Source organism: Acipenser ruthenus, chromosome 4 (assembly GCF_902713425.1).
Source record: "Acipenser ruthenus chromosome 4, fAciRut3.2 maternal haplotype, whole genome shotgun sequence".
In the NCBI taxonomy this organism is placed as follows: domain Eukaryota; kingdom Metazoa; phylum Chordata; class Actinopteri; order Acipenseriformes; family Acipenseridae; genus Acipenser; species Acipenser ruthenus.
The window spans coordinates 69,242,464-69,364,370 of NC_081192.1; the positions used below are offsets into that span (position 1 = coordinate 69,242,464).

The 121,907-nt window shown below is 39.0% G+C and overlaps 4 protein-coding genes across 4 annotated transcripts; 1 reads left to right on the forward strand and 3 right to left on the reverse strand.

Annotated features, from left to right (window-relative positions):
* Nucleotides 1-9,276: 9,276 nt before the first annotated feature.
* LOC117400761 (adrenocorticotropic hormone receptor) lies at nt 9,277-26,232 on the reverse strand. Its single transcript, XM_059022708.1, has 2 exons — nt 26,154-26,232; nt 9,277-13,452 (listed from the first exon to the last, which is right to left on the reverse strand). Exon 2 carries the CDS (start codon nt 13,315-13,317, stop codon nt 12,373-12,375), a length of 945 nt encoding a protein of 314 aa, XP_058878691.1. The 5' UTR covers nt 13,318-13,452; nt 26,154-26,232; the 3' UTR covers nt 9,277-12,372.
* Nucleotides 26,233-58,109: 31,877 nt separating this feature from the next.
* Nucleotides 58,110-59,791, reverse strand: fabp4a (fatty acid binding protein 4a). The gene is made up of 4 exons (XM_033998835.3): nt 59,625-59,791; nt 59,176-59,348; nt 58,944-59,045; nt 58,110-58,351 (listed from the first exon to the last, which is right to left on the reverse strand). Exons 1-4 carry the CDS (start codon nt 59,695-59,697, stop codon nt 58,298-58,300), a joined length of 402 nt encoding a protein of 133 aa, XP_033854726.2. The 5' UTR covers nt 59,698-59,791; the 3' UTR covers nt 58,110-58,297.
* Nucleotides 59,792-66,063: 6,272 nt separating this feature from the next.
* mrpl53 (mitochondrial ribosomal protein L53) lies at nt 66,064-72,017 on the reverse strand. Its single transcript, XM_033999556.2, has 3 exons — nt 71,872-72,017; nt 67,865-67,977; nt 66,064-66,281 (listed from the first exon to the last, which is right to left on the reverse strand). The coding sequence occupies exons 1-3, from the start codon at nt 71,961-71,963 to the stop codon at nt 66,163-66,165; spliced, it is 324 nt and encodes a 107-aa protein (XP_033855447.1). The 5' UTR covers nt 71,964-72,017; the 3' UTR covers nt 66,064-66,162.
* A 14,542-nt stretch (nt 72,018-86,559) lies between these two features.
* On the forward strand, nt 86,560-111,142 carry LOC117400592 (secretagogin-like). Its single transcript, XM_034000778.3, has 11 exons — nt 86,560-86,771; nt 87,107-87,183; nt 90,894-90,986; nt 93,213-93,302; nt 95,354-95,410; nt 96,912-96,989; nt 105,296-105,351; nt 105,460-105,505; nt 105,599-105,658; nt 108,325-108,393; nt 110,650-111,142. The coding sequence occupies exons 1-11, from the start codon at nt 86,702-86,704 to the stop codon at nt 110,776-110,778; spliced, it is 825 nt and encodes a 274-aa protein (XP_033856669.3). The 5' UTR covers nt 86,560-86,701; the 3' UTR covers nt 110,779-111,142.
* The last annotated feature ends 10,765 nt before the right edge of the window (nt 111,143-121,907 follow it).

The window sequence follows — 121,907 nt, forward strand, 5'->3', positions numbered from 1 at the left end:
CTCCTGTTATTCTTTCAGCAAAAAAAGAAAAGATGAAAATGTGTGTGGCCCTTTAAACAATGCACACAAGTCATGGGAAAAAAAAAACACTAGTATAACATTTTTGCCATAAAAAGTTGTGTGCATACTTTAAAGGGCCACACATTTTTTTTTTATGTACAAAAACACCCCTTCATCACAATAAATACCTAAAATCCCCCAATAAAAAAAAAACAGACAATAGTTTGGTGTTTGCAAAGTAAATTAAAAGTGGAGTTATTCATTATTTTACAAGCACCTGGCTTATTAGGTGTTGTCTGTGTGTACTACTGTACAACATTAAATAATACACCGGATATCAAATAAGCCAACATGAAATAAAGCTTTCTTGAAAAGGGTTCTATTTTTCTAATGATAAAGATTAAGGAAAGGAAAAACATACCTTTTTTTACTTCTCAAGTAGAGTTACTATATGACTGTACACTTGGACAGTTTGGTACAGTTCAGGCTTTTCAACTCTCAACCTAATATATTATGGTATGTTTTACCTGTCTTAGGATGTTTGTTACAGCACAATATACTATTACTTTTCTTTTCAACAGAATGTATAATAAAACAGTAGTTTTTTAGTGTGAAAAAAATAGCTGGCTAAAGTGTTTATAGGATATGCGTACATTAGACACCACATCTCACAGCAAAACTACAAACACAGAGATACACGATTGATTTTCTTTTCAACAACATGCATTGAAAGCACAAAGTAGCAGTAAATTAGCTTCTGTTTATTTTTTAGCCCTTGCCTTGACAAATACAGAGAAATAATAGTATAACCCACACAGACTTCCAAAAAACCACAAAAAACAATGAAATACCAACACAAAACACCTTTAAAAATTATACGCTGTGGCTTTTATTTCTTTGACAAAGTAAAACAAAATTTAGTTCACAGACGTGTGCACAGTGACATAATGAATAACCTTCAAAAAAAAGTATAAAATCCACAAATTAACCTAATATGAACTAAAACAAAAATATTTAAAATAATGCGTGTACCCTTAGGAAATCCATTTTTCAAAGCCGACACACTAAACGTAACTCCTCCCAAGCTGTAGGGGGTCATCCAAAATTATCATGAAATACAACAAACATACACAGCGTGCTTTTGTGCACTCTAGGGCCTCTGTTCTCAATAATTTAGTTCTAAAAATTATTTTTTAAGGTGTAAATCGTCTTTTTTTTTTTTTAACATAAATGTAATTCCTAACTAAAATATGTTACAACCTGTGTTACAGATTTAATTTGCACAGAATTCTAAAACATATTTTCTAAGTTCGTAAAATGACAAATTGTTACTAAATTGTATTGATCAGTAGTGTATGTTTCTTTATTAATGTAGCAGTACGTGCTAGTCAGACATCATTTTGAAAAGAACAATTCAGACTGTGCGACTAAAACCATAAGTGCATATTGTATCCAGCATAGCTTAATACTGTGTACAACACGATTGCTCTTGTTGCAATTCGAGTGTCATATTAGTTCCCATTACATTGTGAATACATGCATCAGCATAAAAATGGTCATTTATATAGAGTGAAAGCTCACTAGGGATGTAACATTAAAGGGCACATAAAGACCTTTTTATTTTATTGTATTACATGTTCACAACTGTTTACGTAAGGTGTGTGTATTGTTTTAATTATTATTTTATTTTTTTTACATTTAGACCACTTTTTTAAACTTTTAAATTGCATTCCCTGGCTCAAAATGGCATCCCATGTGCCAGCATGGACCTCTCAGAACTACATTTCCCATCATCCTCATGCTCACTGGTAAATCCATCTGTTACATATGTGAGTATATATAGTATTATATATATATATATATATATATATATATATATATATATATATATATATATATGAAAATACGTTGTCACACTTTATATACTCCTACAAATGCAATACTGAATGTTTACATTAGTAGGTATATATTAAAATCATGAACTGTATATATATATATATATATATATATATATATACAGACGTGCTCAAATTTGTTGGTACCCTTACAGCTCATTGAAATAATGCTTCATTCCTCCTGAAAAGTGATGAAATTAAAAGCTATTTTATCATGTATACTTGCATGCCTTTGGTATGTCATACAATAAAGCAAAGAAGCTGTGAAAAGAGATGAATTATTGCTTATTCTACAAAGATATTCTAAAATGGCCTGGACACATTTGTTGGTACCCCTTAGAAAAGATAATAAATAATTGGATTATAGTGATATTTCAAACTAATTAGTTTCTTTAATTAGTATCACACATGTCTCCAATCTTGTAATCAGTCATTTAGCCTATTTAAATGGAGAAAAGTAGTCACTGTGCTGTTTGGTATCATTGTGTGCACCACACTGAACATGGACCAGAGAAAGCAAAGGAGAGAGTTGTCTGAGGAGATCAGAAAGAAAATAATAGACAAGCATGGTAAAGGTAAAGGCTACAAGACCATCTCCAAGCAGCTTGATGTTGCTGTGACAACAGTTGCAAATATTATTAAGAAGTTTAAGGTCCATGGAACTGTAGCCAACCTCCCTGGGCGCGGCCGCAAGAGGAAAATCGACCCCAGAGTGAACAGAAGGATAGTGCGAATGGTAGAAAAAGAACCAAGGATAACTGCCAAAGAGATACAAGCTGAACTCCAAGGTGAAGGTACGTCAGTTTCTGATCGCACCATCCGTCGCTTTTTGAGTGAAAATGGGCTCCATGGAAGAAGACCCAGGAGGACTCCACTTTTGAAAGAAAAACATAAAAAAGCCAGACTGGAATTTGCTAAAATGCATATTGACAAGTCACAATCCTTCTGGGAGAATGTCCTTTGGACAGATTAGTCAAAACTGGAGCTTTTGGGCAAGTCACATCAGCTCTATGTTCACAGACGAAAAAATGAAGCTTTCAAAGAAAAGAACACCATACCTACAGTGAAACATGGAGGAGGCTCGGTTATGTTTTGGGGCTGCTTTGCTGCGCCTGGCACAAGGTGCCTTGAATCTGTGCAGGGCACAATGAAATCTCAAGACTATCAAGGCATTCTGGAGCGAAACGTACTGCCCAGTGTCAGAAAGCTCTGTCTCAGTCGCAGGTCATGGGTCCTCCAACAGGATAATGACCCAAAACACACAGCTAAAAGCACCCAAGAATGGATAAGAACAAAACATTGGACTATTCTGAAGTGGCCTTCTATGAGTCCTGATCTGAATCCTATCGAACATCTATGGAAAGAGCTGAAACTTGCAGTCTGGAGAAGGCACCCATCAAACCTGAGACAGCTGGAGCAGTTTGCTCAGGAAGAGTGGGCCAAACTACCTGTTAACAGGTGCAGAAGTCTCATTGAGAGCTACAGAAAACGTTTGATTGCAGTGATTGCCTCTAAAGGTTGTGCAACAAAATATTAGGTTAGCGGTCCCATCATTTTTGTCCATGCCATTTTCATTTGTTTTCTTATTTACAATATTATGTTGAATAAAAAATCAAAAGCAAAGTCTGATTTCTATTAAATATGGAATAAACAATGGTGGATGCCAATTACTTTAGTCAGTTTCAAGTTATTTCAGAGAAAATTGTGCATTCTTCGTTTTTTGTGGAGGGGTACCAACAAATTTGAGCATGTCTGTATATATATATATATATATATATATATATATGCATGCTTATGTTTTAAAGTGTATTTGTGCATCTTGAGAAAAGAGCAACTCGTGATCAAGCTGCTTTGAGGTTTTGTGCTTGAGAGGTATGGAGAGGACTAGGTTTATTGTCACTGTAGAATAGAATTGATTTCCTTGCCCGTTGGTGGCCCCAGAGATGCACAGCTGTAATGATAGGGTAGATTTCTAATAGAGCTGTGGCTTTGAGGTGGGAGGATAGGTTCTGAATTTCGGGGGGCCACTCGCTAGAGAACCATTCGGATCCGAGGAATCCGTCAAATCCTGAGAGGGAAGCATTGGTAAAGAGGGCAAGATCGTGAGGAGTCGAAATGAAATCTTCATAAAATAAAGAAGACTGTTCCAATGGGTGATTAATGTGGCCCACATTTTGATATCTTTGCTGGCTTCAGAGGATATGTTAATGTAGTCATTGAGGTTCTCAATTGTAGTGGATAGGGCCAGAAGGCGAGAAATAAAGTTCCTGCCCTGTATAATGTGAATTACATGGTTAAAATGACCGAGGAGGGATAGCAGGTCTTGTTTTTTTATGGGAGTTGAAATTTGAAAATTGTTGATGACAGAACGAATGGGGCAGCCTGGCTTCGAATTTCAAGGTATCCAGAGTAATTCCAAGGAGTTAGAAGGGCTGACGGTTTTGTCTTCTGATAAAGGAACACTGACTGAAGAAAAGAGAGATTTCAAATTGTTAATTGCTTGAGCTAGAGGATCCGAAGGAGGAGATATTAGAAGAAAATCATCCATAAGATGGAGAAGGAAGGGAATGTGATGGGAATTGAGAAGGATCCAGCACAGGCCTTCAGACAGAGAGTCAAATATCTTTGGGCTGCTGCGGCAGCCAAAGGTGAGAATTTATCTTCCCAGTGGATTCCAAACAAGTGACAAAGAGAAGGATGGATTGTCATAACTTTAAAGGCATTGGAATGTTGACTTTGACTAGCCAGGAACGTGACCAGCAATCTTGATGAATTTAATGGCGTCTGTGAATTTGATATAATGGAGAGAGAATTTGTCATGAGAAATGAGAGAGTTGATACTGCTAGTAGAAGATCCACGAGGTGCTGAGAGATCGATAACACCATGTAACAATTTTTTTTATTTTTTTTTGGTTCCTGGGTAGTAAGTGTTATTTCCTAATTGCTTATGCCTCAAAAGTATAGAAAATGGCTATTATTCCCCACAGACTTTGCTTTTGTGACCAGGACAGTGATATTTTGAAATTTACCTATTTTCCAGAACATTCCAGATAGATTCAGTGCTGAGTAAACTTGGAGTAACTTCTAGAACTTTCCAGTAATATAAAGGGTGGTAGTAAAAATACAGGGGCCTTAAGCCCACCAGTTCAGTTTAGTTCCAGCTGCCTAAGTGGATACATATCTGCATTTTTCTGAGATGGCATCAAGGTCATAGGAGACTTCAAAATGGTGGCATTCCTGATGGGTCTCCAATGCGGTTTTACCAAGTTTCCCTGCTATCTTTGCCTTTGGGACAGCAGGGACACCACGGCGCACTACCACAGGTGGGACTTGCCACAGTGGACCGAGTTCTCTATGGGGAGGAACAACGTCAAGTGGGAGCCACTGGTGGACCCCCGGAAGGTGCTGATGCCACCACTGCACATCAAATTGGGCCTTATGAAACAATTTGTCAGAGCTCTAGACAAGGAGTCGGCAGCCTTCAAGTACCTTCAAGACTTCTTCCCTAAGCTGTCTGAGGCAAAGGTCAAAGCCGGTGTCTTCGTCGGACCACAGATAAAGAAGATCCTGGAGTGCAATGAATTCCCCAAGAAGCTCACTAGTAAGGAGAAAGCGGCTTGGAACAGCTTTGTCGCAGTGGTTCGGGGCTTCCTGGGCAATCACAAGGCCGAAAACTATGTGGAGCTGGTTGAGACTTTGGTGAAGAACTACGGCACAATGGGCTGTAGGATGTCCCTCAAAGTCCATATCCTTAATGCTCATCTTGATAAATTCAAGGAGAACATGGGAGCGTACTCGGAGGAGCAAGGCGAGCGCTTCCACCAGGATATACTGGACTTTGAACGCCACTACCAAGGACAGTATAACGAGAACATGATGGGAGACTACATTTGGGGGCTGATTCATGAAAGTGATTTACAGTATAATCGTAAATCTCGAAAAACTACTCACTTCTAAATCTTTTGTAGTCATTTTTGTATTACTTTAGTATAAATACATGTTAATTTGGATTCATATGTTGTTTTTTTCTGACTTTATTTGAACGAAAAGACACAAATTCACCTGTTTTCTCATTGGAAATAGGTACATTTCAAAATATCACTGTCCTGGTCACAAAAGCAACGTTTGTGGGGAATAATAGCCATTTTCTATCCTTTTGAGGCATAAGCAATTAGGAAATAACACTTACTACCCAGGAACAAAAATTGTGTTACATAGTGTAATTAATCGCTTCTTGCCTGAAATTTTGCGAGCATCGATGCCTATGGGATTGATACGGTCACAAGTGAAAGGAGGTGCTGGGAATGTGCTGACCATAAAGCCTTTATTCACTTCGGTTTGAATTAGAGAGCTGGTTATCTCGGGTTTGGTGATGTCAGAACAGAAGTTTTCGGAGATAAAAGAGGATGAAGGTACTTTTGAAAGACCAGTGGAAAAACCATTCAGAAGGCCATCGATGAGATACGATATGAAGTGTTTGTCGGGGTGAGGCTGGAGGGCGTGGGTGAGGGATTGAACGATTACTGGAGTAAATACTGAAGGCATTGCTGAATGTCATTTGGAAGTGACTGGTCAGATAATTTTAGAATGGGCGTCGCCGCAGAAGATGCAGATGTGAAGGTTTTTGCACAATTTAGATGAACAGAAGTTGATATTGAAATTATTGCAGATCTGTTTGGAACCAGAAAATTTGATGGTGCGGCCATGTCTGTCCTGAATGGTGGAAGATTCAGCAGGAGCTGATGAATGGATAGGATTTGAAAGAGAAAGCTGGGTACCGAGCAGAGGGGGAATATTGCATTGACCTATACGGAATGAGCTGGAGGCAACTCTCGTGCACAGGTGGGTGAAATGGGCTGTGGAGGCGCAAACTCAGCAGGCGCTTGCGTATAACCCGCTGAATATCCTGTTGAAGAGATCGGGATCGGGACGAGACCAGTCAGTGATGATGTTATCGGCAGCGAGGATTGAAGCTGCTTTAGCAGAAAAGGATTTATGATGATCATAAATCATTGTGCCTCCATATCTAACTGGTAACTCCATGATATAGAATAAATATTTATCAAGGAAAAGTCATAACTTTCACAACCGCATAACTTTCAGACACGCAGAGTAATTTCAATTTGAAAACCTCAAACTGTCAAAATGATTGCCGTGGCGGTTCCAGTGTTAAACACATCTGCACAGCAGTCTACCACCCCCAAGCAAAAGGGGGGCTAGAGAGGTTTACCAAAACCTCAAGTATGGCATTTGAGCACATCTAGCTCAAGACTGTACATTCCATGCTCTACTACACACCTTTATGCACTACAGAGCAATCCAGCACACTACCACAAGGGTCTCACCAGCACTGTTAATAGACATGTGCTACAACTGCCATTAGACAGGCTGCAACCCCCAGGGACTTACTCTTCACCAAACTCCTCAATAATGCAATCCAAGTCATTTATTTTATTACTGTAAATTCTCCAAAAGCTCTGCAAATGTCCTTGATATTCTTTGAGTGCTGGATGAGGAAGGAGCTATCTTGTTTGTTTATGGTCATCTCTGTGGTGCCGGGGCTATGTGTATTGCTCAGATCCGCCCCCTTTTTTTAATTTTTTTTTTCGGCTTCTCTCTGCTGTTATCGGCCACACTTGGACATTGAATGGTTTTCTCGACTTTTTCTGGAGAAAAAAACAACTAGAGACCTGTGCTTTGTCTTTTTAATGATGTCGGACAGGGTCCAACATCGCAACGGAAAGGGAAAATTGTAATGTTGGACCTGGCCTGACATAGGACCACAAAGAGTTAAAAATAAAATTGTCTGAGACTTACAAAAACGGGTAAAGCACTATGCATATTAACAGTCCACACCTGAGCCTCAGAGAGTATTCTTTTGCAGCACAAATAGATGCATTGTGGAGGCTGTAGTTTCTTAACAGATGGTTATATTCATATACAGGTACCAGTGTTGGCACATATGTAAAGTATGTAAAGAAGAAGCATTGTAGATTCACAAAAAAAGACCAGGTTGCTTAATAATTTATTATTTATTTCTTAGCAGACGCCCTTATTCAGGGCGACTTACAATTGTTACAAGATATCACATTACTTTTACATACAATTACCCATTTATACAGTTGGGTTTTTTTACTGGAGCAATCTAGGTAAAGTACCTTGCTCAAGGGTACAACAGCAGTGTCCCCAATGGGGATTGAACCCATGACCCTCTGGTGAAGAGTCCAGAGCCCTAACCACTACTCCACACTGCACATTTAGCATAATTGAGTCTGTATGTGATTGCAACGTAATACAAAACAAACTGAAGATAAATATGAGATGTCAGCTGTTCAGTGCTAGTTTATTCTTTATGGATTTTCTAAAAGTTTATCAGGCCAAATACATTTGTCACTGCAGACAGGTACAGTATGGAAAGTTGAAGGCCTTTGAAAATCAAAACAGTTTAAAAAATTGGTCCAATTAAAAAATTGGTCCAATTAAGTAATTTAGCATACAACTGGAATAAAAATCAGGAGGGACACCAGCCCTCCAGGACCAGGATTGAAAACCCATGATCTAAAGGTATTGGGTTAAGCAAGTTCCATACAAATACAATATTTCAATTATCATTAAGCACTTCTACACTACCATTTTTTATGCACAATTATAAATAAATTAGATACATTTAAGTCTGAAGTTTACAGAATGCTTGCTTTATGGATTAAATAAAGCTTCATATGCATAAAATTGATCTTTTCCTCGAAGCAACACACACATAAAAAAACATTTTTTTTCCTTGTATAGAAGACCACATTTGTTACCAAGGAGAAGGAAGAAGATACAGACTGTATCCCAGTAAATTAGAAAAAAACAGAAGATCAAGACTGTATCCCAGTCAATTAGAAAAACCAGAAGATAAAGGGCTCTATGTATCATTGATTTTTCTTTCATATCTTGACTTTTCATAGGACTACCCGCCATGTAATAAAGTCATTTTCCACTCCCGTAACTTAGTTTCATCCCTGCTGCGGTAGTTTAGTTATGACTGTTCGTTTAAAACTACTTTCGTATGCAAATGTACAAATCGTATTATAATATTGAAGTCTTCGGTTTGTTCCTGTTATTTTACGCATGCCTCTCACTGGCGTAGATTCAACTAGCTGTTCGTATGTGAAACTAGCTGTTTAAATGTTTACAGGCTTGTAGTTACTTTAAAATAAAGCCACATAAAATATAAAATAAACAAAAAATATATTTATAAATATTAAATAACAAAGGCAATAAATACAGTGTGTATTTATATTTTAAGATGCTTTATTTTAAACTTCACATTAATAATGGAAGGGAAACACAGAAACAAATCATTGCAGAGTTTTTTTTTAATTAAACATAAACTGAAATCTTTTCTTCTCAGTAATTACATAGTGCATAGACAACTGAAATACAATGAAAAGTATTTACTTGTGTAGCCTACTGTATGTACTGTACTTTTTTTACTTTACACAACTAAAATATACATAGACTAAAATAAAAGTTTTCTGCTATATTCTTAAATTAAAGCGCTGAAAGCATAGGGAAGCATGGTTAGGGTGCAGACGAGTACAAACATGGTAAACTGCAGAATTACCGTGCAAATGTACCATGGTAAACTTCCATATATAGAAACAAGCTTAGTTTTGTTTATGCTTTCCATTTCTGGGGACCCTTTCTTTTAGATCTATGTTTTGTTTTGTTTTCGCTGTGCCCAGGGTCTGCGCTATGTTTAACACATCACATTCAGTTGGTCCTGTTTGTTTTTTTTATTTATCAGCTGCTTTCTTTTTGTAATCCTCCCAAGGTCATGAATTTATTTTGTTAGTTATTTCTTTCCATGTTTCTTAATGTTTCTTGGCCCTGCAAAGTATTAACTAATATTTCTTGATTTTGTTTCCACTTCACTAACTAGCAGGTCAATATCGTCTTTGTGTTCCTTTTCTTTTGGCCAGTGCCATAGTTCAAGGTTAGAGTCTGCAGAAGCCTTAGCTCGATCCAATTATATTTGCCTACTACTTCTTTCTGTTCACTATACCACTCATTTATCTTTGCCAGATGGAGTTCTAAATCTTCGTTTTAGGCATTGCGAATCTATTTATAATGAGATGCAAATTCCAATCTCTCCTGTATAATGAGGAGTAATTTATGCTGTTCTTAAACTTGCAGTGATATTACTGTAGTTGTTCACAAAAAAGGGCTGTTTAGTACATCGCACGCAAAAATTATATGAAGGAAAGAAAAACCAGAAGGCACACAAGGAAACATTTATTTGTAATACCTTAGTTGGTAACCTGAACTGACTTATTCATGAGCCTTTGTGGCCTTCACTGCCTGTCAGTATATACTTAGATAACTATGAATGAGAGTTTCTAACATATTTCTCGCAAATAAAATGTCACGTCAGCCTGTTATTGTGTAAATGGACATTGCTAGTAAGCAAATAATATAAAGTACACATTTTTAAGAAATAATTGTGAAATACTAAAATATTTTGGATGTGAAATTGCAGTACTATGGGCAGGATTTTCAAAAACCAGTGTTATTGTATCAAACTCGTGGTATAGTAACGAGAGCTTTAGTAGCAAGTGATTTTCAAATGAAATGTGTTAATTAAATCAATCTGTTAATGCTTTGAAATTGAGTCGATGAGGTCGTTAATGAACACATTTCTCGTTAAAAAGTTTATGTTGCAGGTCACGTACATCACTTCCTGTCTCAACACATTTGTCTGACGTGTGGGTAAAAATCAGACGGCACGGATTTAAAAAAAAAAATAATAATTAAACCCCATTAGTCATTTATCCTCATTCTGGGTAATATTTTGCCATAGCTTATTATATACAGCTCTTTTAATGTGCATTTTGCAATCTTTTTTTTGGTTAAAAAAGAAGAAAAAAATACAGTAAGCCATCTATGTATATTGGTTGGAATTTATTTGACTTCTAGTTTTGTGTGTATTTTTTTAGTTTGTACGATTGTAGGCTATAAATAAATACATTTGAAGTGCCATTTGTGTTTGTAGTTGTTAGGTTTATTATACATGTATACCATGTATGTAACACATCATTATATATTTTTTAAGTGAACACTGTATCTTCGGTGTCACAGCAATTCTGTTAAATTTCTATTTCAAGGTGAGTTATACTCTTTCGTTAATTTAAACCCTTCTTTGCCAAGTGCAAATTAACTCTTGATAAATTATTATTATTTATTTCTTAGCTGATGCCCTTATCTAGGGCGACTTACAATTGTTACAAGATATCACATTATTTTTACATACAATTACCAATTTATACAGTTCGGTTTTTACTGGAGCAATCTAGGTAAAGTACCTTGCTCAAGGGTACAGCAGCAGTGTCCCCACCGGTGATTGAACCCACTACCCACCGGTCAAGAGTCCAGAGCCCTAACCACTACTCCACACTGCTGCCCTACTAATTATGATAATTAACATGGATTTCCTTTTAAATTCCCACTCAAACAAAAGAAATAGCAAAAAGCACTGCTCATTGAGATATTAACATTATTTTGTAAATCAGAAATCACATAAAGACGATTATTTAAATGAAATAGACATAATGACCGCTTGAAAATGCCAGAAGCAATGCTACATACCGATTTCCTGATTAACACTGGAGTTTACAACCTTTACATTTACAACCTTTATCATTTACAACCTTTTGAAAATCCTGCCCTATATATACTATTAAACAGTTAAAAGCAATAATGAGCTATCCTTTACACACACTGAGCCCTGAACTGATCCTGAAACATCTTTGTCTTGACCTCAGAATCTCTGTAATCATGCAAATTAGGTCATGATCCTAATGGTCTGCTGGCACTTTAAGATCATGCCAAAATCATATAGATTCACAAAGAAACATTTTTTTTGTTTTTTTTAAATCATTTTAACAGCTCCTTTGGGGCACTGCCAAAAATAAGGTAGCCCAATGCAGCAAACAGATTTTACATTCTATCCAAACCATCTGTCACACCTTTGTTATTGAATATTAATGTGTTTCTAGAATAGTGAAGAAAATGTTATAAAATATCTAATGCATAGGGGTTCTGATTTTCAGGTTTCCCAAAATATCGTAATAAATGACTCCCTGTATTTGTTTTGAGCCCACTCATGTACATCATTGAAACATGTTCATTTTTAAACAATCTGCAGTGTATTTGGTCCTTGATGCAATATTTTGTCATATGTGTTTTACCAGCTACATTAAACACTGCCTGACTGAGTGGGGCTGAAATATCTTGGGTATTGGGAATCAAAAACCCTCTGAACCATATATCGGAAATTAATTATTTAAAAAAATAAATCATGCATTAAACTTTTTAGATCTTTTTCATCACAATCCAACAATATCCAGATATCCAACAGTCTTTAAAAACGTAATAAGTAAAGTTTTGTGAATAGGGCCCTGTGAAACTCATAACAAATGTTGTAAATATTTATTCACTGAAGTCTGATGTTTGAATTTAACTGCAAACATTGGATGGCATGACAGAATATATCACCAGAGCAACAAAACATTTTTCTAAATGTGCTCCTTAATTCTACACTTCGAAAGGCATAAATAAAAGGGTCAATTAGTGAGTTACACATAAGAAGAATAACATTGACCTGAAAGAGTGACCTGTAGCACTCACAGTATGGGTTTAAAGGACATATCATTATAAGAAGAAGATGAAAGAAAAATGGGGACCAACAGGCAATAAAAACTCCAAACAGGATTGCCAGCGTTATTGCTCCTTTCATGTTGTGTTTTTGGTGATCAGTATTACCTGGAAGAGAGGCAATTTTTCTGGCATGAGTCCTTGCTAGCAAAAACATGTGAACATATAAGAACATAATCAATGCCAATGATATGAGGAACAGGACAATAAAGCAGGTCATGATGATTGTATAATGGGAAAATATTGCCATAAGAACGCCACTTGCTGCACAAAATATCCATATCCCTGCCAGGATGGCAGCCACACGTTTCATTGTCATTATAGTGTGGTACCTCAGTGCATGGAAAACAGTTATGTAGCGGTCGACCGCAATGGCTAATAAACTGAAAATGGAACCTAAGAAAGACATGCAAACTAGACCGTCCATTACGTCATCCATCTTCATAGCAAGTTCACCTCTAGAATACAAATGCCCCATCTTGGAGAAAACTATCATAATGTTCTCCCAGGTTTTGGACACACTTGCAGTCATGTTGAAGATAGATAAGCTGCAGATGAAACAGTACATGGGGGAATGGAGATTCTTGTTCTTGATTACAGCAACTACGACCAGTAGGTTCTCTGTGAGACTTACCATAGCTATTGCAAAGAAAATCTCGTGAGGGATTTCCACCGCTTCACAGTCTGTTGTATTGACAGTGACATGTGTGCTATTGTCCATCATGTTGTTTTTAACATATGCAAGTGGTTTAGCAGGTATGTGGTTCCAGTTGCTTGCCTTTTTCCTGATGATTGACTGTATCAATTAGATGTGAGATTTCAAGAAGCAGATCAAAGGTCCAAGTGCAGATCACACTGCCTAGAAACAACACACAGACATACAAAAAAACATATTACCTTTTCTACTTGTATAGAAGATCACATACCAAGAAGAATGCAGAAAGGACTATACAGTATCCATGTCAGTTTAAAAATTAGAAGGCATACTCTAACAAACAAATTACCAGGTCATTTTGCAGTGCTCGCATACTTTTCCCATGGTTATACAATGCATTTACCACAGTTTACTACATTTTGCCTTGTTTTAAAATATGGTTTACCATACTGTTATAGGCTTTAACAAATACTAAAATAAATAAAAATTCAATGAAAATAGTCAATTTATGCTATTCATAGTACTTTAAGTTGCCAAAATTGTTTCATATGATTAAATCAAATATATCAACCTTAAATGCAACCTACAAGTGTTTCATTAAATAAATAATACCCCTTTCACACTGGCGTTCCTACCCGGATTCTGGCTACCCAGGTCACAATCCTGCATAGTGTGAAACTACGTACCCAGGTTGACCCTAGCTCGACCTGGGTCGGCAGCGACCCACCTCAGGATGTAGCTTGTGTCATGGAGTGACCCTAAAACCCGTCTTCCCTTGTATAAGTGTGTGAGCACCTTTTTTGAGTGAAAGGTATATGCGGCAGAGATGTCTGACTCTTTGATAGAAACAGCTTAATTTATTTGAGGTTTGCCCACTGACGATGGGAATGGGAAGGTAGAGATGGGAGCCCAGCTAACAAGATTTAAGTTTTTGCAGGTATTAAGTAAAGATCCTTGTCGTCCACACCTTTGATGTAAAACGCTGTATGCACAGGCCTGTTGTGGTGTTCACAGAGCCACTTCAAGTTGAGCCAGGAGGAGAATTTGAAAATTGCTGGGAACAAGCTGACTTATTAGATAAGGATTGGATGCTACAGAATGAAATACATTGCTAATAGTAATGTTGTAGGATCCTGTATTTTGCATCCTTTTGAAGAAGTCTGTGTAAGGTTTGAAAAAGAGAGCTCCTGGTATCAAAAGGTCAGGCCGACATGCTGAAAGTTCCAAGCCTCCCTTATCAGGCAAAAGCATATTTTTTAATTAGACTCAGAGCCTTAAAACATTCTGATCCAGCGAGAGCAGAATGGCAAACTATTGAACAGAGTTCATATGCCAGAAGCAATGAACTAGGTTCGATTATAGTAAGAAAAAAAACTATTTAAATAAATAAGAAACCTAATATAGTAACATTAAGTAAATGTATGGCCAGTCCTAAATTTTAATATTCACGGTTGCATTTGCTGCCAAGCAGGTGCCTAATTAAAAATTAACCTCTTGCCTTCTGTATCAATCAATGGAGTAATTGATTACAATTTATAAAATTACAATTTATAAAAGAGATCTGAATTAGAACTACGTGTTATAAAATCATTTAAAGTATAAACTGTAACTTTACATATATAGTGAACTGATTTGTAACCTTGTCCTTCTCTGCTGGTAGTAAAAGCAGTGTTGGAAATGACTCATTGGTTTTGGCCAGTGTAGCGGGTTTTTTTGTTGGTCAGCAATTTAAAAGCCAAGATCCTCTCTATAGTGAGCGATCTTGTTAATATTAACAAACAAAATACCTTTTGGATAACAGAAGATAGGAGTTTATATATATCTATATGTAACAGAAATTAATTAGAACCGGGCAAGAAGAAATGGGAACGAAAAGCGCAGGACAGGTTTACTACGTTAAGCTACAATTTGGTCTAAAACAATGATTATTAGAAAATGTTTACGGTAGTGTCTCATACTAATCAACACCAAAAATTGGCAAAAGGCTAGGATGTCTTAAAACCTGCTACAACCGGATTTTGTATGAACAGAGAAAAAGGTCAGATTTAGTTTAGTCACTATAAAACTATTACATGTTGACAATAGATCAAAATAACTGGACCTTCCATTGAAATCTTAAATAACTCCATAACATATCAATGGAGTAAAATAAAATTATTGAAGTATCTGAATTGGGAATATATGTTATGAAATCGTTTAAAGTTAAACTGTTGAAAGAACATATTAAAAGTGTATTAAAACAGATGCCTGACACGGACAATGTTGTAGACAAATTGTTAAGACACATTTGAGATGGTGTTCATTTAATTTGAACAATTTAAGAATTGGTTCAGTTTCTGTCTCCAACTAAACAACTTGGTTTTACTGCAACAAAAAACAGAGTAACTGTTAAGTTTGAATATAAGACAATAAAATGTAAACTGTATTGAATAACTTTAGCATACAGTAAACTTGCTGATGGAATATAACTAATTCTGTGACCCCATTCACCTGCTTACAAGCAAGAATGGTGCTAGACCTGGAAAGTTCTTTTTGGCAGTCAAAGTGATTTACTGGTCATCAGCAGTTTTGAATCCAAGGCCTTTCTATAATAAGCAAAATTAACTCTCTTCATTATATCATAGAAATTAATGAAAACTTGGCAGCCAAAGTGAGTATTTAATTTAAATTAGAAAAGTTGTCTACAGTATCAGTCCTTATCAGATAGGTAGCGACTTTAGTTGGGATAATGTTTGTGGGTCAAAAAATGACTTCAAGCAGTGAATTTGGAAAAGTGCTTACAGTGAAGTTTTCACATTAATTAAAACACTAGCCTTGGCAAGTAAACAGTGTGTCTGAAACCTGCTTGTGCAGGCAAAATTTTTAGAGAGAGAGGTCAGGTTTAGTCCAAGAATGGCACAGTTAAATAAGGCTATTATATTTAACATGTTAAATTGAAATGGAAAAAACTGAACAAGGGCTTATGATAAACCAATACAGTCTTTGTTCAATACTTTATTAACACACCTGAAACATTGACAAGATATGCTGCTCAGAGGGAATATATTGTAGACCCAGGTTAATATAATCACACAGAAAGTTGATGTTAAATATATAAAATAACATCTCTTTTAATACACATATAAACTTGTATCATATTGTATTATAGCAAGGATCCTATGAACTTTGGTTCACCTGACTTTTTAGAAAAAGGAGGGGTTGAAAAAACGAACTATAAGATCATGTTCCAATATTTTTGGAAAGAAGTTATATCCAGCTAATTTTGAAAGTTGTTATGTAACTCCAATTAGTTTTAAAAAGAGTTGACAGGATCCTTGTAGAATATATCATTAAGTCAAAGATAAGAACTGTCAAGGCAGATTGATGATCAGATTTAATTGGGACTCCTGATGTATTCAATGGAGGGAAAATCCTATATAAACCCAGAGCAAGACCCCATTTGATACCATAGAACTTGACTTGAACTTGCAAGCTGACGTGGTCCTTGCTCTTTTAATAATTTTTTGGTGGGCCAGACCTTGTAGTAGAGATGCTTGGGAGTATGCGCGAGTGGACGGATTTGTTTGGAATGGTGAAGCTGTACAGGCTCTGGCTGAGGAGAGGTAGGGTCTGAAGTTGAAGGTGCGGGATTAATGTTGATACTGAGAGGCAAGATCAGAGGACCTGCTGGTTTGCTGGTAGAGGCACGGGCAAGGTCAGAAAAAAAGCCAGATTGAGGAATTAAATCATCTTCAAACTGGTCAGTCTGAGGAAGGCGGGTAAAATGGCAGGTTATCCATATTAGAAAATTGATTAGTAGAATCAAGTAGCCGAGTGCTTGTGTGGTCTCGCTGTCGGAGACTAAAAACAAAAACAATAAACAAAGAAGGAAGTTGTGATTTTGGTTTAAATAGGAAGTGGAGATTGATTGACAAGCAGATAGGCAGAGCGGAGCCCTGGCTCTCGCCCTCTGAACCCCACATAGAGGTTATCATGTATGTAAGCAGGCAGATGCAGTTTTCTGCTTTCCTTGCAGATACTTTTTCAGCAGTTCAAAAGACCCTGTTTTCACTGAAAACAGAGCGAAAGACTGGAAAAATCTAAAGAAAAAACTTCAGAAACATTTGGAATCTGGCACCACAAACAGTGTTCTGAAAGGTGGCATTTGTTCAAAAAGTTGAAGGAAGTAGGTTCAGTAGCGTCACAGTTATCAAATTCTCACAAAATAGTGGTGCGTGAAAACAGACAGCATGCTGCAAAGATTACCCATATACTACATCATCTGGCTAAACAAGATATTGCATTGCAAGGGCATGATGAGCGAGAAGAATAGAGAAAGTGTGGAAACTTTTTGGAATTGTGCAATTTGTTTATAAGGTATGATGAAGCATTTGCAACAAAAATGAGTGATTCGTTCAATCTCACAAGCCACGCAACTCAAAACGAACTTTTACAAATTGTTGCTGATATTTTCAAAAGCGATATAATTCACAAAGTCCAGGATTTTTCTTTTTACTGTTCTTGTTGACAAAGCATGCAGTTTCAAACAATAAGAAATGACAGTGTGTGTGAGGTACAACAAATCTGGAAATAAAGGAACGATTTCTAGGATTTGTAGATTGCTCCGAGCAAGGAGATGCTGATGCCGTCTATCAAAACGTTAAGCAGTTCTTATAGCTATTGGGAATTGCAAACTTACCAGTCATAGCACAGTATTATGATGGGGCCGCTGTCATGGCAGGTCATATAAATGGAGTACAGCAAAAATGTTGCAAGATTACCCCACAGCTGTATATATATATATTACATTTTTCTCACAGCCGGGAGCACACCATACTTATTTAGAAACCCAAAAAACACTTGGAATGAAACTGAAATTGTCAAGTTTAAGTGACACGCGATGGGCATGCAGATGGAAAAATGTAAGCGCTGTTAAACCCTCAAAGAGAGCACTTCTCAAGTTTATTGGGACTGTCACAGCCTCTGTACTGAAGATTCTGGGTTGTTGCAGGTTGTGCAGAAAGTTGACTTTTGCATGTGCTTGATTATATTTAGGGCTTCTGTTTTTCGGGTTTTATTAATTGTATTTTTCTGTGCTTATTTTTAGCTATTTTCGAGTTTTATGTAAATGATTTTTTTTCGGGGCTTTCGTTTTTGATATACTGTATGAAATTAGTGTTTTCGGTTACTTTCCAAAATGCTTGAGCATTTTTTTTTGTGTGTGTGTCAAAATATGTATAGTAACGCAACAGTACTTTCACAAAGAAACCCCTATGATTACGGGCACATTCTTAAATTACAGTAAATATATAACAACAAAACAATTTGATTCCAGCAGCGCTCCAGTGGCCACGCTTGTTTGTTTCTGTAATACTTGGGTATCAAAAGATTTTAGAAGCAATTGAATTACTGTTGCCCCATTTTTTTCTGAATGAATATAATAGCCAGATATGGTAGAACAGCAGAAAAAAATATATATGGAAATGTGTTATGCTGACATCACAAAATCAGGATCTAGACATAACACATTTTTATTATTATGTCTGTCCTCAATGAGCCACCATACAGGATATAAAGGAAAATTATGAAAATAGACAATTTATGCTATAATATAACTTTAAATCGCCAAACCTGTTTCATATGACTAAATAAAATATACCAATACTAAATGCAACCTACAAGTGTTTCATTAAATAAATAAGAAACACCATATATTCACCCAAAAACGTATCAACATTTAAGCGCAAGCAGACCTGTCATGTCTCCCCCATTCAGCAGAAAAAGAAGGCATTCAGAACTAATCTCCAGTTCTCCTTCTCAAAAAGAAAAATCTGCCGCCCAGCACGATCATTTTACAGTTAATAAGAATGAGATTATCTGAGAATTAATATGCTTAGCCTGTCAATAATATCACAGGTACTGGAATGTAATTAGTTTAGAGCTGTATCCTGGAATTTAATAAGTCTTCAGAAAATAAGAACATAAAAAAGGTTTGAGAACGAGAAAAGACCATTCGGCCCATCAAGGCTTGTCCCTTGTTAGTACATCATTTTCACTTACTGTTGGGGAACTAATTTAAAAGCACAGAATCTAGTATTTTTTTAGTGTTCCCAGTGTTTAGATCCTACTACTTAACCTGCTATTCCATGCCTACCTGTTCTAAACTTCTATTTATGCCCTCTTGTTCTTCTCTCGGTGCTAAATTTGAAGTAGTGTCTTGGGTTAACTTTCTCTATACCATTTATGATTTTAAAGACTTCAGTCAAGTCTCCTCTTTCCCTTTTTTCTAGGCTGAAGAGATTTTATTATTTTAACCTGTCATCATAGCTCATGTCATTAAGTCCTGGGATCAGCCTAGTTGCACTTCTTTGTACCTTCTCGAGTGTAATGATGTCTTTTTTGTAGTGAGCTGACCAAAACTGCATACATTATTCTAGGTGGGGTCTACCTAGGGCAATGTATAATTTTAGCATAACCTCTCTAGACTTGTATTCTATGCTTTTTGCAACACAGCCTAACATTCTATTTGCCTTTTTAATTGCCTCACCACATTGGTCCTTTTCAAAGTCCTTGCCCTCTATTTCCATCCCATTTTATACTAACTATAACATGGATTTTAAAATTAATTTGCCACAAGTTTACCTAGTTACAGAGAAAGTCCAAATCCCTTTGAGTCCATGTGACAGAAAGACAATGATTCTTGGTGGCAAATCTCCCTCTCGACCTGTACGGGAACAGAGTACTCTGGACTACTTGGCCTGACACTTCGTTCCGAGGGTTAAAAGGAAGTCGGTCATGTAGAAAAGAGACAGAGCTTCGGTACACTAACTCATTGACCTGGAGGGGAAATGATGTGGCAGCTGCAGATCATAAAAAGCAGCTGCAATCGTTTACCAAGGGGTTATGAGTGACGTATAAATAGGGGTTGAAGCAATGTTATCTGTTCCTTCGTTTTGGTTATTATAAAGGAAGGACCTCTGTTTGTTGTGGAGATAACCGTGAGTGTTTTGTCTTGTTCTGTCTATTTGTTACTTGTATCACTAGACAGCTAACACGTTCCGGAGCTGTCGCCAGAGGCCAGCACAAACCCGGAACAGCACTTCACTTGTACCACTGTAAAACTGAATTGCACCACAATCATTAATTCACGCACAAAACCGGACTTGTGTATGTGTTTTGTGTTTAATGTGGGGGATACAAGAATGGGACTATTATTTCGGGACCAGCTTGGGGGATTATAAATGTAAGTAATACACGCCGCTGTATTACTTACCATCATTATTATTTCCTGTTTGTTTCACTGTCAGGCACTGGACAAAAACAACTAATAAAAACAAACCTTTTCATCTGGATTACAATTGTCTGTCAGTTTTTTAATCACCTGCACCTGTACACTATTATGACTTGGTCCAAGTCATTTATATAAATGAGGGTCCAAGTACAGACCCTCTTGGTACCCCACTAAGTGCATCCTCCCAATCTGATTTTACACCTCTCATAATTACTCTCTGCTTTCTGGTTTTTAACCAGTTCTATAGCCAATTATACATCCTCCCTTGTATTCCTGCTGATTTTAATTTACTTATAAGTCTCTCAAGGTTTTTTTTTTTTAAATCAAAATTATATCATAAGTGTTGCCATCATCTACATTAGCTGTAACATTCTCAAAAAAGTCAAGTAGGTTAGTCAAGCATGGCCTCCATCTTCTAAACCCATGCTGACTATCCCCTATAATATTGTTGCTGTGTAAAGTCTTCAAGCTTACCTGACTGGATTATAATTACCTGGGTCTGTCTTATCCCCCTTTTTAAATGCAGGCTTCCAGTTTTTAGGGACCTTGTCTGTTTCTATATAACTATTCTTGATAGCAGCCAGTGGTCTACTTATTTCTACCCTTCTTTCCTTAAGCGCTCTTGGTTAAATCATATATAGGCCCAGTGGTTTGTTATTTATTAGCACCTGTAGCTTATTTAATACCTCTACTTCACTGATGCTGAAATCTTCAAGACCTATGTGTGCGCAAATGGGCGGCACTGGCGGCATATTATTTGTATCCTCCCTGGTGAAAACATTAAATATTCATCAGACATTCTGCAGTCCTCATAAACCTAATTTTCATATTCATCAATTAATACCTTAACCTCCTCTTTCACAGTTCTTTTACTTTTATAACAGTGGAAGAAATCATTTTTAGGGTTATGTTTAGCATCACTGGCAATATTTCTTTCTAGATCTCTTTTGGCCTTCCAAACATAAATTCTACCTGTTTAAGCATACCGTACTCCTACATTCGTCCCAATTTTTTGTTCTTCCTGTAAGTCATACACAGCTGTCTTTTAGTTTATTTTTTATTGATCTGTTTAACCATATTGGTGACTGCTTGTTAAAGCTGGGGCCTGTTTCTATATAGACATACAAATGTGTATCTGCAGATACGATGTCTTAAACTGCAAATGCGAATGAAGTTGTGTTTCCATATAATGACACTCACATCACTTGTTCAGAATACCATTCGTAATTTATCACCGCCAATCTTATCATCGAAAGGTCAATTTCACCTTCTGACGTATGCTTGCAAAACAAATGGCGTCCCTGATGCATGCGGTGTATCTAAGACACAGAGAGAGAGAAATACAAAGACATAGATCATCGGCTCACATAAATTACAGTAATAGACAGATGCATAGCATCTTTGACAAGCTTTCAAATGAGGAAATAATCGCAATGTACCGTTTAAAGATGGAGGACATCCAGGAACTTTTTACGCCACTTGAGCCGCATGTAAGAAGACAAACAAAGAGACACCATGCCCTGTCTCGAGAAGTGTAAGTGTTGGTTACATTACGTTTCCTTGCCAGCAGTTCCTTCCAAAATGTATTTGGTGATACGCTGGCAATGAGCAAGGCATCAGTATGCCGATCCTTTGACAATGTAACTACTGCCCTTACAAACCACGCTTCGGACTACATTACGTGGCCCACAGTACGGGAATTACAGTCAATAAAGGAAGGTTTTCATTCCATCTGTGGTTTTCCCAATGTGATTGGAGCTGTGGATGGTACACATATTGAAATAAAAGCACCAAGTGTGTATGAATATCATTATGTGTGTCGGAAAGGGTACCACTCAATAAATGTGTTGATTATATGCGACAGTGATCTTATTATAAGAAATGTTGTTGCGAAATGGCTGGGGTGTATGCATGATGTGCTGCTAAAGACATTGGAGAGGAAGGTGGCTTCCACGATGGATGGCTGTTGGGGGACAGCGGGTATCCCTTGTCCTCTTATCTCCTAACACCTGTACCTAGCCCATCATCAAGGGCAGATGAGAAATACAACACAGACCACGGAAGAACAAGGCAGGTCATAGAGAGGTGCATAGGCATGCTCAAAATGCGATTTCGAGCGCTGGACAAATCTGGGGGTGCTCTACAGGACGCTCCACAAAAATGCATTACAATCATCATAGCTGCATGCATACTCCAGTTCACCAATTGTAGATGAACAACAAGAACACCTGAAGACAATTAGCAACCTCAAAGACAAGAGCAACCGCCTGACAATGCTGCAGGGCGCCAAGTATGGGATACACTAATTCGGACAAAATATGCCTTAATGCTACACCCCAAATATTTTAATATATTTATGTTTCGCCTGCATTTAAGTTACGTTGCGAGTAATGCAAATGGCATTAAAAACAACACTTCTTGCTGTGAATTCCACATTCTTTAGTTGGAAATGTTATTATTGCAAATGCCGTTCTTGTGCTATGAACTAATAGAATGCTACAAAGTTTGGATATAAAAATAAAATGTACTATTTTTGATATCAACACAACATTACTGATATGAGTAATAGAATTGTGATATCAGAAATTGAGGATTAAAAGTTAAAAAGGCTTGCCATAATAGTTTGCTGTTTGGCCCATCGAGCAGGGCAGCACTTTGACAGGAGGACCACAGCCTGACTAACAGTTTATTTTCACCACTTTGCAAGTTGGAGGTTCAGCTACTATTGTTGTGATATCGTATGGTTTTATTTTAATATTTATCTGGTTTTGTCAGTCACCTTTAAAGTCTGGTAATAAGACTTTTTTATGTGATACAAATAATTCCCTAATTCCCTAATAAGAAATATCACAACTTTAAAATTGCTGCTTTTGTATTATTATGTGTATACTGTTATTTAAATTTGTTATTTAAATGGTCTGACTGTGGCAGTTGTATGTGCGACATGCTATACATATGTATTGTGTTTTTCTTCTGCTATGTACTGTACAGTGCTTTGCGATACTTTTGTATAAAAAGCACTATATAAATGCAATAAATAAATAATATTTTGCGTGCATTGCTATTCTGTTAGATTCTTTGCAATGCCACATTTTAAGAGTAAACATTGTAAGGTCAACAAAGGTTAAACAAATATTGTGAGCACACTTTTGGACACTGGCTCCCACAGCTGCAAGGTGGGAGGATGTTTCCCAATTCAACCAACCCAAGATACAGAGGAACAAGGAATCGATAAAGTGGGGTACATCTGATCATTCCCAGATGTATGTTCTTTGTCTGGAACAATGTTGCAACTCATGCCATGAAATTGGTAGTGTTTAGATATTGTCAGAAAACAGAGTGTATGCAGAGATCACAAAGTTCAGTTTCACACACACAGTTAGGCAAGATATTTAAGACAGGCACTCATTAGTGCTTGTGAGAAAAGCTACCTGAATCCTCTCCTGATGACAGACCATTGCCATACCTGAGCTTTCTCCCTGAAAATTAATTGATCACTATTTGATTTCTGTTTATAACTAGGTGCAACATTGTTGTCTCTAACAATAAGTGTGTAACTTTTGAATATCGGAATCAATAAAGGAAACTTGTTATATTCTGCTTAAATCTTTGTTGTGTGCGCTCCTTCACATAGGAACACATACATCATTTAGTTTCTTTGCAACATAATTCTTATACTTTTACCTCTGAGTGGTGGATAGCTGTTAAAACAATAGTCTACAATGCAGTAGTATTGCTTAAGTAAATGGCATTTTATTTACTGTTTCAATACAAAAATATTCCTCATTCTCATGTTTCCTCACCAAACAGAAGTTTAAATGTACATTTCCAAAAAAGAGCCCATTGCACCTTGTAGCATATCTCACAGTATTTTATACACTTTTGGAGAAAAATACTCAGAGTTTACTTAACTTCTATTAATTAATCGAAATATTAGTTCCTGTACATTTTTGGGGACCTTTTTCCTTGTTCGATACTGTTAATCAGATCGAAATAGGGATGGAAACATGGCTTGTGCTGTTTTTTTTTTATTTTTATAGATCATATCAATATTTTAAATTGTATGCTTATAGTTGTTAATATAGCATAGTAAAATGGTGCAACATACTCTGAATGCCCGCCTAACAGCATCTTATGCAAAAAAGATAAATAAGGCCAGATGAAAAAACTACTGTATATTCTGCAATATAAGTGTGCATCATTATGGTTCAATAATAAAAAAAGTCATTAGACACTCCATTATGTGAACAGAATTATTCTTTTTTTGCTGCCTACTTAAAAAGTGAGTAGCGGGGTTCTGAAAAATATAGCATTACATGTCCCCAGGTGTTGCTACAACCTGTAATTTTTCTTTTCATTGTTAACATTTTTTACACTTATAACTTTAAAATCTGTTTCAAAGTGTAAAAAGTTGTCAGGATGAAAAGAAAAATTACAGGTACATTATTTAAAGAGATGTAGGAACACATGGGGTATTACGCTAGATTTTTCGGATCCCTGCTACTTACTCTTTAAATCTCATTAACATTCCTTTATCAGCTGCCTTGACAACAAACACATATTATTTTATTTTTATTTAGCAGACACCTTTATCCAAGGCAACTTACAGAGACTAGGGTGTGTGAACTATGCATCAGCTGCAGAGTCACTTACAACTACGTCTCACCTGAAAGACGGAGCACAAGGAAGTTAAGTGGCTTGCTCAGGGTCACACAATGAGTCAGTGGCTGAGGTGGGATTTGAACCGGGGACCTCCTGGTTACAAGCCCATTTCTTTAACCACTGGACCACTGGACACTACAAAAGTGAACAGCACTGTTTTTTTGGGCAGTTTGAATGTATGTTCTCTAATACAATTAATCTAGTACAAACACAAATCATTCCGCTTTGTTTAGTTATTTCAGTAGTCCGTCATGAAATTACAATTAGATGTGCATATTAGAGGGATCTCGACTGCTATGACTGACATAATTAGTTCTTGAACAAGCACTTATTTTGTTGTTGCCTTCGGTGATGACCTTTCCTCCCCTGAAGTGAAAACAGCTTTTAAACTAAGTCTGAATATATTGATTCTGAGCATTTGCCAGGAAATTCAAACTATACAGGGCTGTTAAATTGTATAAAGTACAGCACTGGACTTGACAAAACATTCAGAATGATAAGGAATCGCTATTGTGAAGGGTCAGAATTCAACAGCACATGTACGCATGTAGTTTTAGTCTTACTGTGCATATATAGGTAAAGGGTAAGTATAGCTTTTTAGTCAAATATGATATGCCTTCATCAAAAATAATACACAATTTAACTGATTGACATCATTCTACACTTGAGCACACAAATACACATACTACACACTACACAATCATGAACAGGAGGACTATAAACTTAGAACCGGAACTATAAAAATAAATGACACTCACTTTGGAAGACACTGGGTAAATTATATTTACAGTTTATATTCCTAAACATATAATAGCATGCATGTGAAAATGTAAATACTTGTACATATTAAAGAAATATATTATAATGAATAGATCCGAGAAATTAAAATCTAAAAGTAGCAAATTTTAAACAAAGTAAATGTATCTAATTACAGGGTAGTTGCTTACCTTATCAATAAGCTTACCTTGCTTACCTCATTGTCATTAAATGTGTATATTACCCTGTATTGCTGGGTACAAAGCACTTGAATCCTTCAGTTTCTTAAAGCAAATCACGAATGATCTGACTGGCTGTAACAAAATGGCTGAAACTGTTTGTTGTTGTTATAGCCTTGAGAGGCCTTTCAATGTAGGCCTGATGATTCCATGCAATAACAACATAAATAATTGTTCTTGTTCAATTCAAGGTCTTTCAAATCACTGCCTCTGGAGCAGACAGTAGGTAATGGAAACTTTCTTCTGTACTTTAACAATCACTCAACATGCTGTCAATTTACTTTGGCATACAGTACTTTTGCATTAGTATCTTACTCAGTATTTATGTTTTTATAGGTGCCAAGGTTGGATGATCTGTACCATGTATGCCAATTCTAAACTGAACTTTTTAGTATCATTAAGCCAGGTACTGTATCAATGTACTAAACCAACAAGGGGGCTCCAGAGTGGCGCATCGGGTAAAAGGCACTCCACGTGGAGTGCAGGATGTGCCCTATAGCCTGGAGGTCGCTGGCTCAAGTCCAAGCTATTCCAGTGCAAACCGTGGATGGGAGTTCCCAAGAGGCGGCGCACAATTGGCCGAGCGCCGCCCGGGGGGACCTAGGTCGGCCAGGGTGTCCTCGGCTCACCGCGCACCAGCGACCCCTGTAGACTGGCCGGGCGCCTGCGGGCTTGCCTGTAAGCTGTCCAGAGCTGCATTGTCCTCCGACGCTGTAGCTCTGGGTTGGCTGTATGGCGGGCCTGCATAGTGAAAAGAAGGTAACGGTGAGCTGAACCTAAAATACAACTGAATATTCCAAATTGTAAAATCAATTGGCGACTGTGACAGGGAAGACTGAGTGGTGACATCAGTACTGCGGTGCAAAGGCGCTGCGGCGCCGTATATTTGAACAAAAATAAAATAAAATATTTTAACAAAAACACAGAGCAAAATAAAAGTTTAAACAAAATAATCATAAACACTAAACACAAACAATAGATCAGGCTGGGCAATTGCCTTCACTGTTCCTACAGGTTTTGTTTAAATTCTCTCTCTCTCTCTCTCTCTCTCTCTCTCTCTCTCTCTCTCTCTCTCTCTCTGCCCCCTTTTCATGTGCAGGGCTCCTCGCCCTGTCACAGCGACTACTAAATTAAAAAAAAAAAAAAAATAATAGTACTGACCTGGGTAACACTTTATATTAAGGTGCTGCTTATTAATGTTTTATAAATGTTTTATAAATGTACAATATATGCTGTAACACAGCAGGGAGGGGGTTAAAATCCTGCCTGCATAAAACATGTGTGCAGGCACATTTTTGTTAATAGTTTTATTGTTTAATTAGATGTGTTAATTGTTGTATTAGTTAATTATGACCTGCACCTGGCTGTTATTGTAAATTTGAGCCAGGTGCAGGATATAAAAGAGAAGCAGGCAGTCTGCTCGAGGCTACTGTGTGAAGAGCCCGCTTGCGAGTGTGTGCAGGCATACAAGAAAAAAAGGTAGTGTGAATCCTTTCTGTTGCAGTGTGCTGTGTACTTTTGTTTTTGTTTTATTTTGCAACAGGTAAACAGCTTAGCTGTCCTGTTTTTAGTTTAGGTTCCTTTGTTTATGTTCAGTTAGTGCTCAAAGAGAGCTAGGTGTTTATTTTGGCTTTTGTTTATTTTGTGTGTATTTGTTTATTAAAAATAGTGCGTCAGTGCAGTGAAAATCAAGTTCCTGTGTTCTGGGTCTAATTATTAAAGGGGCAACGAACCGCAGAGTGGTGAGGTTCTGTTACACTGCTTAATAACTATGTTATATGGTGTTAATAAAGCATTATATATGGTTTATAACCATGCAATAGCCATAGACGGGATTATGAATAAACATCCCAAAGTAGAATAGGTGTCTAAAAACTGACCCCTTTATAAAACTGTAATTCTGTCTATGGCTATTGCATGGTTATAAACCATCTATATGGGTAGGACTGATACAGCGCCACCTCATAGTGGGGGTGGTGGAAAGGCTGTCACACCCCGTAATTCTAGGCCGGACTGGCCAAACTTTAAACAATTAATTAAAAAGGCAGTCCCGACCGTACACTTAAATACACAAAAGGGAAAACGATTGGTGAGGTTTTCTCCCTGCAGGCTGACTTGTTTTCTTCACTTTTTCATCCTAGAAAAACAAAGAAAGAGAGACGGATCGAAAAATGGGAAGGTGCATCAATGAAACGAGGCTGGGGTCTGATGGGAGAAAGCTCGGATGGTATCAAATGCCAATCAAAAGGAGTCGGTACGCAGTGTGATCGGGAGGGCGAGGTTACTGGGCCATCCAGGGAAGAGGTTAAACCGGCCCCTCTCAATATACCGGACATGTGGGACCGAAATGCAGACCTAGTGTGGGACCAACACAACGACCCCACACTGGTGCACGCTTGGGGACAGGTCTGGTCTACTGAAGGTAAGGATGTTGAAGGCACTGGGGCGCTAGTATATCCACACTTCATTATCAAGGGGCAATTATTATATAGGGTGAACCCTGCCATGGGCACAGGACAGCCTGTAACACAATTAATGGTTCCCCAGTCTTATCAGCCCAAGGTCATGAGGCTGGTGCATGATATCCCTTTTGCGGGGCACCTGGGAGCTGATAAAACTAGGGAATGCATATTGACATATTGGGTAGGACTTCATACGGAAATTTCAAAATATGTAGCCACATGCCCAAACTGCCAGCTAGTAGCGCCTAGTCGAGTGCGCCAAGTCCCTTTGGAGCTAACTTTTTGTCTCAAACATTACAGCAAGTGTATAAAATATAAAAAAATACATCCTATCCGGACATCTGTTTATCATCCACAGACGGACGGTTTGGGGAGACGTTTTAATCAGACCCTAAAGCAGATGCTGAGACGATTTGTGAACCAAGAGCAAAAACATTGGGCAATGCTTCTTCCCTATCTCCTTTTTGCAGTGAGAGAGGTGCTGCAGAGTTCGACAGGGTTCTCCCCCTTCGAGCTCTTGTACAGCAGACAGCCCCGCGGCGTCCTCAATCTGTTGCGAGAGGGGTGGGAAGATGTGGCAAAATTGTTTGTAGTGCACAGGTGTAGAGGGGATGCAGTGATTAGAAACAACAGTCCAACAACAGTTCAATGGTGAAAATGAAGCTGTATTAATTGCTTTAAATCATAATACTGACTATACACAACGATGTGTAAAGTCAGTAAAACCACAGGGTTTAGTCCCGAAATAATAATACACACACTTTCAAACACCTACATGTTCACCAGTCCAACAGTGAGTGCTCCAGGTGCAAGTGGTTTTGTAAATATGTAAACAGTGAATACAATGGTGCAGTGAAGACTGGGTTTAATGCTGGCTTAATAGTGACAGCTCCTGGATTTTAGCTTTCTACAATGACAAAAAACAACATTTAATCACACAGACAAGACAACATTAAACACGTTTTTGCTTTACTCCTCCTGGTTGTATCGTAACCATAACAGATGGTCAGATTGCATGGCCACATCCCCTGATATACCGTCAGCCCCACCCTCTTCTGTAGCGAGTGCAATCACGTCTCCTCCAATCCATGACTGACACATCGCCTACCATATTAGGGCGATGACTTCTGCTATTGTTGTTCCGCTCCCTTCCTGGATAGCCGACTTCCAACTGACCCTGGAATGAACTGTCAAACCATCCAGTCCGGGGCACACTGTTCCTGTTATACAGTGCCCTCATAGGTCGGGAGGGAGATTGTTGACTCAGATTCAGAGCAGTCTCTGAGTGGGTGCTGAGAGAGTGTCTAAAAGAATTAAAAGAAGCAAAACTGAAAGAGTGTGTCTGTCCATTTTCTGCTTCAGGCAAAACGCTACAATATTTTTCATAGCATTCCATCTACCGATAGAGGTAGCTCAAGTCATGTTAAAGTAAATGATATTTTATTACAAGTCCACCAGCATTGTTTTATTTATTTTGAAAAAAACATATTCATCAAACAGGAAGTTGTATTTTAGTAACTACAAATAATATGTAGTGTTTTGTAATCCAATTTCACTATGGAACCGAGTGCATGACAAGCAGGATGTGAATGAATTATGCAGGTATTTGCGAACAATTCATTGTATTTTAATGTAACTGTGCGGTGCTGTTTCTGTGCCATATGAGAAAAATGACACTCCAGTGCCTTCTATTCTTTCTTTTGTGCTAGAAGGGAAACGTGTGATAACATTAGAAGATACATTTTTTTTCAACCAAAAGTAAAATACCGTGAACTGTCAAATTAAATTTCTGGTGCTTACAGTTCTTTTTCAGGAAGACATATAAAGTAACCTGTCACTTGCACTTGTCAATTTTTTAAAAATGTTTATTAAACCTGACATCTCGATATTTTGGACAACCTGTCATAACGTGACGGTGTGTGCCATTGACGTATTAAGTGGACACAGCTCAAAAACCTTTGACAATTGATGATATAAAATCTCATGGTAACAATTTGTGATGGTAAATCACACCTAAACCCATTACTGGCCGGTAAAATAACCAGGCAGTAGTTTTATGAATCGAGTTTTATAAATTACCGCCATGTTTTATGCATATCCGGCAATATATGACTTCTACAGGGATTTTCCGTGATTTTTTTTTTTTTTTCAAAGGTAGTTTCACAGGCCCTGAAAAGCACTAATCTTACACACATTTACTAAAGGTAACATGTGGTCCATGATTAGTGCTAATCGGTTCTGTGAAAACTAACTGCAATACTCATACATTGCAAAATTAGCAGCAATCAAGAATTAAACAGTTACTATTTAATCACCATAACAAGCATACTTCATGCCAGCTCTGGAGGCACCACCCTCTCAGTCTCCATGTCCATCCAATCCTTGGCCTTTTGAAACAATTTCAAATATGGCCAGTTGAGACAATCAAACTCATTTGACTCATTTGAGACCCAGGCTGGATTTAAAACCAGGCCTCTAAAGGTGAACAGGTAGTGCAATGGCCTGCTATGCAATCTATCCCCTTATGTGGATTTTAACAGCCCCACTGATCTTTATAAAAGAGACTTACTTACTACCATGTGAAGCCCTCACTGTTTATTAGACATAAACTGTTATCCATAAGCACCAAATGTGTTAATTTCAAATCAGATGCCAGTGGAAGCAATCTGCTGTTATAAAAACTGGTCTATTGATTTTTTTCACTTTAAATCCATTTGCTGACTGGGCTGCCTAACCACAGTCCATCCCTGTGTGTTAGGCTGAAATGGTCTGATGACAATGCTGGCTTGTGAATGGAGGATTCCAGGCGGAACATGATCAGCCCACAGGAGAATAACCTCCATGCTTTAGAGGGATAAGCCAATCGGAGGTGGGAAACAAAAACTGCTACCAACAAAGGCTGACTTTGATGGAACTACTAACTGCTTTGTGTGGGATGATAGAACAGCTCACTCAGTCACCAGACTGAGTTGCAAACACATTTCACATCTGTCTAGTCTTATTTGAAAACAAATTCAAAACTGAAAAAATGAAAGTATTCAGGAAAGTCAATGTCTTAAAAATGTTTCAAACGCTGTAAAAAGGTTACATTCTTGTAAAATGAAACAGAGTGTATGAAATGATGACATTACATATCTGAACTACTGCTGCTGTTGTTTTTTGATAAGTAGCACTGAAGTGTCTGTTGAACCGTTATAAATATTTACAGATGACATCTAAATCTGAACATGGTTCAGTAAGAAACAACAATAGGCTTTTAATTCATCCAGTATACCTACCTTGTATAGCTACAGTACAAGAAAAGACTCCTATTCTGGATAAGGAGAATAGGAGGGGTCCCCTGTCGCTGTGTCTCGTTCCCACCTTCAAGGCGCCGGACTGTGGACCAACCCTCCGTCAAGGACGGGAGGAGAAGGACAGTAGGGGACTTGAGGGAGGGTGGATGTGTTTTAAGGGAGGGAGGAGGTGGCCATTGGGGCCAGGTGTGCTGCGCACAAGGGGGAGGGGGGGTACTGCCTGTAAATTAATATTGTTTTGTGGTGTTTTGGTGGTGGTTGGCAGGGATGGGGTTAATTTCCTATACTTAGGGTTCTACCTAAATCGCGATTTCGCGGAAATTGAGGGGTCACTGCAAAATTCACCTCTTTTAGAGGCCAATGCATACCGGACAAGTACGAAGAGAGAAAAAAAAAACCTTGTTTAAATGAACTACTGCACAATGCAAGCGGCGCAAACTACGTATTCCTTCTGTAGCTATAGTTTTTTTATTCCTTTGCCGTCCTGTCTGCATTGCACTTAGGCAAAAACAAACTCAGTGTGGAGTAGTGGTTAGGGCTCTGGACTCTTGACCGGAGGGTCATGGGTTCAATCCCCGGTGGAGGACACTGCTGTTGTACCCTTGAGCAAGGAACTTTACCTAGATTGCTCCAGTAAAAACCCAGCTGTATAAATGGGTAATTGTATGTAAAAATAATATGATATCTTGTAACAATTGTAAGTCGCCCTGGATAAGGGCGTCTGCTAAGAAATAAATAATAATAATAATAAAACAAACAAACAAAAAAACGTCCTTCGACCAATAACATTTACAAAAATATACTCCAAAGTGGTTAACGGTTCAAATGAGAACGATGTTTTAATCAGCCTATCACTGCGTCTGTACTGGCTTTTCTGTGACCTGTACTGTACAGTAGGGGGTGGGCCAAAGTCAGTGTTGCATTGTTTTGATTTAGGTTGCTAAAATCTAGTTTTCAGCATTGGAGGTAAAGTACCAGAAATGGACGACAAAGAAAAAAAAAAGCAAAGTACTGTAAACATTCTAATAAAAGCGATCAGAGTTAAAGTTGCTTCTGCCTCCTTGTTATTTCTCCCACCCCCTGTAAAAGAGCATCCTGTCCTGCCACACCGATTCCAGACCTGCTCTCTTATTTGTACATAGAGGTTATGGGGCGGGCCAGCGAGGTAAGTAAACTGATCTTGAAACAGTGGTGGTCAGCTAGTGAGAGGTCCCTGCGTAATCACGTCTCGTAGCCTAGGCTAGTCGTCGCTACTGAATTTGAAACGTGTCGAGGGGAAAGGAAGGCCAAATCAAAAATGAGGGGGAAACTGCTCCTGATGGCGATGCCTTAGCTAGCCGCGCTGTCTGCGCTGCTAATCCCGCCAGTTCAGCATCACCACCGGCACGTCCTCCACTAGCTAGTAGGCCACTAGTGAGTCAGACTCGGCGGGAGAGTGGGACGGGGTCGGAGAGGACTAGTGATGGGCAGTTCAATTATTTTTAGTGTCTCGATTCATTTGATTCAGTTCAGTTTGGTGAATCGATTCATTTCGTATATTTGATTCACTGATTCAATGACACAAAACCAGTCAGTGTAGACCGCATTAAGATTGTTTACGTAGGTTTATTTGAACCGGAAAGAATGAGTCGTTCACGAACTGCACATCACAAAAGCTAGGGAGAATCTATATTTGGTTGACTTGGTTCATAAACATTAAATTAAATATAGTTTAACAAAAAAATAATAATATATATTTAGAATAATGGAGATAACATAACAGTTTGAACCATTAGCATTGTTTAGCCATCAGTATCAATCTAATCTAATTTAATTTAATCTTTAAAAAAAAATAGTCAGTTGCATTTCGTATGTGTTTTTTTCTATACATTTGGAGTCACCCATTGTTTTTTACAACAACAAAAAAGAGAGGCTCGAACGAGTGGTATTTGTGGAACTAATCCGTGTTTGCCCAATTCATCTTCTATCCAGTAAATCTTTGGGATTAGTCATGTAATCAATCACACGTTGACACCCATAACCGCAACATGTATATTTTATAAAAACAAAGTTTAAACGTGTATATATTTAGTATTTTTTAGTGTTTAACACAGTAAAATAACATTTAGAAAATGTATATTTAATGTGTAATTATGTAATGTGCGACCCATTTAGCGGCAGCAAGCATTGTAGCCAAGGCTAAAGATGACACCTTAACACAGGTTATAGTTACATTGTCTGGCTACATTGTGTTTGTCACTTTTTTTCTCATGCGTTCCGGTACCTCAGAGCCCCCCGGAACACCCCCCCTCTCGCGCTCACTATGTGTTCCGGGACCTCCCGATTTACAAATTAAGCACTGGTTGTAGCCAAGTTAAGTCAGTACTACAGGTACGATCTAGCACAGCCACCTCGCTTCAAACAACCTGCTGCTTACATTTTAAACGCAGTTACAATTTTAGACCCGAATAGGCACATTTTCTTTGTTTTGACTTGGTACTAATAAAATTAATTATTGAATGGGACAAATAACATGACAACGAACGTGCTGCATATATTGCTTTTATTAAAACCTGCCAGCTGCCCTTGGGTAACCGAGTTTTGGGACTGTTTCTAATCAATTTCTACATCTGTATAACTTGGCAAAGCTTTGCCTTACACTTCCAGCCAATTCAGTGGATGCAGAACATGCAATCTAAACGTATGGGCAAGTCTTCAGACCACAGAGACAGAGAATGTCGGCAGTGCTGGTGGATGTTGCATGCTTGCTTTGCATCCTATAGAGAGCACAGGGCTCCATTAAGGTAGAGGGAGTTGGTGAGTGAATACTGTGTGTATAAAGTTCAGTGAAGGCGCTGCCCAGCCTGAATGGTTTTGACTATGTGCCTTTTTGTTTGTACTTTGTTATTTTGTTTATTAAAACATGCAGCCGCGCTTAAACTGCAGCTTCCTTGTCTCTTAGTCTGTCCTGACTGATACCATCTGGGCCTGCAACGCTACCTGTCACAGTGACAAACATAAATAGCAAGGATTTTAAAGCTGTTACTTTATGATTTTCTATATGATGTGTTCAGTCAGCTTGTTTAGTCAGCCTTTAATAGCTTTGGTGAACTGTTACCCAGTTTCACCCTGATGTTTAGTGATTTGTTCAAAAAGAAAAAAAAATGACTGCACCTAATTTAAATTGTTAAAATCTTTATTTAGAAGTGTTTAACAATACGTTCTTTATAACTAATTAAAATGGCTAAAGGAATGCAGCCTCTTTACCTATTAATAATGAAAAGTCATGTGGTAGTAGACATTCCCACAAGTATGCTAAACTCAGTTTGAGCTGCAGTATTAAAGTAGAGGGGGGCGGGGGCAGGGGGGGTAAAAACAAAGTCAAAAGTAGACGGTCACCCCCCCCCCCCACCCCCCCCCCCCATGCTGCTTCAATCTGATACCTTACTGTGCTTTTCAGACTAATAAACTTGGCTTGAAATTCTTTTAGAACATAAGCCAAAAAATAAAAAAAGGCTTTATGTTCTATAATCACAAGGGATATCCAGCCGGTAGACTCTCAGAATGAGGGCTTACTTTTTTGGGTTTTACATAATATGATTGCATGTGAAAGACAGCACTGCTGCCCTTGAAAAATAATGTGTGGAGACAAAGGTGGCTTCTTAAAATGGTGTTTCTCTTGAATTTCCCAGCCACCATTCACTTAAGGATGGCCTATATAACTATTTATAACGCACGTAGCCTAGATTTAGGTACAAAAGGTGTTGCAACATCAAAATCGGAAAATGTAAAACAGCTAGAACCACAGACTTCATGGACTATTTCTCCAGCATTTCATTTTTTATTTTTTATTCTGGACATGTACGCTTTGTGGATAATGAGTCAAGAAAATACTTGATTATGACCAAAGGCAAACTTCAGCATTCCACTTTCTTTTCTACCTACTCTATTTCCTCAAGCACAATAATGCTTGTTTTTGCAGCTGAATGGAAGTTGTGCACGATGAAATAATTAAAATTACTACCTCACTATGGGCCCAATTCATTGCTGGGTTAATATGGTCTTTTATATTTATCTGTACCTTCTTAACACAAGACACTTTCTTTCATCTAGACAGTGCTTTCAATTTACAAATCTGGTTCCACCAGTTTTAAGATTGTGTTAAAAACCTCCCTGTTATGAATATTTTATTTGTGTTAATATGACCAGATTTAACTGCAGTGTTAAAGCCAATCTTAACTGCCACACGTTTCAACATTTCAACTTTCATTTTGGTGAAAGTTGTGAAAAAGATGCTAGTGTTGTGATACCTAAAAGCGGCCCCAATTTCATCTTTATAACATGGCATTTAAGTAGGATATGTAAGATGTAAGTAAGATTAAATCATTTCTTACCTTTTGCATATTTCATGCAATTTCTTTCCAATTGTTATTTTGCTTATGTCTTCATTGCATCGTTGAAATGTATTTTTTAAAAAGCTTGGCATTACTGTAGAAAATCTGTCGAGCTAGTTAATAACTGCTGCTAATGAGTTGCAATGAGTCTGATGTTTTTTTTTTTTCATTAGGCGAAAACTCAAACCGGTGTTTAAGATGAGGCAAATAAAGTTAACCCAAGACACACTTCAAATGTAGCACAGAGAGAAGAATAAGAGGGCATACATGGAGGCTGAGTAAAATTAAGTTTAGAACAGAAGGTAGGAAGCACTTTTTTTACACAGAGAATTATAAATGCATGGGATAGCCTACCAGGTGAAGTAGTAGGATCTAAAACACTGAACATTTTAAAAAAGACTAGATTCTGTGCTTTTAAATTAGTGTCCGTCCGTCCCCCCCACCAGTAGGGGAGAATGGTGTGCTAACAAGGAACAAGCCTTGTTGGGTTGAATGGCCTTTTTTCGTTCCCAAACTTTTCATATGTTTTTATGTTCTAATAGTTTTGTATAGCTTTTTACTCCCCTAATTAAAAAGTGCAGCAAACTTTACACTGGTGCAAAACCTTAGTAAATCCAGACAATAATGGTATACTTCTAGCCGAACATTATTGGAAATTCTATCACATAACTTTGATTTAAAAACAGCAATAATTATACTTGGCATGTGGTGCAAAGACCATTCTCTACTGGGCTGATTTTCTTTTGTCCGTAATATAGCTTCCATGTTTTCCCTTTAGTGTGTGTTTTAATTAAAATGATCTGCAGGGAGACGGAGAGCTAGTTGCACAGTGCTATCTTTACATTTGTTTCACTTCAAATATTTTTTTTTTTGCCACGGGTTTAAGTCTGGTAGGTTGAAGCACTGATTATTATTATTATTTTTTTACAGTACATCTTAACCACCTTCCACACACAAAGGGCTTTATTCAATGCTTAAGGCCACATTCCTTCACAGGTTTTAAATGAGAGCAAAATAAAAGTAGAATATTGCCATCTTTAACATCACATGATACAATTCCCTTAGTTTGCAGTTTAATAAATCCATGTGGAAGCACGATGCAGAACAGATCCCACGCTGCAGAGCTGTTGACCTTGTGACTGTTACTCTGGTATTTCTTGGCAGCTGTCAAACATGACATTTTAAAACATGCTCCTGGATTCGTACAAGACAGATAAAAATAAGTGCTAGCAACTAAGTCATTTGTAAATGTATGAGTTTCATAACATCTTAAAAAATAAGAGTTGGTACCGCCTAAGGTGTTTACAGTTGAATTAGCATGGCTTAGTTACCAGACCTAATTGTGAAGGATGGTCATGTAATTACATTTTGATGGGTCTCTGTGGTGGTCTTAGTGTGATTGCCCCAGCAGGGACTGGTAGGTGCCGTTGGGGTATCTCTGAACAAATTGTAAATGGACTTTATTAAATTGCGATTATAGTGTCCTTCCAGACAACATCTGGCCACTTACCTTAGGGTATAAAGCCAGCCAACAGTGCTTGTACTTAAATCAACATGTTCTGCACCTTTACAGCCTCTACTAGCTTGGTATATATATATATTGATGTCATCTTTAGTTCCATCTTGTTGGCTGATGATACTTCCAAGGTAGGTTAATTTGTCAACACATTCCAGTTGTTGGTTTAGGAGCATGATGGATTGATGCTGTGTGACTTTGGTTGTCATGACTTTTGTTTTATTGGTGTTTATATTTGGGGGTGGGATTATTGAATGATTGCTCTCTTTCTAGGATTATTGAATAATTGTCCACTAGATCACTTCCTATAGAAATCTCAGGTAAACTCACCTGGGCATTGCCATCACAATCCCAGTTGTAATCCTACAACTGCGCCGCCAGTTCAAAATACAGACAGCACTTGGCATTTTATTTCTTCAGTCTGCTCTTCCCCATATATGTCATCAGGCTTTTGTTTACTGCATTGTTATATTTTGTGTGCTTTGGTTGTGAGCGGTTTGCCTTGGTTTGTTTACGTGCTGGTTGTCTGTGCATTTTGTTTGGGGCATGTTGTTTGGGGGGCTCACAATGCCTCTCTCGGCTTCACGGTGCCCGTTTGTCCTCCTCCGTGCTGTGTGTTTTGTTATGCTTTTACTTGTTTGTACAGTCCCAAGCCAGTCGTCTCGGCCCTGCTGACCCATTCAGGCTCCAGAATTGGTACACACATTAATTCTTACTAAGGTTCTATTACCGCTGCGCTCCTAACGCTCATGTGTGAGTTTGTTCTGTCTGCATTAATTAGGGCTGTGCTGTCTGTCCTATGCTTGCCCTCCACCTCTGAGTGGGCTCCAACAATGGTGCCGTAGTGGTACACGCATCGAATCATGGGATTGATTGTCCTATCCTTTTTACCATCACCGTCACAAGTCAAGCAGTTGCCAGTTTCCGCCTCTCTCTTCCCAAGAATGAGAACCTTCAGTCATGAACACGTTCTTGCAGTTTTGGTGAACAGTCGATTTAAATGTCATCTAAGTATGAATATATGTATGTGTGTATATGTATATCAATCAATCAATCAATCTTTATTTTATATAGCGCCTTGGACCACCATCAGAAAGCGCCTTACAAGATGCAGTAACAAGGAAATCCATAATACTTTAAATACAGAGAAATGCATAATACATGATATACAGTAAAAAATTAAAAAAGCATAATGCATTAAGTACAGTGAAAAATGCATAATACATGATAGTAGCATAATACATTAAATTGTAGCAACAACACAGCAGCTAATAGCAGCTATCAGGCTTAAAGAGCATGGAAAGCAACAGCAACTGTTTTCTCAACAGTTTTCACTGAATTTTGGGGCTAGCCCGGGCGAGTCTAGTTTCGTCCAACGCTTCAAAATCGGTGCTGGGCAAATCTGGTTTTGCCTATGCCAATTATTTGGGCGACTCTAGTTTTGCATTTCTACAGTCTCCCCTGCCAGCTTCCAAGTGTGTACCGGGGTACCTGCCTCGCCTCCACTTCCATATATATATATATATATATATATATATATATATATTTATATAATTTATTTACTAATGCACAATAAAAACACAACAGTCTAAGTTTTACATCAATAGCTCATTGGGCAGATCCATAATGTTAATTACATTATAAATACCCGATACTAACTTTGTAATGTTTTCATTTTGACAGTGTGTCACGTTTCATACTGAAAACTTATCATGATTCTTTGATCTGTATTTTGGTTCACATTTTCTGTGATTTTTGTTTCATATCTATGTTTAAAATAGTTGATTAAATCCATTAGACCTGACTGTTGTGTTTCTTTTGTGCATTTATATATATGGCCAATATATATATTGGTTAGTTTGATTCTATTTTGAGGAAATTTGTTTTGACACTCTATTACATCATTATTTATTATTTATTTCTTAGCCGACGCCCTTATCCAGGGCGACTTACAATTGTTACAAGATATCACATTATTTTTACATACAATTACCCATTTATACAGTTGTGTTTTTACTGGAGTAATCTAGGTAAAGTACCTTGCTCAAGGATACAGCAGCAGTGCCCCCCACCTGGGATTGAACCCACGACCCTCCGGTCAAGAGTCCAGAGCCCTACCACTACTCCACACTGCTGCCCCTATTACACCTTGTTTCTTTGTGCTTGCCATTTATAATAATTTATAATCAGTGATACCCTCGGCAGGGTCATTACCTGACTGGTTTATAACAAAAGTAATGAGTTGGGTTTATGGTACCCTATGACAGAGAGAGAGTGAATTCTAATCGACAATCTCCCTCCTGACCTGTGAGGGCGCTGTGTAACAGGAGCAGTGTGCCCCAGACTGGATGGTTTGGCAGTTCATTCCAGGATCAGTCGGAAGCCGGCCATCCAAGAAGGGGGCAGAGTCTGGGGAATACCAGAAGTCATCACCTTAATGCGCTAAGCGATGTGTCAATCATGGATTGGAGGATATGTGATTGCACTTGCTACCGAAGGGGGTAGGACTGAAGGTATACAAAGGGATGTGGCCAAGCAAGGAAAAACCATGTGTACTAACCGTGAGTGTTTTGTTTGTTTTGTCCTGTGCACATTTGTATTTCACCACCTGCACTAAGAGCACTCACTGTGGACTTGTGACCATGTTGTGTTTGTGCGTGTGTGTGTGTAATATCGTGTCGTATTATTTCGGGATGAACAGATTGTTTTGCACGGAGCGATACACATTGTTGTGTAGAGCCTGTGCTTATTATTTAAGTGTAGATTTAATGCCCCTAACCCTAACCTTATCAGCAGCGGGACAGATATGTAACCCCAGTGCTCTCTGCCCCTCCTGTCTTTTTCAGGTGCCATGAGTCTGGACACATCGCCCGGTTGTGCCCCTCGGCAACGGAGTGCAATGTGGACACATGTTATCTGGCATCGGAAGCAGGGAAGAAACGAGTAAATGATCAGGAGGTGTCTTGTATGGTTGGTGTGGTTGTTGGTAATGTGAGCATCCAGGCTTTAATAGACTCAGGGTGTGTGCAGACCTTAATTCAATCAGCTCTCTTCGGCGGTCTGTCATGGCAGCCACAAGGCAAGGTGGCTATCTCCTGTATCCATGGAGACACAGCGACATACACCACACTAAAAGCATATCTATTGGTAGGACCGATACAGCGCCACCTCATACTGAGGGTGGTGGAAAGGCTGCCGCAACCCGTAATTCTGGGCCGAGACTGGCCAAACTTTAGACAATTAATTAAAAAGGCAGTCCCGACCGTACTCGTAAACATGACAGACACAAAAGGGGAAACGGTTGGTGAGATTTTCCCCCTGCAGGCTGACTTGTTTTTTTTCCTTTATCGCTCAGATGGTATCAAACGCCACTCAAAGGGAGTCGGTACGCAGTGTGACCGAGAGGGTGAGGTTATTCCGGCCCCTCTCAATATACCGGACATGTGGGACCGAAATGCAGACCTAGTGTGGGACCAACACAACGACCCCACACTGGTGCACGCTTGGGAACAGGTCCGGTCTATTGAAGGTAAGGATGTTGAAGGCACTGGGGCGCTAGTATATCCACACTTCATTATCAAGGGGCAATTATTATATAGGGTGAACCCTGCCATGGGCACAGGACAACCTGTAAACACAATTGATGGTTCCCCAGTCTTATCAGCCCGAGGTCATGAGGCTAGCGCATGACATCCCTTTTGCAGGGCACCTGGGAGCTGATAAAACTTGGGAATGCATATTGGCCTGATTTTATTAGGTAGGACTTCATAAGGAAGTGTTGAAATATGTTGCCATATGCCCAGACTGCCAGCGAGTAGCGTCGGGTCGAGTGTGCCCCACCCCTTTGGTCCCACTGCCAATAATTTCCACTCCCTTTGAACGCATTGCAATGGACATTGTAGGCCCTTTGCTACGTTTTGACTCCGGGTATACGCATATATTAGTAATGGTAGATTATGCAACACAATACCCGGAGGCAGTTCCATTGAGGTCTACAAGTGCAGCTGCAATAGCCAAGGAATTAGTGCAGATTATGTCGAAAGTAGGGATCCCCAAAGAGATTTTGACTGATCATGGAACTAACTTTTCGTTTCAAACGTTACAGCAAGTGTATAAAATATTAAAAATGCATCCCATCCAGACATCTGTTTATCATCCACAGACGGTGTGTGGTGTGTGTGTGGTGTATGTGTGGTATATAGTGTATGGTTTGTGGAGTGTGGTGTATGTGTTGTGTGTGGTGTGTGTTGTCTTTTGCAAGCCTCAAGGTGAAGGAGAACCCTCATGACTGTGTGCTTAACCAGGGTGAGCTACAGTTTATCACTGTGTCTAGACCGGGATACCTGCAACTTTAGGGTAGGGATTCATTTAGGGGATTTTAAATCCCTCCCAAGTTTATTTAGTTTCCTGGAGTGGGACCTCCCTTTTAGTGGGAGTAGAGCTTGGCCACCTTTTGTTTCCTAGCTTTGTTTTTGTACAGTGTTTTGTTTTGTATTTTTGTAATTATGTACACGTGTGTGTATGTTCTCTCACACTAGGGATACCATTTCTGGTACCCTAGTGGCACCAACCACTGCAACTGCCTGCAATATTTGTGATTATTAATAAAACCTAGATGTCTGTGCAGCGTTTCAATCACAAACTCTGTTTAATATCTCAGTGGATATCCACACCATGACAGTACACCCTGTTACAGTAAGATATTGTGGTTTGTAGCTTAATCTGAAGAAACAATACATTGATTTTTCAGTTGTGTCTTGCTTATTGATTAAATATTTACCAATTGTTTTTTATGAAGGATATTTTTATTTTATTATAACAAAAACACAGCATTACAATGTGAGTGCTGCTTTACCGAACAATGATTATATTATAAAACTAAAGTCAGCATTTACCTTTGTGCTGATTTACCATTAGTTGCTAATCTGCAGTATATATCTGCTGAACTGTTGCACTGAAATCATTGTTCTATTTCATGATAACTAAGGATAAAAAAGGCTTTTGCTGGAAGATTTTTGCACACAGTAGAATGCCTCATAAATTTGCTGTGGTAGGCAGTGGAACCGGCAATATAGTTCAAAGAAATGTTGTGTTGCATTTGGCAAAAGTAAAAAAATAAATAAAATAAACAACAACACACCTGATGTCAGATTGTACCACCGATAGTTATTTAGGTAGTTTCCCTTATCATGCATCATGGGTCAGACCAGGTCGGGAATGTGCCTGGGTTATCAGGGTTAGTCCTGGGTTATCAGGGTTAAAATATTTCACTGAGACATGTCTGTTAATCATGCCTCCCAGCGGTGTCGCTGATCTGGGACCTGACCTTGTATATTTAAAACCCCCATTAGATGATACATTACTTTACAATAGTACTGACATCACCCTCTTAATATTTTTTTTCAGGTTAAAAGCCAAAGAAAGGGATTGGTAATCCTGCCTCTTTCCTTATTATTAACTTAATTTCTAAATTCTGGTTTTACAGCTGTTTGTTTTTTTTTTATTCGATTTCAAAGGAAATATGATGACAGCCTTCTTTAACCAGCTACATAAGCGATACTTTCTCATTCTACAGTGCACTATGTGCCACTGTTGCAAAATATTTTGTAACTGCAAATTGTGCAATACACATCTGAATAGATGGTAGAAAAAACTGCAAGCTATAAAGGATTTTTACAAGTGGATTCTGAACAGTGCTGTATCTAAATACAGTCACCATCTCAACATTTCAAACAGTCACATGAACTGTTAGTCATTTTGTTTTATAACCTTTGTACACAAAGGGACCTACAGTATTCTGAAGCAAGTGCAAAGCAACCGACAACTATTTTTTAAAAAATTATTACTTATCTCTAGACTTCAAAATTGAATGTAGTTACTCAACAAATTATTTGGTCTTTAAGTATTTTTGAAATGTCTATACTATAATGCTTCCATGGACAATAAAAACAAAGAAAACCTTTTTTCTGCCTCCATCATCTTGACTTTGCTTCTCTGAAGTTCATATATTATATTTCAATATATGAATTACACAAACATTTGTTTCACTGATAAATGATCGACGTCAAATAGCAAACCCAAGCTCCATTTCAATCACAGCTCTGAGCTTTGAACTAGCAGTGGGTTTGAATACCAAACCAACTGCTTTTAATAACACTGCTCAGGCAGGATTTTCAAAAGCCAGTGTTAATGTATCAAACTCGTGGTCTAGTAACGAGAGCTTTAGTAGCAAGTGATTTTCAAACAAAATGTGTTAATTAAATCAATCCGTTAATGCTTTGAAATTGAGTCGACGAGGTTGTTAATGAACACATTTCTCGTTAAAAAGCTTAATTGTCGCAGGTCACATACATCACTTCCTGTCTCAACGACTAAATAACTTGTTAATCAAGATGCATGTTAAAAAGAGCAAGAAAAATGAATGGAAGCAGAATTTGCTGTTATGGAAACTACTATCTGTACAGGGAGACGGCTCTCCCACCAGCGAGCAGCAGCCAAATGGAAATAAAAAATAATGGGGATATCTATTTTGTGTATAATTTGTAAACTTCATGCAGAATGTACATTTATTTAGATAACTTCACGTATAAAATGCTGATTTACGATTATCTGGCGTGTGGGTAAAAATCGGACAGCACGGATTAAAAGGAACGTTTTTTTCTCTTTTTTGGTAAGTCATCTGTGTATATTGGTTGGAATTTATTTTCTTATGTTGTATTCTTTTGTATGTATTTTAGTATGTACGATTGTAGGCTATAAATAAATACGTTTGAAGTGTAATTTGCACTTTTTATCTATTAGACAAAATGATTACAGAATACTTAAAAACTGCTATTAGGACCATGTTGCATGATTGGTTTATTATTAATAGCATTATAATTAAACTATATCAAATCATAACTATAACAGACGCACCATTTCTCCACTGGATTTTACCATGGCAATGGAAGTAATTATTAGGGCATCAAAATGGGTAGTAGGAGGAGAGCGCTTGGCTTCTGGAATGCGACTACCACCAATTCGAGCATACATGGATGACATGACAAACATGACTACAACAGTTGCCTGCACTAATCGGTTATTGGGCAAATTAACCAATAACATTGAATGGGCATGAATTCAATTCAAGCCCACTAAATCAAGGAGCATCTCTATAATTAAAGGTAAAGTAGTAGATAAAAGGTTCTACATTAATGGTGAGGTAATACCAACAGTGTTTGAGAAGACAGTGAAAAGTCTTGGGAGATGGTACGATGGGATCTAAAGGACACAGTTTGTGTGGGAGAAGTTAGACAACAAGCAGTGGAAGGGTTGAAAAGCATAGACAGCAGCGCTTTACCAGGCAAACTGAAACTCTGGTGCTTTCAATTTGGTCTACTGTCAAGGCTGCTGTGGCCACTGACTGTGTACGATGTTTCTTTGACAACAATTGAGAAGCTGGAAGCTTTAATCAGTTCATACGTCAGGAAATGGTTGGGAGTTCCACGCTGCCTCAGCAGAGTGGGACTTTATGGTAAATGAATACTGCAGCTACCAGTCTCTGCTCTAATCAAGGAGTTTAAGTGCGCCAAGTTCCGACTGGAAATTACATTAGTAGATTCACGCGACAAATGCGTAAGGGAGGCAACCTGTGTTGAAAACTGGAAGAAATTGGGCGGGAAAGAAAGCTGTGGAATGTGCAAAGGCTGCCCTTTGAATCTGCGATATCATGGGGCAAGTGCAGCATGGAAGAGGGGGTCTTGGTCTCAGTTCAGCTCCTCCTACATGGCACAAGGCAAACCCAGCTCAACGGAGGAAGCTGGTAGTCAACGAGGTGCAAAAGCAGGAGGAGAGGATGAGGTGCGTAAAGGCAGTTTCCCAGGCCAAGCAGGGAGAATAGATGAGATAGGAACAACGCAAGATCGCCTGGCTAGACCTATGGACAATGGAACAGAGCTGGATCATTTTCCTCATCAGATCAACATATGATGTTCTCCCATCACCACAGAACCTAAACCTCTGGGTGGGTGAGGATCCCCTTTGTGTTCATCACCTGCAACATTAAGGCACATTTTGACAGGATGTAAGGTGGGTCTTAGCCAAGGACGGTTTACTTGGCGCCATGACCAGGTGTTGCGATGTTTGGCCTTAGCATTGGAAGACAAGCGTAACATGACCAATAAGTTGCCACCAGTTCCATCAAAGCGTTACACACAAAAGTCAATATTCCTCCGTCCAGGAGAGCAACCACCAAGAAAAGGTGTAAAAACCAAGCCTCGCCCAGGACAACTGGAAGCTGCTAGAGACAGGAAAATGCTGGCAGATGTTGGTCAACGGCTTATTTTTCCACCTGAGACTGCCACCACTAACCTTCGACCAGACATTGTCTTGTTGTCTGGATCAGCACGCCTTGTTCATCTGGTAGAGTTAACAGTGCCATGGGAGGATGCTGTGGATGAGGCGTATGAGAGGAAGAAACTTTGGTATGCTCAACTAGCTGCTGAAGCGGAATAGCGAGGATGAAGTGTCCGGGTTTACCCAGTGGAGGTGGGTTGTATCAGAGATGTTGGGTTCAGTGGTCAAGAGTTGTGTCGCACAGTGAAGAACTTATCTGAAGCAGCAGAAAGGAGCAGCAACTGGTTGTGGTTGAGATGGAAAGATTCTGGCTGGGGATCTCAAGCACAATAGAAAGAAAGCAACGTGGATGTACGGGTAAGTAAGCTGGGCTGAGTTGAGTGGGGGACGGTCGGGGGGTGATACTGGGATGCCAGAATCACTGTCGAGCCCGCTTGAGTTAGCTAGTCGAAGAAACACCGACGGAAGGTGCCCACTTGAAGACCCCAGAGATGTACCCTACTTAGCTCAATCCAGAGCTGAAAGCTGGAAGCTTTAATCAATTCATATGTCAGGAAATGGATGGGAGTTCCACGCTGCCTCAGCAGAGTGGGACTTTATGGTAAAGGAATACTGCAGCTACCAGTCTCTGCTCTAATCAAGGAGTTTAAGTGCGCCAAGTTCCGACTGGAAATTACATTAGTAGATTCACGCGACAAATGCATAAGGGAGGCAGCACCTGTGTTGTCATGGAACAAAATAACAGTTTGAACAAAACCCTACACACAGAACTCTTCAAAATAAACAAAACAGCACTGTGGCAATGTGTCCGCCCCTGTGTGCATATGTGTGTTAAGTGTTGTATGTTGCGTGTGTTAATGTTGGTGTATAGTCATTGGTACACGGGATATAAACGGGTCTGTGTTTCACGTGTATTTAAAAATGTAGATTTGTATTTAGGCACGAGGAGGGCACAAATCACTTCACGTCTATTATTCAGTTCAGTGTGAGGCAGGAAGACTCTAACACATTCAGCTTGTTCGATGTGGAACATACTGTAAAACTTATATTAAACGCCTCTGGCATTTATTTACAATATTTGCCAGCAGACCCAGTGCGTATTGGAGACTGGCGATTATTTGAGACCGGCCTTTATATTAGATCACTAGCTTCACATGCTTCGTGCGGTCATTGAGAAGCTGCTAACACACAACCCTGTAGCAACATCGTAACTCAATTTAAACATTCCAGCAACTTTGTTAAAAGGTTGTGTGTCAGTGGGAACTAACAGTTTTGTTTTTATAACAAAATTACATTGTATTGTACACCCTCAAGTATAAAGTGAAAGTATTATTACAGTCTTGTTACAGTCAATCTTATGGTGTCCCAGTTATATACAGAAACATCATGGTTTACTAAAGATGTATGATTTTCAGGCAGTTTCATTTGTTTTTTTTTTAAACTGAAAAAAAAAATTCCCGCCTCATGAACAAAGATTTGAAGATTAGACCCTCGAGAAAAAGCATATTTTGATATTTTGTTGTGAACCAATTCCTTTTTCAAGCTCAAACATCTAACTGCAATAGCTGTACTGAGCATGCTCAGAACCAAAATTTCAAATCCCTATAACTCAGGAATAGATTAATATTTTTTCACCAAACCAGAAAAAGGCACTGTTCTGGGCCAGTCCCCTTGTACCCTAAAATTGTCAAACAAAAATTCCAAACCATTTTGGAGCTGGAGACTATCACTATCTGGATCTCGAAATCCGCATATCTGAACAGAACAAAATGGCCCACATCAAGAGATTTAACCAAAGAGACCACACATCCACATTTTTGTGCAAATTCATTGAATGGGGTCAAAGTTATTAAAGTACAGAAATTGGGATTTAACATAAATTACAGCAATGCCAGTATCCCTATTATAATACAACTTAAAATTATTTGTTTTTTTTTACCTTCATCTGAAATAAGCATTGTAGTCCACTGAGCGAGTTAACGTTTTGAGAGAAGAGATCGAGGGTTTGTATGCAGTGTTTCATCAGTACTCAGGGGATTCTAAACATGTACCATTATTTAATTTAATCTCTCAGACATGCTTTAATTGCTGTTCCGTTATTGAGTAATAACAAAATGGTTGACCTCAATAAAAAACAATAGGAGATCAGTGTCCAGCTGTTGTATAGTAATACATAAAGTGATTTTGTTGGTAAGAGTTGTGTCTTTCAAACCATTCCAACACCTAGGTTTAATTAGATGGTTAAATACCTCGTTGGAACAAGGCTCTGGACTGCTTACTTCAATAAGGCATGCTTAGCACAAGAGCCTAAACTACAGGAATATTTAACTGTTATATCACTTTACATTATATTGTCTCAATCCTAAACAATCACACAATTGTCTTCCACGCATACATTTTGGGGTGACCTTTAGGGTCTAGTCTTTTTAGGCTAGGCTTTGGGGTGCTGTACATATAAGTGTTTTGTGCATTTCGTTTAAGATCCTCCCAGGTGCAGTGTAAAACAGCATAATATATGTGAAAAGTCAATAATAAATGATGTATGAAGTTTCAGATATGGAATTGCCAGTTTTGAAGTAGATTACCTTGAGATAAAGCCTGGGGCTTATTTCCAATTTAAACTGAAACTGCCAGTGTAGAGGGAGTGTGGCAGGGCAGAGGAAAAGCCGTGCACATAATGAGAGGGGGCAGGGCAAAACCCTGCATGTAAATAAATGTGTCATGTTTGTTCAGCACTGGTGAATGTATTGTTATGATTTCAAATGTAGTGTATTATTATTATTTAAAAGGAAATGTATTGTTTGGGAATGGGTGATTGTTATTATTGTATGATTTAAGTGTATTTGTGTTTATTTAAGAAAATGAGTGTTTGGTTTGTTATTGTTTGGTTTGAATGTTGTCTGGCAGACGTGGTGTTAGCAGCTCTTCTCTGCCAGACAGCTTGTGCGAATGCATGGTCAGCAGTCAGTGATTATTGACTGTCAGCCATATAAACTAAAACTTGTGTAGAGTGTTACTGGAGCCTTTGATTGAATTATTGTTTAAGGGGGTTGTTATCACTGTAAGGTGCACGTGTATATGTTTGTGGTTTTGTGTGTTGGGGGGGTGAGAGGGCACACCTGTCAAGGTCCCAGGACACTTGACCGGGCGATTTTTGTAAGGGATATTTTAAGCAAGCGAAGCAGCAAGGGGGAAGGGTGTTAACCCCTTCCTGCAGAGATGGGTCCCGTAATTTATTTTTTAAATATAGATGCTCAGAAACTAAACCAGAATTCAGTATAAGAGTCCTTTAGTGTAGCTTTAGAGATGATGGTGTTGAATCAAGGGTGTGTTTTGGGGAGCACGGTGTTATATGCCCAAGTGGCAGACTTGCAATCTCTCAAGACTCTGTCATGTTGGAATCATAACAGCAGTTGTCACTGTTCACTGGTCCTTCATACTCACATCCGGGTGTCAATCACACTCACAACATGTCGCGCTAGTCAAGTAGGTAGGGAATAGACTGGCCACCAGATGACGTGCGAGGGAACCAATTTAAGCTAGGAAAAAATAAAGAAAGAAAAGAAAAAGTATATATAGAGAGAGAGAGAGAGAGAGAGAGAGAGAGAGAGAGAGAGAGAGAGAGAGAGAGAGAGAGAGATTGTTAGATTAAACGGGGAGGTGGGAGTTTTTTTCTGACCAGGAGATTGGTCTTGAAAACGGGAGAGTCCTGGTCAAAACGGGAGATTTGACAGGCGTGAGAGAGAGAGATGGGAAAATTGAAAACAAAATTAAAAAGTAAACAAATGCTACGCGTGGTGGAAATCACCGGGGTGCGAGAATGTGTAACGAAACGGAAACATTTCAGTAAACAAACAAATAACTCTGTGGGAGGATTTTTAAATTAAAATGTTGATAAATACATGCTGAAAATATAACATCCAAAAGCAACTAAATACTGCCATTAGGAACATAAACGTGTCACTTTATCTCATAGTCTCAGAATAGAAACACATGTTTCCCGAAGAAGAAAAAAGAAAAGCATTTTGACCATTCACATTGGTTATATTGAAATGCAAGAGAGATAGAGGGAAAGTTATAGATTTGCAGCAACTGAAAACCAGCGATTATTTGTAGATTTGCTTGTTTTAATAATAACGTTAGGTTACTTACCGTAACCCTGGTTCCCTGAAAGAGAAGGCGACCACCAACATTAAGTATGGGATAATGTATACCAGAGCCGTCGCGAGAGAGAAGGAACGGCAGCATATGAGGGACGCACAAAGCGCTGTCTAACTCAGAGGTTAGCGGTGTGAACTTACACCCTCAAGGACCCTTGTGCCCACATACGGCACAGCAGGTTCTACCACATTAATGCGGTAGAATCTGGTGAAAGTATGCGGCGTAGCCCAGCTAGCCACAGTACAAATCTCAGACATCGAAGTGCCCTTAAAAAGGCGCAGCTACTCTACCAGGTGGGGGTAACCCAGCACCATCACATGCAGTCAATACCGTGTCTGCAATCCAGCGTGACAGACGCTGCTTAGTGGGGCTGTCCTAGGGTCTGTGTTTCGTGACAGACAAAGAGCTGGTCAGACTGACGCAGCGCTCTTGTCCTAAGCATGTAACATCTCAATGCCTGCACTGGGCAGAGAAAATTAAATCTCTCATTCTCTGTTGAAGCAACGGAGGTGGATGAAAAGACTCCAGTTCCACAGACTGGTTAATGTGGAAAGCTGTAATCACCTTGGGGAGGAAAGCGGGGTTGGTGCACAGCGACACTCCACTTCCATCCTCCCACACGCGCATAAAGGAGCTGTTTACAGACAGCACCTGCAGCTCACTGATCCGCTTTACGGAGGTGATAACTAAGAGGAAGGCTGTCTTCATAGACAGATACTTCAGCTCAATGGAGTTTAAGGGCTCATACGGGCCTTCTTGAGAGCCTCTAGTACAATATTAAGGCTCCATTCGGGGAGAACAGTCCTCCTAGGAGGGCGTAATCACCGTGCGCCTTTAAGGAAATGGGTAGCCAAAAATGCGCACCCGGAGACATAGAATCTATGGGGGCATGGCAAGCAGAGATAGCCACTGAATACACCTGCAAGGTGGAAGATGACCTTCCAGCACCAAGCAGTTCCTGTAGGAACTGCAATATTACTGGCCTAGGGCAAGTGATGGGGTCATAGTTTCCAGCCTGACACCAAGCTTGAAAATACTTCCACTTATAGGTATACAAAAAACCTAGTGGAGTCCGCCCTAGCGCTCTGCATGGTACCCACAACTGCATCCAATAGCCCTAGGGCTAGCCAGCAGTCCCTTACAGGGGCCAAACCCATAGCTGGAACCTGCGTGGTTCCGGGTGCCAAAGAGAGCCTTCTGCCTGACTGAGGAGATCCAACGAAGTGTAATCTCCCAGGGCTGGCTATACAACAGCTGGCACAGGTTCGAAAACCACATTCTCCTGGCCACCTGGAGAACTGACGCTTTCTCTAACCCGACTTTTCCTAGAAAAGTGGGAGTGTACAAAAAACGCTTTGGACCACTCGTGGGCTGCTCTCAGTTCCCGCGCATTATGTCCAGCGATCCGACCAGGGTCCGCGAACTCCTCCACCTGCCCAGACCGGCCCCCCAACAGAGTTGGGTGCGTCTGTCATCACCAATTGACAGTTGTGTATCACTCCTATGCTTGCGCCTTCGCTCAGAAGAGAGGCTTGCTTCCACCAGCATAGGGCTTCCCAGCCTAGGCAAGAAACCATCAGCTGACGGTGTCTGTCGCGCTTGGGGTGCAGCCTAAGGCACTGAGCCACACTTGGATCAGGCGCTTGTGGAGTAACCCTAGTTGGGTGGGTGATGAAGCCGAGGCCATCAGACCCAATAGTTTTTAACACAACACCAATTATACTGTGAACCCTTATTGAACAGGGCCAGACAGTTGCAAATGGCAGCCACTCTGTCGTCCGACAGGTACCACAGCACAGAAAACTCAGGATGCTCCCCTGCAAGGTGAAGCGGAGATGCTTCCTGTGCACTAGACGAATAGCAACGTGGAATCTGCGTTCTTTCAGTCCAGTGTGATAAACCATTCGCCCGGCTGGACAGCGTGCCGAGTACGTAACATCCGGGGCAACCACCGATGCAGGCGGGGTCAGCTCCAGGGCCGGCGCTATTGGCTGAGCTAGGGCCACAGCAAGGGCTTGAGCCTGCTGCCTGGCCAGGCCCAGCACCGCGTACAGCTCAGCCGTGTACTGAAGCACTCAGGCACCAAGGGTGCAGACGCACCGAGGACACAGAGTGAGGCAGAATACAGTACTGGTGCACCGAAGCATCGGGGCACCGAGTGCAGGTGTTATTCACATGCTGTGGTGCTAAGCACTGAGGCATGGAGCACCTAAACACCGAGGGCGCCGACTGGGGGCGCCCAGCATTAACCGCGTGAAGTCAACACAACCTGGAGTAGCGCATAGCATACACCGGGGTGGATACCCAGACTCGAGTGGCTGCGGTAGGCAACCAGGAGAGCAGTAAAGGGGAGCGCACGGTGCTGCACCATGGTGCAGAGCGGCGATAACCTGGTTCTTGACCACGGGCAGTCACACAACGTGGATAATAATAAACGTGGCAGCGCACAGCGTATGCCAGGGTGGAGCACAGGCTCAAGGAGCTGCAACCTGTTATTTCTTTTTAACTGCAAAGGCAGTAACAGGAACATACAGGCTTATACCCTGCCATTCAGCTATGGGAGAAACACATTCACCATGTCAGGCGGGTGACCAAGCGCGCCGAGTAGGCGGGCTGAAACAAGCCGGTGGATTCAACTCAACCATGGGACACAGCAGAGCTGGGTTCCCGTGGAAGAATTATTTATTTCTAACTGTCGGGCAGTAAGAAACAAATGCGCACACACACCACAGAAGCTGTGTGGCTAAAAATATCAGTCACCACGGCAACGCGGTTAACTGATTTTGTTTTGTTTTTACCAGCCCACCGAGTAGGAGGGCTGAAACAAGCCGGCGTAAGCATCTCGACAGCAGGGCTCAGCATTGCTGAGTCCCGATGGAGGAATCGCGCTTGTATCATTTTTTATTATCTTTAAAAATGCAAGGCAGTGAAATAAAAACACAAACACAGCGGCAAGCTGTGAGGGTAATAAAGCAGACACCACGGCAACTTGAGTGAACGGAATATTTTAAGCGCACCGAGAGGGTGGGCTGAGGCAGTCCAGCAGAGTTAATTCCACAGCGGGGCACGGCAGAGCCGGGGCCCGGTGGGGGAACACGTGTCTCTTTTTCTTTATTATTATTATTTTATTCCTTAGCAGACGCCCTTATCCAGGGCGACTTAATAGCAGAGGAAAGCAGAAAACAGCGATCGCTGTAAGGCTTTCAGCAGACTGCAATCGCAAAGCGATGTAGGCTGTTAAGCAGAAAAAAAAGAGTAAGCACAGCGTAGTAACTGGACAGGGGTGTCTAGCCTGGACTACATGCAGTCACACGACCAGGGCAGCGCGTAGCTTACCACGGAGTGAAGCACCTTCTACAGGCAGAAGGCAACGAGGCACCTCGTGCATCGACCATCCGAGGCGCTATGCGCCCTGATGTACTAAGCACCTGCCTACCGAGCACCATACGTCCTGATGCGTATGATGCATCACAGGCCGTACAGGGAAGGACCCCGATATGTTGCTGACTTTGTGCATTAGCACTGAGGCACTGCTCGCACTACGTTGAACACTGGTAAGTGTTAACGTAGTGTGTCCACTCACTAGCGTTACAGCAAGGTATGCTGAGCCCCGTGCGCACCGAGTATCCTGTTTTCACAGATACTGTGCAGCACCGTGAGCTATGTGCCAGGTTGAGCAGTGCTTACGCAATAACCCGTGCATCCCAAGCACACTGTGTACTGCATTCGAGATGCTAGGCAGAGAGTCCTGAGACAGGACGTCTGGCTTGTGCATAGCACTAAGCACTGCTTTCACTGCGTTTGACCCACAGGTACTAACAGAGTGTAAATTTCGCTAGCGCTACAGCTAAGGCTATTAACACGGCCTACCCTGCGCCGGGTACCGTGGGCACAAGTGCACCGTGTACTATGCAGCGTATGGGCACTAGTGTACAACCAACTAAGCCTGCACCGTGTAATATGTACACTGCGTGCAGCACTTGAGCTGAGCTCAGTGTGCACTGGTATAACTATGCAGCACCACGAGCTATGCGCTAGTACAGCAGTACTTACTCAACGAGCGCAACGTGCACAGAGGGTATGGTTATCCTCTTGTGGGATACTGGTGTTACAAGCCGTACAGGCATGGAACCCCGGCATGGGTCTGTTCTTGTTTAGCATAGTTCCCCCTTTTTTTTTTTTTTAGGAACTAATGCACAACAGACTAGGCTTGCACTGTACCGTGTGGCACCACGAGTTATGCCCTAGCAGCGCAGTGCCTACGCAATGAGAGCAACGTGCACAGCACTGCTTGCCTCGAACGTTCTAGACGCCTCGCGCAGCGTAAACTGCGTACCCTGCGCCCTGTGCGTAACTTTTTGGAAGGAGCAACGAGCACCTGCGCGTTATGTGCGCTGTGAATATCGTTCTGCATACACTGCGTACTGGGAACCAAGTACCGTGTGCGTTATGCTCCTACGCTGGCATCGGATAATACGCAGCCTGTGTCAAGAGAAAACAGGCTATGTATGCGCCGCGGTACCGCAGCACCGGAGAGGACGCTACGCAAAGTGCGTACCCAGACCGCGTGGTCAACACACACACCTGGTCAGTGCGGAGCGTGTACCAGGGGAGGACAGAGGCCGAAGCCGCGGTGGGTGAAGTTTTTGTCAAGCAAAAATTACAGTTTATAATTAGGAAGGAAAGAGAGAGAGAGAGTACACCGAATGCACATGAACCGACACACCGCAGCGGCTCCACTCAGACGGGGATACGGCAGTACCTAGCCCCGAGAAAGGGAGCGCGGCAGGGTCACTCGACAGCGGGGATACGGCCCGGCCTGGCCCCGAGGAGGATACTTGTGTAACTCTCTTTAGGAAAAGACAACTCACTCTCGGGTGGCTGCACAGACAGCCGCTCACATACGACAGACAGTAAAAAGAGAGCGGCCCACCAAGGGGGGCCGTTGAAAGACAGAAAAATGAAAGACTTTTTCAGGAGTCGTTGATTCCAGGAAAGCGGCAAGCCAGCTTTCAGCACGAATGCTAGGAACTACAACTGACCCGAATCGACTCGAGGGCTCTTCCTATCAACACGCTCAGTTCTAAACACAGAGGTCTTACCTTACTGTCTTGAGATGGAAAAAGAGGGAGATCTTCCGGTGAGTGACGGTTTTGTACCCTCGGTAGGCGGGACCGAGTGCATCATCACAGGAAGGGGCCTTCGGCAGCTCTGATATAGAGAGCTCAGTATTACCTACCTCTAGGGCAGGGAATATCCCATACTTAATGTTTGGTGGTCGTCTTCGACTTGAAAGTGAACAGAAAAGTTACCACGCAATACTTTCCGTGAGACTGCTGCTTTCAATGTAAATAGTTCATTGATATTTTTATTCTGCTTTTGGTCATTTTCATTTTTTGTTCATGAAATTCAGTAGTTCAATAATTCATACATTTTCTGTAAATAAGATCAATAATTAAATTAAATTTAAACTAAATTTTATTGTCAAAGAGTGTTTATGCAAAACCAATGTGAATTTACAATATAACTTTATATGCGTGATAATGTAAATCTTTTATAGCGAGCTTTACATTGTCTTTTATGATTTTTTTTTCTATGAGTCGCTTAAAAAACAAAAGAAAAAAAACCCGAGCCAACATATCCATCTTGACACGTCTTCGATACCATGCGTTGTACGTATTGAGTCATTTCTGTTATCTACACAGATTTATAGATTTTGTGGGGACAACTTGGCATTCTTCCATTCCATACTCGGCTGTCCTGTCACAGGGAGTTACTGATGTGTTCAGTTATATTTACTTTTAAATAAAGTTTTGATCTCTTGTATAATATAACAGTTTACAGATTTTTTTTTAGATTAAATTATTTAGTAATTGCAAACATTACAATCTAGTGGGAAAAGAAAAAAAATTGCACATTTTCAATAAATAAGTGCCATTTGCTATTTTTTTTTCAGGAAGATAAAAACCAGCTGCGATTCTAAAACAAGCAAAAGCTTACAACTATAAAACCTGCTTAATGAAAAGTGTTGATTTCTGTTTGTTTTTTTTCTTTCTGAATGGAAATTTGATGTAAAGAACTTTGAGAATCTAGCCCCTTGTTTTTAAATGCACATGTTAAATAATTTGATACTATGTAAATGCACATACCTCAAATAAAAAGATTTCACAGTTTTGAAGTTTAGTTCTTCAGATCTAACACCATTAAGATTATTTTGTGTAGTCTTCTCTTATGTTCCATGCCAGTATTTCTAAGGTAACCATATGTCCACTAAGGTTGTCAGGAGATGTCAGAATTGTGATCTTTTGCAAACAAACAATATTAAACTTATACCACTGAGGACTTTTTGTTTGTAAACATCCATATATGTGACAGCTGATCTTCAACACTATTAAAGTGTGTGGCTACTAATACTACACAGCCTGCATGCAGTGTTTGGGGAGTTACTTTTAAAATGTAAATCTGTTACAGTTACAAATTATTTGAAGATAACTAGTTACAGTAACTTATTACTTTGAAAAACTAGTTACAGTTAAAAATAGTTACTTCACAGACACAGTTTACATTTCACAGAGATCTTTTTTTCGGTTTGGTCAGGCTGCAGCTGGAAATATTTGTTGATCCAGCTATCGAACCCACTCGTTCCCTCCTCTGACATTTAGCAAAATGATATGAAAAGTGCGTTCAACATGTTAGTTTTGACTTGCTCTGTTGAAGCTTTGAACCTTGCACTTCCTTGAACCTTGGGGAAGTATAACATCCAATTGGAGGTTTTTCCTCCATACCATTTTTCCTTGAGATGTTCCTGTGGATTGATATCATGCTCTTGAGACATCGCAGTGGCCTTGAATATTATAGTCGCATGACATCACAGTGGCCTTGAATATTATAGTGTTTTATTAAATAGCTGAGCAGCTCAGTGAAAGAACCCATTTAATGGCCCACTCCTCCTGAGCAGCGCTGAGTGCTACAGAGTAGTTTTTCATCAAAGCAAAGAAATTCTCACTCTGAAAGGCTCGCTGACTTCCTTAATGCACACACTAAAAAGCCAATGCCTATGTAAACAATAACACACTTCATGGAGTACTGAGATACTGCTGTGCACTTTGAAGCATTACAAAATGGCTTTATGTCAATAAATATAAGTGAAACAACAGTGCCTTACTGTATGTTTGAACCAAATTACAAGCTTATTTGCTAGCCAATCAATTGCCTCTATTTCTCAAGGTGCATTATATATTGTATGCTACCATGGAAATGGAAGTGGAAACAGTATTTCCCAGTATTATAGCATTCTTTACATTATGAAGTCACCCTATCACTAGTTTCAGCTGTAAACAGAATAGTTTGTATCTCAATCAACAAGCACAGCACAGAATTACTTAAAAATAAAGACAAGGTTTAAAGTAAAAAGAAAGAGTTTTAAAATAAATGTTTTTAAAAGAGCAAGTAAAATCAGAACACTGGTTATAAATGTGCACTGTCAGTCTGACCAGCTCGGCAACAGGCTGCTGACACTGTGGATCCTTTGTGAAGTTTGTTCATCGTGTTAATCACAGACTAATATGATTTCGATAAGGATAATTGCAGAGGTTCCACTTGTCAGATAAAAAGTAGTGAATCCCAAAACACTATTATGGGATTTACAATACTTAATTTACACATCTCTACATGCCCCCACATTTTATTGGAGTAATGCCAACTTAATGTTAGTGCCTCTCCTCTCTAAAGTAGCATATAAACATTTAAACTACAGATTTTAGGGTAACTAAATAAAACACACTACATTCAATGCAGTCAACAGAGTTTTATTTAAGAAGCAGAGCAGGTAATACTGAATGAATCACTTCTCAAAACTGTCAATTTGATATTTGCTTTGGTGTTACAAAAACAAGGAGGAAACAAGCAGCATTTTGGCCTTTTGCTCATTCAACTGAGCCTGGTGTCTTCAAAATCCAGCCCTCTCAGAAGACTGAATCATTAGGCTTCTTTCTCATAGGTCCTTGTGGCAACAACATTGCCCATGATGCATCTCTATATATAAAAATAAATAAATAATTAATACACAATAAACATTACCTACCTACCAAGGCCACACAACTTTAAAACGCACCCTTTAAGATTTCGATATTAGTATGTTCTATGGCCCCAGTCCTAAAGAGTAAAGCAATGTTACAGTAGCCATACAGTAATAATAATGTAGACCGAATTTGGATAAACTTTAAATAAAATGTTATAGCAATATTTAAGATATAAAGTATGTACATATCTGTTAAGTATAGGTAAAACTAAAAGGCAAGGGGAAGAAACACACTTTAGCTATGATATACAGTATTATGTGCCAGTACTTCAAGTGCCATCTAATAATTGCGAAGTAATTGTGGATTATGCTAAAGTTATTTATTGTCGTTTTAGAAAAATATATACACCCTGTGGTTCTCTATTTTTATAATTCTATTTGTATTCCACTCTACACACAGCTATAAAAGTCCTATGTCCTGGATACATTCTACTGTCAATAGAATTCTGGTCTGGCTTCAATTCCCCCAAAACTTGTAAACGGCAGCAGGACATCCCTGAGACCGGGCTGGATCTATCCCGCTAATCTTATTGTCATAACACATACCGCTACTAATTTTCCATCTTTCACTTCTCTTTCCAATGTTGTCTGTTTGCCATCCCACGATTGTTTATGCATCAGTTTGTTGTTTTCCAATGTAATTGTAGTCTGGAAGATAAAGAAAAAATAATCGGTATTGGTTTGTACAGTTTCATCAGATTCATTTTATACATCGTATTAACCACGGACTCTGCTTCAACTGGCTCCGATTTAAAACTGAAATTTACATTACACCCACCTTTGTTTTTCTGTCGTCGGCTGTCGTTTCATCGAACTCCTCACCCAATTTGAATTTGACCTCTGAGGTCTTAAAGGTGCTTTGTGATTTCATACAAAGAATGTCGCCTTCTACACTAAAGATCAGGCTGGGTTTCGCCATGTTACCCATCTGCCTGGTAGCAAAACCGACACCTTAAAAAAAGGAAAAAAAAGAACATGATAGATAGATAGAGATAGATAGATAGATATAACACATGGATGCACATGCACAATAACATGGTTTATATCTCTATGAGAATGTATCCATACACGCTATATGTAACTGTACTGCTAAATATAAAGGAAAATAAAGGGTTCACATTTTTTATGTAATTCCTTATTGTAGCAACTAGCCAAACACCTAAAACTACATCCTTCTCAGTCTAAGTATCACGATGCGCAGAGAAAAAAGAAAAAAAAAATCCTTACCCAAAGCTTTCATATAATCATCGAAATTTTCACTGTCAACCATTTTCCACGTTCCTATAAACTTATCGACCATTTTGGCTGTGTTTATAATTGCACGTTTTCTTTATCACAATAATAATATCCTAAAGTAAAAGATAGCCTGCCAGGCTGCCGCAGATACAGTTGTTTCTCGCTTGTGGTATTTAAAGTAATCCAAAAGCACGTGCCGATCTCAGCAAACCAATGGAGGAATAGAACGTCAGGGACTGCAATCAAACCCCGAGGGACCAGGAGCTGGACAATGGGGAGAAAGACATTACAGCAAAGGGTGGTGTAACCAAAAAAAAAAAATAAGGAGCAGAGTTCATTATTCGAGCTTCAATATCAATTTAAAACATTTGTTTCCATCAGTGCCATTTCTCTTATGTTGTTTTGTTGTCTCCAAGCACTAGATACCTAGACAAAATAATTGTTTCCACTGTACCTTTGCTGCAGCTTCTGTTTTAAAACAACAAGTGTCTAATACTGACATAGAAACAGTGTTAAGGTAAGCATTATATGACAAAAACGTTTATTTTGCAGTAATCGCTTGTATAGTATAACATTTGTATGCAGTATGTTTACATATTAATTATTTTTTTTAGCAGACACCCTTATCCAGGGCGACTTACAATTGTTACAAGATATCACATTATTTTTACATTCAATTACCCATTTATACAGTTGGATTTTTACTGAAGCAATCTAGGTAAAGTACCTTGCTCAAGGGTACAACAGCAGTGTCCCCCACTGGGGATTGAACCCACGACCCTCCGGTCAAGAGTCCAGAGCCCTAACCACTACACCACACTCCTGCCCATAACCGCTACAAAATGGAAATAATGATTATGAATATAATTGTGTTTAATACTCAATATTAATATTTAGTAAGATATCAAATTATCATGTAGAATTTATTCACATCAGCAAGTCAAAGGGGAATAATTATTTACTGACACTTTTAGTCAAGGTGGAATATTATATTTGCAATGCATCTAGAGCTGCAGCATCCCACAGTCATGTTAAATTAAATAATAAAATATGATTCAGTTGGTATATTCTGTTGCTTACCTTGCACTATTAATCAACGTGTGGCTTTCCATTTTGTTTATCTTCCATAGATGTTTCTGCTTGCACAGAAACCCACTCTCTCACCTGGTGAACTTAAAATATGTCTGCTTCTATATGCAGTAGCAGAAGATAATAACTGTAATGCAGGAAAGCATATGAGCAATGTAAACAAATGGGATCTCCCTTTTTCTACCCATAACATCTGTAGGAAAACACCTTTCAAACTGTTATTTAACATCAAAGTTGTTTAATATATATATCAAAAAGTCATCAGTTAGTGACCATGATTTATACTTTGAATACCATAAAAGATCATTCTGGATACACAATTGCATGCGGGTAGTTATTTTACCTTTACCCTGTTTTCTTAAAGAATGTGATAAAATACTTAAATATTATGGACCTGATTTACTCCAGTAAATGTGTTCCAATTTTGACTGTTATGTACACTCATTCAGGTATACATGACAGTCAAACTGTAGTAGACAAACATTTTGGCTTATGCTACTGCACACATAGAACTAAAACTGTAAATCCAGCCCTTTATTCAATTATCCTGTTGCAAAAAGCTGATTTAGAGGGATGTAGGCAGACCTCTTCTGGTCAAATGAACAAATTACACTTTAAGATGGAGGCAGTATGATCCAACAAGTATTGGGACAGATAAATAAATGGAGAAGGGCATCTCAACCCCTTTGCTTCCTAAATATCTTGGTATCCTTGGATAGATAACTATAGCATCTTCATACTTGAATAGATAACTATCGCCTCTTCAAATTTCGCATTGCTTCCCTAAAATGTTTTCATTTTGCTAGAAACAAAGAACAACAGGGGATGGGGGGTTTGTTGACCATTTTAACCCACTCAATTATTTTGGTATCCATTAATAGATAATTGACTCCTCTTGAAACCTATTAAATATTATTTTAGCCTTGCTATGGCTCAGGAGACAGAGCAAGGGTTCCGTCCTTTTAAATGTATTGGCGTTCTGTGGCAGGATGGCTTGGTGGTGACGTCAGACCAGGAAGAAACATGCACCAGTACTGCAGGGTTGAGACGCAAATGCGCTCGTATTTATTAATTAAGTCAAACACTGAATGAAAACAAAGTCTTTTATAAACAAAAACGGCACAGTGGCCAAAATAAACAGGTACAATAAGGTAAACAAAGCAAGTACCGTGCTGTTCGAAATCCAGCACAAGTAGCAATTGTATTTCTAGTTTTAGTTCTTACTTTTCTTCAGTTCCTCCTCTGAACAATCCTCCACCCCGGTCAAGAAAAGCTGCTTGGTTTTATATCGCGGTTGAGGGATTTACTGGCTATCAATTACCTAGTTTATCCCTCCAAAGACTCGGTCAGTGTCCTGGCATATGAACGGAGGCACCAATGGACCCATGGGCTGTGGCAACAACAAATCCCTGGGGGTCAGCAGCAAAGGACCCCCAGGTGATGGTAACTGGCCTCCTAGCTGCAGATGTGGTAACAGCTGCTCTATTTGTTGGCCTGGCGGCCATGGTGTACAATCCTCCTCCATTAGCAACGCTGGCAGCAGAAAGGCTAACAACGGGAAGGCTGCCTCCTCCGGACATGCAGCCAGCAGTAGCAACGCTGGCAGCAAAAATGCGGACAGCAGTGCAGTGCACTACAGACGTGGTGGTGGCACTGGCAGCAGCAATGCTTCTGTCAGTGCGGGACACTGGCAATGGCAGCGGCAACAGCGCTGAAAGACCCCCGGGCGGTGGTGAACAGACATCCCCGGGTGGTGCAGCACAGGCAACCCCGGGTTGTGCAGGCTTGGCGTCCCCGGGCGGTGCAGGCTTGGCGCCCCTGGGTGGTGACGAGCTGGCATCCCCAGGCAGTGACGGACTGGCATCCTCGAGCGGTGAAGAACAGGGCATTAACAGTCCCTCGGGAGGCGATGGCAGGAGCTGCTCCTCGGGAGGCAACCGCAGAAACTGACCCTCGGGTGGCAACAGCAGGGGCTGACCCTTGAGAGGTGGTGGAGGCAAGAGCTGACCCTCGGGAGGCAACAACAAGAGCTGACCCTCCAGAGGCGACAGCAACACCGGCACTGAGCACTCCTGCTGTGGAAACAGTGGCTCTGGAGACAGCGGGGCTTCTCCCAGTGGCACTGGAGATGCGGGGTCCTCCCCCGTGAGTGCTGGACGCCACTCCTCCCCTTCTTCGGCCGTTGGGCAGGTGGCTGGGGTTGATTTTTACCCCAGAGGAATCAGTCCTCTGCCGACTCCACCTCACGACCTCTGCACTTTGCTCTTCCTCGTCACTCTGAAAGGGGCATTCGCCGGTGTGCACAACCACGCATTCTCACAAGATATTGCTTGGTAGAGACAAAACGCAATCCTCGTCCCTGCCACCCTACATTAAAATAAACACAAAACAGTGCCTGATTATAATAATAATAATACAAAATAAACACAGGGGCGGGGTGTACCCCATCACAAGCTCCTATTTACATTGCCTTAAAATCCAGCTATGTGGTCACATTACCCCATTTACACAAGCCACTGTTGAGTTGGGTTTGAGGCAGCTTAGCTCTTTGGATAGCTTTTTTTTTTGTAGTGTAAATGCAGCAGTCCTTGTTCTAGTCGTCACAAAAGGGGCTTTTGCTCAATAAGCTGGCATTGCCACGGTTTTAGTCTGTTCATTTTTTGCTCTGAACATTATCGTCCAGAGTCGGCTCGTGCAGAGGCACATTGTGTACACTCAGACGTCTCCTTTGGAACAGGATGCATAAACTCTCATCTGAGCAACGCTAGTAGTCTTATCTATAGCACAGTGAATTAATATAATTATGTACGAGATAAGCAACGATAAGTGTTGAATTGGAAAAATAATTCACTGTTTCGAGTTCCTGTTTTGAGTTCCTAATTGATACTTGTTTGGTAACGAGATTCAGTTGATTGTTAATTTGGTAATTGGATTTGGTTTTCACTCCTTTGTTACGCTTGGTTCAAATTGTTCAAATATTTGTCCCTCACAATGCGAGAATGTTTTTAGGAGTTCCTCTTGAAATTTAAAACCCCGGTTACGGTATACTTAACTCACTCAAAAATAGAAAGTTCTGCCCTTTTTTGTTTGTTTGTTTTTTTCTTTTTTGCTAAGCTTCAAAAGGTAATTTTAAGAAAAATAAAGTTAGGAAAATACAGAAATTATTAATTTATTTATTAAATATATAGGTCAAAATATTACTGCGTCAGTTCAGAGGGAACGTCAGGTGTAGTAGCCTCTAGAAGCCGCTAGAGGGTGCGAAACAAACTGTTGAAATAATAGTAACAGAGTTAGTTTAATAGTGACAGACTTAGTTTTATCAGTTAGGTTTAGGGGTAGGGGTTAGGTTTTTGTTTCGGGGCTTTAAAAAAAGATGCGCGAGGGCAACGGGAGTCATAGTTGTATGTATTATAATGGTACAGATGTATTTTGTTTTACTATATTTTTGTAAATGCGTTAAGAATTTTTATATTATAAAGGTCAAGGAAGAGAAATTTGGTAGAATTTTATTTTTTTCAGTATGTGAGTGAAGTGTACCGTACCTGAAATCCCACCTACACAGACAAAAGTGCCTGTTGTAAGTGAAGATAGTAGCGAGGACAATGTTTTAGATGTTAAACATGAAAGTGGCATTAGAAAAATTAAAATGCAAAAAAACAAAGGAATGTGAACCGGGAACGGAGAGTAAATTTATTGATAGTTTTGCCAAACCTAAAACAGATGCAGACCTAAATATCTTTGCCAGCGACTGGTTTTCGAGAAGTACGTAAATGGGCTGTAAACTTGTTTGAACAGTAGTTAAAGCCAGGAAGGAAATGCAAAAGCTGAGTTTAAATCTAATGTCTAATTGATGGAATGATGATGAAATTGCTTTTGTTCCTGAAAAAAAAAGTTCTTCCTGTTTAAAGGATGAATGAAAAACTACATCTCCCAGAATTCCATCGATCTCCAATAACACTGATTGACCGGCAATCAGTTTATACCTGTTCGTAATTTAACAAGCCAGGCTGGTATAGAGGTTTCAAAGACAATCTATGGGCATAGGCGCCAGCTCCGTGGGTGCTGTAGGTGCTTGAGCACCCGAAATGTATTGATGCAGGTGCTGCTGAGCTCCCTGAGGATGTGCAAAAATGTTTACACTGGAAAAGAACAGCACACGTATATGCAATTGTAATACCTCTTATTGCATGCCACACAGCTGGCACGGAAGCTCCAGAGAAGGGTCAATGTTACCTGACAAGGAAATTAACTTATGTTTCTGTGAATGTTCATTCTTTATTACTCCCCTGCCATGACCCAGTTGGCTCTGACTTGCGGAGAACCCGGACTATTCAATTTCCTATGAGGGGTGTTTCCTGTGTGAAGACCTTATTGTCACAGAAAACAGTGCTGTTATAAATTTAATCATGAATCATCAAATTGAGGGGGCTACACCGCACTTTTTGCAGCACACATAAATACATTTCAATATTTTCCAATGTCAGAAGTGGACCAGGGTGAACACCAAGCATTTAAACAGCAACCTTATACAGTGAGGGAGGTATTTGATATGCAACCCTTTATTCACTAAAGTTTTTTTTTATTTTTTTAAACACTGATAAAACAAAACAATGAACAAAAACACAAGCACCTATACTGCCTCCACCCAAGCAAATACAGGAGACATTTGGACAACGATTGGTAGTGACATGGGCTTTGGTGCTGAAAAAGATTATATCAATGACCTCTAGGTTAGAGATCAGTTACTTCTATGTTCACACTATGTGGAGTTCATCAGACGAGGTAAGAAAGATATGTTCCATATTGTGGTTCTGAATAGGAAGGGGATACTAATATGTGCAGGAATAGCGGGGAACGTTAGCAGAGTAACAAAACATACCTGAATGCAACTTTAGACCCAGGTCCCATTATGATTTTGTTATTTCCCTTTAATGTGGTGAATTATTTTTCTTCCTTCTCTTGAGGGGTGTTCTAAACAGTGGTACGAAGGTCTTCATACCCATAAGGGTCATTTAAAAATAGCACCAACTCATAAAAATCTAAATCTCAAGCTTAAATGTTTTCCAAGATGTAGCATTTTGAATTTCAATAGGTTTTTAAAAATAGGTCCCAACCGGTTGTTTTGTTTTTTGTAATAAATGGATAACAGGTCTTTGTCAAAGACATTGACAGAGCCTTATCGTGAAGCATTTACCTACCTGGCTTCATTTAAAAAAAAAAAATGACCTTAGAAAAACTGAGTAATGTATGAGTTATGGATGGATTAATAAAATAACCATGGAAATGTATAAGAATAAAATAATTCTCTGGAAGCAACAAAAAACAAAACATAATACCTGTAGCCATTTCACTATTCTTTTAATATATAATAGGCCTATCCATTGTTCACTTGAGTTTAAACATTGTTTTACATAGACATACATAAACAGATACAACTGTTCTACTTCTTCTTTCCATCTTGTGCCTGGGGATCTTTTGCTGTACATCTGGACGTAAAGGCCGACAGCATCTCTTTGCTAGTCAGGTTTGCGCCTTTCATTACAAGCTTTTCTCCATCAGCTGAAAAGGAAAAAAAATACTATTTAACATGATAAAATATGCTTGCTTATGATCCCTGTGGTCACAGGCCGCCTTGATGGACAAACACGTTTCATATTTTTCAAGAATAGGTGACAATGCCGGACCAGAAAAATGAATGCCAAGCCACATGAAAAAACAGTACGTTTTTCATGAATAAAACACAAAATGGTATTCATTCCATAACTGTCCTGATAAATAACCCTTGGCTTAAAGTTTTCGGGTTTTATTTTTGATCACATAACTTAACTTATTTTGAGCCAATTCTGTTTCTTAAATAAACTCAGAAAAAGCTGTTAATTTACACAATATCACTTGTTTTTACCTTCATATCTTGAATGAGCCCGACTCGTCATTAATTCCAACTTAATTTTTATTTCAGACATGACAAATTACGTTAATAGCTCATCGCTGGTCCTAATTGCATTTCATTCTTGCAGTCGTCTAGTTTATCGTTGTGCCTTTTGTTATTTTCACTCGTTTAACAGAGTTGTCCTGACAGATTTTCTTTTCAGCACAAAATTTAAAATCTCCTTGTTGTAGCAAATACATCTTAAACCCAATAGTTTTCTATTTATTAGAATGCAGAGACAGCTTACCAACTACTAATTAACATTTAAAAGGGAGGTAGAGATTTGAAAATAAAAAACCAAAAAGTTCAAAACCTAGTTATATGAAATTATTACACATTTCCATCTGCCACTGTGACCAACTTGAATGCAATTTGTTATTATCCCATTTGTTTCTATCAGCAGCAGATCCATAAAAAAAAAGTATTCTTTCAGCCCCAGTTAGTATTGTGGGCTGTCAGAACACTGAACTCAATCTCTCACTTCTGGAATAAGATACTTAATGAGCATCCAATGTGGGGAAACAAGAGGCAGCTACAGAGAAACAAAACTGAAACTACTGTAGCAGTATCATTCCTATACACATATAGGTGTAGGCATACAGTCTCTGCATCAATAAGGGTTAGACAGTGCTACCAAACATACGTACGTCATGTACACCAAACTCTCTCTCTCTCCCCCTCTCCAATCTTGCAAGACCTTAGTCTCTCGCACAATACAGTGTCATGTCTTAAAGGTACAGCACATAAAACATAATATAATCGTCACAATGCAATGAGATTTTTCCAGATGTGCTGCATACTGCAGATGGAAATGTGGCATTAGGTTCAGGACAACTTCCTCCTACATACACTACCTTACCTAACTGGAACCAATCAGAAAAACACACAGTAAGTGGACTGCCCTCCTTATGCACTTAAAGCAACATCTTAGGCTAATTTATTATGAAAATATATTGCCTCGTCCAGTCGGTCGGTCTGTGTACCCTCTAACCAAACCAAGGTCTAAGGCAATTACTGTTAATACGTTAATGTTGCATAATCTTCAGTAAATTTAAATATATTATATTATATCACCTAATGATGCTACTTAAGTACTGAAATAGTTAAGATGGAAATATCTTTTTTTTTTTTTTTAAATGGACCAAAAAAACATGGAAATACTTTATTAGTGTATTAACTAATTAACCGATGCAGCAAGGTACATCCAGCTTACCAAAGGTAATGTCTATAATAGGATCCGATTTATCGTGCTTCACATCTGATGTTACTTCACAGCTGAGGTTTGTTGACCTGGCTTTTTCAGTTCCTACAACTGCAAGGAATTCCCTGAAAGAAATGTATACATTAAATAAATAAAAGGATCATACATAGGTTATACTAAATGTATATAACATAGTAAATTATAAAATGAATAGGTAAAAACCCACCAAATATAAATATCCACTGGGATTTCAATCGAGCATTTTGGAATCACAAACCAAGTACCTTGACCCCCTTATAAACAGATTAAACCGTTTTGTGTTTATTCAGAGAAGTCATGTTATGAATGATTGAGAATGTATTTTTGTCAGTCACAGCGATTCACTGATCAGGTTTATTTCTGTCTCAGTAAGTTAATGATTGTTCAGTTTTGTCCCTGGAACTTGATACAGTTTGACCCAAGGTGCTGTGCTAATCGAACTGCCTCTCCCCTCCACACATTCCACATGCACTTACAAGATCTAGAAAAGTATAATAGGATAATGGTATGATAACACCAACATTCTAGAAAAAGAACAATCCATTCTCTATGTCAAAAGTTGCAAACATTGTCAGTAAGAGTCTGTGGAATTAACACAGAACTCAGAATATGATGCTGAGAGGTGTCAAATGGATTTTTTTTCTGCATAGTGTTGACAAGCAGGCACAAAATCTTATACCGAAACTGATCACGGTAGATACTCATCTAAACCAAACATCATATCAAGGATTCAGAGTATGATCAAATGGAATTGAAACTATTTGTAGCTATTGTAAACCAAATAGACAGACAGATTGACAGACAGATAGACAGATTGATAGAGATATAGATAGATAGATAGATAGATAGATAGATAGATAGATAGATAGATAGATAGATAGATAGATAGAACTCTAAGCACTCCCAGAGCTTGATCCAAAATAAGTCATGATTGAAAGGCATGAGATACCATATGTTCACAAGACTTTTGTGGTAATGATCTGATTAGTGATTAAACACTGTGCAATTTTTTTAGCAATAAAAAGGCTGTAGCCTACTAAGCAATTTGTTTTTGTAGCAGCTGAAAACTACTGAGAAGTAGCCCTTTGATGTAGTAGCATTTCCCTTACCAAAAATAAATATATATTTTTTGTTTATTGTGTTATTACTTCTGTCTTGTTTTGCATTTTTATATTTCTTTTGGATTATTCCCCTTTTTTTCATGAATTGTTTTCCTCCATACACAGTATACATAGTATTAAAAGAAATCCTACCGCCTTTTTTTTATTGTGCTGATTAAATTAAGTAGAATTTATGACACACAATGAATATATATGAAAGAAAAAAAAAATTCCTCCAAGCAAATGTTAGTACCACTTAAAAAATCTTTTATTTTTATTAAATCAGACCCTTCATGTTATTCTTCCATGAAATTACATAGATTTTAATAAGTTTTGTATTTAGTGTGCCCAATTATTGTACCCCCGATTTTCTCCCCAATTTGGAATGTCCAATTTATTTGTATTATTTTTTAGGTTCAGTGTACGTCCTCCAATCCCACGACCAAGCCAGCTTCCTCTTTTACACCCAGGAACTCGAGAGCAGATGTCAGTGAGCTACAAAGGCCATCCCTGCCGGTGTCTGCTCTGAGTTCTCTGGGCGTCTGGCCAGCAGGGTTTGCTGTAGCACGATGAGGAGAAGCAGTAAGAGATTAGCTTTTCGGGAACAAAAGCCAAAAAGCACTCCAATGAAGAACGCAAACTCTCAAGTTCCGCGGCGGGGTGCACATCTGTGTAAACAGGTGCAAAATCAAATGATGGAGGACTGGCATCATGGTAGGGACCAGTAATAAACACCCAGTCCCCTGCTGTTCTTGGCTCCACATCCTCTTCATCATCATCGCTGAATGATAAGTCAGCATCACTTACATCGAAATCCTGCGAACCAACTTCGAAATCTTCATCACTCCCGTTGTCGCTCTCCACGTATGTTACCGTGTTTAGCTTTCGCTAAAAACTATATAAACTACAACTAAACAAGTAAAACTAATAAAACAACAAATAATAATTTGAAACACTATATATATATATACTTGTAAAAGTTGAATGGCTTCCCGCAATATATCTCAGTCTTCTAAACGCCCACAGGTAGATTGGAATCTCTACATGACATGTGATTGGATACAAACGTCACCTGACCCTCCCCCGACTTTCACTGCACATTCCACAGTACTAGCACTGCTTCAGAGAATGAAACCTGAAACGATAGACTGAGAAACCGATCATAGAATAGAATGTGAAACTTGACGTACGCAGGTACGGCATGGTACTGTAAGTGGGTTTTCATTTGGCGTACGTGTGTACGTCATGGTGTTGAAGTGGTTGATGAAAACACAGTTTTAAGCTTTACTTCCTTGTTTATACAACTGCCATACCGCCCACTACTTACTACATACTTTGTGACAACTTCCGCTATGAGACAGCAGCTGCTGGCTGCAGCAATACCCTACTGCCAAGCTTTCCAGCTTGAGTTGACGTCATATTCCTCCAACAGACAAGGACCAATCAAAACGTGAGACACATGCGGTTTCATCCCAAACCCGGGCCTATGTCATACTTCCAAATTTCAGTCAAAATCAGTGATATCGCAGCCCTACGAAAGTTTTATGAAAACCAGGGGTGCGTTCTTTTAGCACAGATCTGCACAGAATAACGTTCTGAGAGAGATGCTGCGTGACATCACGAAGCTTCACCCTCAAAAATCTGCCCAGCGCAGCTTTGAAAAGTAGCTGCGGGAAGCTGGCTGCGACTGTGAGCCAAAGAGTCAATGCAGAGATCACGAGTGACCTGCCAATCGTAATTCAAATAGCTACTAAAACTACTGCTGCTCCCTTGTTAGTGGAGGGGAACGACACGTTATCTCTATGCAAAGAAGGGTGAACAGCCTTGTCAACGCTATATTAAATAAATGGTAACACTTTAAAATAAGTGTCTGTTCATATGTAATTCATGATGAATTGCAGACCCGGAATTAAATTATTAGAATCAGAACTGTATTCATCATGAATTCCTATTTTATCATGCTGATAAATTAGTTCATACGTAATTCATCATGAATTACAGACACATTTAAAAGTGTTACATAAATGAATTAATCGATATGAAATAGTAATTAAAAGTAAATTAAACATAATGTACTAATCCATGATAAGTAACGCATAGCCTACTGTTACAATAAAGTTAATGTTCAACAATTACATCAAACTGACTCTGTATAGTCTGATAATCCAGAAACTAACTATAGGACTTTTAAAAATTAAATAATGGACTGCAAATGAATGCAATCCCCATGTGTGATACATTGTGATAAATGAAATAATTAAATGTAATTACATTTCATTATATACATCAAACAAATAAAATACGTCATTAATTATGCAACTAGGGTATAAATAGGTGATGTTGCTGGTAAAGGTTTGGAGAAGGCATTACTAGTAGCAACGTGACGTCAAACAGAGCGCACTCACGCCCAGCTTGCTTCGGGATACGAGAACGCACCCCACATTTTAATCTGCGAGGTAACTGCGGCTCAGCATAAATCGCTTTTATGAAACCGTGTCCATAATTTGCCTAAAATAAAGAATATAGATACATTTCCTTTTTTTTGTACCAAAATAACCAGTGGTTTCCCGTTTGCATGTTGCGTTGCACGACATGCAGATAAAAAGTCAGAAATAACTTGGGGCATCCAAGGTGACATTTGAATAAATCAAATGTGAAGTTAAAAACAATCCCACTAGAACAATACATATATAAGGCATTTTCAATCCTGAAATCTTCGTGAGGGATGTGCATAATGTACTGGAATGGCTCTATGTTGTGTTACTGCGAACATGGACTGACATGACACCCCTCCTTTCATCTATGCTGGCTTTGTCGCTGCTACCATATGTGTTATGTACGGTTGGAGACAAATACAACCATATATTTATTATTACATACCTTGTAGATCGAACATTACTTTCAAACGGACAAAACTTAACAACCACTTTCTTCACTGTTTTCAGGACAACTCCTCCCCTGGACGCAGCCATATTATTCTGTCCTCAACTTTCACCTTTAAATGAAACCGGAAATCATCGAAAACTACAACTCCCAGAGGCCTTCTATAAAAGGTCAAGGCACAATTCAGCGAACTCCAGTTTATTTGATGTTATTTTATTTATGTATTTGCGGGGGGTTACCATGAAAGTAACGACGAAAAAGCAAAATCTTATTTTTTTTCTAAAATGGTCTTTCATGTTTTTACAGTATGGGCCAGGAATCTTACCTCTTACACTTATTTTGTTATATTTTACGTTTTAAAATAAAACACAACTTTAAAAAGTAATACACAAAGTACTTTGTCAAATATGACATAATATAATGCATTCAAAACGTTTTATACTGTATAAAGCTGGTATTTTCACAGTGGGCTAATAAAGTAAAATACATTTCGGAACAGCATTTCCGATTATTTATTTATTTATTTATTTATTTATTTATTTATTTAAATAACAGACAAAAGCAGCATGCATGTAGGCCTAAATAATAAACATTAAAACATTTCTCAATGATAATATAAAGGAGATGGTGGATATTTGGCGCCATCTTGCGGAAAATCAGTTTTAGTTGTGTTTGTTTTCAAACCAGTTTCAGACATAATCATATAAAGTATATTGGGACTGATGTAAGGATACGTGTAAAGCGATTTGCGGCTGCAAAACATCGATATTGTTGCCAAAAATCTAGCTGGCATAAGTTGGACTTTAGCGGTCATTAGAAATGCGGCGTATGTAAAGAATGGTTTTCACCTGCCCTTCTGCACCAGCTATCAAATTAGCATGTTGCTATTTAAGCCATTTAAATGCTGTTGAAATCTATTCAACGGAATTGTGCGGGGATCTGGATACTACTAGCAGGTGAAAACGTTATAATGAGCTGTAAGGATTTGCCTAGCACTTGGGCAATCTAAAAACTTTGCACCTCCTCTTACATGGAGCAAACCATTGTAGAAGCAAAAAATTAAGAGCTTACCAATTCTGTATTGCCTGAGCACCTGCAAAATAAATGTAAAATAAATGCAGATAATTCACTGCAAAGAACATTTTATTTAAATTAGGGCGGGACAGGAATATTCTTAAGCATTTCACACCACAGTGATTCTTCATGAACACAACGCTGCTATAAATGCAATACAATGACAACTGCACATGGAATTAAAAATGCATATCAAAATAAAAGTAATAAAAACAGTATAGCGTTTCATACTCTGCTGCAGATTGACTTAGTTTAAAAAAAATATTGTAACGAGACAGGAGCAACGGACAGCCCTTACAAGAACTCCCTGGAAGCGATCACACTTATATAAATGTCAATACAGAAAGAAAGTACACTGACACGCTCATTGAATGGTCAAGCAGTTTAGTGATGCAGAGGCCAAAGGGCATCTACCTAAACAGAGTAAAAAGGAGAGGGGGTCACTACAGGGAAGCGTCCCCCTCTCGCAGTGACTACCAGCCCTCATCCCCAAACCACCGCCACCCAGACTCCCCTATGTTTAACAAGCATACACCCCCTCTTCCATCGTTTAATTACCCATTTATGCCAGTTACAAGTTACCCATGATTCTATGCGCTATGCAACTAATTTGCATAGGGCCCCATGCACGTCACATGCTATGTTCAATGAATCGCACTATTTGAACTTGAATTACACGGAGGACTGTTCTGTGTACTTGATCATTTACACTAGATAGTTCTGCGAGATTTGTAGGCTTCAGACAGCCTTAGTTGAAAAAGTATAACTGAAAAAAAGCCACAGCGTGCGTGACACTCTTCCGTAGAACCCCAGGTGTACATGTAAGCAAGCCAAAACTGAATAAGTAGTTTCGCTATAGCACAATGTTCTGGCTCAACAACCTGACGGCTTTAGAAATTCCTGCAACAGGCTGGCAAAACTGAGAGGATGAAGTCTGTAAAGTCGGATGGTCAGGAGTGTAGTGCTGTAGGATCGACCTCTCACTTCTTCTTGGGCAGGAGTTTAGTGCTGTAGGGTCGACCTCTCACTTTTTCTTGGGCAGGGCTTCCTTCCGTACTTCATGTGGAGAATATTTAAATGTTTTGCTCCTATTAATATATGGAGGTAGATATGTGTATATAACCCATACAAATAACTAAGAATACAATACCCGTAAGAAAACCTTGAGAGATAAATAGTTTGAATATAGCATGCCTGGTCTAGAATAATGAGTAAGAGAGGTGAAGGGAACCTGTATCAACCCTGTGCTGAGGGGTCGCGTTTAAGAATTAGATATAATTGTAACAGTTCTTATTTTTAGACCCATATATCAGAAATCAAGTAGATAAAATAAGCTAAACATTTATTTAAAAGATAAAACTCAATCGCAACAAACAAATAAAGTGTACCTGTGTGTGGCCTTACACAAATCTTTTTTTTTGCAAATGGAGGCACTTCTGTATCAGGGGCGCCGCGGGACACATAACAACAAACATCTGACTAAAAATACAAAATAAAATAACTCCCTCTCTATAATGCACATATAGTGAAGCAAAAATTTAACTTTCTGTGAATTAACCATGCATAAAGCACCAATCAACGCTATATTTTTTTTACAAAAAGCAAATAAAGGTGACATTCCCATTCGTGGATCATTTTAATTAGCAGTTTTTAAACTATAAATAGCCCGGCTAAACGGCAGTCGGGAGTTCAGTTCGAACCAACAGACACGCAAACCAAGTCCAAGAAGGAGAGCGGGTCAGGAGATGGGAAGAGAGAATGGGCTCGCCCCAGGTTCTTCTGCTGGAGCAGGGCTGAAGCGAAGCTGAAGAGAAGCTGAAGAATCTCGTCTCACGGAGAAAGCCACAGCTCCTCGCAGCAAAAAAAGTAAATACATTAGGAAAGATAACCACGTAATAGGCCTAATATTATTTAGTTATAAAACAAATGCAATAAGTTTTATAACGTGTCAGAGCAGCTTTACTTCAGTTCAGCGACAGCGGCAGCAGACCCTTGGGAGGCGACGATGGCTCCTCCCCTTCTGGCTACGAAGGCGGCACCTCCACTTCTGGTTGCGAAGGGGGCAGGGCTCCTCCCCTGGCTGCAAAGGAGACAGGGGCTCCTCCCCTTCTGGCTGTGAAGGTGGCAGATCTGGGCACACCACCTCCTCATGCCGTTAGTGCAGGCAACTGGTGCACCAACTCTCTTCTGGGACGGGGCAGTTGAGTGGGGAATACCCCCGCTCTCCGCAGATGGGGCACCAGCAGTTGCTCATGACCGAACGGAGGATGGCGTCCCAGCAGCTCTCCCGTTTTGTGGCTGCAGCTGGTATCTCCCGCTTCACCTTCTACACAAGGTTTTTAATTACTACAGGCAGAGGACAAGCTGCTGACCTTGCCTCTGTCAGAGCACATTAACAAAACAATGCTCGGCTCTGACGTCATCTATATTTTTAAATAAATACAAAAATGAAACAAAACAGATACAAAATAATACACACTAAACACAGGGGCGGAGGGGTACCCCGTTCTAAAATAAATAAACAATACAAAAACAAAATCACCATATTTTATGGCAGGGCTTTGCCCCGCCCCCTTTTCATGTGCAGGGCTTCTCTCCTGCTGCCCTGCTACAAGGTAAAATACCAAAAATGGACGACAAAGCAAAGTATATTTCGGCTGAGGATCTTGTCAAGAAATTTCCCAAAGAACCTTTACATGCAGATGGAAGTAAATTGTTTTGCTCATCTTGTAATGTGACTAGAGAAAATACTATCGATCGCCATTTAGCTTCAGAATTATAGGCTACTATAGAGGCTGCTAAATGTAAAAAAAATCAGCTTTCAGAAAACAAATTTGAAAGTCAGAAGAGACAAAAAGTATTGTAGCGATCTGTGTATTTGTGAGATGGGGTGCTGGTACTGCGACCGCTAAGAAACCAGGGAGAGAGGCATGGGGAGTGACAGAGGTGCAGCCCCTATTTACCACTGAGTGGCAGAGAAGCAAAGACAGGATCCAGAGCTCGGCCTTCTCATGCAGTGGAAAGAGGCGGACCGCTAGCCGGAGTAGCCCCTCTCTCACAGGCCGTAAAAGGGTTGTGGCCGCAGTGGACTGCCTTGGAACTCTGGGAGGGTGTCCTGCACCGCCAGTGGCAAGTCCCATCCACCGGTGAGCCCCGTCTGCAACTAGTGGTGCCTGTCTTACTCCGCCGCCAACCGATGGAGATGTCATGGGCCCTTTCCCCACCTCTGAAAGAGGGAACCGGTCCGTTTTGGCAGTGGTAGACTACTTTACAAGTGGCCAGAAGCCTGCGCTCTGCCAAGCCAAGAGGAGCAGACAGTAGTGGACGTGCTCATCAGCGCAAGGTCTTCAGCTACGTTTGCAAGCGGCTAGGGATCAGTAAGACCCGCACCACCCCCCTTCATCCCCAAAGCGAGCAGGATTGGGATCTGCACCTGTCGTTGATCCTGCTAGCATGTCGCACCATCGTGCAGGAGTCCACATGCTGCACCCCTACCCTGTTGATGATGGGACAGGAACTGTGAAGGCCAGCTACAATCCTGCATAGGCGACCACCAGGGGTAAGGGAGCCGCCGGGGATGGAGTATGCCTAGCACTTTCAGGACATGCCTTTCTTTACTAACAGCACCACAGACCCCTACTGCCAGCCTGGGACCTGCAAAGGACTCTCCCCAAGGTGAGGCGCAACCTCAACTGCATCTCTGGGTACCTGCTCTGTATCAAGACTAATATTTCATCATATTTGAGACACTGCAAACTAAAGCATTTAAAAGCATTTGATAAAAATAAAACCCTATACATAAAATGCTCCTTCTCCCTCACTCAGAAATTACCTTGTAACAGGGCGAGATCTGTGCTGGCTGTCTGATGCATGCATCATCCTGCAGGAGGAGCTCGGGAGCCATGAAGGGTATGCTTGTCAATCATGGCAGTGACATGGAGAGGTTGGGTGCGGGCTCTCTCTCTCTCTCTCTCTCTCTCTCTCTCTCTCTCTCTCTCTCTCTCTCTCTCTCTCTCTCTCTGAGTGGCCTGGAGGCGGGCCTTGAGGCATGCTCGACCTATAAAAATAATGCTCTGCTATTCCTCAGGTCTGCTCCTTTAGGAAGGATAACAGCGGGAGCTCTGGCTAGAAACAGTGGACCAGATCTTACAAAAGAAAGAAAAAAAGAAAAAGAAACACCAATGTCTGAAGCGAGAAGGAGAGACAGACAGGCAGGACAGCCGTGGGAAAATACCAGATGGGCTGGACTAGTTATCGGGGAAACTCTGGGCAACCCCATAACGTATAGTTAAGAGAATAGCAGGGCGCAGGCCAAAGACCAGAGCCGTACGGGTAGCAACGGTGGGGGGAAGCTGCAAAAGCAGCAACTTTTATTTGTAGTTTGGTTACTGTGTTTTATTTTCCCTTTTTGCTTTTGTCTTTTGTTTGTATTTTTATTTTGACGCAGCTGTGTGTGCGTGTGTGTGCAGTAAACATTGACTCCTTGTTTACCATTGATGGTATCCAAGTGAGCCAGCAGTGCAGTGCCACCGAGTGGTCAAACTATTAAAGTACACCCTGCGGGGTGTTAAACTCTTGAAAACTGTGTTGTGTCCACAACCCTCCCACACATGGTGTCAGTTTTTGAGGCTATGACAAAAAACAAACAAAACACTCACGTTCTTTTTAAACACAGAAATACCAGTCATTTCGATTCAGTTTCAAAAACAACAACAAAGGAAAAGATTACGATTCTAGGTACCCCTTATATGCTGTCATGCATTACCCCTTTGTAAACAAATGCAGCTGCCTTTACAATCTGCAGCTGCTACATTGTTTCCCTTCCAGGTCAATACATTCTTGCAACAGAGTCTCGCCTTTTTCCAGACTGACCCACTTCCCGACCCGGGGAAAGAACTGTCAGGCCAGCCCGTCCAAAGAATTCTGTCCTTGCTGCTTAGCGCCCTCACAGTGGAGCTGAAGGAATACTCAGCTGAATCTATCTTTCCCATTACACCCCCCTCCCGGGAAAAATAATCTGAATTTTGATGGTCTTTCCCTGCACGGATGTACCATGTGGTACATGAAGGGTTGCAATGCCAGATACCACCGAGTTATCAGGGCATTGCTATCCTTCATTGTGCTTAATCACTTGAGTGGGGCGTGGTCTGTGACGAGATCAAATTAATGCCCCAGCAGGTAGTATCGTAAAGAGTGAGTAGCTCATTTAATGGCCAAACACTACTTTCCAACTACGGAGTAGTTGCGCTCCCGAGGGCATCTTTTTACTGAGATACAGTATCGGGTGTTCTACTCCATCTACCTTTTGGGACAAGACAGCACTCAAACTTGGAGAAATCAGGTGTGATAAGGGTGGGGGCCTGGCAAAGTTTAGGCTTAATAGTATTAAACGTCCCCTAACACTCAGCTGACAACTTAATTCAATTTGGGACACTCTTTTTGGTGAGGTCGACTAAAGGGTTAACCACTGTGGCATACTCGGGGATAAAGCAGTGGTAATAACCTGCTAATCCCAGTAGTGACCTCACCTGAGTCTTGGTTTTGGGTATCGCTGCATTGACCAAAGCCTGGATTTTGGTGACCACGGGTTTCACCCTTCCATTTCCACATAATGAGGCACATAGAAAAACAGGAAGCAAAATAGAACGCACCTTTGGTATGCTTAAGAACCGCTTTGGTTGCCTAAAAAGGAGAACAGAAGCCTACAATACTCATCAGAAAAATGTTGAAAAATAATTCTGGTGTGTGCTGTGTTGCACAATATAGCAATACGTAGAAATGTCCCACACATTTTGCAGAGGAACAGAAGACAAAAACCAGCATTGGAGCCACACAAATCAGACAGAGAATAATAGAAAATGTATTTTCATAAAAAGCACTTGTCATCAGATGTGCACAAATAAAACCTACACAAACAACACAGATGCATTTGCCATTTACTCGTCATTTTTCTTTAAATTACAATACATGCCTTACAAAAAAAAATCTCAAATTAATTTAATTGAAATGCCCAACTTTCTTTTCCTTCACCAAATACACGCTTGTATTTTATAATGTTATCTAAAAGCATATGGACTTGTGAAGTTATGTAGTTTTCGTTCCATTTTTTACTCTTTTTGTTAGTATTTTCTTGCTTCATCAACTCCAGTGAAGGGGAAGTTGTTTTCAAGCTCTATACACTTCTGTGCTTCCTGGGAATTTCATTTTTATTTTTATTTTATTTTTTTAAATTGTGAAACGTTGTTGTGCTCCATTTTATGTTTGCATATAGCATTTGCGTGTGTGGAAACGTCAATCCCATAATTCACAGTGACTACTTAAATATAACGTCTGTTTTGCACACCCAATAAATTGAGCTCCGTGAAGTTGGGCCCCCTACAAACAGCACAAACGATGAGTCATATATCATTTGTTTGTGCTACGTTTGTGCCGGTTTGTGACGTTGAAAAAAACGTTTGTGCTGCTATAGTTTTTAAGATATTAACGATTCTTTTTTTAGGGCAGTGACGTCACTCAGCCCCCCTACAATGTCGGAATTGAACCAAACTTGTCGCATTCGTTTGTGCCGGTTTGTGCCGCTGAAACGAACGTGTTTGCTATTATTGTTTCCGATATATTAACAATATTATTTTAGGGCAGTGACGTCAATCAGCCACTTGCAATAACGTAATGTTTGATTACCATCTCTATATCAGCTCATTGAAAATATGTAAAATATGTAAAAGTTTTATTGTGTGACAATGGACCATCAGTTGTTTATAATGAAAGGGTATTAACTGAAATTGTAGTGCATTAAACAGAAAACGGTATCAAAGGCGCATGATTAAAAACTGTATTTAAAATGTAAGGCCTATATATATTTCACAAGACTTTCTTCTCACGGATCTGGCTGTCCAAATGTGAGGGACATAAAAAAAAATGTACAGAATAAAGTTTTCACATGTACTTGTCATTTTAGAGGATAAATGCATCTTGTCTCTGCAAAACATTTTAAGCAGTAAATGGTTAGGACATGCAAGCGTAAGGTAGTCTTATCCTTCACAGTACTAATCCACTTGAACAGGATCATCACGAATCTGATTTGGTACGCTGCTGCAATCGGGATCTTGTTTAGTCTGATTTAGCAGAGGATCCACCTGTGGTGATTAACTTGTGGTACGCTGCAATCGGGATTAGCAGGTGGACTAACTTTAATCCAGTCAAGTGGACTACACCTGCTTAATTTACTAGTTAGACACATCAAGTGGACTAAAGGTGGTATGCTGCAACTGACCCCATGTGTTTTGCTTAATATTTAAGCAGTATTTGTGTGTTAGGGTTATTTCAACTAATGTGTGCCACAGAGCAGTACATTTATTCATGCTTCCCTGGAATGGGGAATGAGTGAATCAGGTCCCTAAATCTTTCAAGGTATAGGACAGAAAGGTAACATCTGCAAAATTACCATTAGTGCAGCTTTCTTTCAATATTTATTGACACTTCTTTGATAAGTTATGTACACTCTCTCCACATAATTGTCTTTCATTCAGAGCCCAGTGATCTACAAGCATTGTTAAGAGGGTAGGCACGGGATAACACTAACATTTGTGATCTGCTGCCAGGCACTCAAATGAAAGCAGCATAAATGATGCAAGTACTGTAGGACTATAAAGGTAATAACAGAGAGATGATTATATATATATATATATATATATATATATATATATATATATATATATATATATATATATAATGCATAACTCCTGTGTTCCCATAACTGTTTTACACAACAAATGCACTACCATCACCTATTCAAATAAAAAAAGACATGCATGTAAATGAAATGTTTTTTCTTTGAAAATAATTGTAACACTCCCTATAACAGAGAGATATTAAACATATGCATAACTCCTTTGTTCCCAGAAACAATAGTTTTACACAACAAATGCACCACCACCACCACCTAGTTTAAATAAAGCAATAAAGATAGGCACGTAACAATAATGGAAAAGGTCTGTTTAATATTTTTTTTCCTTTAAAAAAACTACAACACACTGTTTCATAAAGCAGTAATTCAAGTAGGAGTTTCAAGCTAACAGTCCTACTTGCATCACTGCTTTAAGCAACACAGAGAAAAAAGCCAACCTAAAAAGTTGTTATTCAGTGGCAGATAACACTTTAAAATAAGTGTCTGTTCATGATTATTTCATGTGTATTAAGGGAAATGTTATGAAGTCATGAAAAGTATGTCATGAACTCATGCTTGTGACTTGAATTCAATAGAAATTTCATTTGAAATCCGTAGGAAATCATGTGTTAGTTACATTGGAATTACAGACAGTTATTTTAAAGTGTTATCCTTTTGTTGTTTAAGTGCTATGATACCCACTTTATTTTTTTTTAAACCCAGATGCCTACATTGCCAAATTTTGGTGCTGTTGAAATAGACAGGTTTACAGCAGGTTAGATCAACTATCATTTCTGTAGGACTCGATCAGATAACACAATGATTCGATTCCGAGAGTTGATTAGTAAAGTTGTTTATTTGACACAGCAGAGCTCTGGAGAAGCAGACATACACTATGCAAAGTGTTATATCGTACCTCTATCAGATAGTTCTTTAAGAGAACACTTTATACATTTTGTTAGTACCAATCAGTGGTAACTATGCACCAATCAGCATTCAGCACGCAGTTATGTTAGTAAATTCGCACTATTAGCATATTAACAGTTTGCATAAGTAACCTTGAACATTCTACACAGGGTTTGCATCACTCAGTGCTGGCACTTCATCTATGTATCTTTTATTTAACCATAACAGTTTTGCACACATTCCACACTTTGTAACCTTCCATTGTTCTTGCACTCATTGTATAAGTCAAATACAAGTCAGTTGCTGGTATTTTTGCATTCTCTGTTCTTAGTCTCTTCGTTGCGCATGTGCAGTGAGCTAGAAAAGCAAATTGGCTCCTACAATTTCAAAATCATTTATAACAGTGCCTAGTGTGGTAGCAAAGAGTCAATGCTCGTCAACACACTGCCCTCGGCATGATGGAGCTTCACGTGATGTCACGTTAGTGTCCATAAATGTAGATACACTGAAGGCAAGAGGAGTGACAGGGCTAGCAGAGGCAGTTAAGCAAGGAATTAAACCAGGCCAATCCAAATGTCTTGCAAAAGTTCAGGATGTTGAGAATACCCCTGTGGAAATGCAATTATTTGACCACTCTATTTCAGAGAACATGCTGTGCAATGGGACTGTAACCCACAACTTGACAGCTGGACAGCATCTTTGTATTGATACTGACATGGGATATTGCTCGAGCAATGAAAAGAAAGACAGAAGTCGAATTTCCACACAACATGGAATTAAATGGGGAGAAATTCACATTCAGAGGTGTCATTGCTTTTTGCCAACCTGCTAGCAAATACTTACTTGGTCACTACATTGCATATTGCAAAAGGCATGATTTCACCTGGGAGAAGTAAGATGACTTGTCAAAGGCAGTAATACCACTAAACTCAGAAGATATGCCCTCACGCTGTGCTCTACACAAAGGATTCATGTGTTTTTCCAGTACAGTATTCTCATATCCATTCAATGCAGATCTGGGGTCATTTACAACTGTAATTGTGTATTTCTTCAGGTAATTGTTTAATTAGGAGGCTGTGTGGTCCAGTGGTTAAAGAAACGGGCTTGTAAGTAGAAAGTCCCCAGTTCAAATCCCACCTCAGCCAGTGACTCCATTGTGTGACCTTGAACAGGTCACTTAATCTCCTTGTGCTCAGTCTTTCAGGTGAGACCTAGTTGTAAGTGACTCTGCAGCTGATGCATAGTTCACACACTGTAGTTTCTGTAAGTTGCCTTGGATAAAGGCGTCTGCTAAATAAATAAAATTAATCTAAAGTTTCTTTCACCCATTGTTTAAAATTATTGAATAATTTTGTTATTATAAAAAATACATGTTTTTTCTAGATATATATTTTGACTGGAAAGTTTGTTTGTATTTTCATTCAAAATTGTCTAAACATTATTAAAGTCTACATTTGTGACATGGTAGCATTCACAACGTTGTTTTGTCGAGTTACTTTCAAATACAGTCAACTGTCAGATTTTTTAAATAAAAGCAATAAATAAAAATAAAATAAAATAAAAAAAAAACCAAGATAAAACTCAGAAAGCATACCTGAAAAGACTGAAACAAAACACAAAAAGCTCAACTCGATCTGTCCGTGAGCGTCACTCTCCTGTACAAATAAACACTTTCATTAAAAATATTCTCCTCAGAAAAACGAAAACTAATAAAACAAAGTTGTGCGTTAGTACCGTTGATTTCTAAGATATTAAATATCAAAATACAACTTTATACAAACAGTAACACACTCTAAATTCAAAACAATACTTCAGTCTAATTAAAAAAAATATGTGTAGTAAAATAAACCATCGAATAACACAAACATTTCTTAAATAAAACAAACAGGAGCGACCACAGCACTACTACTACCTCAATGGCTATCACAGCACTAGACATTGACGGCGCGAGCACAGTACAACGTTAAAGGTGCGTTCTTTTTCTTTCTTTTTTTTTTTTTGTAATTTTCAACTGAACAATAAACGGTATGTTATTCATTACGGGCAAGGCAGGAGATTTTACTTTGAATTAGAAGACACTTACTCAACACTAAAGTGCCACTAATAGCAATGCAAAATTGCACCGTAAAGAACATACAGAACTTTCAACGTAGGTTTCTAACCCTTACACTGAGTAATTTACCAACATTGAAAAATCAGGCCCATATATTGTCTAAATCGCAGCGTAAATTACTCAATGACCCAAAACCTTATCTGGAGCGCTGGCCATAGCGTTGAGATAAATTTGTTTATTGGAGTCAGGGGTAAAATATGTACACAATGAACACAGTACACAATTGAAAGAGCATAGTACATAATAATTTCCTTTGCTTTAGGTAACATGGACTGATTTTTGTTAGACCATCCGCCTGCCCTATAAAAATGAGAAGCAATTAGGCTCCACAAAGAAACAGCAGCAAATCTAATCAGCACACAAGAGGTCAGACATAGTTTACTGTACAAAGTTTCAAAGTTTCATTAAAATCTGAAAAGGTCAGGCTGTAAATGTTATATACCACAACATGAATGCTACATTTTATTGCATTGTTCTTTGCAATCCCAATCATGTGTGTGTCTAAAAGTGTTCCTCAGTTCGGGGTAGCTAAACAATATATATATATATATATATATATATATATATATATATATATATATATATATATATATATATATATATATATATATATTAAGTTTTACAATTTTTGAATAACCTAGCACGACCCATTGCTGTAGCAATAAAAATTTTTTGCTTTATCATAAGATTACAGTCTTAATATGAGTAGCACAGATTAGAGTCCTGCGCGGGTCTGATTTTTACCACCCCGCTTCTGACCCGTACGCGCTACTACAGGACCCGACCCGAACCGGCAATCCGCTGCAACACCGTCTTCTTACCCGCGACCCGACCCGACCGCTTTAAGACCTGCAACCCGACCCAAACCCGCAAGTGTTTGTCCGTTACCTACTGTCTGCGTCAACTGACTCTCACTCTCTCCCGCTCTCACATTCACACACAGATATCTCTACCATTCTCCACAGATTGAGTTTACACAAAAGGCTATACAGCGTGGTAGCTTTCTCTAGTGGTCTGGATATATTTTAACAAATTAACTCTCTCTACTTACTTTACTATAAAATACTTGTCTATTCCTTTCATGCCATCAGTTGAAATGGAGCTACACCTGTGCCTTCGCAGAGATGATGCACCAGTTTTGTGGCTGCTGTTCACAAAAGCATAACAGGTTTTACGAATCCAGTCACGTTCATTATTTTAATTCGATAGGATTCCCAAATAATTCCACACTTATGATCTACCTCAAACTAGTATCCACTTTCATGATATAATCCCTGCGCTATCTTTTGTTTCACCTCGTTCACAAACATTTTTAATATCACCAAGCAGACGTGATAAAAAAAGATCTTGCAACGTATCAAACAAGCGAGAACACTGATAGTCAGCTAACTCCTCCCTAATCGCCTCCTGCTTTAGTGCAGGAAATATTGGTGTATGTACCTTCTAATACGTTATTTGGAAAGGGTTACAGACGAGTACGCTGAAAGGACAGATGGTTTTGGCGATTCAAATTCAGACCCGAAAATTATTTTTATTGACCCGCACCCGAACCGCAAACTGCGATAAAGTTCGAATTCCGATCCGAACCCCACCCGCTTTTGCGGATCATCCGCGGGTACCGACCCGATGCAGGACTCTAGCACAGATCATGTGTTTATTTTCTGCAGGATGGATATTTTGTAATGGTCATATGGACTATCACTAAATGAGCTGATAACATCACCACAGCCCTGTTCTATTCCTGTATAAAGCCCTTCCGAATCATGACGCAAGCTTATCTATACAATTGATCTAAACAGTGCCAGTTGTAAATATCAATTTTTTATAATTAAAATTGCTGTATCAGTGTTATGAAAATTAAACAACTAACAGCGACTGTGAGTCTGTCCATTAAAATGTGTATTTGTGATTTAAGGGATGGCGGTATTTAGATGTGCCACCATTTAGAGTAATTGTATAGACCGCAATGACCATTTGGAGCAGGCTTTATTCTGCCCTGGCCTGTTCTGTCTCTAGGTCTGAATTTTGTTAAATTTACAGATTACCCGGGAAAAATAAAGAAAAATAAAGGGCATAGGAGGAATTGGCCTGGCTGCCGATGGTGACCCTACACAGTCTATTAGGGCAGACATTTCCAATTTTTGTCCAAACCCAGTTTGTGTTCTATAGAAGTTATTTACTGTGCACATTGGGAAATAATTCCTTTCGGCGCTGAGAATAGTGTGAACAATAACTCCAGTAATACATTGCGTAATTGTGTTCTGTTCAAATTGTATTCAGCACGCAGGTTTCTATGTAAATCTACATTAGATTTCTTTTTATCTTCTCTATTCTCTGTTTTATTGATGTCATTATAATTGTAGGCCTGCATGTTGGCAAGATACCTAAGATTCTATTTCTCTTTTTAGAACGACTAAATAGCAAGGAGGCTGTGTGGTCCAGTGGTTAAAGGGCTTGTAACCCAGGAAGTCCCCGGTTCAAATCCCACCTAACCCACTGTCTCATTGTGTGACCCTGAGCAAGTCATTTAACCTCCTTGTGCTCAGTCTTTCTGGGAAATTTAGGATGTGTGGCACATTGAGCTTGGATATCAGTGTGTGTGTATATATATATATATATATATATATATATATATATATATATATATATATATATATATATATATATATATATATATATATATATAATTTTGACAGGTATGCAATACAGAATAATACTTTGAAATTTCAACATGAGCCTATATTGCATATTGATTGAAACGCATATAATAGGATATCTTTTGCAGGGATGTTATTTCTCAGCTCCAACACGAGAAAGCGCAGAAAGGTGAATTCATTTCTGTTCTGTACGCAGGCGTGATAAATGAAATCGTTCGACCCATCACCAGGGGAGGGGCTATCCTGTTTAAATTACCGAGCAGAAACTCACGCTGCTAATAGTTCTTGTTCAGATTTCAAATACAGGACTTTGAACTGCATCCATCCAACGAACTACAATCCACTTTTTGAACAACCAGTACCTAAGTGTACTCTACTTTTAGTCAGCTCTGAAGTTCCGCCATCATCACCATGGACAGCACCTTTGACACCCTGGACGTATCTGGCTTTCTGGAAATCTGGCAAAACTTTGATGCTGATGGTAAGTCTGCATTTATTTGAGTTTAGTTTCCAGCAGTTTTAAAGTAGTTTCTCTGACATCATTTAAAGAAAAGTATTACTTGTTTAGACTCTAATTTCAGTTTTTCATTGATAACTTAAAAAAAATGCACGAATTATATTTTTAATAAGCGTTTTAATAGTATTGCATTAAGCACATATGTAAACAATTGAAGTTTTTTTTTTTAAGCAGTTCGCTTGTTCAGTAATTCGTTTGAATTCCAGCCTGGTTGTACTGATTATTTCTTGAGATAAACTGTATTTTACATTCTAAAGTTGGTAACTGCGTTTCCTTTAACTATGTTTACTACGTTTTAGATAATGGTTACATTGAAGGGAAAGAGCTGGATTCATTTTTTCGCCAGCTGTTGATGAAACTGAGTGCCGGTAATGAAGTAAGTATTTGTATATATTTTTTTATAGGACTATAACCATATTCATTTGGCTTAGCATTTAGCTAATCTAAAATGGCTGAATAATATCTCCAAGGTTACAAATGGAAATGCCAGGTGGGGGTTCAATTTATCTCCTAGCAACATTATGTTTATGTATTGCTTTTTACATGGGGAAAGTCCTATAAGATAAATATATTATCCATACGGTACTTCAAATTAAGCTTTGTACTTTTTCGTCATCATAAGGGGCATTCGTTTACTGGTGAATATCATTATTTCTTATTTTATTTAAATGTATTAATAGTTTAGTAACATTTAGTAACACATTTTGAATTATTGGGGAAAACTGTAAAACCATGTAATGAATGAAGGGTGCACTAGTAATATAACGAGGGCTTCTAATTTTCGGTTTTTATTTTCCATCTCTCTCCCTCCCTTTAAACCTTAATTAATAGTTGTTAAGCCTTAACTGAATTAAACTAAATTAGATTTAAACTAAATTTAGAAATACTAAAAGTATTGAATGACAAACGTTTAAAATAAACCCCTCTCTAAATGTAGCACTATAGGACTCGGTTCTATACTGCAAGATCGTACGTTAAAATAAGAACATAAGAACATAAGAAAGTTTACATGTTCTAATTTTAACGTACGATCTTGCAGTATAGATACGATATGTCTTTCGACCAGTTATCACCTGCTACTTCGTTCACCTGTTTCTATATTCCAGTCGAATCGTAGCTGGTGTCGTGTTTCTCAATACGACAGGTAGGCTAGCAAATTGAACATATAGGACCAAACAGGCGCAGCAGCAGAAGAGAGATCATTAACATTTCTAGATCAATTTCGATTTTCAATTGTATTTATTTATGGTTACATTTCACACAGTGTCTCAAAGGGCCATCGCATTGGTATATAGAAAAGAGCGTCAGAATGCTACATTTGTGCTAAATGATCATATAAATGTCTTACCGTGTCTAAATAAACAGCAATATTTGTACAGTATATCTCTGACATGGGATCTGGTAGGGCTATGGCTTTTTAAAAAAGACACCAGCTGTCTATATAGGTTATTACATTATGCACAATTCTGTAGTCATTTTGAAACGTGACTGCAGCAGGTAAATGTAAATTGTTTAGAGTCACTACAAGCAGTGTTAAATTGTGTCAAGATAAACTAGTTTAAAGATGGCATTGTCAATACAGTATGTTTCTCAAAGACAGCGACAGCAACTTTTGGGTTTGCTAACCGATTTTTACATCAGTTCATATTGATTTCCTTATACATACTATACAGAATCCCCCCCCCAGTATATATATATATATATATATATATATATATATATATATATATATATATATATATATATATATATATATATATATATATATAATTAATACTAGAAATACATTGATATCAATTTAAATTTAGACATTAGACTTCTGGTATGTTTAGAACATTTGAGAATGGTTCTTGCAAAAGGATCTGTTATATTTTAAAGCTCAGAACTTTAATGTGAAATGGAACTGTTTTTTTATGTGAAATAGAAATAACTGAAAAAAGATATCTGAAAATGGAGGAGTCCAGTATGTCATAACCTAAAAACACTTTATAAATACTGGTAATGCCATAGACAGACCCAAAATAAAATATCTGACACAGATCGTAAACTCCAGGTAGGTTAGTCAATTTACAAATAGTATTACATTAATATGCACTTGATAGAATGAATCTTGTTATGCTCTGAGAAGTTTGTTAAAAAAAAAAATGACAGACTAAATACATGGTATTCAATACTGTAACCAACTAATGGTTAATAAAACAAACAAATAAATAAATAAATAAAACTGCTTCAGTTTCTTTTTGTCCATTATAATATGTTCCGATCTTAAATTACCAATTGTCCCCATGGGGTATAAAACTGGAGGAATTAGTCATGGGTTTGCAGGATATTGTAATGTATTTAATTATGTAATCCAGTTATTCTGCTTTGTCTGACTTCATTTAGGCCGATTAGATATTTAGCCTCTGCACCTCTAACAGAAACTCACTTATGGGTTAAAATGAATGATTCTCCCCATCCACTTGTACATTGTGCAAAACAGTGTGCACAGGAAGAACACATGTCTCCAAAAATGGAAAGAGGCATTTTTAATAAAGCTAGAGTCCAATCTACTGAAATCCAAGGCCTTTCAAATGAGTGCCACTTGAAGCACAGTTATAGTGCCAAAGATGAGTATGACTTATCATGCTTCAGTAAAGCTTAATATTAGCTATCATCCAGGAGCTAACAAATCATTCTAGTCATTATTGCTGCAGGACATACATTTAAAGAGTCAATTACAGTACTTAAATAAATAATTTTTACAATTTTTACAATTTTTGGCAGCATCAGTGGACAGATGGACATGTTCTGTTTAGTTAGTTAATTGGAAACCTGTTGGTCATGCTGCGCTTGTCTTCCAGTTCTAAGGCCAAATGTCGCAGCACCTGTTCATGACACCAAGTAAACCGTCCTTGGCTAAGAGCCACCTTACATCCGGTCAAAATGTGTCAATGTAGCTGGTGATGAACACAGAGGACACCACAGATCCTCTCCTACTCATAGATTAAGGTTCTGTGGTGATGGGAGAACATCATATGTTGACCTGATGAGGAAACTGACCCTGTTCTGTTCCATTGTCCATAGATCTTGCCAGTCGATCTTGCGTTGTTCCACACTCTCCCATCTCATCCATTCTCCCTGCTTGGCCTGGGAAACTGCCTTTACACACCTCATTCTCTCCTCCTGTTTTTTCACCTTGTTGACTACCAGCTTCCTCCGTTGAGCTGGAGCTGCTTTGTGCCATGTAGGAGGAGCTGAACTGAGACCAAGGCCTCCTCTTCCATGCTGTACTTGCCCCATGATATCACTGATACAAAGGGCAGCCTTTGCATCTTCCACAGCTTCCTTTGCTGCCCACTTTCTTCCAGTTTTCAACACAGGTGCTGCCTCCCTCACAATCGTCGTGTGACTACCAATGTCATTTCCAATTGAACCTTGGTGCACTTAAACTCTAATCCTTTCCCGGGGCCCATGACGGCTCTCGGCAGCCCTGCCCGAGGGTGGCAGCACTCCGAAGAACATCTCTCGCCAGCATATTTGCAATTTTCCTTATGCTTGATTTTTTTAAGTGAGATGAAAGTACTGTACAGCAGATTTAAGTTTGTAATATTATATTGGAATTATGTATTTATACATGTTGACCTATTATTTTCTGATAAATCAAACCACAAACCAAGATTCATTCTTTTGACTAGCTCACACACATTTATTTTTTCTAGTAATGTTACTAGAACTGAACATCATTTTCACACATAAACTGATTGAAGTGATGGTGAATGTTATCAATCCTTATTGGATATTTTGTTAACTTACTTGAATGTGGCATAAGTAAATTAAAGAAATAACATTAGAGCTTAAATCTCGGTCCATATTTACTGAAGTAATTCAGAAGGGCATTTGTAATCTTTTGGTATGCCTTTCAGTTTGATGTATTTTCTGCAATGATTCACCTGGTGTACTGTGAATCATTGCAGAAAATAAGACTCATGTCTCCCTAGAGCGAAGGAAATAAAAGCAAATGTGTGTTTATAAAAGACTGTGTAATACATTTATGATATTGCTTTGCCATTAAATTATATATATATATATATTTTTCTCTTCGAGGACAAAATAACCGAAGAGATGGTTCAAAAGCTGAAAAAGAGATTCATGTCAGTCTACGATGCCACTGCAGACGGACGACTAGAAATTCAAGAGGTAAACAGTTGTTCTTGTGTCCTTTAGTTAACATTTATGTACAGGGAGCCATCTGTTATCCTGTTATCTAAAACCTCAAATATTTGTACACAAGACAATTTACTATGCATAATAGAAAATAAATAATGTTAGTTAATACACCATGTTTAGTGTGTCTTATTTAGCAACATGTTTCAGGATCAACAACATGGATAGGTATCCCCTTCCCTCACCACTCTCTGTATAAAGAAATGTCTCCTACCTTCTTTCTCCATGAATAACTGTCTTTCGGACTTGCAGTTTATGACATTTCTGAAACCCACCGTTTTTTTATTATCAGTTTTATTATGTTTTAACATGGACTTCAAGCCCTATATTTGTCTTTATATGCATACTAATGTAATGTTGCTAAGCACAGACTAATGACCAGATGTATTTTGATTGCCTTTCTTTTAACATTAACAACCAATTTATCTTTCCTCATAAAAGTACCATTTGTTCCTATATTTGATAGTGTATGTGTGAGTGGAATCTGGATGCTCTGTTTCTTGTGTATGAGACCTGAGACTACATTCTGTTACCATGTGGGTTAAGTGCACTAGCTAGCACTAAATCAGTATTACATCAACATTTGATCAGTAACACTCATATGTTCTGCACCTTGACAGCAAAAACAGCAGAAACTATACTTTTACTTAATGAAATATTAAAACACAAAAAACTGCGTTTTACATTTCCGAAAGATTGGAAATTGTCAGGTAAGGCCACCACTGCGCCCTTACCTGATCCAAACCAATTTGAAGCCACATATGCACATTGCAACATTAGAAGTATTTTGGTTGTGTGCGTCATCATTTTAATACGGTGCCTGTCCAAAATATATTAGCCATTGCTTGAAGGCATTTCTACCTACTAAATGCAATGTTAAAATTAGCAGGCAGAAAGCCTATTAGATGAAAAGGGGATAACAAGGGGAATGTCTTATGTTGAAAAAATGTAATCAGAGGTGACAAACACCTAAATGAGTTTAAACAGTCCTGATCTGTCTTATTTTTCTAGAGTTTACTTTTGCTTGGCATTGAGAGAATACATCATGACAGAAGCGCTTTCTCACACTAAAAAGACGAACAATTTACCAAGGAGAAAACAAAAGTCACGTTTGTACCAAAATACAGTATGTATTAAATACGCATAGCTGTATTATTGCTGCGGGCTACCGAGAACACAGGCTTGAGCGGCTAACTGTAGAATTGATGTGAAATCTCTTAAACCTAATTAATTGAGCAAGATTTGTTTTAAGTGTGAAAATATGAAAAAGAAAAAGAAAATGTTTGATTCATTTATTCAAAAAGACAAATACAGGGCTTGCTGCAAGACGAAGTTCCAGAAAGTTCTGGATAGATTAGCATCTATAGAAATGTGTTGAACATGTATGGACTACCGGTATACTGGTTCCTCAATAACAAATATATATATATATATATATATATATATATATATATATATATATATATATATATATATAACCACATTCTACTGGTGAGAATCTTGCACTCTACCTGTGGAATTTGGATTCAGGTATTATATTAAGAAGAATAATATTTAGTGGGAAATGTGGGCGAGTAGGGTAGCCTAGTGTAGATAAACATTTTGACTTGATAGTGTTTATATCGTTAACCTAAAGTGCTGGTATTTTAGCTCCACTTGTACACTATAAGGATTTTTTTTTTTTTGTAAAGCTATGTCTAGGTTTATGCTTTTTTTATGATTTTTTGGTGGCCAAATGAGGCAGGCTGCCATTGCTGTGCTTCAACACAACCTAAAAACTTGTGGAAGTGGAAACCCAGTTTAAGAAAGCTGTATGATATCAGTAGTCACACAAGGCCAAATTAGAACACGGCCAGACAAAAACATTTCAACGTACCCTCCCTTATTTTAATATTAATTAGGTTATTTGCATTTAGAAGGAGAATTTCTCTGGCTAAAAGAAATCTACATGTTAACACACATAAGCCAAAAGGTACTACCAATATAGCGTGAGGAAAAGGCGAGACTTATTTTTCTTTTTCCATGGAAACTGCCTGAGTGTTAATTACACACCCAAGTGAGAGTATATTTAGGACTGATGTTTGGATTGCAGACAGTTTATAGGGTTGTAGTGCTAATACATTTGGTCTGATGGGTCATGCTTTACAAAATATAACCTCACTGAAGTATCAAGTGTCTTCTTTTTTCCCTTTAATGTAGTTTGCAAATATGATGCTACCAGAAGATGAAAACTTCCTGCTGCTTTTCAGACGGGAGACGCCACTTGATAACAGCGTAGAGTTTATGAGGGTAAGAAAATGCTGCTGCCTGTACTGAAACCATTCTGTATATTTATTTATTTTCACAAAAAACAAAATAAACAAAACAAAACCTAACTCCACCAAGTTTTTACCTATTTACCGGGACCAAAACACATACTTTGTCAGTTCTGACCACACAGGCTTCCTTCAGGCCTTAGCCTTAACACAGACATCAGAGCAAACATTTTGACCTGCTAATTACAGGCAGGAGTACTTAATTCAACTAGAGCCAGGTGATTCTGATCCTGGCTCAATAAACAATTAAACAATTACATTGTGGCTGTGTTAAAACAGCCACAAAACACACACTATCCAGTGTGTAGGGGCTCTGCCTTGTCACTATATATATATATATATATATATATATATATATATATATATATATATATATATATATATATATATATATATAAAAATTACAGGTCGGCATTGGTAGAAAGTCCGGAACCGGGTAGTCCCTGTGAAAAATACCCGGGTCTTTTTCGGGTAATGATTAAAAAAAAATCACATATATTAATGTTTTAAGTGCATGATACATATTTAAATACTATATAGTACACATATATTTACCCGTTGTTGATTCAGGGTGATGCAAGGGTTCCAGTAATGGAGGTTTTATTTATTTTCTCAATCAGAACAGCGAAGTATACACAAAACAAAGGTACAGGCAAGGACTATATCTTACTGCTCCTTCTCTTTCTCTCGCTTTTCCTGTGTATCTCTTTTTGTCACATCAGGGTTATTCTAACTTTATTGTTAGTTCACCGGTCTGTCTATGGCAAACACAATAGTCCAAAACGAAACTTAAATGTGCAGTCCTCCAAATCCGAACTGATAAATAAATGTAAATATCTTACATTAGCATGGCATCCAAGCAAACCATTATGTGGAATTTCTTTACCAAGCAGGAGAAAACGGAATTTGCAAACTCTGCCAAGGGAATATTTCATTCAGAGTAGGAAGTACTAGCACACTTACTTAATGTGCTCCACACATATTTTTATTTAAATAGGTACACGTTTCGTAAGTGTGTGAGTAATGTTCTTCTCATATTCCTCTCACAATACTTTACTTATTTGTTTATTTATTTAATAAAGGCTACGTATTTGATCATTTTGATAAGAAACTATATCTGCGCATAGATAAAGTATTCCATATTGGAAGCCACACGGTTATGGATCCCAGAGTTATCACTGACATAAACCCAACAGGGTGTTGTGATGTTTTCTTTCCGATTTAGTTCCTGAGAAGAGTAGTCGCCGCAGTTATTATTATTGAGGTGTACTTGCCGTTAATGCAAAGCTTGTTTTAACGTTGTCTTTATTACGCCGGCCAGAGACCCGTGCTTACAACTGCATTGTCATATTTGCTACATTTTCGATAAATTCTCAAATTAATAAATCGAAACCTGTTCAGTAAAAAGAGACCCGGCTAGCGTTGGGTAACTTAAAACCCAATATATATATATATATATATATATATTTAGCCTTCTTAAACAAGTAGTTTGAACTGACTGAATCACAGTTGTGCGGAAGATGTAAGTCATTTAACTTAGCTTGCCTATTAATTCTGCAAGTTCTGGCTCAACTACACCACTGTATTACAGTTTACGTATTCAGCATTAAAACAGCATTGTTTTTCTTATAAAGTTTACCTTCCAGTGATTTTTACCTCAAAGCTTTTCTTCCTATACCTGAAAAAAATGCAACAGCCCTGATTCACTGGCACCTGTGCAAATCTGATGTGCCAAACCCCTTGACAAACAACAGCAGAATACCGTCCACTATTAATCATCTATCAAAGTCTGTCATATCTGCTGACTTGCTCATTGTGACTGAAACTAATGCAACAGGGAGATGTCAGGGATGCTTTTTACATAGCAAATTAATCCATCACGTGAGAGACACACTGCATATATTAGCATTGTTGGCAGGCATTAGGTTAATAAAATAAATAAAGTGTAAATTGGAAATAAAATAGCCTTTTAAAAAAAATCTGTTCAAAATGTTACATAACTTTTTTTTCTTATATTCTTTACAGATTTGGCGCAAATATGATGCTGACAGTAGTGGGTTTATTTCAGCTTTAGAGCTCAAGGTATGAAACTGCTTCCTTACCATTAAAGTGGCTGATGACTCTATGGCATGCTTAAGACTGTGTAATGCTGTGTAATGTGGAAAGCTCATTTTCCCACTGCTAACAGCTATCCCTGCTCTGTTGATAAACAGAGGAGACTGCAACTGATGATCAAAAATAATCATCAGTTTACAGCTTCCATTTAAGACCTTCTTTGTAAAATGATAAAAAGACTGCACATGTAAATAATTTAGTATCTGGCTAGTAGTGACGTGCATGTACAGTATTGATTAATTTTCATGACTTCCATACATAAATATTTAATTAATACAGTATAATGCACTGCAGCAGCCAATTATTGAAAACCTGATTATAAAAACACATGATTAAACAGCATGTGTGTCACAAAAGCAGTTTGGAGAAATAATTATGTACTGTACAGTGGTTCAGTATTCTTAAGTGATAATGTGACAATGTGCATGAGCTTTTCTCTTTTATATACAGTGTACTGCACAGCATTTTTGTCAATAATATTAATGTATACAGTAACCATTTTATATACTGTACATTTGCATGTAACTGCCAGAGGTTAATACTGCTATGATTACTGGCTTGTCTTTAACAGCAGCAGGATATACTGTACTGTGTGTCGTCAAACCCTACAAATAGAAATGGCAGCACACAAACGTATCACCCTTCACAGTAGTTAATGACCTTGCATGTCTCAGTCCTTGTACATGTTCTCACTATTTGGATTTACAGAATAATTAACCATCAATCTTAGGAAAGTTAGAATTGAAGAAGGCAGAGCAAAAATGCTTACCTAAAGCCATATTCATGAATCTGCATATATGCACATTTTCTGATACGTGAGTTTTGAAGGTTGCTGAAATATCAGCCGTGAATAAGGAAAGTGTCTGGTGCCTTAGAGTTTGAGTAGTGTGGGGATCTTCTTGTGCTGATAATGTGACTTTATCATATTCTAAGATCCAACCAACTTCAACAATAATAATAAAGTGGTCAGTCAAAAATAAAGGCATGTCACATGACATCTAAAAGGTATAGTGGGGTTTAGATGCTAGAACACATAGAAAGCTGAGAGTACTGCATCATGTAATGTGTAAGATGTAATGGAAAATGTTGTTAAACATATAGGGAGTCTATTCAATTGATCTAAAGATCATCGAAATAAGGTTATGAAAATAAGCATCTAAATGTGAATGTGCATCGCATTAGTGTATTTCGGTCTGTAAAAAAATGACCCGAGAGTGTCCTGTTTTGCAGCAGTATTTACATCAACCACCAGTAGGATAAGTAGAATATGCCACTAATAATATTTCTAATTTAACCGAAACTAATTAAAAACTGTTGTTTATCAAATTAACCATGACATTCTGATGGCGGGCAGTGCAATGACTTGATTAATATGCTATAGAATTATACACTCAAATATTTCTTTCAATTTAGGAAAGTGAATCAGTTAATTAAAAAATATATATTATCCTGTCATTCTACTTAACAGAGTTTCCTGCAGGATCTGTTCCTACAGCACAAGAAAGTAATTTCACCCAGCAAGTTGGACGAGTATACTGACGCAATGGTAAGTGTCATCTCAGCTTCCACAATTAAACTAATATGTAATTTATGTATGCTGCAATACAGTATATCAAACATACAAATTGCTTGAAGTAATTATATTAATGAAGACCCTATATATCAACAACAAAAAGGTTCTCCAGACGATTCAATCAATCTTTTCTTGTTTCCACAGCCTTAACTTCTTGTGTCTAAATACAAAATACAAATGCTTGCTGTACATTTGCTATTTATGGTGGTAAAATGCATTACTATTAGGCATTTTATTCAAAATGCAAACCTTGCATATAAGCACCTTATCTCTTATACTGGGTTTGTAGGAGCTTTTCAATAATTGGCTAGCTACTTAACATTTTACGCAGTAGATACTTTTCTTTACCTGAGGTTATTATTTTATTATTATTTGTTTATTTAGCAGACGCCTTTATCCAAGGCGACTTACAGAGACTAGGGTGTGTGAACTATGCATCAGCTGCAGAGTCACTTACAACTACGTCTCACCCGAAAGAAGGAGCACAAGGAGGTTAAGTGACTTGCTCAGGGTCACACAATGAGTCCGTGGCTGAGGTGGGATTTAAACCGGGGACCTCCTGGTTACAAGCCCTTTTCTTTAACCACTGGACCACACAGCCTCCTACTGGACCACACAGCCTCCTTTAGGTTAGGTGGTACACAGGTTAGGTGTACTGAAGAGGCTTGTGGTACAAAAGCACCATGTAACTGGTACTGGTTTTCTGTTATGCCTGTGAAAACGTAAACTGTTGGCAGTTTATGATGTCACAGAAACCCTCTGAAATATTTTCTCACAATATACAGGTAGTGGACAAAAAAATGGAAACACCAATGTAAAGTCACTTAATAGGGCGTTGGGCCACTATGGTATCCCGCTCTGTGGTGTTCTCAGCAGACCATTTTTGATGAAACTGGCTGCTCGTGCTCCAGGTTAAAATTTGCAGTCAAAATATATTATGTTTTTGCCTTACATTTGCATACATTTTAAAAACATTATTTATGGATGCTGTTTAAATATATAAAAAAATATATTTAGCAACAAATTGGTGTAAATATTTTGGAACTACGTAAAAATACATTAACACTAGAACCGCCAGACTTATGGATAATTGCAAAGCATATGACATGGTTTATTTAGATTTCCAGAAAGCTTTTGACAAAGTCCTGCATAAAAGATTAATTCACAAACTGAACTCAGTAGGGATTCAAGGAAATACATGCACATGGATTAGGGAGTGGTTAACATGTAGAAAACAGAAAGTACTGTTAGAGGAGAAACCTCAAAATGGAGTGAGGTAACCAGTGGTGTACCGCAGGGATCAGTATTAGGCCCTCTGCTATTACTAATCTACATTAATGACTTAGACTCTGGTATAGTAAGCAAACTAGTTCAGACCTGTCAACTCTCCTGTATTCACCGGGACAGAGTTTCTCTGTATTCTACTGTTAAACCCCCTTATGTCAGCAAATCTTTAATTGTCTACAACATCATGGCCGGTGTGTGATTACTGCAATCCCGGTCTGTACATAGCAGGGTTTAGGACCCAGGGGAGTCCTGTGGCAGGCATGCATTCAGTGCACGAGGCAAGTTCACATACTTAGCCACGCACCTGCACTATGATGGTTTTACTGTTTTTTCATTACCAAATCAAATCATTTGAAGTGAAAATGGCAACTGTAGTTAACTTTAGTTCAAGTTAATAACAAAGAACAACATTGTCTTTTATGTTAAATAACCCATGAGATGGTGTTTACCCTTACCGGAAACGGGATTACTGAAAATAACTTTTGAAATATTTCTAAGCTGTAAAAAACTGTGGCAGGAACAATGTTTTAATTGAAAACTTTTTTTCTACTCAGATTTCATTGCACCATTTCCTATATAGCTGTATGGGGTGGGGGTGGAGGAATTTTCTTAAAAGCGTTTTGACAGAGATTTGAGTTTAAAGTTGAACCCATAAATCATGCTGCTATAATTATTTGTTTATTTAGCAGACACCTTTATCCAAGGCAACTTACAGAGACTAGGGTGTGTGAACTGTGCATCAGCTGCAGAGTCATTTACAACTACGTCTCACCTGATAGACAGAGCACAAGGAGGTTAAGTGACTTGCTCAAGGTCACACAGTGAGCCAGTGAGTGAGCTGGGATTTGACCTCCTGGTTACAAGCCCTTTTCATTAACCACCGGGCACACAGCCTCCATAATGTCAATATAATGTTTAAGCGAGTTTATAGCATCCATGAGTAAGGAAATTAGTTTCACCAGGGCCGATATCCCCGCTGAGTGGGCAGCATTCTCAGACAGCCCCTTGTGTTATGAGCATGTGTCTTTCTGAGCAGACCTGTTGGAAAACCAGCATCTCTCAAACACTTGAATTTACATGAGACAAAAGCTGACATTAAAATTGAAATAACTTTAAAACTACAAATTAAATTCTAACCACAGTAGCAAAATATGTCAGCAGAGTCCACTAGCATGGTGCCTTAGCACTATAGATGTAACTATTACAGCTTTTTCTCCAAGTCTGCTGAAACATATAAATTTATATTGTACACAGGAGAGATTTTTGTATTTTGAAAGACCATTTAAAGATTTCAATCTCCATTCTCTGAAATCTCCCCCATACTTTACAGACCCAAAGCTGCCAAATTACTTCTCCTCAGGATCTTGCTGCCAAGAACTAACGTCAATAGGTCATCCATTGTTTCATTTTGAGAATATTTTTATGATTGTTCTGTTGTTGTGACTGCTTTCTAACAGAACGCTACTGGACTGAGTAAGAGTGGATAGAATGCATGCGCATTGGATGATAAGAAGGTGAAATACGTCCTGGCACGCAGTACTGACATTAAAATACGTCCTGGCACCCAGTACTGGCATTAAAATATGTCCTGGCACCCAGCACTGGCATTAAAATATGTCCTGGCACCCAGTACTGGCATTAAAATATGTCCTGGCACCCAGTACTGACAATAAAATAAGTACCGGCAGAATTTCACGCCTGCTGCTATAATATTAGTTAATTCAGTAAGCTATAATAAAAAAAGCTTCCTACTGGACTAAACACAAGCTTTCTTCTCTTATGTAAATACAGTAAAACTGGAATTAACTGGTCTGTTTTAGCAGATGACAGCTGAATGCAGGTTTTGTTTTTCATTTGAAAAAAAAAAATGAAAAAAAAACTTTTGGTAAGAGCAGATGTCTGCTTTGTTTATCATTCCTCCTCGTAACCTGGCTAGGCCATTATTTGTGCGTATGGGATCTTGGTTCTAATTACTGAATTCAATAAAATAAACACTTTGATGTCCACAATAATCTCATTACTAACAGTTACTGTCTCCTTTGTATGGCACATTGTTGAAAATGTATTTTTAATCACAATATTGTAATGCCGTTTGTCATTACTGAGCTGCAGATGCCAAAGTCATTTGACTACCAACAATTAAGGATGTCCTTGTTTTCTCTGGCTCTTTCCAGTACATAAGCCACCAACAAGCATCAGTAACTGCATCCACATATATGTCTACGAGAATGCCAGTAAATATACCAGGCAGAAATACACACAAAAATGCATTGGTGAATACATATTTTCTAAAGAGTTTTTTTTTTTTTTTTAATGTGGAATTAATGGAGAAAGGACTAAATACACACCCCACAGAGTATGAGTGGTGGAGGATTTTGGAGAACATCTTTATTTTTGTCATCTGTATATCATATTGGTGGTACTTCAGTGTTAATAAAAAAACCCTCACCATTTTTTTTAATAGGTTTAAACAATAACATTATTTGAGAATTTACATGCATCAAACTGGTGGTGCAACAAAATGACTTTGTCCCAACTGAGAAAATAAATATAAAGTTCACAGGGCCTCATTTACTAAGGGGCGCTAAATTTAGATTTATCGTGCGTGAAGTAGTGAGCCTAACGCCAGCACTAAATCAAAATTTACTGTCCATTTACTAACAGAAAAAGCACTAATCTATGTCCACACTATGGCATGTATATTTGGCAAATTTACCTGCCATAGTGTGTGTGCTAAATTTACCGTTTCCGGTAATTTATAGTGAGCAGTAATATAAGGAGCACTACAGTCAGTACTTATTTCTAAGTTCTCCCTGAAACATTCCCCTATTAGATGTAAGAAATTAAGCCTTTTTCTGTGGGATTTCTTACTGGTGTACTTCTTAGTAGAAAAACAAAAGAAAAATCCTCTAAAGCGTTAGGTTTTTATAGGGTGACTTACCATAATTTTCAGAGTAAAGTTTGACCTCATGTAAAAGTCAACCCCCCCATTGTGAGGGCAAGATTTGGGTATAATTTTTTTTCCCTAAATATATGTATTAGATATCCTGATGCCGTTTGATGCTGTTATTATTATTATTATTATTATTATTATTATTATTATTATTATTATTATTATTATTATTATTATTATTATTATTATAGCCTAGATACAGCCATCATCAGTTCTCAACAGAAACAGTCTGAGCTGTTAGACTTGAAACTTACCTCATCTGCAAGAAGAAGCTAGAGCTGTCCAGAACCAGGGTGCATCTCTAAGAAAGCTCACTTAGGCTGAAATAAATAATAAGCAGATGCTCCACTGTGTATAGAAGTTATTGCCGTAGTTTTACATTATGTTAATTTGTCACAAATATGATAGTGCGTACATGTTAAAAACAGTGAATAAAAATAACACGGGAGAAAGGGCCTTTTCTTGTAAAGCTCCTTAATTATGGAATGCTCTGCTGCCTTCTGTCAGGGAAGCTGGGACTTTTATTGTTTTTAAGTTATTATTATTATTATTTATTTCTTAGCAGACGCCCTTATCCAGGGCGACTTACAATCGTAGGCAAAAACATTTCAAGCGTTACAATACAAGTAATACAATAAGTAAGGTGACCTGACGTCCCGTTTTGGACGGGACAGTCCCACTTTTGGAACACTGGTCCCAGTGTCCCCAGAACCTTTTTTGGGATGCTCATTTCATCCCGGTTTTTTTTTTCCCAGAGCATCGTCACGCCGATAACAGAATATTGTATTTTCATGCAGGCTGCTGTGTTGCCATATCTAATTTTTTACAGTACACTGACACTTGGTGTGACTAAAGGGAAAGTTGAACGACCGGTATAGTAGCATTAAAAAGCATCTGTACAGCGCCGTGCAAACCTGTAGAATTACTGAACAGTCAACGTTCATATTTGCAACCAATCAGAGAATTGCGGGCGGGTTTATCCATGTTGTTAGAATGAACTGGCGGCTATCCTCGTCTGAATCCTCACTCTCGCTGCCCAAAGAGGTTTGACTACTGTAGTCTAACAATAAGGGCTCATACAGGTACCATTTGATTTGGAACTATTCTCTTCAAACATGATATTTTATATCTGAGTGCAAACGGCTTTTCTTTGTGTGTAGCTATAGGCAACAATTGCGGAAATCAACGCTGTCGTGTCACATTACCGTGCCATGTTTTACAACGCAGTGCACTGAAGCTTGTCCTGGTTTGAACACTTTGTGCATCAAAATAGCCCATCACAACATTAGGAGGGGCTGTAAAATATGACAAATGTATTTGGAAACATATTTTCTATTGAAATACGTCTATATTCACTTTCAGTTCACCACAGGTAACCCTCTAGAAACTTGTTAGTGAATAATACAAAATTTATGAACTAGTTGTTTTCACATTTTGTGAAATTCATGTTTGTAAAAACATTTTACATGTTTCAGAACATTTCTTTCTTTAAGTACACATCACATGTTTTTAGCAGTAATGAAATACAAGTTTCAGGTCTGCAGGTGCCAATTTAATGTATTTAAAAAATGTACATTGATAGTTGAGTACTGTGTATGATACAAATAGTTTAAAACAATTACAAAAAAAGAATCACGTATGAATATGTCCATGGATTTAAAAAAGTGTACCGTCCGTAGTTGTAGCTTACTACAAAGATAAGAAATAAAAGAAAATACATCTAAAAAGCTTTACCATCACTGAAAGAGACACTGCTTCAAGCAAATCTTGTATGTATTAAAGAAATAATACGTATTGCTTTATTAAACATTTAACTCTAACTGTGGCAAAAAAAGTAGGCTAAAGAAGACTTGTGCGTGTTTCGTTTAAGGGTGCAACAAACACAACATATATTATGATAATACATATACTAATATTTGATACTGTAAATTATTCAGTGTTGTGTGCAAGTGTTCGATAATGAGGTCAGTGGAGGTTCTTGAGGCATGTACTGTTTTGTTTTTCAACTATCAGGATGTTTAGTGTTATTTCTTTTACTATTTGCTTAATATGCGATAGCTTTTGACAAGTTCGAAGTTGACTATAAATCCAGTACTGCGAAAGTCTTGCGATGTGATTTATAGCTGGAATTGAGTAGATCTGATTGGGCGATAGCAAACCACTCCCCCTTCTCAACCCACTTGTAGTCAACAAGCAATAGCTGTTTTTTGAAGGGTGAAAGGGGCTTGTTTTGGTGCCGCGAGATTTTGCTTGGAATTTTTCTTGTGTTTTGTTACCGCAAGTGCTTTCACGTCCCCATTCGCTAAGTGCTAACTTTGATTTGGTCCGGCCCTTAATAACTACTTCAGAAGGAAATTCCTGTTTCTGCAATCAGGGCAGCTTCTAAACAAAACTCAGAAAAGATGATTAACAGGCTTCATTTATTGCACACAGTCAGTAGGATATTTAACATCTTAATCACATCACACTAATGATCTAAGCAGAAATTTCAGTATTAAAAATATACAGAACTAATTAATACATGTCATATTAAATGAGAAGAAATGTATTTTGAGAAATTGATTCTATAAAGTAACAACTTATAAATCATTACTTTATAGAATATTGAGATATGTAATGTTTTCATACAGGAAGGGCCTGGTTTTCAGATTGTACAATGGAGGATAGCATAGAGATAGCGCAAGATGGAAAGTGGAAATCAAAGAGAGAAAATGAAGTTTCTTAGGCAGAAAAGGAAAAGCCAAAAAAATAGCTTTTCTATCTTAGTGTACCTGTTTTACAATCTAACCTGCATTTTCATTTTGTCCGTTTTTAATTTCTAATTTTATAAATGTTAGTTTTCAATTTTGTATTATTTTAATGATACAAACTAGTGTTTTTACAATTAAAACCACATTTTTAAAATCTTTTTTAATTGCTGTTTTCCAAATGTTCTTTATTAAATGTAATGGTCTAATTGTTGGCGGTTTTGTGTATGTGACACACTTTGGATCCTAAAATACATTTCTTTGCCATGTATTGTACAGTGATTTGAGATACTTTTTGTATGAAAGGTGCTGGATAAATACAATTTGATTCCATTTGATTTGATTTTCTGCAGCTCTTTGAAGCCTAAGCATGCAACCTTTGTATCCAAGTAATGCCTGCCTGATGCCAAATAGTTTTCAGCCCAGAAAAAAAAAAAAAAAAATGAAATAGTGCACCTATCAGTGCTTAATGTCTGGCTTCCATCAGCACTAATTAGTGATCACTTTATGGTGCACACCAAAATTACCCCCCCTTCAGTAAATACTATGTGAATACAGCTCATCTCATTAGTCTGAGCTGGATGCATCATTTAAATACATTATCATAAAAGTCACATATTAATTCTGATTACCAAAGTGTGAAGCACTAAGTGTAACGCATGCCAATTATCGCTCGTGTTAAACAGTAGCGTGCTCGCTATTTGCAATAGTAAATTGGACACTAAATAACTCAAGTGCTAATTGCTAATTTTTAGCGCCCCTTAGTGACCAGTTCAATATTCACACCAAATATTTTGAATAGAAACAAGCAGACATTTATTTGGAGCGGCAAAGTCAACTTGTTCTTTCTGTAAAGCTGTCCTTGCTCACAAGAGACCTGAAGTTACTCCACAACACAAACATGCACAAAAAAGCAGCAACATTAGTTATATTTTCAAATCAGCACAACAATCCTACATTGATGTAAGCCAGGTCCATTTAGATTTCTAATATTTTTTTCTGATAAGATTATGAAATTGTGCTATTTAAAAAATATATGCCTGGTGGTATGTATTTTTAGCTTAGAGTAAATCTCTGTTTTTTTTTTTTTTAAGTGCACAGATTCAATGCATTATAAAAGTACAGCATATGGTTGATGCAAATTATCCAAATTCCATTTTCTGTTAATAATAATAATATTCCTTCTCAAATGTATAATTTAAGGGACACCATTAGGAAGAAAATAAATGTAACTCCCCTTACCCCCACACCATTATTGAAGATATTTATATATTTGTTCTGTTTTATTTTAGATGAAAATCTTTGACAAAAATAAGGATGGACGCTTGGACTTAAATGATTTAGCAAGGTAGGTATCCTAAAAAAAACATATTTGATAGAAAATGAATGCATTGTAAATTCAATGGCAGCAGTTTTCTAAAAGACTATAATATAGTTTGTGTCTTTCTTGTTCAAGAATACTGGCTCTACAAGAAAACTTCCTCCTGCAGTTTAAAATGGATGTAAGTGTATAATTTCCCTAAGAGGCACGCATATTTAAATAGCAACCACCAACAGCAGTGACTTGGTGAGCTTGTGTTGTTTTTGCATTTCAGGCCTGTACTAAGGAGGATTGGAAACAGGACTTTGAGAAAATGTTTGCGCACTATGATGTTGTAAGTATTAAATAAATACATCTTTTAGATTACATCACACTGCACACCGGTGTAGCTACATGTTCAAGCTCATGGGATGGAACCATATGGGTGAATGTTCCAATTAAGAATTCTAGTATGACAGGGTTTTGTGATGTACTGAATTATTAAAGCCATCATACATCATTCTACGATTTATTTGTTTGCTTCACTGTGGGAGCTTTTTATTTCTGTTTATGCTTTAGCGGATTAGTATTTCATTATCAATATTTTGTGATGAGGCTACAGCCGTGGTGACATTTTTCAATGGGTGGAATGTGCCATTGACCAATCAGAGAGTAACATCTCTGCCTGCGATTTTATAATCTGTTTTTATTCCCACGCTGTTATAGCGAAGATGAAAGTACAGTATTCAAGAGAGAGTAAGCACAACACTTCTAAGGGTTAGATTCAATAAAATAAAGTTCCTGTGTTATTTTGGGCTCTATTCACAAAGATTTAGCTCTCATTAGTCATTTAGGAATGTTTAATGAAAAAAAATCAAGTTGGATATTACTGAAACTGTTGACTGTTTGTAAGTTCCTTAACCACAGTATAGAACAGTGTCAAATATCAAACTTGATTTTATTCATAAAAACAGTGTTTGAAAAAACATTCCTTAAACAACTCCCCTGCTAAAAATGCTCTAGTAATACTACAATATACTATAGTACTACTATAGTATACTATAGAACATTTTTGGCAGGGTCATGAGGTAAAGCTTTGTGAATATAGCCCACAGAATCAAACTTTCCATGCTGTAAAGAAGAGCTGTTTTAATTATTATTATTATTACTTAGACCTTACTATCGACTTATTACTGTTTACAGTAATAGAAAATGAAATTTCTTATTAGGAAGTTAGCATGCAAAATCATTTGTGACACTGGGCCCAGTGCTAAATGCCCATGTTGTTAGAATTTCTGAAAAGTTAGAGCCTATTCATCATCAGATCCCGAGATCAGAATATTACATACAGAGCTAAATGACCTATGTGTGCACAGAAACATTTCAATACAAGTTAATGGGAACCTGTCACAAAGACGGCAGGAGTGGGTGGGGTCAGACCAGAAGCAGGAAATAAAACGACAGAGAGGTGTGGTTTGGTGGAGCTGAGCAAATGGTTTCGCTCAGCATTTAATAAACAGAACAGAAAATCAAAAGGTTGAACAAACAAACACAGGACACGGCACTTGCGGCCAAAATAAACAGGTAAACAAAAACGAACAGACACTTAACAAACGGTGAACGGACAGACAAACAAACACGGCGAGTACCAAACACTTATTATATTAATTTACTTTACTTTAACGTTTCTCACCCGTTCTCCACTCTCGAACACCAAACCCAGAGTGAGTCAAACATGCATCTATATATACTGTTGTGCTGGGATTCAATTACTAATTAATTATTCACTTGAATCCCAGCACGTGAATTAATTACGTGCAACCTGCTGCTCACATATTAAATACTTTAAATGCACGTGAAGTGGTGTGCAATCCCGTGCCTAAATACAATTATACATTTTAAATAACTCGTGCTGCACACACCCATTTATATCCCGTGCAGCCATATCTATACACCAACATTAACACACCACACGCAACATACAACACAGAAATGCACACAGGGGCGGAGCACATTGCCACAGAACCGCTTGCACTCCAAGAACAATAACAAACACAAAATTTGTCTAAATTGATGATGTCTAAAGCATGTTATTGACTGGAAAGCATGCCAGTCTATATAAATATCAGCTAGTAGGTTAAGGGCAGGAAAAAAAGATTTGTTACAAAGACATGTAACAAAGTTATAACTGCATACTGCCATTTGGGAGTACCTTCTCAAGGTCTGCCTTTTAATGAAAAATAATTAAACACATTTTTAAGTTTCCACCATAGCTAAAAAAAAAAACAATTGTCAAATATTGGAAAGGGGAAATGGATCAACCCTCTCAAAATTGAGTTGTTTTATGTTTTACAAATGGAAAGACTGCAATAGTTATTGGGGTAGACTAAACTGCTTTAACAAAGTATTTATTAAGTTATGAAAAGAAAGGGCTAATTATTTCATTGTTTTCCCTTTTTTAAAACAGTTTGTTTTATTCACTTGTAAATATTTTGATATTCTTAATATGTATGCAAATTATTTGTGAATTATATTTTTTACAAAATGATAAAAAAGAGAAAAATAATAAAATGATGATAAGGTTGGAAACAATTTCGCTTTCCAAATGAAATGACTAAGGTAGTGCATGACTACCTGAAAGTAAGGCCTACAGATATATATTTTTAAAAGGAAATCACAAAGATTGTTTTTGAAAGAGTGTTTATAAAAATGATTTTAGTTTAAACATGCTTTGAAAAATGAAATGAATGGTTTCAATAAACTGATAATGGATTCATGAACTGCCAGCTAGATTTCATTTATAAAAATGGTCTTTAAAAAAAAAAAAAACACTTAACAAAAACATTTCTTCTAACAGTCCTTAAAGTGTGAATATGGCCCATTATGTGTTTCTTTCAAAACTGCACATTTGAGACCTTTGTAAAATGGAAGTACATGACAGGAATTATTTTGTGAGCTACAACTACTTAGTTAAATAGATAATAATGATAATACATCTAACATGCTTTCTTGTGTTTTAAGAGTAAGACAGGTGCCTTAGAAGGACCAGAAGTAGATGGATTTGTTAAAGACATAATGGAATTAGTAAAGGTAAGTAAAAGGATTTGGTTCCTGGTACATGACACAACACATCAAAAAGGGTGGGGCATTTTTTAAATGAACAACAGGGTAAATGTAATGCTCATCCACAGGTATTTCTCTTTCACTTCACAGACTCCTCATATCTCTCAAATGTTTCTGCTAAAACCATTACTGGAGAAACAAATTAAACATGCACAACAGGCATTATCTTATCATACTTTAAAATCAAGTTCACAGAGTAGGTTTTGTTTACTTTCATAAATCACTTATTAAAGCTGCTGGCCTTCGTGGACAAGGTGGGATGGTGAGTTTTAATGCACTATAACTGTCTTCTGATCAATGTCCTCACAAAAATATGTGTCACAGGCTGTCTAAACAAGAAATGTCAATGATTGGGTGCTATCCAAGCTATATGGTTAAACAGGAACTATTAAACAGAAAATCAATTCTTAACGTGCAAATTAGTCAATATGAGGTCCTTAATCTCTGGTAAAGGACCTCAAATGTTATCATTCAAAATGTTTAATCACTGTTCCAAATCAATACACTGGAAAATACATAAATACAGTATTCATATATTTGAAAAAAAAAAAAAACCTGCTTGATGAAATCTCTGTTCTAGTACACACCCTGTGAATGTTGCCTCCTCGCTGTCCTATATGTTCAATCTATATATTTAAATTTAGTATAGCAAATAAAGTTATCGAGAATAGTGTTTGCTGTCATGGGCAATACAGTAACCACAATAGCAACTAGTGTCTGGTTTGAATGATGAGTTGAAGAAGTCAAACAACTAGATGCAGTCTGATTATACATTCAGCAACTTTATTTCAGCATATCACACAGTAACAGCACAGGTATGGTGCTCTCTTCTCTAACAAATCAAGGAAGGAGGCTTTGAATAAACTTCATGAAGATCATGTGAACAAGTTACTGAAAAAACAGCATAATCAGCATTAACACATGTAGACTACCAGATATCTTTTAATTACTAACACTTCTTAATTTGTTTATTTCGCCAATATATTTTAGGACCTAACAGTAACTTAAATACTGAAACCAACACAAATGCACAAACATGCACTCAAATCCTAATTAAAAAAATAAATGGTTAGCTATATTTTTATTCTTTTACATGTTTTACAAACAGTTCACAAACCATGTTTTTTAGTATGAAGGTAATATTTACGCTATTGGAAATGCCCACGATGCAATATACTGCTATAATTAAGGCTGAAGGCTGCCAGACCACAGATTGAATTCTGAGCAAACCGCATTACTGGTGGAATATTGAGGAAAACGTTTTTATTCATTATCAACAAAACCTAGTGCTGCATAAAATCACACACAAAAAAACCAAAAAAACCCAGAAAAACTTCAATGTTTTTTAAGGATCCATTTTCAAGTAGCAATACCACCCTTCATGTCTGGTAAGGCCCTTCTCGTTACGTTAAGGTGAGGACTTTCAGCTTGGGACATTTAACGGCGGTAAAGCCCTCTTCTGTGGCTTCTATTGCTTAACCAGCACTTTTCAAGAGCACCAAAGAAAATATAAACTCACCTGCTCTTGTGATTGATCACCATCAGCATATTACTGATACACGTCTGCAACATTATACAGTAGAAATCAGAACCTTCATATAGTGTCGAACCATTCTAAGGTCTGTTTAGAATTCTTAGTACCTTTAATACAATACAATAGTAACGTCCAAGTTCAAAATTAAAAGGAAATAGCACACTGTTATACAAGCATGTCTTATTTATTGAGTGTTTAATGTGCTTTATTCTCAATGTTGTTATAGTTGACGCTATCTGCTTGAAAAACCATACCGTACCTTAGGCACCTCTTTGAATTACTTTCAACTCCTTAGTCAATTCAAAATAGTGACTTCACAGACAGTAACGCACCTCATCCACTTATTTACCGTCAAAATAAAAAAAATATGGCAGATTGATCCACGGACATCTACTATGTGACAGTGCCCTAGAATAGATCTTTGTAATCCATTGATGAAAGTTCTGAGGCTTCCAATTATTAATAGCTTTTTCTTAATCCATATTGATGAGCAATTGGAATAAAACCCTCTTCATTCTACTGATTCAAGGCATAACTGGCCTTGCTGCTCATCAGTTCTTTATTAGCTTCCTTTGATCAATTATTTTGAATCAGGCAGTGGTCTTTTTTAATAGTAGCATAAGGCAGATGTTTCACAGATTGTCCTCTAATGTTGTCTGGTCATCATTAACCTATTTTTTTCCTCACAGCCTAGCATCAGTGGAACTGATTTGGATAAGTTTCGCCAGGTACTGCTCCGTCACTGCGATGTAAACAAGGATGGTAAAATCCAGAAGAACGAGTTGGCGCTCTGCTTAGGATTGAAAGCAAACCCATAAATGTGACTTGCTAGATTCAAGACTATTATTGTGACACAGTGGAGCAATAATCTGTGCTGCATGGTGTACTGTATGGTGAAACTTTTGATATGGTCTTGCAGCCAGTAGTTTTAAAGATGATGATCAACACTGTTGAATGTGTGGTAGTTTCCGAGGTGTATAAAGAAACTTGAGTAACCACGAGTGGAGGCTGAGAAAAGGCTGTGTAACCAAAATGTGGCTATTTTTGAGGCAGGGTCTGAATTGGATAACTGTTGCAAATGTAAAACTCTGTTATTCTTTCACTATATTTAATCAGGCCAAACAACTATTTCTGCATCTGCTTTATCTGAATAAACAAAAAAGGTGTCACAAAAAAATGCTATACCACGTTTGGAAAATGGTAAATGTGTCCTGCGTATTTGATATTTGCATGTCAAAAATAAAAACAATACCTTACATACGTTTGCATAGACATTTTACAAAATGCTTATACTTTGAATTCATGTGGTATTATTAGACTGTATTGTGTTAAAAGAGCACTAACCAAGCTTTGAAAATAATTGTTTAAGAGAATATCAATAGTACGAACTACACTGAAGAGTACTTACCAAAACTTCAAACATGGCCACCATGTGGCCATCTTACTTAGGAGGACAGGGACACCCAACATGGGAAGGTTGTTATACCTTATTTTGTGTCAGTAGAGAGCACAGAAACGTGTGATACATTAAAGCATCTGTTCTGGGGGTATGCTTTAATTAGAAATGTAAAGAGTACAGTAATCACATACTGTATTTTTTTAGTAGAGAATAAACAATATACTGCATATGGATATGTATACCCTTTTTTCCATATTGCAAAATATTAATCAGGGAACAATATATAAATATCGACTGGAGTTTTTCAACCCAATGTGAAATTTCGACTATAACCAGTCAATATCTCGACTATACAGATTCCAGTGTATGACAAGATGGCTTTGGGTGACGTCAGACCCAGAAGAAGTAGCACACACAGACAGCACTGGAATAAATGAAAGACACAATGGCCAAAACAGACAAACACAACAGACACGGAACACACCAACAAGTATCGTGCTTATCGTGCCGGTGTATAACCAGCACGTGTAGCAATTGTTATGTTTAAGCTTTTAGTTTCTCTTTCACTCATGTCTCGTTCCGCCTCTGAACACACTCAACATTCAGCAAAAGCTGCGTGTTTTTATATTGTGGCAGAGGGATTAACTGGCTATTAATTACCTAGTTTATCCCTCTGCCACATTCAGCACAGGGTTTCTCATACACATGGTCAACAGCAAGTTTGTCAATAATCACTCACTGATGCGACCACGTATTCTCATGATTTTATCTGGATGGGGCATTTTAACCCCATCCAGGCTGTCAAACAATAACAATAAAACAGTGTTTTTACACACAAATAAATGTTCATTAATAATAATAATAATAATAATAATAATAATAATAATAATAATTTCCATTACATGAGAGTAGATGTTAAAACTTCATGCTGATTTGAACTCGGCTCTCGCCAAGATAAGCACCAACTAAGACGTAGCTTTACAGTAAACTAATGTGATCCATATGTATCTCCATCCATTTACGTTTCCTTCCATATGATGATGTAGATATCCTTCTGTCTGGTGTTAATGGCTGAAGTGTAATGCTGGCTCCAGGGATCAGCTTATTTTGCCTCCCTGGCGCATCAGCACACACAACGGCTGCGATGCTGGCTCCGGGGATCAACCACAGTGCGGCCTCCCCAGCGCATCAGCATGACAACCGTCTGGATTGAGTTAAGTAGGGTACATCTCTGGGGTCTTCAAGTGGGCACCTTCCATCCTCAGTGTTTCGTCGACTAGCCCACGACACCTCAAGAGGGCTCGACGGGCTAACTTCTCCCACACGAACTGTGTCCTTTAGATCCCCGTCGTACCATCTCCCAAGACTCTTCACTGGCTTCTCAGACACTGTTGGTATTGCCTCACCATTAATGAAGAATGTACTACTACTACTTTGCCTTTAATTATAGAGATGCTCCTTGATTTAGTGGGCATGAATTGCATTCGTGCCCATTCAATGTTATTGGTTAATTTGCCCAATAATCGATTAGTGCAGGCTACTGTTGTAGTCATGGTTGTCATGTCATCCATGTATGCTCGAATTGGTGGTAGTCGCATTCCAGAAGCCAAGCGCTCTCCTCCTACTACCCATTTTGATGCCCTAATGATTACTTCCATTGCCATGGTAAAACCCAGTGGAGAAATGGTGCATTCTGCCATTATTCCAACCTCTAGGCATTGCCATGTAGTGCTGAATTCTGAAGTTGAAAAACTAAATTGCAAATCTCCAAAGTAGGCTTTCACTAAATTTGTTATTGTCATTGGTACACTGAAAAAATCAAATGCTGCCCAAAGAAGTTCATGTGGCACTGAACCATATGCATTAGCCAAATCCAGGAATGTCACATGGAGCTCCTTCCTCTCCTTTTTAGCTGATTGAATTTGTTGCCAGATCACATTGATGTGTTCTAAGCATCCTGGGAAACCTGGAATGCCCGCTTTTTGTATTGAAGTGTCAATGAAGCAGTTCTTTAATAGGTAAGTTGACAATCTCTGAGCAATAATGCTGAAGAAAATCTTGCCTTCTATGTTTAATAGGGAAATAGGACGAAACTGACTGATGCTTGTAGAATCTTTTTCTTTAGGTATAAAGACTCCACCTGCTCGGCGCCATGCTCTTGGTACAACCTGTTTTTCCCATGCCACTTTCATCAATTTCCACAGAATTCGTAGAACTCCTGAAGCACTCTTGTACACTCTGTACGGAACTCCATTAGGCCCTGGAGATGATGAAGCCCTTGCTTTTTTCACAGCTTGCTCTACTTCTTTCCACTTAGGTGCACAGTCCTCCATTTGGTATTCTAGTGGATTGATAGGTGGGATGTTATCTCTCACACGCTCCTTCTTTTTGTAGCGTTTCCGTAGGCGCTCAGCTCTGCGCAATGTTGCAAGCTTATCTTTTATGACCCTTTGTAAGAGATTGAGGCCCTCCTTCTGACTTTGTTCTGCTCTTCTCCATTGCTTCCTCAGCTGTCTCCTTTCTCTAAGCATTCAATCTCCTGCTGCCGTCTAGACTTTCCAGGAATAGTTTGTAGTTTTTCCTTCCTTTTTTCAACTCCAAACCTCTCACTTCCATATGCGTAGATGATGTCCCCAAGTTTATCCAGCTTCTTTTCAACTGTTCCACTTAATCTTTCCAATGCAAAGCAGAGATCTGTGTTTACTGTGTCCCATGCAGTTTTCTCACAAGCTCTTGGCCATTTAACTCCAGGCTTGTGCCCGTTGAGGTTCTTTTCTCTCTTATGCTGGTTTGTCTGACCGGGTTCACAAGGATCATTAGGTTCATCACTAACTGTGTCCATGCAAGTCCTCCCCACGTCTATGACAGGGGTGCTGATATCCTGCAAACTGTGGTTTGCTTCCTGTCGCTGGATTTCATTCAACTGACTTGACTGACTTCGTAAGAAGTACTGATCAATGCGAGGCCCTTGTCCCTTCTCCCTCAAGCATTTCATTCTCCCTTGATGAATCTTCAAACCCCTGACCGTTGTCGCCTAATAATAATAATAATAATACAATCAATACAAATACAAAATACATAAGCACACAGGGGCGGGGTGTGCAGCACACATGGCCTTAAAGGCCACCTCCCCCCTTAAAAGCCCAAAAGTCTTGGTCACCGTCCTGGGCCAGGAACGGAGGCATCACTGGGCCCACGGGTGGTAATGTTGTCTGTGTCAGTGCTGTCAGCAGAAATGCTGACAGAGGCAAGGCTGGTTCCTCAAGCCAGGGCATTCCTGGCAGTGGCAATGCTGCCAGTGGCAATGCTGGCAGTGGAAATGCTAACAGCAGTAAGGCTGGCTCCTCCAGCATAGGCGGTCCTGGCTGCGGAAATGCTGCCAATGGCAACAGCAATGCTAATAGCGGCCATGATGACAGCGCCAAGGCTGGCTCCTCCAGCAAAGGCTGTTGTGGCAGCGGACATGCTGCCAATGGCAACACTGGCAGCAGAAAGGTTGACAGTAGTGTGGCATATTCCACCAGAGGCCACAGCAAATCCCCGGGGGTCAGCAGCAAACGAGCCCCAGGTGGTGACGAACAGGCCTCCCTGGGCAATGGTGGTGGCGCTGGCAGCAGTAAGGTTGCCCTCAGCGTGGGACACTCTGGCAGTGCAACTATTGCGGGTGGAGGTGGTCTCCTCACCTCTCTGGGGCTACGGCCCCAGAATTTCCGGCAGCGCAATTGCTGCTGCTGGATACAACAAAGCCCTGGGTGATGACAAGCAGGCATCCCCAGGCAGTGTTGTGCAGGCATTTCCAGGCAGTGGCGAACTAGCCTCCCTGGGCAATGGCAAACTGGCCACCCTGGGCGGTGCAGGCGCGGCAGCCCGAGGCGATGCAGGCTCGGGCAGGAGTTGATCCTTGGGAGGTGATGGTGGGAGCAACAGGTAGTCTCCCTCTTGTGGTTCAGGTGGGAGCTGCAGGTAGTCTCCCTCTGGTTAGTGGAGGTGGGGGCAACAACTGATTTCCCTCTTGTGGTGGAGGTGGGACATGCGGGTAGTCTCCCTCTGTCGGTAGAGGTGGGAGCAACAGGTAGTCTCCCTCTGGCGGTGGAGACAGGAGCTGCAGGTAGTATCCCTGTAGCGGTGGAGGTGGTAGCAGCAGGTTAGTCTCTTTCTATCTTTGGAGACTGGTGTGGCTCTCCCTCGGTCAGTGGAGACTGGTGAGGCTCTGGACGCCGGGCCTCCCCCCCTCTTTGGCTGTGGATGCTTGGGCTCCCCCTTCTGGACGCTAGACGCTTCGGCTCCCCCCTTTTGGGCGCTGGACGCTCGTGCTCCCCCATCTGGGCACTGGATGCTCGTGCTCCCCCCTTTTCTGGGCTGGCAGCTCCTCCTCTTCCTCTTGGAGGGGGCAGCATATCACTGTGTGCCTATACTCGCCACATGCAAGGCACCATCCTCACTCCTCAAGACCACTGGGTAGGTCCTCCAGCCCGTCACCCCACTTAATTTGGGCTGTGTCGCGGTTCCCTCAGATCCAGTTGTCCATATCTATATTTTTTTCCCCACTCCTCACACAAAAATCCAGAAAAAAAAGTGTAACCCAGGTACTGTCTCCCTCCTGGCCTGTGACTGTGGCGCTGTAATCCCACTTCTCATCACCATATGTGAGTTGGATGGCTGGTGGATGATGTCACAGACCCGGAAGATACACACACGCAAGGCAGTACTGGGGTAATCAATGTGCTGCTCACGCTTTTATTAACAAAATAAAAGATTTAAACAAAACAAAACACTTTTACAAAACAAAAAGGCACGTGGCCAAAACAAACAGAGAAACAAATAATAAGTATCATGCTGGTTTTGACCCAGCACGCGTAGCAATTGGTTTCTTTGTAGTTATTTCTCTTTACCTCCTCTCTCTACACCTGTTCTCCAGTCACGAACACTCTTCCCGTTGCGGCAAAAGCTACAGGTCTTTGTAGTAGTGACCAAGGGTTTAACTAGCTATTAATTATCTTATTAATCTGCGTGACTGTCAGCTAGTTAAACAATCAGTAGCTGACAGTCACGCATTCTCACAAAGTATTTTAAAAACACAAAACAATAACAAATAATGGCGGACGGCACCTCGCTCATCCTGTCAAATAATATATCAAAACACTGGCTTTTTGCTGTCATATAAAATACATAATAATATAAATACAAAATAATACAAAAAATGCACAGGAGCGGGGAGTACTCTGTCACACATTTATACAGCGCTTTTTTATACAAAAGTAGCGCAAAGCACTGTACAGTACATAGCAGAAAAAAAGAACAAACCACAACACATACAACTGCCAAATCAGACCATTTAAATAACAGTATACACATAATACAAAAGCATCCATTTTAAAGTTACATTAAAACCCACTAAGATAAGAAAGCCATTTTATAAAAGTGTGTTTTCAATCTTGACTTGAAAACTGTAATGGTCCCAGCTTCCCTGACAAACAAAGGCAGAGCATTCCATAATTTCAGAGTTCTACAACAAAAAGCACTACCTCCTGTGTTGTTTTTGTTGACCCTAGGTATAACCAGCAACCCCGCATCCTGTGATCTCAGAGTGCGGTTTGGAAGATACAGGGTTAGTAACTCCTGCAAATAACTAGGTGCTAATCCATTCAAGGCAAAATCTTAAATCAATTTTATACTGCACAGGGAGCCAATGTAAAGATGCCAAAACAGGGGTAATATGTTCACTTTTCCTGGTTTTATTCAGAATTCTAGCGGCGGTATTCTGAACAAGCTGCAAGCAGTATACCACACATTTTGGTACACCAGAAAAAAAGTGCATTACAATAATCAATTATAGATGAAACAAAAGCATGCATTAGTCTCTCGGCATCAGATACGGAAATAATTGGTCTAAGTTTGGCTATATTTCTCAAATGGTAAAAATATACTTTAGTAACTTCCCTAATATGAGTCTCAAATGTTAGATTAGGGTCAAAGATGACCCCAAAACTCTTAATTTCATGTTTTGATGAGTGACTGCAAGGGTTGAGCTCATGTAATCCCACATTTCCTTTAAGTTGGTTCTGTGATCCCACTAGCACATGGGTGGCCAAACTTACTGAACCTACAAGCCGCATACCAAAATGTCCATGTGGTCGAGAGCTGCAAGACACGTACTGTAAAACATGAAATGTTTGTGAGCAAGACATTTTAAATACTAGCATTGTTGTGCAGTACAGTAGTTGTTAGCCAAATGGCAGCAAAATACACAAGAACAAGGGATAGAACATTGCAAAGCCTACACAGTTTCTGTGTAATTTGTATTGTAATGTAGATCTACAGTCTATTAAACTTTACATGCAACACTATGGTTTTTTTCCATTATTTAAGTTCATACTGTATGTATTATGCACTTTAAATAAAATATATTGTTATGAAGCAAAATACAATAACTGACCTGATTTCACCAAAAACACTACATAAAGGGCAGCAGTGTGGAGTAGTGGTTAGGGCTCTGGACTCTTGACCGGAGGGTTGTGGGTTCAATCTCCAGTGGGGGACACTGCTGTTGTACCCTTGAGCAAGGTACTTTGCCTAGATTGCTCCAGTAAAAACCCAACTGTATAAATGGGTAATTGTTTGTAAAAATAATGTGATATCTGTATAATGTGAAATAATGTATAATGTGATATCTTGTAACAATTGTAAGTCGCCCTGGGTAAGGGTGTCTGCTAAGAAATAAATAATAAAAACTTGCATTTTTGTAAGGATTCTTTTTGACAAGCTCTTCCCTTGAAGATCTGAATGCTGGGTTTAAAAAAATAAACGTTTTTTTTTTTTGTATGACTGCTGCATGTATTGAGTTTTGTGGATGACAAATGCACTGTATTTATTTTGAAAGGGATTACAGTACCTGCTCATGATGAGATGTAAGATATGTAAATATATTCATTTTAGACCTGCAATATAACATGTAAACATACATTCTCTAGTCTAGTGCCAACACTCCAATTTTATAAAAAGATTCATTCATCGTTTGCCACGAGCGATATTCCATGCTTGCCTTACAAAACTCGCTTGAGTCGTTAAATCAGCTTCTTTACAGAACACCAGGGGCATGCGCAGGAATAAAAATGTGACCGCTATTGGGGGGTGTGACAGAGGGCGCTGTGTAAAGGGAACAGAATACTCTGGACACCCTGGAATACCCGACAATTCATTCCCAGGATTCGGTGGAAGTCAGCCATCAGAAAGGGGGCGGGGCTACGGTAGACTAAATCATTGACCCGGAAGGTTAACGGCATGGCATCCACGGATTGGAGGAGCGGATGTGCTAGTTAACCAAAGGGTCATGGTTGACAGTATAAAAAGGGGATGTAGTGATGTGATCTGTTCCTTTCTTGTGGTTATGCAAAAGGACGGAAAGGACCAGTAAACTGTGTTAAAAGAACATGAGTGTTTTGTTTGTTTTTGTCAGTCTGTCTATATCGTCTTGTTTGTCTTGTTTATTTAGACTAGACGGCTAAACACAATCCGGAGCTATCACCCACAGCCAGCACAAAACCCGGACAACAACGTCCTAACTGTTCACTAAATAACATTGTAAATTCATTACCAGCACTACAGCACTCACTGGGAGAGGTGACCGTGTTTGTGTTTGGGTATTTTCATTGGAATTATTGTTCTTGTGGGATTATTATTCATTGTAAACGGGACTGCAACCCATCATCATTTACTGTGCAATACACATCGTAGTATATTGCCAGCCATCATTGATTGTTTCTGTTTGGTCATCAGACCCCTGGATTAAAATAAACAGAAACCATTCACCCGTAGTTTGTTTGTCTGTCGATTACTGCACTGCATGTACCACATGTACCACTTACCTCTTGGGGATGGACCGCGCTACACTGTCCGCGCTGCTGTCAGAGCTAGACAGCAGACAGGAGATTGCAGAGAGAAGGAGAGAGGAGCGGTATACAGCGCTGATTGAGAAGGTCAGTCTGGCGATCCAGCCCGCAGCACCAACAGCACCCGTGATGACGGCCCCAAAGGCAAGGCTGCAGAAAATTACTTTGGAGGATGACCCAGAGGCTTACCTGGTTGCTTTCGAGCGGCTGGCTACCACCGCAATTCTGGTCAAGCCAGCTGGGACCCTGCCTGACCAGGGAGGCTCAGGTAGCCTTCCAGGCCATGACAGACACCGAAGCCACTGACTACGACCTGGTAAAGCAAGCCATCCTACACCGGCTTAACATCACGGGGGAAACGCACAGGGGATCGAACCCACGACCCTCCGGTCAAGAGTCCAGAGCCCAAACCACTACTCCACACTCCTGCTGTAGCAGTCCATAAAAGGACTTTTATGGCCTCAGGGTTGGGCTATGACTGCGTGACAGGCTCGTTGAGCAGCTTTAGTATACAATATTCAGGTTTCTGGTCTTTTAGGAGTGTGATCGGTCCAAGGGGGTTTTGGTCTGGAATTCAGCTTCCCGATAGGTAGAGGGCGCTGAGCCAACTTAAGGATTCTTTTACTAAGATCACGTGACTGTGACGCGAGTCACTTTCGTAGGTGGCGCCATCTTGGTAAGAGGGCAGCACAAGTACGGAAGCCGCGTCACTCAAGTCAAGTGCTTTAACCCTTTGCAGTCCATTGTCGGACTGGATCCGACATTGCAATTATTCCTCTCAGGTCCTTTGTCGGACTGGGTCCGACATCATTATAGCAACGCAAAAAACGGGTTTCTAGTCGTTTTTTCTCTGGAAAAAGCAGAGAAAACCATTCAATTGCCGAGTGGTAGCGACAAGAGCCGAGACAAGTCGGAAAAAAAAAGGCGTATCTCATGAATAGTCATACATATGGCCCTGGTATCAGATAACGGGGCGGTCATAGTAAACAAGCTGGCAGAGTGCGTCAGCGCACAGAGACTATCATGGACATTTGCAGAGCTTTTTTCAGATGTTAGAGTAATAAAATAATGACTTTGATCGCAATAATGAGGAGTTTGGTGATAAAACGAGTGATCCGGAGATGATTGATCGGTATGTACGACTATTATTTTTATTATTATTTATTTCTTACATAGATGAAAGCGATAGTGAACGAAAGGGTGTGGCGGGGCTGGAGAAGCCTAGTGAGTGCTTTGTTGATATGCAGGGCCATTTAAACCCGTTTGACTGTGGAAAAAAATACATTTTAAACAGCGCGTCTAAAATTAACTGCGCGTGTGAAAATAAATTGGACCTGACGCATCTGACACACACTTAATAAATGGACTGCAAAGAGTTAAGAATACTGTGGTATTCCACTGACTACAGGGGCGGGGGGGGGGGGGGGGGGGTTTCCTGTACAAAAGGGAGTGTGTTGCTCTACTCCTGGTTGGTTCTTGAAACAAAGGAGTGATGGAGAGCTGGAGGAGGGACGACAATGCTATGAGTTAACCTGTGCTATTTTTCAGATTAAGAAGGAACGCTACAGAGAGGAGAAGAAAACACAAAACCACAGATGTTTGTTAAGGAGGAGAGTCACAGCCTTGCTGTACAAAAGGGAGTGTGTTGTTCTACTCCTGGTTGGTTCTTGAAACAAAGGAGGAGACGGAGAGCTGGAGGAGGGACGACAATGCTATGAGTTAACCTGTGCTATTTTTCAGATTAAGAAGGAACGCTACAGAGAGGAGAAGAAAACACAAAACCACAGATGTTTGTTAAGGAGGAGAGTCACAGCCTGTCGTTGCCGTGCTTGCCAGTCACTCTAGTTTATTATGTTTTAAAAAAAAAAAATAAACCTGGTCTTTTGTTTACTTTTGTTGTTGGACTGTGTTTGTTTTTATAATTGCACCACCACTTGCCCTATCCTGGCACATGTAGTGTCAGAAGTAGGATGTCACTGGTCCTGCTGAGTCAAAGCAGGATAGGCACAGAGCAGTTGGCTGCCAGGATGCAGTCAGAAGAACCAGTCTGCGGTCCAGTCACCCTGTCCATGCCGGCCGGGTCCCCTGTCGCCGTTTCTTTCGCCCTTTGAGATGGCGCGCCGGAGATGACCGCAGACCCACCCCCAAACAGAGGAACCAGCTGGAGGTATCGAACAGACCGACGATACCGTACTGAGGGGGAGGATATGTGACAGGGAGTGCTGTGTGCTTTTATGGAAGCAGCTGGGACACACAACTTGAGATGTGTTGCTAGGCAACTAATTGAGCAGGTAGGCTCGCCCGGTGCTGAGCTGATCAGGAGGTCCTGATTGGCTGGGGGGCGTGCCTGGGGAGTCTGCGTGTAGATCAAAAAATGTCTGCGCCACAGCTCAAGGCCACTCCAGAACAAAAGGATTACTACACAAAACCCTTCCACTCCAAGACTGTGCTCATGAAGGAGGTGCCAGGGGGATGCCGGGACTTCACTAGGTCATTGTTTTCTTTTCTTTCCTTTATTAAATCCGGCGCTAGGATTACCATTGTTGGTATCCTAGCGTTGGGCCTGTGTTGTGATTAAGTCTGGCGGCGTGTCAACGCCCACTGCTCTGTGTCTGATTCATGACTATTCAGTGACGACCCACATATGTAACATCGCACT

What these genes read in the sequence shown, in the direction of transcription:
- LOC117400761 (XM_059022708.1), bottom strand. Translation starts at nt 13,317, where the DNA reads ATGATGGACAATAGCACACATGTCACTGTCAATACAACAGACTGTGAA.
- fabp4a (XM_033998835.3), bottom strand. Translation starts at nt 59,697, where the DNA reads ATGGTCGATAAGTTTATAGGAACGTGGAAAATGGTTGACAGTGAAAAT. An exon ending in CCGACGACAGAAAAACAAAG is followed by an intron (nt 59,046 to 59,175) that starts GTGGGTGTAATG and finishes TTTATCTTCCAG; the next exon opens with ACTACAATTACATTGGAAAA. An exon ending in AAGATGGAAAATTAGTAGCG is followed by an intron (nt 58,352 to 58,943) that starts GTATGTGTTATG and finishes TTTTATATATAG; the next exon opens with AGATGCATCATGGGCAATGT.
- mrpl53 (XM_033999556.2), bottom strand. Translation starts at nt 71,963, where the DNA reads ATGGCTGCGTCCAGGGGAGGAGTTGTCCTGAAAACAGTGAAGAAAGTG. An exon ending in AGTAATGTTCGATCTACAAG is followed by an intron (nt 67,978 to 71,871) that starts GTATGTAATAAT and finishes CATTTCTTTCAG; the next exon opens with GGAATTCCTTGCAGTTGTAG. An exon ending in TATTATAGACATTACCTTTG is followed by an intron (nt 66,282 to 67,864) that starts GTAAGCTGGATG and finishes TTTCCTTTTCAG; the next exon opens with CTGATGGAGAAAAGCTTGTA.
- LOC117400592 (XM_034000778.3), top strand. Translation starts at nt 86,702, where the DNA reads ATGGACAGCACCTTTGACACCCTGGACGTATCTGGCTTTCTGGAAATC. An exon ending in GACGACTAGAAATTCAAGAG is followed by an intron (nt 90,987 to 93,212) that starts GTAAACAGTTGT and finishes CCTTTAATGTAG; the next exon opens with TTTGCAAATATGATGCTACC. An exon ending in GACTTAAATGATTTAGCAAG is followed by an intron (nt 105,352 to 105,459) that starts GTAGGTATCCTA and finishes TTCTTGTTCAAG; the next exon opens with AATACTGGCTCTACAAGAAA.